The 129,594-nt window shown below is 41.0% G+C and overlaps 3 protein-coding genes and 1 non-coding gene across 6 annotated transcripts; 3 read left to right on the top strand and 1 right to left on the bottom strand.

The window, feature by feature from the left end:
- Positions 1-1,346: 1,346 nt before the first annotated feature.
- Positions 1,347-57,672, bottom strand: CFAP210 (cilia and flagella associated protein 210). The gene is made up of 9 exons (XM_011744057.2): positions 57,514-57,672; positions 44,165-44,391; positions 38,060-38,233; positions 37,769-37,962; positions 24,875-25,031; positions 10,426-10,565; positions 7,030-7,222; positions 5,857-6,021; positions 1,347-2,102 (listed from the first exon to the last, which is right to left on the bottom strand). The coding sequence occupies exons 1-9, from the start codon at positions 57,560-57,562 to the stop codon at positions 1,761-1,763; spliced, it is 1,641 nt and encodes a 546-aa protein (XP_011742359.2). The 5' UTR covers positions 57,563-57,672; the 3' UTR covers positions 1,347-1,760.
- Positions 57,673-57,721: 49 nt separating this feature from the next.
- Positions 57,722-74,853, top strand: LOC105483275 (phosphatase, orphan 2). 3 transcript variants are annotated; one of them, XM_011744055.2, is made up of 5 exons: positions 57,742-58,002; positions 58,475-58,507; positions 60,558-60,728; positions 61,058-61,176; positions 64,426-74,853. In XM_011744055.2, exon 5 carries the CDS (start codon positions 64,452-64,454, stop codon positions 65,175-65,177), a length of 726 nt encoding a protein of 241 aa, XP_011742357.1. In that variant the 5' UTR covers positions 57,742-58,002; positions 58,475-58,507; positions 60,558-60,728; positions 61,058-61,176; positions 64,426-64,451; the 3' UTR covers positions 65,178-74,853. The 3 variants fall into 3 exon arrangements, with proteins under 3 accessions (XP_011742356.1, XP_011742358.1, XP_011742357.1); XM_011744054.2 differs by lacking the exon at positions 61,058-61,176 and having other exon boundaries at positions 57,722-58,002; positions 64,426-74,851; XM_011744056.2 differs by lacking the exons at positions 58,475-58,507; positions 61,058-61,176 and having other exon boundaries at positions 57,741-58,002; positions 64,426-74,851.
- Positions 74,854-91,402: 16,549 nt separating this feature from the next.
- LOC112426980 (small nucleolar RNA SNORA51) lies at positions 91,403-91,532 on the top strand. Its single transcript, XR_003018387.1, has one exon. It is a non-coding gene; the product is annotated as a small nucleolar RNA SNORA51 (small nucleolar RNA).
- A 6,475-nt stretch (positions 91,533-98,007) lies between these two features.
- Positions 98,008-114,017, top strand: LOC105483274 (kelch like family member 23). The gene is made up of 4 exons (XM_011744052.2): positions 98,008-98,237; positions 99,154-100,368; positions 105,415-105,567; positions 113,153-114,017. The coding sequence occupies exons 2-4, from the start codon at positions 99,156-99,158 to the stop codon at positions 113,461-113,463; spliced, it is 1,677 nt and encodes a 558-aa protein (XP_011742354.1). The 5' UTR covers positions 98,008-98,237; positions 99,154-99,155; the 3' UTR covers positions 113,464-114,017.
- Positions 114,018-129,594: the final 15,577 nt, after the last annotated feature.

Consider the following 129,594-nt stretch of genomic DNA (forward strand, 5'->3'; position numbering starts at 1 on the left):
TAACATGAAAAAAATGGGGAAAGGACTTGAATAGACATTTCTCCAAAGATGATAGACAAATGGCCAGCAAGCATATGAAAAAACATTCGATGTTACTAATCCTTAGGGAATGCAAATCAAAATCACCATCACAATGAAATAATACCTCAAAGTCACTCAGGATGTCTACCGTCAAAAAAACATGGTAGTAAGGATGTGCACTTCATGCACTGTTGGAAATGCAAAATGGTTCAGCTGCTATGGAGGAAAGTATGAGTTTCTAAAAATTTAGAATTATATGATTCAACAATTCTACTTCTGGGTATATGTCCAAAAGAATGGAAAGGATCTTAGAGTTATTTGTACATCCACGATTAAAGGAGCATTATTCACAATAGCCAAGAGGTGGAAGCAACCCAAGTGTCCATTCATGAAGGAATGAATAAACAAAATGTGATATACATACAATGGAGTATTCAGCTTTAAAAACGAAGAAAACTGACAAACTATAACATGGATGAACCTTGAGGACCGTTCACTAAATGAAATAGTCACAAAAGGACTTATACTGTAGTGGTCGAAATTCACAGAAACAAAGTAGAATGATGTTTCCCAGTAGCTGAGGGGAGGGGGAAATGGAGACTAGTTGTTTATACATAGTTTCAATTGTGCAAGATGGAAAAATTCGGCAGATTGTTCAGCAATATGAATATACTTAACACTACTGAATTATATACTTAGAAATGATTAAGACATTAAACTATGTGTTCTGTGTTTTTTACCTCAATAAGAAATGGAAAAAAAAAATGAGAGAATGCAGTTCACAAAAATCACACAAAATTCAGTAGTACTGAGTACATTCACAGTATTGTATAGCCATGACCATTATCTAGTTCCAGAAGTTTCTGGCGCTCCACCTGGAAACTCCCTACTCATGAAGCAGTCACTCCCCATTCCCCTCCCCCACAGCCCCTGGTAACTGCTAATCTGCTCTGTCTCTTTGGAAGCAAGACAAGTTTTGTCGTCTTGTCTCAAGTTGGCACAACTACATGTAGAATTATTTTAAGTGACCTCAAAATATTATAATGTGTACATGTCTAATAAGATATACTCCATAAAATAAACCACAAAGAAGTCTTAAACTTCATTCAATAATCCTATTGTTAGTGTAGTAATGCTGCTAATGTTATCTGATACTAACCACAGAAGGACAAAACAAATAAGCATATGAATTTCTGCTGAGGAGAAAAGAAATATATCAAGGAGAAATATTATTCAGCCATAAACTGAAATGAGGTACTGATAAATGGCACAACATGGATGAACCTTGAAAATATGCTAAGTGAAACAAGCCAGACACAAAAGGCCACGGTATGATTCTGTTTATTCAAAATACCCAGTATAGGCAAAGCATATAAACAGTTACCAGGGGCTGTGGGGAAGTGGAATGGGGAGTCACTGCTTAATGAATGGGTCTGGGGTTTCCAGTCAGAGCACTGAAAAATTCTGGAACTACACAATGGTCATGGCTATACAATATTTTGAATGTACTTAATACCACTGGATGTACATTTAAAAAGTAAATTTTACTTGTGTAATTTACCACAGTTAGGAATCTCAAAATTGGGGTTTTATATATACCCAAAAGAAATACTGAGAACGATCAATTAAATCAGACATAATTGTACTTAGATGAAGAACAGCTTTATTAACAGAAATCCATTTACATTTGAAGCTCATATATGCTACAACTTAGTCTTCTCAATGTTAAAAATTTTTTTCTACCATGTAAAACCTAACCTTCTCTTTGACTTCTGAAAATTATATTTTGGTCCCTGAGAGTTATAAAAAGGGAGCTGGACTCCAGTAATATCATTTGCTTGATAGCTGGGTCTTAATCCACCTCTATCCACAAGCACTGGTCCACGGCCACCTCCAGGTCCTTCCTGTACAGCTTTTACAAGAGGGTAAATATATTTATTTGTTGTTTCCGATTCAAGTTCAATTACCTCTCTGGCATAGTCCTGAAATTCTTTCTCCTTTTCAGCCACAAGAGCTTCAGTAAGTCTGCAATAATCTAATTCTGCTTGTTTTGCTTGCTTTGCATTAAACTTATTTTTGGCCTATTTGGAAAAGAAAGGAAATATAACTTAATATTGGTTAAGAACATGAACTTTCTAAATATAGGTAGCATTTGAAAATGTAGGTATAATTTTCTAAACTCATTGATATTTTAGAAGTTCTGATTTAACAACTATGTACTATCATTTATTTCAGAAACTTTCCTATCATGCATAGGTAGCATTTGAAAATGTAGGTATAATTTTCTAAACTCATTGATATTTTACAAGTTCTGATTTAACAACTATATACTATCATGTATTTCAGAAACTTTCCTATCATGCTCAAAGTAGTGGCTCAATGAAACCTTTATTAATAGCCTAATGTGATACATTTGCAAATAACACAGTGACATAGCGAAACATGAAATTTAGATAAAACTCAGGTAACAGAGTTTAGAATCCTGTTTCAACCACTTACAAGATGCGAACTTTAGTGGTTTAGAATGCACAGCCACCATTGTCTCTAACCATCCGCTATTTTGGAGGAATTCACTCAACTCTACTGTGCTGGGTCAGCCCAATATACCATGTTCCCAGCCACATAAGATTAAATCAGCAGTGAATATCTGGACTAAAACCATTTACATTATTTCCCAAAAATTTTAAACTGGAACAATGAGTGACATTTATCAAGGGAGGTTGAGAAGGCACTGAGTGGAATAAGTAGGCAATTTGCCAAAAGCCAGTTTACCAATATTTTATACAAATTTTGTCTTTTAATTGTTTATATTAATTTACATTGGATGGGATTCTTTTTATGGCTTTTCTGTGATGCTCTGGTTGGCAACTTTTCATTTGTATTCTCTGTGGCACTTTAAGAAATGTTGGGTTTGGCCGGGCGCGGTGGCTCAAGCCTGTAATCCCAGCACTTTGGGAGGCCGAGACGGGCGGATCACGAGGTCAGGAGATCGAGACCATCCTGGCTAACCCGGTGAAACCTCGTCTCTAGTAAAAAATACAAAAAAAAAATAGCCGGGCGAGGTGGCGGGTGCCTGTAGTCCCAGCTACTCGGGAGGCTGAGGCAGGAGAATGGCGTAAACCCGGGAGGCAGAGCTTGCAGTGAGCCGAGATCCGGCCACTGCACTCCAGTCTCGGCGACAGAGCAAGACTCCGTCTCAAAAAAAAAAAAAAAAAAAAAAAAAAAAGAAATGTTGGGTTTATTTTTTAAAATAACAGTTACTTTGTCTACTTAGGAATATATTTAATATTCATAAAAATATTTCTCAAAATCCAAAATGTTGGCATAAAACAGTAGCCCAAACCTGATATCTACCATAAATTTAAATTTTTGATGGAACAGAGCAACCATATTTAATGTGAAATATCAAATTTTTCATTATTGGGTGCTGCAATTCAAAATTCAGTTTACATACTATTTGTGAAATTGGGGATAAAATACCAGAGTTTTAAAAAGTAGAAAATGACAATAAGATTGGAGAAAAGGTCAAAAAAAGGCCAAAATCTATCTCTCATCAAAGGTAAAATGCTAATATTTGGGAACTTAATAAGCAGCAATTTGGATAAGTTAATTTAGTAAATGTAGAAAAATATTGAGGGAACAGAAAGAACCATTTGAAGCACAGAAAGGAAGTGACAATGGAAGGAAAGAATTACTATGATGGAACGTATGATTGGTACCTCACATTTGATATGCATTAAGCATAAATATAAGTTTATAAAGAAAAAGTTCCAAAAAATTAAGTTTAAAATCCTAAAAATGCTAATAGATGAAGGTAAAAGTACTTTCCAAGTACATTTGGAAGATAATAGCTAATTAACTATCCTGAAAACTGGAAAATAAGGCAAAAAAAAAAAAAATCAAGTATTTATAAAAATTGTACCTAACAGGAACCAAGTATTTGATCAAGAAAACTTCTTAAAGACTTCAACAAGTAAATCAGAAGGATTCCAAATACTGATCTTATTTGATCATGATTGAAACAAACTATTTTGGCACCCGGCCAAAAATTAAAAACTTTTATATCTCAAAGATATTATCAACAGAGTGAAAAGGTAACTCATGGGATGGGAGAAGACATTTGCAGATCATGTTATCTGATAAGAGATTAATATACAGAATATTTTCAAAACCTCTAAAACCCAACAGCAAAAAATCCAATTCAATAATGGAGGCCAGATGCAGTGGATCACACTTGGAGTCCTAGCACTTTGGGAGGCCAAGGCGGGCACTTGAGGTCAGGAGTTTGAGACCAGCCTGGCCAACATGGTGGAACCCCGTCTCTACTAAAAATACAAAAATTAGCCTGGCGTAGTGGTGGGCACCTGTAATCCCAGATACTTGAGAGACTGAGACAGGAGAATTGCTTGAACGCTGGAGGCAGAGGTTGCAGTGAGCCGAGATCACGCCACTGCAGTCCAGCCTGGGCAGTGGAGCAAAACTCTGTCTCAAAAAAAAAAAAAAAAAAAAAAAAAAGTGAAAAAAGCCAAACAGAAAAGGACAAATATTGTCTGATTCCATTTATGAGATACCTAGAATAATCAAATTCATTGAGATAGAAAGTAGAACAGAGGTTACCCAGACTGGAGAAAAGAGGGGATGGGGAGTTACTGTTTAACGTGTATAGTTTTAGTACAGGATGATGGAAAACTCTGGAGATGTAGAGTGGTCAATGTGAATGTACTCAATGCCTCTGAACCGTACCCTTAATCATGCTTAAAATGGTACTTTTTTATGTTATGTTTTACCACAATAAAAATCAATTTTAAAAAACTCAGCACTAAGAAAACCCAATTAAAAATTGGCAACACTCAGCCGGGTGCGGTGGCTCACACCTGTAATCCCAGCACTTTGGGAGGCCGAGACGGGCGGATCACGAGGTCAGGAGATCGAGACCATCCTGGCTAACACAGTGAAACCCCGTCTCTACTAAAAAATACAAAAAACTAGCCGGGCGAGGTGGCGGGCGCCTGTAGTCCTAGCTACTCAGGAGGCTGAGGCAGGAGAATGGCGTAAATCCGGGAGGCGGAGCTTGCAGTGAGCTGAGATCCGGCCACTGCACTCCAGCCTGGGCGACAGAGCGAGACTCCGCCTCAAAAAAAAAAAAAAAAAAAAAAAAAAAATTGGCAACACTCTTAAATAGACACTTCACAAAAGAAGGTATACAGATGGCTAGCAAGGATGTGAAAAGATGTCCATTATCTTTGGTCATTAGAGAAATGTAAAATAAGGCCATAAGATATCACTATACTAGAATAGTTAAAATTAGGGGATGACAATATCAAGTGTTGATGAGTATGTGGAGTAAGTTGTGCTCGCATACATTGCTGGTAGGAATGGAAAATGGTACAGCCATTTCAAAAACAGGTTTTAGTTGCAAATGATTGGATGCTAGGTCCTCTACATATCTTCTAAAATCTGATATCTCCATTCACCTCAAATCTGAAACCTGTGAGATCCCAATCAACATAGTCTTTGAGATATGGGGAAAAAGTAAAACAAAGAAGATGAGCATTATGGCCTGCCACATGCATTTGTATTTTCTTTAATATTTACTAAAGTATAATAGACACTAAAGAAGGATAAACATTCATCTAAAAGATAAAACTCGCATGGGAACTTCACTGGAGATAAAAACAGAAACTAACCCTACATTTTTAATATATTTTATTGAGCCATAACCATAATGATCATTTTTTTCTTATCTGACAAACTGCTTGGGAGATAGAAAACTAGCATGAATTCTGTATTATATACTTATTGCTAATATAAGTATAAACATTCAGGAATAATTACCATTTGCTGAATATGGGCGTCTTGAACCTCTCGGTGTTCTTTATCAGCTTTGTATTTTTTCTCCTTTTCATGTTCCCAGAAAATTTGATCTGCTTTCATGACAGCCAGCAATTGTTCTTTAGCCTCTATTTTTCTTTGTCTTTCTTCTTCCTCTTTATTTTTCATCTAGACGTTTAAGGCAAAGGAAACAAATTAAAACCAGTTATAGCAACCAGTCCTGTCTGAAAAGGCATAGAGTCAGAGAGTTGAAGCAGAGGAGAGTCAGCCAGGAGCAATACAGGAGCAGAAAAGTGCATGCACCTGGGTGGTTCCCATGAGGCCAGTTTACTTTGGTTTTGCTCTATTTCCTGAATATCAGAAAACACCCAAGTGGTACAGGACAATCTTTATTGGCTTGAAAAAGAAAATACAGGAAAAGAAAAAAGATCTTCTCAAGGAAGGGAAATACGTAAGTAAAAAATTAATTGCTCCAGCCATGCGTGGTGGCTCACGCCTGTAATCCCAGCACTTTGGGAGGCCAAGGTGGGCAGATCACCTCGGGAGGTCGGGAGTTTGAGACCAGCCTGACCAACATGGAGAAACCCTGTCTCTACTAAAAATACAAAATTAGCCAGGCATGGTGGTGCATGCCTGTAATCCCTACTACTCTGGAGACTGAGGCAGGAAAATTGCTTGAACCCAGAAGGCGGAGGTTACGGTGAGCCAAGATTGCGCCATTGCACTCCAGCCTGGGCAACAAGAGTGAAACTCCGTCTCAAAAAAAAAAAATTGCTCCTATGTGTATAAACTATCAGCTATCCAAATTAAATGTTATGACAGTCATGTAAGATATAAGTTTTGAAATATTAAACAAATGTATAATTTTTACATGGTTTGTCTTTAAAACATACAAATGAAAAGTATACCACATAAATAACCTTTGTGTTTCAGATGGTTCTGAAACAGGAGAGATTATTACTTTGCATCTATAAATATCTCATTTGTAACTGACTGTCATGTCATCTTTGTTAAGAAGTAAACATTGTCCAATTTCAAAAATACAGGAAGATAAGTAATATATTGTTTTTAATATCTTGGCTAGTTTTTGGTTAGAGAGGCAGATGGGATGGGAAACATAGTAGAAAGGTCCTAACTTTGTCTTTCTATTTTTATTTTCATAATTGAATTGTTTACCACAATGGCTCTATATTCTGCAATTGTTTTTAATTCTGCTTTGTTTTTTTCATCTTTTTCTCTTTCTCTTTTTTCCCATTCAGCCTCAGCTTCTGCAATATCTCTAGCAATAATCATATCTTCATTGTCAAGTTTCTCTTTCAATAGTTCACTCAGGAAGTTATGTATTCTTTCTCTTCGTTCCTCCATAAGCCTGTAACAAAATAACCATACTTGTCAAATCTTCATGAACAGATGTCCAGTGGAGCCAACATAACTTAATTAGGGAGTCTGAGATAACTTGTCATCTCTTACAAAACTAACAGGAGCCCCATTGCTCCTTACATACATTGATTATTTTAAGTGGGAATTATTTTTTAACTATAAAGTACATATATTCTAAAATCCAAAGAGAGTAATATGTATAATACATCTCTCTCTCTCTCTTTCTCTCTCTCTCTGTGTGTGTGTGTGTGTATGTGTGTAAGAAATAAGATCTTAAAATTATCTACATTGAAAAATATTTTAGGCCAGGTGTGGTAGCTCATGCCTATAATCCCAACACTTTGCGAGGCTGAGGTGGGAGGATCGCTAGAGCCCAGGAGTTAAGAGACCAGCCTGGGCAAGATGGCAAGACCCCATTTCTACAGACAAATTTTTTAAGTTGGACACGGTGGCTCATGCCTGTAATCCCAGCACTTTGGGAGGCCGAGGCGAGTGGATCATGAGGTCAGGAGTTCGAGACCAGCCTGACCAACATGGTGAAACCCTGTCTCTACTAAAAATATAAAAATTAGCTGGGCGTGGTGGCACACGCCTGTAATCCCAGCTACTCGGGGGCTGAGGCAGGAGAATTGCTTGAACCCAGGAGGTGTAGGTTGCAGTGAGCTGAGATCACACCACTGCACTCCAGCCTGGGCGACAGAGCGAGACTCTGTCTCAAAAAAAAAAAAAGTCTTAGCCAAGGCAGTGGCACGGACCTGTAGTCCCAGCTACTCAGGAGGCTGAGGCAGGAGGATTGCTTGAGCCCAGGGGTTCAAGGTGGCAGTGAACTGTGTACCACTGTATTCCAGCCTGAGTGACAGAGTGAGACTCTATTAAAAAAAAATTAAAGAAAAAAAATTTTTTTTGAGATAGAGTCTCATTGTCACCCAGGCTGGAGTGCAGTAGCACAATCTCAGCTCACTGCAACCTCCGCCTCCTGGGGTCAAGCGATTCTCCTGCCTCAACCCAGCTAGTTTTTGTATTTTTAGTAGAGAGGGGGTCTCACCATGTGCCCAGGCTAGTCTTGAACTCTTGACCTCAAGTGATCCACCTGCCTCAGCCTACCAAAGTGCTGGGATTACAGGCGTGAGCCACTGCACCTGGCCACAGAAAATATTTCAATATTTTATCAGACTACCCTGCTTACTCTATCATTGGAGGCTGAGGCTATAAAAGGCCTTTATTTAAATAAAATCAAAGAAATAATCTAATAATTAAAGTTATCAAAATCCTAAATATCCATCCCCTCACAATATTCTGTCTGGAATTTATTCACAGCACTTTTTTGACTTGATCTGTTTAAATTTCTCCCTTTACACTTTAAGGTTCCTTTTTTTCTTTTTTTTTTTAAGAGACAGGATTTTGCTATGCTGGCCAGGCTGGTCTCAAACTCCTGGCCTCAAGCAATCCTCCTACTTTGGCCTCTCAAATTCACTATGAGATTCCTCAGGTCAGAAATTGAATGGGTCCTCTCTCTAGTGAAGAGCAAAGCATGTGCCTGGTAGATTATAAGAATAAATAAATTTTGTTAAATAAATTGGGGCATTTTAATTTATGAAATTGTATAAAAAATAATTTTGTTGTGACAAATTCACTTACTGAGTGAATTGGCAAAGCAGCATGTGAGAAATGATGAGAAAGGATACAATGCATACTCCAAGGAAATTACAATTTAAAGTGGAGAAAAAACATTTATGCAAATGTCTTTATAACTATCCAAGACAAAGGGTAATAAATGCCATGAGAAAGCTAGAAAATGATATGGACAAAGGAGAAAAAAAGAAAGCTTTCAGAGAAAAGGTGACATTTCAGGTAGAATTCCAAAAAACAGTATTTTAAACAGTTTTATTAATTGCTTACTATGCTCCTGACACCATTCCAGGTGCTGGGGACAGATCTAACAGTGAACAAAAAAGTTGGGCATGGTGGCGCGCACCTTTAATCCCAGCTACTCAAGAGGCTAAGATAGAAGGATCCCTTGAGGCTATGAGGTTGAGGCTACAGGGCACTGTGATCACACCTGTGAATAGTCATTGTCCTCCACCCTGGGCAACACAGCAAGACCTCATCTCTAAAAAAAAAAGGTTTAATAAAAATAAAAATCTGTGTCCTCATGGGGCTTTCATGATTGCTGGAGGAGAGGGACAGTAAACAAAATAAATAATTTTAAAAATGTATATAGTGCTATATATCAAGCAACGAGGGTGGGAAAAGCAAGTAAACTGACAAGCAATTGGGGAGGTGGTATAATTTTAAATAAGGTAGTCAGAGAAAGCCTCAGTGACAAGGTAATATTTAAGTACAGATCTGACAGAGTTAAGAAAGCAAGTTACGTGCTCTCTGGAGGTGAGCATTCCCTAGAGCAGGCAGAGGCAAGTCCAGTACAGGTGAGAAGAAGGAGAGGAGAGAATAGTAAGAGAAGAGGTCTGAGGGATAAGGCTGGGAGGGATGAGCTGGGAAGATGGAAATTTGGGTAGGTGGAGAGCCTTATGGGCCATTGTAAAGACTAAGTGAGTTGTGAAGCCATCAGAGGATTCTGCACAAGGGGAAAGCATGATTTAGACAGAAACCCCCTATACTGCAATCTGGCCTCCTACTCTTATCTCTACATCCCATACCAAACTGATCACTAACATAAGCAATGTCCTCTAAATTGGATGAATACTTCATTTTAAAAATTATACTTAATCCCATTACTGACCTAACACTGATGACCGCTCCCTTCTTACTGAGACTCTTCTCCCTGATGTTTCCCTGGTTTTTCTCCAATCTCTGGAAACTATTCGTTGGTCTTCACATTATCTTCTTTTTCCATTTGACTTTTAAATGGAGAACCCTAGGGACTCTGCCACCTTCATTTCTTACCTACCCACCCTAGGTGAGCTCATCTGTATCCACAACTCCAACTGCCACTTATATACCAATGGCTAACAAAGCCATCTTCAGCTCATACTCCTCTGGAACAGCAGATCAGCATTTCTGACCATCTACAAGATGATGTCCTCATACCCACATCCCAAACTGAAATCAAATCACTGAATGCTCTAGTCATATATAAAATAAGACCTCTGTTCCTAAAGACTACTGTCATAATAGTCATAAAATCATAATAATTTCAGATAGTACTTTATTATACACATTATTAAAGCCTACCTGTGTGTTTCAGCTTCTTTTTCTTTCCCCATTTGTATAAGACACTTTTTTGCTTTGATAAATTTTCTAATCTTTTCATCTTCTTCCTCTTGCTGCTGCTGTTCTACAGCTTTGATAATATGTTTATCCTGCATATGTTCCTTGGGGGAAAAACTGTATGTATTAACTTATCACAAAGAAAAATATCTTTCAACATATCAACAGCTAACAAGAACCTGTCAAATGGTCACAGCTTCTGACCCAGTTTTTTCTCTCCTGGAAATTTTATCCCAAAGAGATGACCAGAGAAGTGCATAAAGGTTTAAGTGCCATGCACTTTATCTCAAAGTTACTTATGATAGCCAAAAAATGGAAACAACCTCTAAATATTCAATCATAGAGAATAATCATGGAGAATATAGTTAAATCATATTCTCAGTTGCATGAGATGTGATTCAAATAATATAATCAATATGTAGGTGGGGGAAAGCAGAATATGTAACATTACATAGTATATTCCAATTTCACAATACATGTAAGTACAACTTTATAATGTATAAATGACTGGAAGAAATGTGTCAAATGTTAACAGTAGTTACCTCTGGGGTATGAGATAATAGGTAACTTTTATATCTTATTAATGATTTTCTGTATGTCTCTTCAAATATTTCATGTCTTTAAAGTATGCAATTAAAAATAATTGTATAATAAGAAAAAATACACCAAATATATATAAAGTTCATTTAATGTTTGAATAGTCATATGGTTCAAAAACCAAAAATGCTTTTTACATACACAGTGTAGCGAGCGTCCTTCCGCTCCATCCACTATGTCTCTTCCTAATCCTCCCTCCAGACTCAAATCACTATTGCTAGTTTCTTGTCCAGACTTTGCTTTTGCATACATATATGAAAATACAGATATGTATTCTAACAAATTTTTAAAGTAGGTCACTAGTATTTACAACAAAAAGTAAAAATCTGTTCATATTAGCATACGTTCTATGAGCTCCGCCTGAGTTAGCCATCATAAAAACAGATGCCGTTGAGCACAATAGCCTGAATATATAGATATATTAGTATATTCTGTTATTTAGACAGGGTGTCTGTTGCCCAAGGTGCAGTGGCACGATCATAGCTCATGAAAGCCTTGAACTCCGGGGCTCAAGGGAAACTCCCACCTCAGCCTCGAGAGTAGCTGGGGCTACAGGCACGAGCCGCCGTGCCTGGCATATTCTGTTATTATATAAGTAGAAACCAATTCAAAGTAAAAGTTCTTAATCCTCCAATATATTTATACCTCAGGGTCTACTATGTGCCCAGCACTCTTAACTAATCTCCTATTTTATGGGTTAATTTTACAAGCCTATAATCTGGTTAGGAGATATATTGGTCAATATGATCAACATGAAAAACTAAAGCAAACAGCAAACTGTTAAAAGTGATTGTTTTGGATAATTCCTTACAAGTTTTATTTTGCTGTTTTCTCCAAGTTTATTCTAATATTCACAAAGACTTTTTATAATATGAAAAAATATAGAGTTGATTAACACAAAGTTAATTCTCATTTTTCAATATTGAAAGCTTAAGCTCAAGGTTATATAGCCAGTAAATGGCAGAGTTAGCATTAAAAACTAGGTCTCTGCTACTCCAAGCCTACTTGGAGACATAAAAAGTATTCCACCCATTATCCAAGAATTAGATTTTAATGAAAACAACAACATTTCAAGTAAAAGTCTTAGGAATTAAAATTTTCATAGCTAAAATTTAAAAAATCAACAGAAGACTTAGAATACAAAGTTGAAACTCAGTAGAACAAAAAGAAAATGGCAGAAACAATTAGTTGCCTACCAAAGATTATTTCTTCTGTGCTTCATTAGCAGCAGGACCCAGATTTTATTCAGGGTAGAAATATGCTCAGCTAAAAGACTATACATCCAGCTTTCTTATCAGCCATATGTAACAAAATTATGATCAATGAGATTCAGGGAAAACTGTTAAGTGGGACTTCTTGGAAAATTCCTTAAAAGGAGAACAGCCTGGGCAATGTACCAGAACCCATCTGTACAAAAAAGACCAAAAAAATTAGACAGGTATGGCAGCACATGCCTGTAGTCCCAGCTACCAGGCAGGATGAAGTGGGAGGATCACTTAAGCCCAGGAGGTCAAGGCTGCAGTGAGCCAACATCGTGCCACTGCACTCCAGCCTGGGAGACAGAGTGAGACCCTGTCTCAAAAAGAGGAAAAGGAAGAGGAAGAAGAAGAAGGAGGAGGAGGAGGAGAAGGAGGAAGAGAAGGAGAAGAGAGGAAGAAGAAAAGAAAAGGAGGAAGAAGGAAGAAGAAAGAGGAGGAGGTAGAGAAGGAGGAGGAGGTAGAGAAGGAGGAGGATGAGGAGAAGGAGGAGAAGGAGATAGGAAATAGAGTACTCCCTTTTTACCTTCATCCTTTCTTCCTTCTTGCTATCCAGAATGTGGACATGAGGGCTGAAACTCCAGCAGCTATTCAGGGCCATTAGGCAAACTTGAGGACAGATGCCATCTATGTACAAAGAATAACAGAGTAGACTGGGTGTGGTGGCTAACACCTATAATCCCAGCACTTTGGGAGGCCAAGGCAGGCGGATCACTTGAGGTCAGGAGTTCAAGACCAGCCTGGCCAACATGGTGAAAACCCATCTCTACTAAAAATACAGAAATTAGTGGGGTATGGTGGTGGGTGCCTGTAATCCCAGCTACTTGGGAGGCTGAAGCAGGAAGAATTGCTTGAACCTGGGAGGCAGAGGTTGCAGTGAGCTGAGATCATGCCACTGTACTTCAGCCTGGGTGACAGAATAAGACTCCATCTCAAAAAAAAAAAAAAAAAAGAGTAACAGAGTAAAAAAAGAGAAGGTGGTGTCTTAGTCCCTGTTAACTCTATAGCTGCCGTTACCACACACCCCTGCACTTTAAACCTGTATATTATTTGCGGTTTTCTATCATATGCATTTAAGCCTTATCTTAACTAATGAGAAAAGATTCTTAGAAATTACAGCATTATTTCAAAAAATCCAATGTCTATCAGAGGGATTCTAGAACAGAAAGATAAAATGGAAGGGGACAAAATTATCTAAGAAATAAAACAATAAAAGTTCTCAGGATGAAAGAAATATGAGTTTACAGAATAAAAGCATCAACTGAGTGCCCAGAAAAATGAATGAAGGCACATAATTCAAGGCACATCACTGTAAAATTTTGGAGCACAAGAGATAAAGACAGGACCCTAAAACCATTCAGAAAGACAGAAAGAAGAAAAAAAAAGCAAAATGGCCAGGCATAGTGGCTCACCCTTGTAATCACAGCACTTCAGGAAGCCAAGGCAGACAGATCACTTGAGGCCAAGAGTTCGAGACCAGCCTAGCCAACATGGCAAAACCCTGTCTCTACTAAAAGTACAAAAATTAGCCAGGTATGTGGCACATGCCTGTAATCCCAGCTACTCGGGAGGCTGAGGCACAAGAAGTGCTTAAGCCCAGGAGGCGGAGGTTGCAGCAGTGAGCCAAGATCATGCCACTGCAGCCAGGGAGGCAGGGTGAAACTGTCTCCAAAAAAAAAAAAAAAAAAGAAAAGAAAAAAGAAAGAAAGAAAAGTAAAAATAATTGCATATGTCAGATGAAGATCATCAATGGCATCATACTTTTCAATAGCAATACTGGATGCCAAAGGAATATAGAACAGTGAATACAAAATTCTGAATTCTGAACCGAGAATTCTATAACCAATCAAACTATAAATCATGCATGACTTTAAAAGATAAGCTTTTCATACTATCATACTGGTCCTTAAAAAATAATAAATAAAAATGATTAAAAAATAAAATAAACTTTTCAGATAATTAAAACATTTTACCTCTCATACACCCTTTCTTAAGGAAGCTACTCCAAGGTGTATTTTAGCAAGATGAGGGAGTAAATCAAGAAAGAAAAAGACGTAAGATTCAGGAAATCAGAGATTTAGCCCTAGAAAGTAATATTCTACGCACACATCACAGTTTTTAATGTTAACAAAGGTTAAACACATAACATACACCCTTACAAAAAAGGTCAAAATGTAAAATTAAAACTTTAAACTCTTACAAATTAAAAAAAAAAAACAGTTTTTGTTGGCTACCATTTGTACAACACACTTAATTTAAACATTTTCATTTTGGCAGCACATGAAAAAAGTGATGGTAGAAAATAAAGTCATTGGGGGTTTTCAAATAGCAGAACTGGCAGTTTTGCCATGTAGGAGAAGCAAATAAATATTAGTTTCCCCAAAATTCACATTTGAAAATATTTAGTTAAAAGTCACAGAATTTTTCTCAGTAGAGACCCCAATAATTAGCTGCTGTAGGTGACCTGTTTGAAAGGACAGTATCTCTTTAGAGTATAATTTTACTAATTTGGGCATAGAGACGAAGTCTTAAGAACATGAACATGATCTTAAAGGAGGGAAGAGGAACAGAGGAATACATAAAAGCAAGAAAAATGACATGGTAATTGCAATCACTAAAAAACTGTATTCTCAGTCAGTGCAGAATACTGTCTTCTGTCTACAACAGGTGCTTATTCCTGAACTGTTACTGCAGCATGGATTTAATTTGCTTGGAGTTAGTCTGATCATTCAAATGTTTTATTGTGTACCAGAGAGCATTTAGAAGATATCCTACACTATTAGGAGGTTGGTCCTTAAGAACTTCGATACAGGCCAGTTGTGGTAGCTCACATCAATAATCCCAGAACCATGGGAGGCCAAGGCAGGAGGACCGCTTGAGCTCAGGAGTTGGAGACCAGCCTAGGAAACACCCCATCTCTATAAAAAAATTTTAAAAAGTAACCAGGCATAGTGGTGTATGACTAGTCCCATCTACTCAGAATGCTAAGGTGGGAGAATCACTTAAGCCTGGGAAGTCAAGGCTTCAGTGAGCTGTGATCGTGCCACTGCACTCCAGCCTGGGCAACAGAGCAAGACCCTATCTCAAAAAATAAAATAAATAAAAAATCAGGAAGATATGTTACCTTTGTCTACCAGATTAGGCTTTAAAAAAAAAGAACTTTGATACAAACTTTCACATCAAGTTTGAAAGTTTTGGCAAATGCTCCCACTGAATATACTTAATCATAGAGTCTTATGATACCTACTATATTAGTCCATTCTCAAATTATTATAAAGAACTACCTGAAACTGGGTATTTATGAAGAAAAGAGGTTTAATAGGCTCACAGTTCCACAGATTGTACAGGAATCATGGCCGGGAGGCCTCAGGAAACAACAATCATGGCATAAGGCAAAGAGGAAGTGAGCATGTCTTCATATGATGGCAAGACAGAGAGAGTGTGAAGGGGGAAGTGCTACCCACTTTTAAACAATCAAATCTCATAAGAATTCACTCACAAGACAGCACTAGGAGGATGGTGTTAAACCATTAGAAACCACTCCCCGTGATCTAATCACTTCCCATCAGGACCCACCTCCAACATTCGGGATCATAATTCAACAAGGGATTTAGGTGGCGACACAGAACCAAACCATATCATTCTGCTCTTAACCTCTCCCAAATCTCATGTCCTTCTCATATTTCAAAACCAATTATGCCTTCCCAACAGTCCCCAAAAGTCTCCACTCATTCCAGCATTAGCTCAAAAGTTCAAGTCCAAAGTCTCATCTGAGACAAGCAAGTCTCTCCCACCTATGAGGCCATAAAATAAAAAACAAGCTAATTAATTTCAAGATACAACGGGGATACAGGCATTGGGTAAATGCTCCTGTTCCAAAATGGAGAAATTGGCCAAAACAAAGGAGCTACAGGCTGCATGCAAGTCCAAAACCCAGCAGGGCAGTTATTAAATCTTTTTTTTTTTTAATTATACTTTAAGTTCTAGGGTACATGTGCACAACGTGCAGATTTATTACATATGTATACATGTGCCATGTTGGTGTGCTGCACCCATTAACTCGTCATTTACATTAGGTATATCTCCTAATGCTATCTCTCTCCCCTCCCCTCACCCCACGACAGGTCCCTGTCGGTGTGTGATGTTCCCCACCCTGTATCCAAGTGTTCTCATTGATCAATTCCCACCTATAAGTGAGAATATGTGGTGCTTGGTTTTCTGTCCTTGTGATAGTTTGCTGAGAATGATGGTTTCCAGCTTCATCCATGTCCCTACAAAGGACACGAACTTATCCTTTTTTATGGCTGATAGTATTCCATGGTGTATATGTGCCACATTTTCTTAATCCAGTCTATCATTGATGGACATTTGGGTTGGTGCCAAGTCTTTGCTATTGTGAGTAGTGCCACAATAAACATATGTGTGCATGTGTCTTTATAGCCGTATGATTTATAATCCTTTGGGTATATGCCCAGTAATGGGATGGCTGGGTCAAATGGTATTTCTAGTCCTAGATCCTTGAGGAATCGCCACACTGTCTTCCACAATGGTTGAACTAGTTTACAGTCCCACCAACGGTGTAAAAGCATTCCTATTTCTTCACATCATCTCCAGCACCTGTTGTTTCCTGATTTTTCAATGATCGCCATTCTAACTGGTGTGAGATGGTATCTCATTGTGGTTTTGATTTGCACTTCTCTGATGGCCAGTGATGAACATTTTTTCATGTGTCTGTTGGCTACATAAATGTCTTCTTTTGAGAAATGTCTGTTCATATCCTTTTCCCACTTTTTGATGGGGTTGTTTGATTTTTTTTCTTGTAAATTTGTTTAAGTTCTTTGTAGATTCTGGATATTAGCCCTTTGTCAGATGGGTAGATTGTAAAAATTTTCTCCCATTCTGTAGGTTGCCTGTTCACTCTGATGGTAGTTTCTTTTGCTGTGCAGAAGCTGTTTAGTTTAATTAGATCCCATCTGTCAATTTTGGCTTTTGTTGCCATTGCTTTTGGTGTTTTAGTCATGAAGTCCTTGCCCATGCCTATGTCCTGAATGGTAGTGCCTAGGTTTTATTCTAGGGTTTGTATGGTTTTAGGTCTAACATTTAAGTCTTTAATCCATCTTGAATTAATTTTTGTATAAGGTGTAAGGAAGGGATCCAGTTTCAGCTTTCTACATATGGCTAGCCAGTTTTCCCAGCACCATTTATTAAATAGGGAATCCTTTCCCCATTTCTTGTTTTTGTCAGGTTTGTCAAAGATCAGATGGTTGTAGATGTGTGGTATTATTTCTGAGGGCTCTGTTCTGTTCCATTGGTCTATATCTCTGTTTTGGTACCAGTACTATGCTGTTTTGGTTACTGTAGCCTTGTAGTATAGTTTGAAGTCAGGTAGCATGATGCCTCCAGCTTTGTTCTTTTGGCTTAGGATTGTCTTGGCAATGCAAGCTCTTTTTTGCTTCCATATGAACTTTAGTTTTTTCCAATTCTGTGAAGAAAGTCATTGGTAACTTGATGGGGATGGCATTGAATCTATTAATTACCTTGGGCAGTATGGTCATTGGTAGTTATTAAATCTTAAAGTTCCTAAATAATCTTCTTTGACTCTATGTCTCATATCCAGGGCATGTTGATGCAAGGGGTGGGCTCCCATGGCCTTGGGCAGTTCCACCCCTGTGTCTCTGCAGGGTACAGCTGCTTTCATGGACTGGTGTTGAATGCCTGAGGCTTTTCCAGGCGCACGGTGCAAGATGTCAATGGATCTACCATTCTGGGGTCTGTAGGACAGTGGCTGACATGGTTTAACTCTGTGTCCCCACCCAAATCTTCTCTTGAATTGTACTTCCATAATTCCCACATGTTGTGGGAGAGATCCAATGAGAGATAATTGAATCACAGGGGCAGTTTCCTCCATACTGTTCTCATGATAATGAATAAGTATCATGAGATCTGAAGGTTTTATAAAGAGGAGTTCTCCCACACAAGCTCTCTCTCTTTGCGTGCTGCCATCCATGTAAGACATGACTTGCTCCTCCTTGCCTTCCACCATGATTGTAAGGCTTCCCCAGCCATGTGGAACTGTAAATCCAATTAAACCTCTTTCTTTTGTAAATTGTCCAGTCTCAGATATGTCTTTATTAGCTGTGTGAAAATTCACTAATACAGTAAATTGGTACCAGAAGAGTGGGGCATTGCTGAAAAGATACCCGAAAATATGGAAGTGACTTTGGAACTGAGTAACAGGCAGAGGTTGAAACAGTTTGCAGGGCTCAGAAGAAGACAAGAAAATATGGGAAAGTTTGGAACTTCCTAGAGACGTGTTGAATGGCTTTGACCAAAAACCTGATAGCGATATGGACAATAAGATCCAGGCTGAGGTGGTCTCAGATGGAGATGAAGAACTTGTTGGGAAATGGAGCAAACATGACTCTTGTTATGTTTTAGCAAAGAGACCGGTGGCATTTTGCCCCTGCCCTGGAGATCTGTGGAACTTTGAATTTGAGAGAGATGATTTAGGGTATCTGGCAGAAAAAAATTCTAAGAAGCAAAGCATTCAAGGGGTGACTTGGGTGCTGTAAAAAGCATTCCTGCTCTAGATCTCTAAAGCAGGGACTCAAGGCTGCTAGTCTCTTTACTAAAGCGTAGTAAGAGTGACCTTTACTCCATTTCCCATTAAGTTCCTCATCTGCATCCAATACCACCTTAGCCTGGACTTCATTGTCCACATGACTATCAGCATTTTGGTTACAACCATTCAACAAGTCTGTAGGAAGTTCTAAACTGTCTCTCATCTTCCTGTCTTCTTCTGAGCTCCTGCTTCAACCTCTGTCTCTTACCCAGTTCCAACGTCACTTCCATATTTTCAGGTATCTTTATAGCAATGCCCCACCCTCAGTACCAATTTTCTGTATTAGTCCGTTCTTACAATGCTATAAAGAACTACCTGAGACTGGGTAATTTATAAAGAAAAGAGGTTTAACTGATTCACAGTTCCACAGGCTGTACAGAAAGCATGGCTGGGAAGGGCTCAGGAAACTTACAATCATGGCAGAAGGCAAAGGGGAGGCAAGGCACATCTTTACATGGCAGCAGGAGAGAGAGTAAAGGGGAAAGTGCTACACACTTTTAAACAACCTGATCTCATGAGAACTTACTATCATGAGAACAGCAAGGGGAAAATCCACCCCCATGATCCAATCACATCCCAGCAGGTCCCTCCCTGAACATTGGGAATTACAATTCAACATGAGGTTTGGGTGGGGACACAGAGCCAAACTATATCAACCTCTTAGCCATTTGTATGTCTTCTTTTGAGAAATGTCTATTCAGATCTTTGCCCATTTAAAAATCAGATTATTAGATTTGTTTTTCCTATTGAGTTGTTTGAGCTCCTTATATATTCTAGTTATCAATCTCTTGTCAGATGGATAATTTGCAAATACTGTCTCCCATTCTGTGGGTTGTCTCTTCACTATTTTGTTTCCTTTGCTGTGCAGAAGCTTTTTAACTTGATATGATCCAGTTTGTCCCTTTTTGCTTTAGTTGCCTGTGCTTATAGGGTATTACTCAAGAAATCTTTGTCCAGTCCAATGTCCTAAAGAGTTTCTTCAAGGTTTTCTTCTAGTAGTTTCATAGTGTGAGGTCTTAGATTTAAGTCTTTAATCCACTTTGATTTGATTTTTAATCAAATATATATATATATATATATATATATAGAGAGAGAGAGAGAGAGAGAGAGAGAGAGAGAGAAAGAGAGAGAGAGAGAGAGAGAGAGGTAGGGTCTTGCTATGTTGCCCAGGCTGGTCTCAAGTTCCTGGCCTCCAGTGATCCTCCTGCCTTGGCCTCCCAAAGTGCTGGAATTATAGGTGTGAGCCACTGTGCCTATCCTAATTTGATTTTTGTGTATGGTGAGAGATAGGGGTCTAGTTTCATTCTTTTGCATATGGATATCCAGTTTACCCAGCGCCATTTACTGAAGAGACTGTCTTTTCTCCTACATATGTTCTTGGCACCTTTGTCGAAAATGAGTTCATTGTAGGGATCAGGCATGGTTGCTCACATTTGTATTCCCAGCACTTTGGGAGACAAAGGCAGGCGGATCTCTTGAGGTGGGAGTTTGAGACGAGCCATGGCCAACATGGTGAAATCCCATCTCTACTGAAAAATACAAAAATTAGCCAGGCATGGTGGTGGGTGCCTTAATCCCAGCTATTTGGGAGGCTGAGGCAAGAGAATCACCTGAACTTGGGAGGCAGAGTTAAACCAAGATCACACCCCTGCACTCCAGCCTGGGCAACAGAGCAAGCTCCATCTCAAAAATAATTTTAAAATAAACAAAAATTTAAAAATAAGAAAATGAGTTCACTGTAGGTGTATAAATTTATTTCTGGGTTCTGTATTCTGTTCCATTGGTCTGTGTATCTTTTCTCATGCTGGTACCATGGTGTTTTGGCTACTATATCTCTGTAGTATAATTTGAAGTCAGGCAATGTGGTTCCTCCAGTTTCACTCTTTTGCTCAGGATAGCTTTAGCTATTCTGGGTCTTTTGTGGTTCCATATAAACTTTAGGATTGTTTTTTTTTCTATTTCTGTGAAGAATGTCATTGGTATTTTGACAGGGATTGCACTGACTCTGTAGTCTGCTTTCAGTAGTATGGACATTTGAATAGCATTGATTCTTCCAATCCATGAACATGGAATATCTTTCCATTTTTTGTGTCTTCTTCAATTTCTTGCATCAGTGTTTTATAGTTTTCATGGTAGAGATCTTTCACTTCTTTGATTAATTCCTAGGCATTTTATTTTATTTGTAGCTGTGTAAATGGGATTACTTTCTTGATTTCTTTTTCAGATTGTTTGCTGTTGGCATACAGAAATGTTACTGATTTTTATGTGTCGATTTTGTGTCCTGCAACTTTACTGAATTTGCTCATCAGCTCTAATACATTTTTGGAACAGTCTTTAGGGCCTTCCAAATATAAGATCATATCATCTGCAAACAGGGTTAATTTGACTTCTTACTTTCTATTTTGGATGCCTTTTGTTTCATTCTCTTATCTGATTGCTTTAGCTAGGACTTTCAGTACATTGTTGAATAACAGTGGTGACACTGGACATCCTTGTTGTGTTCCAGATCATAGAGAAAAGGCTTTCAAATTTTCCCCATTCAGTATGGTTCTAGCTGTGGGTCTGTCATATATGCCTTTAATTATGTTGAAGTATGTTCCTTCTATCCCCAGTTTTGTGGGGATTTTTATCATGAAAGAGTGGTGAATTTTTTCAAATGCTTTTTCAGCATCAATTGAAATGATCATTTGGTTTTGTCCTTCATTCTGTTTATATATCACATTGATTGATTTCCATATGTTGAACCATCCTTGCATCCCAGGGACAAATCCCACTTCGTCATGATGAATTATCTTACTAATGTATTGTTGAATTCAGTTTGCTAGTATTTTGTTGAGGATTTTTGTATCAACATTCATCAGAGACACTGGCCTGTAGTATTCTTTTTTTGATGTATCTTTGTCTGGTTTTGGTATCAGGGTAATACTGGCATCACAGAATGAGTGTGAAAGTATTCCTTTTAAAGGTATGTTTTAAGTGTGAAAGTATTCCTCCTCTATTTCTCAGAATAGTCTAAGTAGGATTGGCATTAGTCCTTCTTTGGAGGTTTGGTAGAATACAGCAGTGAAGCCATTGGGTCCCAGGCTTTTCTTTACTGGAAGACTTTTTATTATGGCTTCAATCTCATCCCTTGTTATTGGTCTGTTCAGGTTTTGGATTTCTTCATGGTTCAATCTCAGTAGGTTGTATGTGTCTAGGAACTTAACCCATGTATTCTTGATTGTCCAATTTATTGACATATAGTTGTTCGTAGTAGCCTCTAATGATCCTTTGAATTTCTGTAGCATCAGCTGTAATGTCTTAGTTTTCATCTCTGAGTTTTTTCATTCAGGTCTTCTCTTTTTCTCTTAGTTAATCTGGCTAGAGGTTTGTAAATTTTGTTTATCTTTTTTTTTTTTTTTTTTTTTTTTTGAGACAGAGTCTCGCTGTGTCTCCCAGGCTGGAGTGCAGTGGTGTGATCTCGGCTCACTGCAAGCTCCGCCTCCCGGGTTCACGCCATTCTCCTGCCTCAGCCTCCCAAGCAGCTGAGACTACAGGCGCCCGCCACCACGCCCGGCTAGTGTTTTGTATTTTTAGTAGAGACGGGGTTTCACCATGTTAGCCAGGATAGTCTTGATCTCCTGACCTCGTGATCCACCCGCCTCGGCCTCCCAAAGTGCTGGGATTACAGGCTTGAGCCACCGCACCCGGCCAATTTTGTTTATCTTTAAAAAAAAAAAAAAAAGTTTCAGGCCGAGTACGGTGGCTCATGCCTGTAATCCCAGCACTTTGGGAGGCCTAGGCAAGCAGATCATGAGGTCAGGAGTCCAAGACCAGCCTGGCCAACATGGTGAAATCTTGTCTCTACTAAAAAAATAGAAAAATTAGCTGAGCATGATGGTGCGTGCCTGTAATCCCAGCTACTCAGGAGGCTGAGGCAGAAGAATCGCTTGAACCCAGGAGGCGGAGGTTGCAGTGAGCTGAGATCACACCACTGCACTCCAACCTGGTAGACAGAGCAAGACTCCGTCTCAAAAACAAAACAAAACAAAACAAAACCACCAAATTTTCATTTCATTGCTCTTTCGTATTTTTTTTTTTTTTGCTTCAATTTCATTTATTTCTGCTCTGATCTTTATTATTTATTTTCTTCTACTAATTTTGCACTTGGGTTGTGTCTTGGGATTTTGGGTTTGGTTTGCTCTTGCTTTTCTAGTTCTTTAAGATGCCTCATTAGGTTATTTGATATACACACACACACACACACATATATATACACATATGTGTGTGTGTGTGTATATATATATATATTTTTTTGAGACAGAGTCTTGCTCTATTGCCCAGGCTGGAGTGCAGTGACATGATCTTGACTCACTGCGGCCTCTACTTCTGGGCTCAAGCAATCCTCCAGCCTCAGCTTCCTGAGTAGCTGGGACCACAGGCGTGCACTACCATGCCTGGCTAATTTTTGTATTTTTTGTAGAGACAGGGTTTCACCATGTTGGCCAGGCTGGTCTCGAACTCCTGAGCTCAAAGAGATCTGCCTGCCTTAGCCTTCCAAAGTGCTAGGATTATAGGCATGAGCCACTCACTGTGCTCGGCCTGATGATACATTATTAATCCTTATACAACTCAGTGTTCTTCTATAATAGCTGAAATCATTCTGTATAGCAGGATTTGTCATCCTGAGTTCATCAAACCAGAGTGTGAAATGAAGAATTTCTGCAAACTCTTTAGCAAAAGGCTATTTTTGCACTAGATGCTGGGTGGGAGAACATGGGGTACTTGTCAAGGCTCTCTGAAGACATTTTAATGCTGCTTCTTACTGCTGAGACAATTCATAAGATTTCTTTAATTTGCCTCCCAGTGGAACAAATGCACCCCATGCCTTCTCTTCCAACTTCTCATCTGCTGGCTGCTGGATTGCCTCTTGTATTTTATGGTCATCTCCTCTGTATGACTGCAAGTCCTCCAAGATGCCATTTGCATCTTTCAATACCACATTCACCTAATTATAAATTTCCTTCTCAAAGACTCTGTAGGCTGGGCATTTTCAGGCACTGCTCATAACTCTATCCTTATTCTTTTATCCTCCTCTTGAACCTCCAATTACTCGGCCCCTCTCCTCTGCCCTCGAGGGGCTGACCTGCACAGACGGCTCCTCAGCAGTGCTAGGGAAAGCCCCAGGCCTGGAGCTAGAGGGCAGTGACACTACGACTAGGAGACCCTCCAAACATGCCCCTGTGGTGAACTGTGACAAAAATATTACCGTTTGTGGAGCACATATTAATGGCACAACAGACCCCAAACATAAATCACCCCATTCATTCCCCACAACTCTTAAGAAAATAAATTCATTGTTTTAAAATATCATTTTCTCTTCTCTCTTTCTTGTTCGTGCATGAGAGCACATGCATATAAAACCACAGCAAATATAGCTATCCCAAAAGTATACATTCCCTTAGAAACCCAACTTAATAGCAACTCCTTTTCTACCCCACTTTTTTTTTTAATATTAAAAGTTAGGCATTTGCAGGCACAGAAAGACAAATATACTATGTTCTCACTCATTATGTGTGAGCTAAAAAGCAGAGACTAGAATGACAGTTATTCTATCAGAAGCTGGTAAGGACGTGGAGACACAGTGGGGATGTACAAAGTTTTAGATATAAGGAATAAGTTTTAGTGTTTGATAGCATAGTGGGGGGACTATAGTTAACAACAATATATTGTACATTTCAAAATAACTAGAAGATTTGAAATGTTCCCAACACAAAGAAATGATAAATGTTCAAGGTGACAGATAACCTAAATTCCCTTATTTGATCATTACATAACGTATGTATGGATCAAAATACCACATGTACTCTATAAACATGTGCAAATATATTATGTATTAATTTTAAAAGTTGGGCATTTGACTTTGAACCTTTTTGGAACTTTTGCACTTTCAACTTACGAGAAACCGTCTCCTGCTTTCATGCATCTCTTCTCTTTTCTTTTCTAGTTTTTTTCTCATTTCAATTTCATATAATGCATTCTGTCGCTTTATTTCTTCGGCATCTTTTTCTTCACGCTTTTTCCTTCTTTCTTCTTCTTCCTCATGTTCCTTTATTCTAAAGCAAAAACATAATTATAATTGAGAACAAAGCAGAAAAATAGGCTATATTTTTAAGAAATGAATTCAGTTCCAACCTGGAATGAGCTGAAGCTGCAAGGAAGTTGTGAATTTCTTTGGGGGAAAAGAACAGACATTAAACAGCAGTGATTAAAACTAATCCAATCTTGGTTAACCTAGAATTGGCAATACTTTCCTTGCCTCAAAATTTATTTCATTTTTCACCCAAGTAAGTTCTTTTCCTTTAGAAAGAACCAGTTGATGGGATGACAGTAAGAAGAAATAGTGACATTATTTTACAGAAAGGTTCCTAATCCCTAGTGCTTCCCAACTCCAGCCCTAGATGATGCTACATAAGCTGTGGGTCTAGCCTCTCAAGGAATGCAGTTTGATGGAATGAGAGGAAGAACGGTCTCCTTACTCAACTGACCACTTGCGTTGTAATTCTTTCTGTAGCCAATACTGACTAGCTGATAATTTCTTCTGAGTGGTCAGCCTCCCTGGCTGTCTTTCCAAACTTATGTGTGAGTTCCTCAGAGATCCCTGAGGGTCCTCCTCACTGCAGAGCCCTGATCTGAGTGATTTAGCTCCAGCTCCATCTCTTCAACTCACCCCTAAACCCCACCACCATCACTACCAGGAGCTCCCACTCTAAGTAGTTTAGTAAAGACTCCAGGTCTCAAAGGCCTCTCATCCGGCAGCCAAACCTCTGCATACTGGCAAGACAGCACAAGTCCAAGTTGTCTCCTTGCCCATGGAAAATCCATGCATCCTTGTTAGCCAATCAACAATATACAGGCTTTCTCACTACTCTATCTGCCCTCTCTCTCGCTCTCTCTTTTTTCCTGAAAAGGTAGGCACAGGGTAGGTCAACAACCCACCTAAATAGATGAATGACTAAGGAATAAACCTTTCTTTCTTTAAAAATTTTTCTTCTATAGAAATGGGGTCTTGCTATGTTGTCCAGGCTGGTCTCAAACTCCTGGCCTGAAGCAATCCTCCCACCTCAGCCTCCCAAAGTGTTGGGATTACAGGCATGAGCCAATGTACCCAGCCAACCTTTCTTTCATATGCACCCAATCGAGAAAACATTTTTTACTGGAGTCCCCTCACTCAGCTTTAGGGAAGGGAAAATTCCCTTCCCCTATGCCATGGAGGACTATACAGTTAAGTGAGCCAACAAGTTTACTTTGTTACTGTTAAGCCAATTCAGGACAGGAGATTCCTACTTGATTCATCTGTGCAGAATAATAAGCTTTAGAGTCAGAGTCACTCTCTTTAGGAGGAGGTAATAAAAAGATCACTGTTGGTCAATGCTAAACCAGGTTTATGATTGCCCTAAAAAAAAAAAACAAAACTCAAGGCTGGGCGCAGTGGCTCACGCTGTAATCCCAGCACTTTGGGAGGCCAAGGTGGGCAGATCACCTGAGGTCAGGAGTTTGAGACCAGCCTGGCCAACATAATGAAACCCCATCTCTACCAAAAAAAAAAAAAAAATTTAGCCAGATGTGGTGGTGCCCACCTGTACACCCAGTTACTTGGGAGGCTGAGAAAGGAAATCGCTTGAACCTGGGTGGCAGAGGTTGCAGAGAGCTGAGATCACACCACTGCACCCTGGCCTGGGTGAGAGCAAGACTCTGTCTCAAAAAAAAGAAAGATTTGAAGAACATTATAAAAAGAGATTTATCCAATTCTAAAAACAGAAGCTTTTGAAATTTTTAAATTGCTACTTTTAAGGGAAAACAAGATACTTTAAAATTTTTCAACTTTAGCATTTCTTAGCAAATCTGGAAATTACTAACATTATAACTATGCATCCATTGGATAATTTGTCATTTCAGCAAAAAAATTACCTATTCTAAGAATAACAAAAACGTCTCTAATGTCAGTTAAAATATAATATATTGCCAGTGACTTACACAATAATTTACAATAATTAAAAATTTAATTCGCTGTCAAAAGAGACTTTCTCCTTAGTTTGGGTAGTTTGAATAGACTTGTCATCCATATGCCATTAATTTGGCTTAATGCAAAGTTAACTTGCTGAAGTAAATTTGAGATCCTCTAGTTCAAGGAAGAAATACATAACATTCATATCATTACTTCCAACTCCCATTCCCAAAGCAGATGTCAGCCACCAACACAAAACTCTTTCCTGCTGATCCTTGGTCCTTCTCAAACAATGCATTGGGCAGCCTCTACCAGGAAATTAGAGCTGAATATGTCAACGCCTTGCTCTCCTTGAGTAGGCTCCTTGCTATCCTTGATTCACATTCTGAAGGTTCCAAATCTGTACTTATCTAGCACAGATCTGATTCTTGGGCTTACATAGATGTTGCACAGTTCTCCTGTAAAAGCAGGAAAGACTACTACCCAAAATATGGTTCAGATGTCCAGACTGATGACATTACATCCCAAGAAAACTTGGTAGAAAGTATTTCTCACACGAGGGACTCCTGGGAAGAGCTGAGCAGGCACAAGTAGGTCTTGATTGCTTTGGACAAAGCAGAGGGAGTGGGTTTGGGGCCTTTATTAATGGCTAAGAGGTGGGACTGAGGAAAAGTTTCTGAGCAGGAGGGATTTAAATTAAATACTGGTGCCAAAAGAGGAGGAGGAGAGTTCCAGGACCCTTCTTATCAGCCTGTACAGATGTAGGGCCAAAAGGGAAGTGAGAGTGAGGCCTAAAAACGAAGTCAGTAGTCAAACATCCAAACCAAGTTCTCTCTCTCTCTCTCTCTATTACAATAGACAAGTTTGATTCTTTCATTTTTAAAAATTGTTTTTTGAGACAGGGTCTCACTCTCTCATCCAGGCTGGAGTGTAGTGTTGCAATCATAGCTCACTGCAACCTCATAGCTCACTGCAACCTCAAACTCCTGGGTTCAAGTGATCCTTCTGCGTCAGCCTCCCAAGCTGGAACTACAGGTGTGTACCACCACACCCAACTAATTCTAGCTTTTTTTTTTTTTTTTTTTTTTTTGAGAGAGAGAGAGAGAGAGTTGTTGCAGGGGAAAGATGGCTATCTGGGTATTAGCATGGGGGTAAAAGAATTTGCCAAGACAATTGTAGATAAAGAAAGGCAGCCTTACTAGAAAAAGTATAAAAATACATTGCCAGTGAGGCAATAAGCAGCCTGCAAGAGAGAGGCTGGCGGTGAGGAAACAAGGCTTGCTGGAGATTTTATAGGATAGTGTTTTTGCTGTATGCTGAGGAGGGCTTTATGCAGTACTGATAACACCAAGGTTGCAGTGAGCTTACTTGCAGGTGGCTGGTGGTAGTTGAGCACAGGAAGATTGTGAATTATTTGTGCAGAAGGGCTATGTGTCCTGAACCAGGAAAAAAGGCAGGCTTGTAGCTTATCTGCATCTTCTGTTTTGCTTTTTCTCACTCCCACCAGCCCGACTACTTTTCTCCAATTAGGACTCCACAGGGGTCTCACTATGTTAACCAGGATGGTCTTTGAACTCCTGGGCTCAAGTGATCCTCCCCGCTTGACCTCCCAAACTGCTAGGATGATAGGCATGAGCCACCATGCCCAGCCTACCTTGATTCTTATAGAGACAACCCATTAGGCATCATCACCTGGCTATTACATAGGTACTTTACCTTCTCTACATCTAAAACCAAATTCATCATCCTTCTCTTCTAAACTGACCCTTTTGGTCTCTTTTCTTTATTTTGGTGAACAGTACCACCATCTTTTCAGTTACCTATGCTAGGGACTTAAGAATTATACCTAACTCTTCTCTAATCCTTAGACCTCTCATTCATTTACCTACTATTTATTGAATTTCTACTACAATGATAAAACAGATATGGCTCACTCACTCTAGTGACGGAGACAAGCAAAAACAAACAAAGTACAGGCATACCTCAGAGATATTGTGGGTTTGGTTCCAAACTGCTGCAATAAAATGAATATCTCAATAAAGTAAGCCATTCAAATGTTTTAGTTTCCCATTGCATATAAAAGTTATGTTTACACTATACTGTAGTCTATTAAGTATACAATAGCATCATGTCTAGAAAATGTATACATCTTAATTAAAAAATACTTTATTGCTAAAACATGCTAACAACCATCTCAGCCTTCAAGAAGTCAGAATCTTTCTGCTAACAGAGGGTCTTGCCTTGACGTTGATGGGTGCTGACTGATCAGGGTGGTGGTTTTTGAAGGCTGAAGTGGCTGTGGCAATTTATTTAAAATAAGACAACAATGGGCTGGGTGCAGTGACTCACACCTGTAATCCCAGCACTTTGGGAGGCCGAGGCAGGCAGATTATGAGGTCAGGAGATCGAGACCACCCTGGCCAACACGGTGAAATCCCATCTCTACTAAAAATACAAAAAATTAGCCAGGCATGGTGGCGGGCGCCTGTAGTCCCAGCTACTCGGGAGGCTGAGGCAGGAGAATGGCGTGAACCCAGGAGGCGGAGCTTGCAGTGAGCCGAGATTGCACCACTGCACTCCAACCTGGGCGACAGAGTGAGACTCTGTCAAAAAAAAAAGAAAAGAAAAGAAAAGGAAAGGAAGGCAAAAAGAAAAGAAAACAGAAAAAAAAATAAGACAACAATGAAGTCTGCCATATTGATTGACTCTTCACAGAAGGTTTCCCTGTAGTATGTAATGCTGTTGGAGGGCATTTAACCCACAGTAGGACTTCTTTCAAAATTAGAGTCAATCCTCTCAACCTGCTGCTGCTTTATCAACTAAGTTTATATAATATCCTAAATCCTTTGCTGTCATTTGAATGGTTTTCACAGCATCTTCACCCACAGCAGATTCCATCTCAAGAAACCACTTTCTTTGCTCATCCATAAGAATCAGCTTCTCATCCATTCAAGTTTTATCATGAGATTGAAGCAATTCACTCACATCTTCAGGCTCCACTTCTAATTCTAGTTCTCTTGCTATTGACACCACATCTGCAGTTACTTTCTCCACTGAAGTCTTGAACCCCTCAAAGTCATCCATGAAGGCTGAAATCAACTTCTTCCAAACTCTTATTAATGTTGATATTTTTAACTTTCTTCCATGAATCACAAATGTTCTTTTTTTTTTTTTTTTTTTTTTTGAGATGGAGTTTCACTCTTATTGCCCAGGCTGGAGTGCAACGGCGTAATCTCAGCTCACTGCAACCTCTGCCCCCCAGGTTCAAGAGATTCTCCTGCCTCAGCCTCCCGAGTAGCTGGGATTACAGATGCCCACCACCATGCCTGGCTAATTTTTATATTTTTAGTAGAGATAGGGTTTGACCATGTTGGCCAGGCTGGTCTCGAACTCCTGACCACAGGTGATCCACCCACCTCAGCCTCCCAAAGTGCTGGGATTACAGGCATGAGCCACTGCACCTGGCCCAAATGTTCTTAATAGCAACTGGAATGGTGAATCCTTTCCAGAAGGTTTTCAATTTACTTTCCCCAGATCCATTAGAGGAAACGTTATCTATGGCAGCTATAGTCTTCTGAAATGCATTTCTTTAATAGTAAGACTTGAAAGCCTAAATTACTCCTTGATCCATGGGCTGCAGAATGGATGTTATGTTAACAGCCATGAAAACAACATTAATCTCCTGTATATCTCCATCAGAGCTCTTATTACTGATCACTGACAATGACCAGGTGCATTGTCAATGGTCAGTAATATTTTGAAAGGAATATTATTTTCTGAGCCGTAGATGTCAATAGTGGGCTTAAAATATTCAGTAAGCCTTGCTGTAAACACAAGTGATGCCATCTTAGCTTTGTAGTTCCATTTCCAGAGCCCAGGCAGAGAAGATTTAACATAATTCTTAAGGGTCCTAGGATTTTTAGAATGGTAAATGAGCATTGGCTTCAGCTTAAAGTCACCAGCTACATTAGCTGCTAACAAGTGAGTCAGTCTGCCCTTTGAAGCTTTGAAGCCAGGCATTGATTTCTCTTCTAGCTATGAAAGTCCTAGATGGGATTTTCTTCCAATGTAAGACTGCTTCATCTACACTGGAAATGTATTATCACCTTCATCAATGATTTTAGCCAAATCTTCTGGATAACTTGCTGCAGCTTTTACATCAGCACTTGATGCTTCACCTTGTACATTTATGTCATGGAGGCAGCTTCTTTCCTCAAACCTCATGAACCAACTTCTGCTAGCTTCAAGTTTTTCTTCTGCAGTGTCTGTACCTCTCCAGCCATCACAGACTTGAAGAGAGTTAGGACCTTGTTCTGGATTAGGCTTTGGCTTAAGGGAATGTCAGGGCTGGTTTGAGCTTCTATCCAAACCACTAGAATTTTCTCCATATCAGCAATAAGGCTGTTTGGCTTTCTTATCATTTGTGTGCTCACTAGAGTAGCACTTTTAAGTTCTTTCAAGAACTTTTCCTTTGCATTCACAGCTTGGCTGTTTGGTGGAAGAGATTCAGCTTTCAGCCTGTTTTGGCTTTTGACATGTCTTCCTCACTAAGCTTAATCATTTCTAGCTTTTGACTTCAAATGAGAGGTGTGTACCTCTTCCTTTCATTTGAACACTTAGAGGCCATTATAAGGTTATTAATTGGCCTGATTTCAATATTGTTGTGTCTCAGGGAATAAGGAAGCCCAAGGAAAGAGAGAGAGATAGGGGAACAGTGCTTGGTAGAGCAGTCAGAACACACACAATATTCCTCAATTAAGTTTGCCATCTTATATGGGTGCAGTTCGTGGCACCTCAAAACATTACAATAGTAACATCAAAGATCACTGATCACAGATCACCATAATAGATATAGTAATATTGAGGAATTTGAAATACTGCGAGAATTACCAAAATGAGACACAGAGACATAAAGTGACATGCTGCTGAACAAATGGTGCTGATAAATTCGCTCAATGCAGGGTTGCCACAAACCTTCGATTTGTAAAAAAACACAATAGCTGCAAAGTACAATAAAGCAAAGCACAAACAAGGTATGCCTATAAATAGACAATGTAATTACAAATTGTAGTGTTTTTTAAAAAATAAGAGACTAAGTAAAAGAGTCATAATTGAGGTACTTAGATAACTTTCAACGAAGTTGAACTCTAAGACAGGAAGGCCTCTCTGAGCTGGTAAGAGGTCCACAGATGAAGAATGGACAGGTAAAATTGCAGACAGTAGAGAAAACATGAGGCAAGCAAGGGTTTGGTAGGCCCTGGAAGATCAGTGTAACGGAGGCATCATAACTAAGAGGACGGAATGGTAGAAGAGGAGGTTGAGAAGTAGGCAGGCCAGATCATACAGAGCCTTGCAGGGAATGTCAAATTTCCATTTTATTTTAAGTTGAATGGAAAGCCATTGAAGTGCTTAAGGTAGAATAATAATATGATCAATTTTCATCTTGATAAAATATCTCTGGATGATAAGTAAAGAAGAATTTGGCAAATAAATAATGTGAGGCCAATTAAGAGTCTAATACAATAACCCATGGAATATATGAGGGTGGCCTGGACTAGATGATAAACTAGTCAGAACACAAACAATATTCCTCAATTAAGTTTGCCATCTTATATGATAAACTAAATTCATGATTTGTTTTGGAGAAAAAATCAAAATGAATTGCTGAGAGATCTGACGTGGAAGATAAAGAAAAATGAGGAATCAAGGTGAATTCTTAGATTTCTGGTTTGAAAAACTGGTTGGATAAAGATGCCACTGGAAATCAATGATTCTGTGTAGACATTTTAAGTTTGAGATACTATGAGACGTTGAAATGGAGATACCATGGAAGCAGCTGGATATGTGAAGCTGGGGTTCAAAGGGATGGTCTAGACTAGAGCTATCAGATTTAGGATGGTACTTACATCTGCAAAATGGATGAGATCACTTAAGCCCTCTTCTCTCTTTCTACTCTTTCCCTAAATAATCTTTATCCAGGGAAAAGTGATGCAAACTATCCTATGACCATTTTTTCTTTCTTTGTGTGTGAAGCTGATGGGATTAACAGAGAGTAATTAGTGAGTTTTTTTCTTAAGCAAAGTCTATGTGTCTGTTTCTAGAGAAAGGCTTACCTATATATAGAAGAAAGAAGACCTATACAGTGTCTATAGCTATGACATTAAGTTTCTTTTTAATAATTATGTATAAGATTCCTGGTCAAAATCCCTCTATTTTGGGATTTTGGTGTCACTGTGGTATCTTATGTGTCATATCCCCATCATACCCACTGGGCTATGAGTCACACAAAGACTCTTATACTAGTCAAAGCCCCCACAGTAGCATAGGCTTCCCAGGTCTGGAGTTTATAGATTGTTTAGAAAGTATGTGAGAATTTTTACTTTCAGGCACAGGGCCAGCAGCTGTGCAATGTGTTTCAATTTTCTATTCCTGAATAACTAATTACTCTAAAACTTAACAGCTTAAAACAATAAACACTTATTATCTCATACCATTCCTGAGAGTCAGGAACCTGAGAGTGAGTTAGTTGGATGGTTCTCAACTAATGTTGTAGTCAAGATGCCAGTTGAAGTAGTAGTCATCCAAGGGCTTAAAGGAAGCTGGAGAATCCACTTTCACATATTTGGTGTCAGGACACGTCAGGTCCTTGCCACATGGACCTCTCCATTGATCTGCTTGAGTATCCTTACACCACGGCAGTTAGATTCCCCAATGAGCAACCCATGGGAGACGGCAAGGAGAAAGCCACAATGCCTTTAGTATCCTAAGCTTAGATGTCACACACCATTATTTCTGACACATTCTATTTCTTGGAAATGAGTTACTATGTATAGCCACACTTAAGAGGGAAATAAATTGGGCTCCATCCTCTGAAGGAAGGAGTATCAAAGAATGTGTGGAAATATTTTAAATCACCACAAGGTAGCACTTGGTAATACAATTAATAGGGCACACAAAAAGAGACTTGCCCTTTGGTATTCTGCAATTTCCATTTCTTTGTGATAAAAATAATTAAAATATGGTCTTTGCCCAAAGAAGACAGTCATTCCAAATTCTGGCAGGCCTTAAGGCACAGGACCTACAAAAGACACCATGAGCTGATCCCAGCCTATCTCTCCAACCTTATCTTTCATCTTTTATACTACAGCCATCTTGACTACTTGGAGTTCTCCAAATCCACCATATTCTATCCCACTCTGGGCCTTCACCTGTGCTTCAAATACCTCTACAGCCCACTCTTAGCGTGGCTTATTACTATTTATTCTTTGCAATTAGGTGCAGGAGCCAGTTTCTTCTGAAAAGCCTTCTCTAGACTGGGTCAGATACTCATTTTACACACTTCCACACACTCTCTACACATATTTGCCAAAATAATATTTATCATTATATTCTAATTATTTGTTCCATTTCTGTGCTCTCTGCTCCCAGATTCTGAACTTTTTTTTTTTTTTTTGAGATGGAGTTTCACTCTTGTTGCCCAGGCTGGAGCGCAATGGCACAATCTCGGCTCACTGCAACCTTCACCTCCCAGGTTCAAGCAATTCGCCTGCCTCAGCCTCCTGACTAGCTGGGATTACAGGCGTGCACCACCATGCCTGGCTAATTTTGTATTTTTTTAGTAGAGACAGGGTTTCACCATGTTGGTCAGGCTGGTCTCGAACTCCTGACCTCAAGTGATCAACCCACCTTGGCCTCCCAAAGTGCCGGGATTGGGAGGCATGAGCCACCACGCCCAGCCATGAACTTCTTAAGAAGATTGTATCATATTCATCTTTGTATTCTCAATGACTAGAATAGTGACTGGCAAATGGAGGTTGTTCAATAAATGTTGTATGAATTAATGAAGGAAGGAACATCCTAACGAATGAATAAATAGCCTATTTTGAAATTTTGCTCCTGAATAAACTCTTATTCAAGAAAGGGGAAAGGAATTCTCGTTTGCATCTCTTTTCTGCTACATGCTCCTCTTCCCAACTCAGGTAAACGCCAGTGCTATTATTCCATTTCTATTGGTTTAAAGAGGTTTTTGTTTTGTTTTGTTTTGTTGAGACAGAGTCTCCCTGTGTCGCCCAGACTGGAGTGCAGTGGCCGGATCTCAGCTCACTGCAAGCTCCGCCTCCCGGGTTCACGCCATTCTCCTGCCTCAGCCTCCCGAGTAGCTGGGACTACAGGCGTCCACCACCTCACCCGGCTAGTTTTTGTATTTTTTAGTAGAGACGGGGTTTCACCGTGTTAGCCAGGATGGTCTCGATCTCCTGACCTTGTGATCCGCCCATCTCGGCCTCCCAAAGTGCTGGGATTACAGGCTTGAGCCACCGCGCCCGGCCTAAAGAGGTTTTTTATAGGTTCATCACTATTCCTAACAGTATTTTAAAGTAACACGCATTCTGAATTCTATAAAACCCATACACGAATAAACATTCAACAGAATACAGCTTGGTGATAAGTTTGTAAACTCATATACTTAAATATATAATAATACATTTATAATTTCCTATGTTATTTTCAATTACAGACTTGACTGTTTCTTATTAAATTTAAGCTGTAGGACTTTGGAAACAAATTGGCAACCCAGGTTCACATGTTGAACATCTCTATTAGTCATGGGTTCTCCAGAGAAACAGAACCAAGAGGGTGTGTGTGTATGTGTGAGTTTATTTGGGAGAATTAGCTCACACTATTACAAGGCGAAGTCCCACAATAGGCTGTCTGCAAACTGAGGAAGAGAGAAACCAGTAGTGTTCAGTCGGAGTCCAAAAGCCTCAAAACCAGGGAAGCTCACAGTGCAGCCTTCAGTCTGTGGCCAAAGGCCTGAGAGCCCCCAGCAAGCCACTGGTGCAAGTCCCAGAGTCTAATGATGGAAGAACCTGGGATCTGACGTCCAAGGGCAGGAAAAGCAGAAGGAAGCATCTGGCACCGATAACGGAGGAAGCCAGAAGGCTCAGCAAGCAAGATTAGCCCACCTTCTTCTGCCTGCTTTGTTCTAGCTGTGCTGGCAGCTGACTGGATGGTTCCCACCCACATTGAGGGTGGGACTTCTTCTCCCAGACCACTGACTCAAACATCTATCTCCTCTGGTGACACCCTCGCAGACACACCCAGAAATGATACTTTACCAGCCATCTAGGCATCCTTCAATCCAATCAAGTTGACATCTAATATTAACCATCACAACATCCTTCCTCTCCTAATTCCCCACGATGCAACCAATATAAATTCTATACCATTAGTCTTATCCACATAACTAAATTTTCAAGACATCTCAAAGGAAAATAGAACAGTTGAGAGTACAGTGAGGACAGGTAACACTTGGTCACCATCCACAAGGACAAAGCCCACCATGAGAAGTAAGTAAAGGAATTTATGCTGATATCAGAGCTTGATGAACATTTCTGAGACTGCACTGAAGATATGCCAAAGAAATAACTAAAATAAATCCTACACCAGCTTGAACCTCTAACCTACTGACAAATACTACAAGGAAAAAACATGCTGTGGCCCAAACACAGCCTAGATACAAAGGCTATAGGAGGATAGACAGCCTGTAAAGGTGTTAGCACTTGCCAAGTAGCTTGCTGGAAATCTGACTGCCACCTCTGAGCTGCAATATAACAAGAGATTTCTCAAACACAAGTGATTCACTGGTCAAATACTTGCCTCCCTCTGCCAATGGCTTTGTCCCTAACTTGTACAAACGTTTAGATCTCTACACTGCCAAAGAAAAAAATTACAATAAATCCAAAGGTTTTTCTTCCCTTGTTACTAAGGACTGAATTGAAAAATACACAATTTGGCAATATATATATTCTGAGAACTGATGTCTGTGTCATTTAGATATAATGTGATTTTGATAAATAATTATACATATGACATGCAGGTACATGAAAAAAGCATGTAATAAGGCAATATTGCTAATTCAAATGTCATTTTATAAAACGTGAGTATATACGTTCAGAAAAAAAAGTCTATCACTAGATCAATGACTTCCAGAGGCTAGGAGCAGGGGATAGAACTTATACAGCAAAGGGGCATGAGGGAAATTTTGGGGGTGATGGAAATGTTCTATATATTATTTGAGTGGTAGTTATGCAGCTATACTTTTTAAAGGGTGAATTTTACTGAATGCAAATTATATTTCAATAAGCCTGATGAATCCTTCATAAAAAAACTCCACATGGCTATATACCAAAACAATAATAGTAACTTCCTATGGTAGTTTAGATTTATCATTCAGAAAAGATTCACTCCCTTCCCCTTCCTGCCTCACTTTAATGGAAGTCTACTTCTCTGTTCCATTATTGTTTTGGGGGTTGGCCATGTGACTTGCTTTAGACTGATGGAAGGTCAAGTATACTTCCTTGTCCATTGACTTTGGGTTTAGTTGTGTTCTTGCAAGCTTGGGCTCGCTCTCTTGCATCTCTGTCAATACCATGTGAAAAGTTGCCCCATGTGGCTGCTTCATCCTGAACCTCAGAATGTATACACATGAAGCGGATCAGAATCCTCTCCACAACAATAAACAAACCCAGCCAGTCCTACAGCTTGAAGAAAAGCTGCTTACCTGATTCCAGCCTAGATCAGCCAACCCCCAGATGCATGAGAAGTAAACATGTTTTTTTTTTGTATGCCACTAGATTGCATGGTTGTGTATTATGTTGCATTATGACAATAATAACCAATATACAATCTCTGGGTAAGAAAGTGATAGTGATTTTTAACCTCCTTTTTGTACTTTTTCTACTGACTAATTATTTTAGCATGTATTACTTTTATAATCAGAAAAAAGCTACATCCATTATTTTAAAAAAAGAGAAAGGTACAAAAAGGTATTTTATGTATACATACTGTTTTAGATGATCTTTGGCAAGAGCCACCCTTTCTCTGTGTCGTTTTTCTGCTTTTTCTTGTTCTTCTTTAAAAGCTTTTTCAATGTTGAGTTTCAATTGTTCCTCCCATTTTTTATCTGATTTTATCTTACTCTTTCGGAATTCAATCTGGGCATCACGTTCTTTCATAACTCTACTAAGAAGAAGTCCTGACTACAAAAGAAAAATTAAAGTACTTTAAGAAAATGATGCCTAATTATGTATAGATATGTTAAATATATATAAAAATACAAGAAAACCCAAGTAGTACATGAAAGTTTTTCACTCTTTCTGTCTGGTAAAATTGACATTGCTTTGCATTTTCGATGGCCTTTTTTCTTTTTCCTTGTTTATGTATTTCTTCTTCCAGATCAAGAATTTGTCTTTCTGCCTCTATTTCTTCATCACGCTTTTTTTTGGCTTCAAGTTTCTGTTCTTTCATCCCCTGTAAAAAGACAAACACAATCTTTTGTTTTCATTTTTCAATTTAATTTTACTACAATTTAACATAATATTATAATTTGAGCTTTTATTGTTTTTATTGTATTTATAATATTTTATTAATAAATAAAATATGAGGCTACATTTATGAGCTTATTTTTTAGACTGACTCTTTTAGGTAGATAACACATTACATGGTTCAAAATCCCAAAATATTATAGAGGCATATGAACTTCTCCTTTTGTATTAATCTGTTCTCACATTTCTATAAAGAAATACCAGAGACTGGGTAACTTATAAAGAAAAGAGATTTAATTAGCTCACAGTTCTGTAGGCTGTACAGGAAGGATGATGTTGGCATCTGCTCAGCTTCTGGAGAGGCCTCAGGAAACTTACAATCGTGGTGGAAGGCAAATGGGGAACAGGCATGTCATGGCCGGAGGAGAAACGAGAGTGGAGGAAGGAGGTGCTACACACTTTTAAACAACCAGATCTCACGAGAACACAGTCACTATTTCGAGGATAGTACCAATGGGGATGGTGCTAAACCATTCATGAGAAATCTGCCCCCATGATCCAATCACCTCCCACCAGGCCCCACCTCCAACATTGGGAATTACATTTCAATATGATATCTGAATGGGGACACACATCCAAACTATATCACCTTCCAACCCATCTGCAATCTCCTCTCATTCTAAGATAACTGCTATTAGTTTCTTTTGTTTACTTCCAACGTTCCTCTCTACAGTTACACAATAAATATATATCTTACTACTTTTGCTCCTTTAAAAAACCAATAGTTGTATATTTTATATGTTCTTCTATAACTCTGAGGCCTCCATTCCTCATGTCATATGAGGTCTTCCTTTTCCTTATTGGTTCTATTTCCTATGTCTTAAGAAAACTTTATTTACTTTGATATCCTGAAGATATTCTATTATTTATGTTAAAAGTTTTAGTGTTTTGCCTTTTAAATTTAGGTATTTAGTCTGGCTGAAATCCATTTTTCTGTATTCTGTACTATTAAGATGTAATTTAATCTCTTTCATATGCCAATTATCCCAGTATCAGTTGTTGAATTCCCATCTTTCCTTTCCTTTCCTATTTGCAATGATATTTTTGTCATATGTCAAGTTCCTATATATAACGTGGGTTTGTTTCTAAGTTCTCTCTTCTGACCTATTATTTTGTCAACCTCTGTGTCTATATCATAGTTTTTACTACTACGGGTTTAGTAGCAAGACAGTCTTGCTACTGGTAAGATGAATCATCATTTATTATTCATCTTTAATACCCATGGAGAGTTAAAGCAGTATATGTGCTACTTCTGTATTGAAAAAAAAAAAAAGGATATATCCCCATCCCCTATCCCTTTATGTACCAGGGACCTTTTTCAAATCAGGTTTTCTATATTATAATTTACATGTGCCCTTTTAGTGTAGAGTTTACAAATGCATACAGTCACTTACAAATAGTTCCATCCTCCCAAAGAATCCCATCATGTCTCATTATAGTCAACCACTCCCTCTACCTGTAGGCCCTTGCAACCACTGATCTGTTTTCTTTCCCTATAGTTTTGCCTTTTTCAGAATGTCGTATGTTACATATATTAGTCATCATATAATTCTTCCCTTTTTGAGAAAAAAAAAAGAGAATTAATAAATTATGACCATCATTTCTAAAGCAAGGTACTATAAGTTTTCTATGTCCTTTCCCAAAGATAAATAATGTATACTGCAACAAAGTAAGGAAACATGCAATGTTAAAAAGAAAAAATCAGTGAGAACTCTCTAGACTGAGTTTATGCCTATCTGTAGTTTTAATAATTCTATCATAAAACAAACATAACCCTGCCTCTCAGTGCCTCAAACAATGGAGGAAAGTAGGGTGGAGGAAGGGATTACCTTTTCCCAGCATTTCTCCCCAGGCAAGATAATAAAAGGAGTCAGGGGACACCTCCCCATTTCAAAGAAGTTTCCCATTCATGCATATGGAACTAAACTGGGCTACTGTAACCCTCAGGTAGAGGAAGGCTAGCAGATGCACGGGGCAGGGCACAGCAAAAGCACTATGCAGTTCCAGAGAGAGGAAGAGGCAGGCAGATAGACAAATCAGAGGCAAATGATGAGAAGCTGCCTTGGTTCTTCACAGTTTCCAGTACTCTGGCTTTCTGTGCAATCCTGCGTCATAACAGTAAACAGTACGACTCTGATAATCAAACTAGATAAAGATATTTCGAGAAAATTATGGACCAATATCCCTCATGAACACAGATACAAAAATTAATAACATTTTAGCAAATTAAATCCATCAAAAGGATAATACATTATGACCAATGGGGTTTTATCCTAGTAATGAAAGCTTGGTTGAATATTTAAAAATCAATCAATGTAATTCACAATTTTAACAGACTAGAAAATAAGAACCTCATGATAATCTCAATAGACATCAAAAAAGTACTTTAAAAAGTCTAACATCCATTTCTGATTTTAAAAGAACCAAAACACTCAACAATTTCGATATGGAAGGCAACTTCAACTTGATTAGGGACATCTACAAAAACCATACACTTAGCATCACAGTTAAAGGTGAAAGAACGAGTACTTTTCCCCCAAAGTCAGGAATAAGAATATCTACCTTCACTACATTTATTCAATATTATATTGGAGCTTCTAGCCAGTGCGGTAAGTCAAGAAAAAGAAATAGGCATTCAGATTGGGAAAAAAAAAGAATTAAAACTGTCTTTATTCTCTGACGCCATGATTGTCTATGTAGGAAATCTGATGGAATCTACCAAGAAGGGACTAGAACTAATAAGTGAGATTAGCCATGTTGCAGGATACCAGATCAATACAGGAAACATTTACTGTATTTCTAAAGCTAACAATAGCAGATTGAAACTTTTAAAAACACCATTTACCATAATATTAAAAATACAAAATATTTAGGGATAAATCCAACAAAAGATGTATAAAACCTATATACTGAACACTATAAAACACTGCTGACAGAAACTAAGACTTAGGCTGGGCGCGGTGGCTCACGCCTGTAATCCCAGTACTTTGGGAGACCGAGGTTGGTGGATCACCTGAGGTTGGGAGTTCGAGACCAGCCTGACCAACATGAAGAAACCCCGTCTTTACTAAAAATACAAAATTAGATAGGCATTGTGGCACATGCCTGTAATCTCAGCTACTCAGGAGGCTGAGCCAGGAGAATTGCTTGAACCCCGGAGGCGGAGGTTGCAGTGAGCAGAGACCTCGCCATTACACTGCAGCGTGGGCAACAAGAGCAAAACTCCATCTCAAAAAAAAAAAAAAAAAGAAAAAAGAAATTAAGCCTTAAACAAATAGAGTATGTTCATGGTTCAGAAGATTCAATATTGTCAAAATATAATTATCTCCAAATTGATCTAGAGATTCAACACTATCCCAATCAAAATTCCAGCTGGCTTTTTTACATGAATTGACAAGCAGATTCTAAAATTCATAACAGCCAGGCACTTGGGGAGGCTGAGGCTGGCAGATCACTTGAGGTCAGGAGTTCGAGACCATCCCGGCCAACATGGTGAAACCCCGTCTCTATTAAAAATACAAAAATTAGTCGGGCATGATGGTGCGGGCCTGTAGTCCCAGCTACTCAGGACGCTGAGGCAGGAGAATTGCTTGAATCCAGGAGGTGGAGGTTGCAGTGAGCCAAGATCGTGCCACTGCACTCCAGACTAGGTGACAGAGTGAGACTCCGTTTCAAAAAAATTTTTTAAAAATAAAAAATTAAAATTAAAAAAATCATAACGATGTACAAAGGACCTAGAATAGCCAAAACAGCTTTGAAAAGGAACTGATTTCAAGACCTGTTATTAAATCTGCAGTTATCAAGACAGTGTATTATTGGAGTAAACACAGATAAATAGAGCAATAAAACAGAATAGATAGTGCAGAAATGTCGCCTGAATATATATACGCAAGTGGATTTTCAAGAAAAGTGCAAAGGCAATGTAGTGGATAAAGAATAGTATTTTCAATAAATTATGCAAGAACAATTGGATCTTCATACACAAAAACAAAAAAAAAATCAATATCTCACTGCATATAAACATATATTTAAAATGGTTCATATACGTATACAGGAAACCAAAAAATATATATTTCTTTCCGACTTTTATTTTAGGTTCAAGGGTTACATGTGCAGTTTTGTTACACAGGTAAATTGCATGTCATGAGGATTTGGTGTGCAGATAATTTTGTCACCTAGGTAATCAGCATAATATCCAATCGTCATCTTCCTCCCACCCTCCTCCATCCTTAAGCAGGTGCCAGTGTCGACTGGGTGCAGTGGCTCACGCATGTAATCCCAGCACTTTGGAAGGTCAATCCTGATCATGAGGTCAGGAGATCAAGACCATCCTGGCTAACATGGTGAAAACCTATCTCTACTAAAAAAAAACACAAAAAATTAACAGGGTGTTGTGGCGGGTACCTGAAGTCCCACATACTCGGGAGGCTGAGGCAGGAGAATGGCGTGAACCTGGGAGGCGGAGCTTGTAGTGAGCCAAGATCACGCCACTGCACTCCAGCCTGGGCAACAGAGCAAGACTCCATCTCAAAACAAAACAAAACAAAAAAGGTGCCAGTGTCTACTGTTCTCTTCTTTGTGTCCATGTGTACTCAATATTTACCTCCCACTTATAAGTGAGAACATGAAGTATTTGGTGAAATCTAAAATTTTTAAACTTCTAAAAGAAAACATAGGAGAAAATCTTTGTGATATTAGATTAGGTAAATATTTCTTGGATAAGCCACTAAAATAATGATATATACAAGAAAAATTGATAAACCATACTTCACTAAAAGTAAAAACTTTTGCTTTTCAAAAGACACAGTAAGGAAATGAAAAGTCAAGATATAGAGTGGGAGAAAGTATTTTCAAGTCAAATACCTAATCATGAATTTGTATTTGGAATATAGTTTTAAAATTATCTAAGCTCAATAATAAAACTAATTTTTAAATGGGAAAAATATTTGAATGGATACATCACTAAAGAAGATATACTGGTAGAAAATAGTTCAGGAAGAGACATTCAACATCATTTTTACTTAGAGAAATTCAAATTAAAACTATAATGAGATATTTCACACCTATTAAAATGTTTATAATTAAAAAGACCAACTATACCAAGTGTTGTTGAGAATGGAGAGGAAATAGAACTCTCAAAGATTACTATTGGGAATGCAAAATTACAACTACTTTGGATAACAGTTTGGAATTTTCTTACAAAGTTAAATATACACTTATCATAAAAAACAGCTATTCTACCTGAAGATATTTACTAAGAGAAATGGAAGTATATGTCCATACCTAGACTTATACACGAATGTTCATAGTAGCTTTGTTTGTAATAGCCAAAAAGGTAAAGAAACAGCTCAAATGTCAACATTTCATTGATGTCAACCATCAAAAACTAACCAAATAAACAAACTGTGGTATATCCATACAATGGAATACTATTCAGCAATAAAAATTAACAATTGATACCCACAACATGAATGAATCTCAAAGTAATTGTGTTGAATGAAATCTGTAATAGGAAGCAGATCAGTGGTTACCTAAGGATCCAGAAGAGGAGCAGGGAGGAAGGAGAGGGAATAAAACAGGTCATGAGGAAATTTTGAGGTGAAGGACATGTTCATTATCCTAATAGTAATGATGGTTTTGGGGGTTTATACATATGTCAAAATTATAGGATTGTACATTTCAAATATGTCCAATTCATTGTATATCACTTATACCTAAATAACACTGTTGAAAGTGTGTTTCAATGCATTTTTATGAAATTTTACATGTAAAAAAAATTATAAAAAGAAGCATAAGAGTACTAAGAAACAAGAGTAAGTCTTCAGTGCATGTGTACTCCTGGGTGGTTAATACTTACTGCATATGTATTAGTCCAGTGTTTTACCACCTCTTGAGATCGCAAATGCATTTCTTTCTTTGCCTTTCTTTCTGCACGGAGGCATGCTGCTTCTCTTGTCAACCTGTCAAGGCTATCTTGAATCCTTTTCCACTCATTGTGTGGAATTATGGTGACCTGCTGGAGATCTACTTTGCTAGGCAGAAGAGGCGGATAGAGAGCTTGATCTTCTTCAGAGTTTCTTATTTCTAATAAATTGTAAAAAAATGATTATTAAAGACTTACAGGAACAGTTTAAGTGATATTTGTCTCAGAAGTTCTAATAGTGGCATGATAACTGGAAATTATTTCAAATACTTAATTTACTCTTGTTATCCCAAGAACAGCTATGATTAAGCGAAAAAAAAAAAATACAAGGCCTTGAAATCAGAAGGCATATATTTGACTACTTTAATCACTTCCTTACTGTGTAAACTTGGGCAAGTCATTTAACTTTTTGGAATCTCAGTACCCTCATCTTTAAAATAGAGATCTCCTAGTAATACCTATCCCAACAGCTTGTTATAAAAGCATTTTTCAAAGTTAACAAAGTGGCAGTTTATAAATGGATAACTTTGTGGGTGTTCATCTTTTGGGGTTGTAGGCATTATGACTGACTCTATTCAACCTCTTCCCACTGAGCAGCAGCAACATAATTTGGAGAACTCACTATAGTTCCAGGGTGGGCCGAATTGGTTTAAGAACACTTGTATCTCCATTGTCAATCACTATTTCTCTAAAAAGCAAAGAAACAGGACAAAAGGTTTACTTGCAACTTTTAGAAAAGTTCTTCCTTGTTCTTCTGGGAGAGACATCCAAAAGACTCTCAAGCTAAGTATGAATAAGGAAGAAAGACAGACAGATAAATAGCTACAACCACAAGAGAAACCAGCCTTGAATGAAGCTATTACTGCAAAGAAGCTGTTACTGCAAAGAAGAAACAACAGGAGAATCTGAGGCAATGATAATCTCATTATTCTGCTAATCAACTCAACCTGAAGCCTGGCATTCCTGTTATAAAGTGAAGAAAAGGTCCTTATTTTTGAAGATGATTGAGTTGGGTGTTCCATTATATGAATTCAAAGCATCTTAAATGACACAGTGGAACTCATAATAGATCTCCTTGGAAAAATGGTCCTACCCTTTTAATCAATCAAGTTTCTTAATTATTAACAGCCAAACTTACTCTAACTAGTTTAGGCAGAAAAGAAAAGGAATTAATTAAGGGGCATTAAGTAATGGACTCAATCTACTAGAGAGCCATAGTCATCCTTATAAGCTGTATATACAAAACATCATACAAACCACAACATGGGATTCCAGTGAGGGCCCATGGCAACTGGCTTTGTGTAGGCATCTCGACTTGCCCCATTTACAACTTGCCCCACTGGAAACCATATACTGGAATACTTGAATCTTCACCACTGTTGCCTCTGAAATTGGTACACTTTTGTTGCCATTTTCTACACACACACACACACACACACACACACACACACAAACTGTTTCAACATGCTGTTTGATTCCTTATATTACTCTCTTCAGAATATAAATCTGGCATATATAAAATTGATTGGATGAGTCTTTGTCCCATGCTTGCCCTCTAATTGTATCGGTAGCTCAAAAAGTGAATTTTGTCTTCTATCTTAAGGAGGTAGGGCATCAAAGGAAGGAAATTCACCAAAATAGGATAGGCATTTGAACAATGATGGGTGGCCATAGGCATAACAAAGGTAGGATAGCAGAGTGGGTAAGAGTGTGGATTCTGGAGTCAGACTACCTGAACTTTTTCTGAACACACCATATGTTAACTATATGAATCTAGATAAAATTATTTAACCCTTCTGAATCTGTTTCCTTAATTGCAAAATGGGGTCATTAACAGTATCTACTGGATGTAAAGAATTTAAGACTAGCATCTGGTACATAATATGTTCTCAACAAATATTAGCTATTATTATTTTTACTATTAGTATGAGAAGAATGAAACAAGTAGAGAGAAAGGCAGAAGCAAGAAAATCACATAGTTCCAGAAAGAGAAAGATACTGAAAGAAAAGCCGTTAGGACCAATTAAAGTCTTCTTGGGGTTTAAATTAAGGCAGGTAGGGGTGAGAACTTGGTGACTACCTCTGTGGTTGTGAGTTTACAACCACAGGCACTATCTTGCCTACCACATACCAAACCTCTGCATGCAGAATAAAACCAAACAAAGCTGACTTTATCATGACTCTTTAGTTGCAAATAATACTATCTTTAGTTGCAAAGAGTATCATCATGATTCTTTAGTTGCAAATGACTAATCTAATTCACAGTAGTTACAATAAAAAGGAGAATATTGTGTCTCCCATATCTGGGGATTGCGGTGTAACTTGATTCAGAACACTGTTCTACTTAAGAGTCATGACCAATACATTTTTACAGCCTTGTAACAAATGTCCTTTATTTTGCCTAAACCAGCTCAATTTGGCTTGTGTTACTTGCAACCAGAAGCTAACCAAACAATGGCCTCTAAGTTAAACCATCTGCCTTTTGATTAACAAATTGCTAGGCATGTTAATACCTTTGTCTGACCCAAGAGTCATTCTAAATTTAATTCACTAAAATTCTAAAGAGGGTCAATATAGTACATGGTCCATTCTGGCAGGAGCTGCTCCCCACAAAGTATACAGTGGTAAGTGGGCCTTGGCAGTGGTGGCAGGAGAGCAGGATGTCAGAAAGCTATGCAGTGCAAAGTGTGATCCTTCCTCTTTGACATCTCAAATCTTTAGTAGAGTAACTGTGTTCACAGGATATTTTATTCAAGTATATCTTTTGATGGACTCTGATACAGGAACAAACAAAGAGAACCACCACAAATGCAGGAATAGAGAAAAAAGAAAGCCCACAGAAAGCTTGGGAAAGGCTTTTTACTATCTCAGGCCACTGAAGTTGGGGCAAGTTCCCCATATCTTTGAAGATCAGGAGAGCCCTGGTTGAGATCAGAGCTATAGATGGTTTCATATATCCCCACTTTAATCCACTGGTTGATGTAAAATTTAGTTCTTAGAGGGCAATCTTACTTCCAAGATTTCTACCCCACAGTAGCTCTCATACAATGTCAGTAGAGGCTGTTAGAGAAGTCGAAGAAGGGCAGACCACAGTTGAATGAAGGGACATGAAAAACAGAGACAGATGGACAGAGAGAGAATATAAATAGGCAGACTCGCAAGCAAGAGAGAGGGGACAAAAGCAGTGGCAAGTTACCTAAAAGTGTCTAAAATCAGTCCACCTGCCTGCCATATTGACACATTTTCCATGGATTAGATCATCTTTTTATTGAGTTATAATACACATAAAAATCCACCACTGCAAACAGTAGCATTCGATGGTTTTTATTCTATTCTCAAAGCTGGGCAACTATCACTAATATCTAATTCAGAACATTTTCATCACTCCAGAAGGACACTCTATGCATTAGCAGTCCTCTCCTCCTCATAGGTCCTGGCAACCACTAATCTACTTTCTGGCTCTATGAATTTGCCTATTCGAGACATTTCATGTGCATGGAATCATACAATATGTGGCCTTTTATATCTGGCCTCTTTTACTCAAATGTTTTCAAGTTTCATTCACATTGTAGAATGTATCCATACTTGATTCCTTTTTGTTGTTGTTGTTGTTGTTGTAGAGATGAGTCTGTCTCCATTGCCCAGATTGGAGTGCGGTGGCACAATCTCGGCTCACTGCAACCTCCATCTCCCAGGCTCAAGCAATTCTCCTGCCAAGCCTCCCAGGTAGCTGGGACTACGGTCGTGCACCACCACACCCAACTAAATTTTTTTGTATTTTTAGTAGACATGGGGTTTCACCGTGTTGGCCAGGCTGGTCTCAAACTCATGGCATCAAGTGATCCACCTGCCTTGGCCTCCCAAAGTGCTGGGATTACAGGTGTGAGCCACCACGCCTGGCCCTAATTCCTTTTTATGGTGAGTAATATTCCATTCTATAGATGTAGCACATTTTGTTTATCCATTATCAGTTGATGGACATTAGGGGTGTTTCCACCTTTTGACTACTATGAATAATTCTGTTACGAACATTCACATGTTTTTGTGTGGATATATGTTTTTCATTATCTTTGGTTATGCTTAGGAACAGAATTATACCTCCATATTTAACATTTTGAGAAAGTGCCAGATTGTTTTTCAAAGTCACTATGCTATTTTACATTTCCACTAACAACATATGAAGGTTTCAATTTCTCTGCATCCTTCCCAAAATACTGTCCCTTTATTTTTTTCATTCATCCTAGTGGGTGGGAAGTAGTTTCTCACTGTGGTGTTGATTTGTATTTCTATAATGGGTAATGAAGTTGAGCATCATTTAATGTGCTTATTGGCTGTTTGTACATCTTATTTGGAGAAATATAAGTTCAAATCATTTGTCCCTTTTTAAAAATGGGCTTTTTATTGTTGAGTTGTAAGAATTCTTTATAATCTGGATTATAGATTCTTAGCATATATATAATTTGCAAATATCTTCTCCCATTTGGTGGATGTATTTGCACTTTTTGATAGTGTTCTTTGGCCGGGCGCGGTGGCTCAAGCCTGTAATCCCAGCACTTTGGGAGGCCGAGATGGGCAGATCACGAGGTCAGGAGATCGAGACCATCCTGGTTAACACGGTGAAACCCCATCTCTACTAAAAAAAAATACAAAAAAACTAGCCGGCGAGGTGGTGGGTGCCTGTAGTCCCAGCTACTCGGGAGGCTGAGGCAGGAGAATGGCGTAAACCCGGGGGGTGGAGCTTGCAGTGAGCTGAGATCCGGCCACTGCACTCCAGCCTGGACGACAGAGCGAGACTCCGTCTCAAAAAAAAAAAAAAAAAAAAAAAAAGATAGTGTTCTTTGATGTATTCATACTGAAGTTTTTAATTTTGATGAAGGCCAAATCTATTTTTCTTGGGTTGATTGTGCTTTTGGTGTCACATCTAAGAAATTGTTGCCTAATCCAAGGTAATAAAGATGTATATATAAGTTTTCTTCTAATAGTTTTATAGTTCTAGCTTTTATATTTAGTTATATATTTCATTTCAAACTAATATTTGTATGTAGTGTGAGGTGTATATTAATTTGGGAGTCGAAATTCATTATTTTGTATATAGATACCCACTTATCCCGGCACCATTTGTTAAAAATTCTACTCTTTCCCCATTGCATTAACATTCTTGTCAAAACCCATTCAGTATAGATGTATGGGTTTATTTCATTATTTCTTTTTTGTTGTTGTTGTTGCCAAAAAAGACATGATGTTGCCATCTGTCTTAGTCCATTTTCTGTTGCTATATCAGAATATCTGAAACTAGATAATTTGTAAAGCAAATGATTTTATTTCTTACAATTATAGAGGCTGAGAAGCGCAAGGTTGAGGGGCTGCATTTGTTGAGGGCTTTCTTGCTGGTGAAGTCTCTCTACAGAGTCTGGAAGTAGTGCAGGGCATCATATGGCAAGGGGGCTGAGGATGCTAGCTGAGATCTCTCTTCCTCTTCTTATGAAGCCAAGAGTCCCACTTCCAGCATAAGCCATTAATCCATTCACAGCAAGACCCCGTTTCTACTCCATTCATGAGGGCAGATCCCTCATGACCCAATCACTTCTTAAAGGCTCCACCTCTCAATACTACCATTTTGGGAATTAATTTTCAACATGAGTTTTGAAGGGGACAAATATTCAAACCATATTAACAATACTAAATCTCCCAGTCCATTAACATGAGATGTGTATTAGTCTATTTTCATGCTGCTGATAAAGACATACCCAAGACTAGGGAGAAAAAAAGGTTTAGTTGGACTTACAGTTCCACATGGCTGGGGAGGCCTCAGAATCATGGTGAGAGGCAAAAGGCACTTCTTACATGATGGCAGCAAGAGAAAATGAGGAAGAAGCAAAAGTGGAAACCCCTGATAATCCCATCAGATCTCATGAGATATATTCACTATTATAAGAATGGCATGGTAAAGACCAGTCCCCATGATTCAATTACCTCTCCCTGGGTCCCTCCCACAACATGTAGGAATTCTGGGAGATACAATTCAAGTTCAGATTTGGGTGGGGACACAGCCAAACCATATCATTCTGCCCCTGGCCCCTCTAAATCTCATATCCTCACATTTCAAAACCAATCATGCCTTCACAACAGTCCCCCAAAGTCTTAACTCATTTCAGCATTAACCCAAAAGTCCATAGTCCAAAGTCTCATCTGAGACAAGGCAAGTCCCTTCTGCCTATGAGCCTGTAAAATCAAAAGCAAGCTAGTTACTTCCTAGATACAATGGGGGTACAGGTATTAGGCAAATACAGCCATTCCAAATGGGAGACACTGGCCAAAACAAAGGGGCTACAGGACCCATGCAAGTCCAAAATCCAGCAGGGCAATACAATTTTAAAGCTCCAAAATGATCTCCTTTGACTCTAGGTCTCACATTCAGGTCACACTGATGCAAAAGTGGGTTCCCATGGTCTTTGGTAGCTCTGCCCCTGTGGCTTTGCAGGGTACAGCCTCCTTCCTGGCTGCTTTCATGAACTGGCATTGAGTGTCTGTGGCTTTTCCAGGTGGATGGTGCAAACTGTCAGTGGATCTACCATGTTGGGGTCTGGAGGATGGTGGCCCTCTTCTCACAGCTCCACTAGATAATGTCCCAGTAGGGACTCTATGTGGGAGCTCCGACCCCACAATTCCCTTCTTCACTGCCCTAGCAGAGGTTCTCCATGAGGGCCCTGCCTCTGCAGCAAACTTTTGCCTGGGCATCCAGGCATTTCCATATATCTTCTGAAATCTAGGTGGAGGTTCCCAAACCTCAATTCTTGACTTCTGCACACCCACAGGCTCAACACCATGTGGAAGCTGCCAAGGCTTGGGGCTTCCACCCTCTGAAGCCACAGCATGAGCTCTACATTGGCCCCTTTCAGCCATGGCTGGAGCAGCAGGGACACAGGGCACCAAGTCTATAGGCTGCACACAGCACAGGGACCCTGGGCCCAGACCATAAAACCACTTTCTCCTCCTGGACCTCTAGGCCTGTGACAGGAGGGGGCTGCTGTGAAGGTCTCCAACATAGCCTGGAGACATTTTCCCCATGGTCTTGGTGATTAACATTAGGCTGCTTGATGCTTATGCAGATTTCTGCAGCTGGCTTGAATTTCTCCACAGAAAATTGGTTTTTCTTTTCTATTGCATAGTCAGACTACAAATTTTCTGAATTTTTGTGCTCTGTTTCCCTTTTAAAACTGAATGCCCTTAACAGTGCTCAACTCACCTCTTGAATGCTTTGCTGCTTAGAAATTTCTTCTGTCAGATACCCTATATCATCTTTCTCAAAGTTCCACAAATCTTTAGGGCAGGGGCAAAATGACGCCAGTCTTTTTGCTAAAACATAGCAAGAATCACCTTTACTCCAGTTTCCAAAAAGTTCCTTATCTCCATCTGAGACCACTTCAGCCTGGATTTCACTGTCCATATCGCTATCAGCATTTTGGTCAAAGTCATTCAACAAGTCTCTAGGAAGTTCCAAACTTTCCCACATTTTCGTGTCTTCTTCTGAGCTCTTCAAACTGTTCCAATCTCTGCCTGTTACCCAGTTCCAAAGTCGCTTCCACATTTTCAGTTATCTTTCCAGCAATGCCCCACTCTGCTGGTACCAATTTACTATATTAATCCATTTTCACCCTGCTGATAAAGACATACTGAAGACTGAGAAAAAAGAGGTTTAATTAGACCTACAGTTCCACATGGCTGGGGAGGCCTCGGAATCATGGCAGGAGGTGAAAGACACTTCTTACGTGGTGGCGGCAAGAGAAAATGAGGAAGAAGCAAAAGTGGAAATCCCTGATAAACCCATTGATCTCATAAGACTTAATTACTATCACAAGAATAGCACAGGAAAGGCCAGCCCCCATGATTCAATTATCTCCATGTGCCCATAACACCTGGGAATTCAAGTTGAGATTTGGGCAGGGACACATCCAAACCATATCAAGATGTCTTTCCATTTATTTACATCTAACTTTTTTCAATAATGTTTTGTAGTTTTTTGAAAGATAAATTTTTGCTTATTCCTAAGTATTTTTCCTTAGAAAAGCTTTTCCTAAGTATTTTGGTGCTATTGTAAATGGAATTGTTTTCTTAAATTTATTATCAGATTGTTCTTTGCAAGTGTAAAGAAATACAATTTTGTAAATTGATCATCTTTCAATGCCACTAAACTTTATTAGATCTAATAATTGTATAGAATATCCTTTAGGATTTTTAATATAGAATATCATGTCATCTGTGAAAATAGAAAGTTTTATTTTTTCCTTTCCAATCTGGATGGCCTTCTCTTTTGCTTGCCTAAATGCCATGGCTAGAATTTCCAGTATGATGTTAAATAGAAGTGATGAAAGCAGGCATACTTGTCTTTTCCTGATCAGGCTTTCAGTCTATCACCATTAACTTTGATGTTAGCTATAGGCTTTTCATAGGTCCCCTTTATCAGGTTAAGAAAATTCCTTTCTATTCCTAGTTTGTTGTTTTTATCATAAATGGAATGTTGGATTTGTCAAATGTTTTTTCTATTAGGATAATCATGTAGTTTTGTTCTTTATTCTATTTATACAGTGTACTACATTAATTGTTTTTAAGCCAACCTTGCATTCCTGGGATAAATACCACTTGGTCATGGTATATAATAATTTTTATATGTTGCTGGATTTGGTTTGCTAGTATTTTATTTAATTAATTAACTTATTTTTTGAGATGGGGTCTTGCTATATTGCCCAGGCTGGAGTGCAGTGGCTATTTACAAGTGTGACCATAGCACATTACAGCCTCAAATTCCTGGCCTCAAGTGGTCCTCCCACCTCAGCCTCCCAAGTAGCTGGGAGGTGTGTGCCACATCTAGCTGATGTGCTAAAACTATGTTGAAGATTTTTGCATCTCTATTCATAAAAGATAATGATCTATAGTTTTCTTGTGATGTCTTTGTCTGCTGTTGGTATCAGGGTAATATTGCCCTTATAGAATGAGTTGGAAAGTGCTCCTTCCTCATTTTTTAAAAAGATTTTGAAGGATTTATGTTAATATTTCATTAAACATTTAGAATTAACCAACGAAGCCATCTGGTCCTCAGTTTTTCTTTGTGATAATTTTTTCAATTAATAACTGAAGGTGGGATCATCTGAGGTCAGGAATTTGAGACACGCCTGGCCAACATGGTGAAACCCCGTCTCTACTAAAAGTACAAAAATTACCCAGGCATGGTGGTGGGTGCCTGTAATCCCAGCTACTCAGGAGGCTGAGGCAGGAGAATCACTTGAACCTGGGAGGCAGAGGTTGCAGTGAGCTGAGATCATGCCACTACACTCCAGCCTGGGTGACAAGAGCAAGACTCTATCTCAAAAAAAAAAAAAAAAAGAATTATTGAAGACTTTTCCTTTCAGTACTTTGAATATATCAGCCTGCTGCCCCTGGACTCCATAATTTCTTATAAGAAATTTGTTGTTAATCTTATTGAGGATTCCTTTTATGTAATGTCATTTCTCTCTTGTGCTTTCAAGGTTTTTTCTGTCTTTAGCTTTCAACAGTTTGATCATGATGTGTACAGCTGTGGATCTCTTTGAGTTGAGTTGACCATACTTAGAGGATCACTGAGCCTTTTGAATGTGTAATGCTTTTCATCAAATTTGGAAAGCTTTTAGCCATTAATTCTTCAAATGTTTTTATCCCTTTCCCTGCTCTTTTCCTTCCAGAACTCAAGTTACATTTATGTTGGCATATTTGCTGGTGACCTACACTTCCCTGAAGATCGGCTCGTTTTTCTTCACTCTTTTTGTTTTGTTTTGTTTTGTTTTGTTTTGTTTTGTTTTGAGATGGAGTCTCGCTTTGTCGCCCAGGCTGGAGTGTAGTGGCACCATCTCGGCTCACTGCAAGCTCTGCCTCCTGGGTTCACGCCATTCTCCTGCCTCAGCCTCTGAGTAGCTGGGACTACAGGCACGCACCACCATGCCTGGCTAATTTTTTTTTGTATTTTTAGTAGAGACGGGGTTTCACCGTGTTAGCCAGGATGGTCTCGATCTCCTGACCTCGTGATCTGCCCGTCTCAGCCTCTCAAAGTGCTGGGATTACAGGCATGAGCCACCACGCCCGGCTTCTTCATTCTTTTATCTTTTTTTCTTTCTCACTATTCTGAGATTGAATAATCTCAATTGGCTTATCTTCAAGTTCACTGATTATTTCTTCCACAAGTTCAAATCTGCTATTGATCCCTCTAGTGAATTTTTTAATTCAGTTATTGTGCTTTTCAACTCCAACATTTCTGTTCAGTTCCTTTTTATAATTTTTTAAAATCTTCATTGATATCCTCTATTTGGTAAGACAACATTCTTAATACTTTTCTATAGTTCTTTAGACTTTTGCTTGAGTTCTTTAAATATATTTACAATAGCTATAAATTTACAAAAGTTTTTATCTAGTAAATCCAACATCTGGGCTTACAACAACTGCAACTGCACAGTTTTAGGTCAGTTAGGGGGGTCTCTGATTTCCTACCTTTTCTCCACCCCTGTTTCTGTAGACATCCTCCCTGCCACTTCCACAGCCCCTTTCCCTCTTCCACCCACTCACCTGAGGGCAAAATGGCCTAACTTCCACAGAGCCAAAAGATGATTATTGAGGATGCTTTCAACTTGGTGGAGTCCATTTCAAAGACATTTTCTACTGAAACTTTTTCTTATGTTTGGGTCATACTTTATTTATTTTCATCTTTCATAATTTTTATTAAAAACTGTACATATATGTTTCAACTCTGGAAATCAGATCTCCACATACACCCAAAGTTTCTTATTCCTGCTGTTGTTGTTTCATGACTTCTCTGAACCAATTCTGTAGTCTGTATTCTTTGTCACATGTGACCACTGGAGTCACTGGAGTCTCTGGTTTGCTTAGTGGTCAGCTAATAACTAGACAGATATATCTTTGGATGACTGGAACTGACAAGTCTCCCAGTCTTTGCCAAGGGACTGTCTATGAGCATTAAGGCATGCCTTCAATGCTCGGGCAGGCAATTTACAACTCCATCTTAGCTTTTACTTCTTTCTTAAACAGAGTCTCAAGGTAAGTCATAGGTGAGAGGCATTTTCAGGTCTTTCCTGGACATGTATGTAGCTCTATGCATGCATTTGGCCTTCTAGATTCCCAGGAATATGTCAGGAGTTTTCCAAAACCCCCTATGGACATATCACTTTCCAGCTGATCCTTTTAAGTTTTTTGGTCAGCGTGTTGTTTGCCTCCCAACTGTATCACTGCCTGCCTGTTTCATGCTGTTATAACAGAATACCTTATACCTTAGGCTGGGTAATTCATAAAGAATAGATATTTATTGGCTTATGGTTCTGGAGGCTGAGAAAGCCAGTATCAAGGTGCCAGCATCTGGCAGTGGCCTTCGTGCCTCATCATAACATGATGGAAGGCATTACATGGCAAAAGGGCAAAGAGAGGGCAACAGACACACACGCACAGAGAGAGAGAGAGAGAGAGAGAGAGAAGAGGGCCAACTTTCCCACTTTTATAATGAACCCACTCCCCAGATAATGGCATTAATCCCTTTACTCTGCTCTCATGGCCTAATCACCTCTCATTAGTCCCTACCTCCCAACATTTTTACATTGGGGATTAAGTTCCCACATATGCTTTTTAGAGGACACATTAAAACTATAGCACTGCCTCTGATAGCTGTGATATTTAAAATTGCCACTGATCATTTGACAAACATACTTGGTGAGTCTGAAGTCAGACTAAATAACAACAAGCCTCATGAGTGAGATTCTCCAAAGAACTATGAGACATGTCGAATAACAGTTGTCTGGCTTTGGAGTGGGTCAAATTCTGTTTTGTCCCCTCTACAAGTTGTTAAGTCAGTATTTTTCACTGTGATTGCTGTGGTTATCTAGGCTGCCATGGGGCTAGGAGAAAAGTATAGGACTATGGCAAGTTAAAATGCCAAAAACCTCGCTGTTGTTACAAAAATCCAGCTGTTTTTCTTTAGTAAACACTCCACATATTGTTGCAAGCCTTTGGTTAATTTCCAGTGTTTTGAAAAAGTCGATACGGATTATTTTTGCCACTGTTCTTGTTGATTTTATGGAGGACAGGATTTCAGGCATAGATCCTATTTCACTATTCTGGCTGATGTCATCCCACTAAATCTTGATAAAGTATTTGTTTTACAAATAGTTGCACACATCTCTGAAACCCTCTCCTACTTAGCCTTCCCCTAAAAATGGAGATTAAAATTTAGCAGCGAGGCTCGGATGGAGGCTTGTGAGCTAGTTGACACAAAACATTATTTAACAACTATTAGGTAAATCTAAACCAGGTAGTGCAGAAATGCATATGCAGGAAAGTGAATATGTGGGAGTAATTGTGCTTTTCCAATACTTGCCATATTGATACTGTTTCTTTCCTTTTACATGGCAAAAGTCCGCTGCTAACCTCATGAAACCTCCACTGCATAAATATCCACTAGTGAAGAATGACTGGCTCTCACTCTGCATCTGGTGCAGGGGGCACTATTGCTACAGAAGTTCGGGCAATGACATGAAGATACTTCAAACTGCCAAAGTTCTAGTTGTCACCATGACTACATTAATTGCCAATTTACAGACTTAAGAAACTGTCGTAGCTAGAATTGATAGAGTTCTTTAGAAGTCTATTTCTATTCCAAAATCAAATTGTTATAACAGGTCATCTGAATTACAATACTTTATGTCGCACGATTTTTTTTTTTAACTCTATGCAAGCATTTGACTTACAGAGATACCTTATATTTACTTTAGAGAGGAGGAAATGGAGAATTTCCTTCAGAGACTTTTAGTAAAGACCAATCAGCAAGTTTGCAGCAGAGCCAAGACTCTAAAGAGGGGACTTATATTTCCAAGAGATATTCCAATTCAATCAGTGAATAACAAACTTTAAGCGTGCCGGAAATTTAACAAAGCCCAGACTCTCAGAGCTGCAACTGCGCAGTTTTAGGTTAGCTGGGGGTGGGGGGTCTCTGATTTCCTATCTTTTCTCCACCCCTATTTCTGTAAACATTCTCCCACCCACTTCCACTCCTCGTTTCCCTCCTTCATCCATTCACCTGAGGGCAAGATGGCCTAACTTTACACAGAGCCCAAAGATGCTTATTGAGGATGCTTTCGACTTGATGGAGTCCATTTCAAAAAGCAGCTGAAGCCCTCATTCGGCATCCTCGCCTCTCACTCCATGCCGGGGGTCCAGAAACAATCCCTGTCCCTGGATAAGTCAGTGTAGCTCACCTGTACTTTCCTTCGCCTGTCCACAGCGTCGTCCAAACCGTACCAGCATCTCTGACGAGGTGTCCACGGTGCGCCCAGATCTGGAAAAGTGACTGTAGCGCCATGCGCCGCGGACTCCAGCCGGTGGACGTTGTTACTCGAACCACGCGGTTGCTTGGCAACGCCGCCGGAAGTGACGCCAGCCGTCGCCGAGGAACAAGGAAGGCGCTGCAGTTGGCGGTCGGGCTAGACAAGAGAGGCGCCTGCGCCCGCGCCTGCGAGCTGGGCTTGTGAGTGGGGCTGCCCAGCGGGCAGGCGTGGGGCGAGGCCAAAGGACTGAACCCGCAGGAGCGTCACAGGCGCCGGGGCGGCTGCCGACGGCGGGCCTGGGTCAGTGAGAAGGCCGTGGACCCCCGCCCTGCCTGCTACTCCCATCCTCGCCTGCTGCGCGCTCCATGGGGAACGACCTCCGATTGGGTCCGATGCCTACCCTCGGGGTGGAGCCGGCAGGTGTGTGAGCGCGCGAGGCCTAGCCGTGGTTTGTGTGTCCCCGATCTCCTCGCGGGTGGAATGTGAGGAGCAAAGCCCTTCCTTAACTATAGAAACCCGCGGATTCGCTGACATAAACGCCGTTTTTTTAATCCTTTGGTTTCTGGGGCATGGTCAGGACTAGATGGGGCCAAGTTTTTAAAAAATAGGAATGTTAAAACTTAATGATATGCTTAGAACATTTATGTTAGGACCTTTGAGATATTTTAAATTTATTGGTAAATACAGGACCACAGAAATCTGTTAGGAGTAGCTGCGCGTTTGGTTTCAAAAGATCCTTTTCTAATACATTGATGTACAGATAACTTCATTACTAACAAGTTGGCTCTGATGTGTACACATAATGCACCAAACTGGAGTCTCTCAAAGTGAAAGAACAAAAAGATTTTTAATAACGAACGTCCTAACACACAGTCGTGCTATTTTTCTTTAGGTTTTCTATCAGATGTTCTACGTAATAATGCTGGTAAGTATGGAATAATTAAGAAAATATTTGTAGACATAAATTAGTTTGTGCACATAGAGCGCTGGTAGGTTTTTGGAAGCATACCTTAAAAAGTCAAGAACTGGGGGCCAGGCGCGGTGGCTCACGCCTGTAATCCCAGCACTTTGGGAGGCCGAGGCAGGCAGATCACGAGGTCAGGAGACGGAGACCATCCTGGCTAACACGGTGAAACCCTGTCTCTACCAAAAATACAAAAAAAGGTAGCCGGACGTGGTGGGGGGCGCCTGTAGTCCCAGCTACTCAGGAGGCTGAGGCAGGAGAATGGCGTGAATCCGGGAGGCGGAGCTTGCAGTGCCAAAGTGTCAAGAACTGGGAAGGAACAGAGATTTTACCCTGTTTGCAGGCTAACTTAGCCTGGCAGTTTCATGGAAGACAGAAGACTATTCGTTTCAGGAATGAATTACTCCCAGCAGTAGCCAGTATATCAGCAATTTTGCCTGAGTTCCCTAAAGCCCCAGTTCCCACAGGATAATGCAAAGTGGGCAAGAAGTCACCTAGATGTAGAGTATGTTGAATTACAGGAAAGCAGCCCTGAGCTTAGGGAACCCAGATCTTTATCATTTGGACAAATAAGCATGTTTCTCAAGGCTGTCCACTGTAGAAACATCCTTGAAACAATAGCGGAAAGAGCAGTCAGTAAGACATGCACAACCACCAGAGACGCAGGGAGAATTGTCCCCCAACAAAAATTCTCTGGAATTTTAACAAAATTGGTTACAAAAAGTGTCGAATCTCATGATTTGATGTCAGTTACTTGCCAATTTGACATGGTGGTCAGATATAATTTGACTTCAGACTCGAGCTTCCAACTCCAACCACAATCCCAGTCAATCTAGAGTTGTTTGTCCTATACCCACCACTCTTTTTTTTCTTTGTTGTAAATTTAATAAGGTAGCATATGCACTCTGATCTGAAACAGTTTAAATTATTCTGAGAAGAAAAAAATTTTATTACAAAATTAATGTAGAAAAAGTGTGAACTATGGTTGAACCAACCATAACCATTCCACCGCACATGTAAACATTTTCTAAAACAACAGGATTATACTGTACACACTATTTTGTGACTTGCTTATTTAATTTGAACTGAATATCTTAGCTTTTACTGGCTGGATATTGTATTATATGCTGTCACATGCGTATCTTATTTAATTATTTCCCAATTCTTGGATGTCTGTGTAGTTTCTAATTTTTTTTTTTTTTCTTTTTTTTTTTTTTTGAGAGGGAGTCTTGCGCTGTCGCCCAGGCTGGAGTGCAGTGGCCGGATCTCAGCTCACTGCAAGCTCCGCTTCCCGGGTTTGCGCCATTCTCCTGCCTCAGCCTCCCGAGTAGCTGGGACTACAGGCGCCCGCCACCTCGCCCGGCTATTTTTTTGTATTTTTTTAGTAGAGACGGGGTTTCACTGTGTTAGCCAGGATGGTCTCGATCTCCTGACCTCGTGATCCGCCCGTCTCGGCCTCCCAAAGTGCTGGGATTACAGGCTTGAGCCACCGCGCCCGGCCGTAGTTTCTAATTTTCATTGTGTAAAGTACACAGGATATTGTTACACTATGGAAACATTGCAGACATACCAAATGGACATAGATTGTGCTTTTGAAGAGAACCGTTAACTCTTTTTGGAACTTTAACAGATTGGTTTCAAAATAGATTCACATTCTTAAAACTAAATCTTTGTGCATATCCTTAATTTTTGGAGACATTTTAATTTCTAATGCAGCACTAAATCTCTAAATGTCTATTGACAACAGAATGTGGAATTCCTCTATTATTAAACAAGTAAAAAGAAAAAAATGGACTCTGAAAAATCTCAGTCAGCTTAGCACTATGATTTTATCCACTGGACAAAAACTTATTTTCACGTAACATTTCTTATTTTCGACACCAAGTCAATACCAAGTGGAAAGCAAAACTTTGTTCCCCTATTGCCAAGAGATACTTTCCTGACATAAGAAAAACAACATAATTAGAAAATACAAATGTTAAAGCTTTTAAAATACTTTTATTAATTTTAGGAGTTAAGAAGTTTCCATTATTTTGCTCCAAACCAGAAGACTCTGTTCCCTGTATATAGAATAGGAGTAATGTTTGAAAACAACTGGCTGGTGTTTAAGACTGAAGATTGTCGTGATTGTTTATCCTAATCCCAATGCTGAAGTAAGATTGTCTTGGAAATACTAAGTTGGGTAAGTATTTTTATAAAGGTTTGTGTTGAATGGTGAGAAAATACTAATAGAAAAAGGTGAAATTTTTAAAGTGCACTTTCAGATCAGCAGGGGAACTGTTACCTCAGTCTCATGCTATTTTGAGGCTAATAATTCAGGAATTTCAGTAATTTGTGGCTAATTAAGTTTAGGCTTGAGGCAGTTTTCAACCAACAATGAGTTACATTTGAAATTTGTTTTAATTATAAATTCAGAATTCTCAAAAAGCATATTTAATTTAAAACATGCCTAGTTACAGTACTAATGTGATTGTCAATTATGCCTTATTATTTATTACATTGTTTCTGTAGGAAAGTGAATTCTGCATTTAAATCTCAGGGAACCAGTCAGAAGCATCTGGATTAGGCATTTAGTGATACAAGGATCCAGAGTGACAAAATATTATGTATCATCCACATTCACACAACAGGTGATACCCCTGTAGGTTAATTATTCTCTAGATATTCTAAATTAAGAGACACAGAATACTTAGTCTTATGTGAGTCAAGAGCTCTATTCTGTCTTCACTACTGGGTATCAACTGTTATAAAGTGGAGAATATGTGTGGCTAAATGCCATGTCTTTCATTTTTAATTGATCTTTTTCTTATTGCTTGGGTTCTTTGTCTTTTTAGGATTTCTTGTAGAAACCTCAAAATGGTTATAAAGTGTATCACCGATGTGGTGTTACAGTTAGTGTGTACTTTGAAACTAATGAATGTTTTTATGTAATTAAATATCTTTCTGCCGAAATGACCTACTTAGTATTTTATTTTTAAACTAATGAGTAGTCATTAAATGTTCTATTTTTTTGAGACAGATTCTTGCTCTGTCGCCAGGCTGGAGTGCAGTGGCGCGATCTTGGCTCACGGCAACCTCCGCCTCCTGGGTTCAAGCAATTCTCCTGCCTCAGCCTCCTGAGTAGCTGGGACTACAGGCGAGCACCACCATGCCCAGCTAATTTTTTTTTTGTACTTTTAGTAGAGATGGGGTTTCACCATGTTGGCCAGAATGGTCTCGATCTCTTGACCTCGTGATCCACCCGCCTCGGCCGCCCAAAGTGCTGGGATTATAGGTGTGAGCCACAGCGCCTGGCCTTTAATTCTATTTTTTAACACTAGAATTTGGTACTTAAAAGCATTAAGTTTGGAATCAAATCAACCTAAGATTCCAGCTCTGGCACTTTACTAACACCTAACCACTTTAAGATCCAGCTTATACATCTTTAAGATGAGGATAATAATGATTCCTACTTAATAGGGTTATGACAATTAAATGGTATGATACTGCAAAGTTTTTAGGCCAGTACCTGACATATAATGACTCTCAAAATTATTGTTATTATCTGTTTACACACATTAATTATATCCTTTTCTGGATATTCTATATAGTTATTTTTTATAAATAATGTTTATTCTTACCATCAGTTGACCGGCTTATTCTTTCCTTTTCTCTTGAGATTTATAATTAATCACTTTCATTATCTTCTAATGAAAACAGAGACATAAGTGTCACACCACAAACAATATGATTACTCAGGTGTATTCAAATTATTTGGCACCCCAGAGCTAAACTATCTAGAGCAGATATAGATAAACATGTGAAAACTCTTAACCAAGTTACTTCTAGTTCGGAAGAATTGGCCTTCAGTTCTCAGGTAATTTGTTTAGACTATCATATAGAGTGTCAGCAATTATTTAATTATAATATTGGCATTTAGAAATTGATTTTAAACTAAATACCTTCTTTTTTAAATTTTTCTGATTTCTGCCTTTTAAGTTCGGGGTACATGTGCAGGATATGTAGATTTGTTACATAGGTAAGCGTGTGCCATGATACTCTGCTGCACAGGTCATCACGTCACCTAGGTATTAAGCCCAGCATCCACTAGCTGTTTTCCTGATGCTCTGCCTCCTCCTACGCCCAACCCTCCAACAGGCCCCAGTGTATGTTGTTCCATTCCATGTGTTCTCATGATTCAGCTCCCACTTATAAATGAGAGCACGTGGTGTTTGTTTTTGTTGTTGTTGTTGTTCCTGTGTTAGTTCACTGAAGATGATGGCTTCCAGCTCCATCCATGTCCGTGTAAAGGAAATCATCTCATTCCTTTCTATAGCTGCATAATATTCCATGGTGTATAAGTACCACATTTTGTTTATGCAGTCCATCATTGACGGGCATTTAGGTTGATTCCATGTCTTTGCTATTGTGAACAGTGCTGCAGTGAACATATGCATGCATGTATCTTTATAATAGAATGATTTATATTCCTTTGGGTATATACCCAGTAATGGGATTGCTGGGTCAAGTGGTATTTCGGCCTCTACGTCTTTGAGGAATCACCACACTATCTTCCACGATGGTTGAACTAATTTACACTCCTACCAACAGTGTAAAAGCGTTCCTTTTTCTCCACAACCTTGCCAGGTTGTTTTTTGACTTTTTAATGATAGCCATTCTGACTAGTATAAGATGGTATCTCATTGTGGCTTTAGTTTGCATTTCTCTAATGATCAGTGATGTTGAGCTTTTTTTTTCTTTCATATATTTCTTGGGCACATGTATTGTCTTCTTTCAAGAATTGTCTGTTTGTGTCCTTTCCCCACTTCTTAATGGGGCTGTTTGTTTTTTCTTGTAAATTTGTTTAAGTTCCTTAACAAGGAACTACATGATTCTTGCCAAAAAGGATTGTGGGCAGATTTTATGAGCAGAGTCTTTAAATATTTGGGAGCTAAAGGTGTAATATAAAATGAAAAGCGCAGTGACATCAATGCCTTTCACTTCAGGGATGGTATAATTTTTCAACTTTATAATAATTGCTGGATATTAGACCTTTGTCAGATGGATAAATTGCAAAAATTTTCTCCCATTCTCTAAGTTGTCTGTTTACTCTGTTGATAGTTTCTTTTGCTGTGCAGAAGCTCTTTAGTTTAATTAGATACCATTTGTCAATTTTTGCTTTTGTTGCATTTGCTTTTGGCATCTTTGTCATGAAATCTTTGCCTGTGCTGTGTCCTGAATGGTATCACCTAGATTTTCTTCTAGGTTTTTTTATAGTTTGGGTTTTACACTTAAGTCTTTAATCCACCTTGAGTTGATTTTTGTATATGGTGTAAAGAAGGGGTCCAGTTTCAGTTTTCTGCATATGGCTAGCCAGCTATCCTAGCACCATTATTAAATAGGGAATCCTTTCCCCACTTGTTTTTGTTAGCAAATACCTTTTTTAAAAAATTATTTTACATCTTGCAAGATTTCATGCTATGTTAAATTTGTTCAGGATTTTGGGTAGTACACAGAGAATCCTTTATACATGACCTATTATTTAATATGAGGATTGTAAATATTTTAATCTAATAAAATAAGTGTGGTTTGATTGATAATGTGATCATAGTAAGAATGCCTTTTTTTTCTTTCTTATAACTCCTATAAGAAACACACCCCCAGGAACACAATAATACTATGAATGTCCTTTTTATATATTTTGTTTTCCACTTAAAATACTCAAATATGAACTTTGCTTCTTAGAGAAAAGTGGTTAGGTAGTGGTCTCGAAGTGCTTAATCACTTTGTTTATATTCCTTCTTTTAACATATTAACATTTAGTTATGTTTATTAAATAAGTGTTTTAGTTAGATATGTAAACAGAGTTTGTTTAGAGAATAATATTTTTTCTTTTTCAGGATAATCCATATCTACTTCTGGAACCATGAAAATTTTACTAGTTTTTGACTTTGACAATACGATCATAGATGACAATAGTGACACTTGGATTGTACAATGTGCTCCCAACAAAAAACTTCCTATTGAACTACGTGATTCTTATCAAAAAGGATTTTGGACAGAATTTATGGGCAGAGTCTTTAAGTATTTGGGAGATAAAGGTGTAAGAGAACATGAAATGAAAAGAGCAGTGACATCATTGCCTTTCACTCCAGGGATGGTGGAACTCTTCAACTTTATAAGAAAGAATAAGGATAAATTTGACTGCATTATTATTTCAGATTCAAATTCGGTCTTCATAGATTGGGTTTTAAAAGCTGCCAGTTTTCATGATGTATTTGATAAAGTGTTTACAAATCCAGCAGCTTTTAATAGCAGTGGTCATCTCACTGTGGAAAATTATCATACTCATTCTTGCAATAGATGCCCAAAGAATCTTTGCAAAAAGGTAGTTTTGATAGAATTTGTAGATAAACAGTTACAACGGGGAGTGAATTATACACAAATTGTTTATATTGGTGATGGTGGAAATGATGTCTGTCCAGTCACCTTTTTAAAGAATGATGATGTTGCCATGCCACGGAAAGGATATACCTTACAGAAAACTCTTTCCAGAATGTCTCAAAATCTTGAGCCTATGGAATATTCTGTTGTAGTTTGGTCCTCAGGTGTTGATATAATTTCTCATTTACAATTTCTAATAAAGGATTAATATGCCAGCAATTGAAAAGTGTATCACTTAAGATTAGGTTCAGCAGCATAAAACTAAAACCCCAAATACCAGAGGCTTAAAAAAAACAGACAGAGAATTTTTTTTTCCTCTCACATAAAAGAATTCCAGAGGTAAGTATTTCAAGTTGCTGTATTAGTCTACCAACCTCAGCACTTGGCATTCAACCCTTGATCCAAGGTTGCTGGTGAAGCTCTAGCCCTCACAGCAGCACTCTGGCCAGCAAGGAGGGCAGTGAGAAAGTTACATTCCCTGTCTAAAGAAACTTCCCAGAAGTTGTACCCAATACTTCTATTGAAGTATCATTGGCCAAATTTTGTCATAATGCCTTACTTGTAAATAGCAAAGAAAGATGGAAAATACAGCTTTCATTCCAGGTAGTCACGTGCCCAGGAAAAGTTGGGGGAAAAAGTACAGAATTGAGGTAGGTACAGCTAGTGGTCTCCACTAAAGGTGGTTGATAGGTTATATTTTTAAATTTATTTCTCGAGCAAGTAAGCATATTTTATTCTTTTAGATATTCCTCCTCTTTTGAGACAAGGTCTCTGTCACCTAGCCTGGATTGCAGTGACTTGATCTTCGCACACTGCAGCCCCAACCTCCCGGACTCAAGTGATCCTCGCACCTCAGCCTCCTGAGGAGCTAGGACTACAGGCTCGCGCCACCATGCCAGCTGTTTTGTTATTTTTTGTTGGAGATGAGGTCTCACTACTTTGCACAGATCTCAAAATCTTGGATTCAAGTGATCCTCCTGCCTTGGCTTCCCAAAGTGCTGGGATTACAGGCATGAGCCACCATGGCCAGCCAGATACTTATTTTGAAAGTATGTCCAGTAGTTACAGATCTTAAAAAATAAAGCCTGATGCTTTATTCACGTAAGAATAAAAGGCTGCCAAATTTATATAATATCCTCCCAAACCAGTGTATTTTAAAGATAGGGATGCAGTATCTATTGTTGAAGTTTTCATCAATTTCAGACTTTCCATTTGAAATGAAGTACTATTATACTATTAATATCCTTCAAATATTCTAACTTTATATCTTGGCACCATAGACAACTACAGTAGCTAGTTTAATCAGTGTGTTGTTTATGTTTGGCAATGCAGTTTTGAGCAATTCAATACTATATATAATTTGCAGCAATACTTAATATTTAAGACTTTAATATAGGGATATTAGCAAATATCAACCGATCTAAAATGTTTTATAAGTCCATGCTAATTTCTAGATTCATGTTTTAGCCATATAAATGCAGTATTTAATATATTATATTTTCCAAATTATGGAAAGCTCCAGAAATAGAAATATTCAATATAATTACTACTCGCTAATCTTTTTTCTAGGTTGAAAAATCTTTGTTTTGCTTTAGGTTAGATTATGTTGAAACACATCTGTGTTTCAGATGTGTTCAGAGCTGAGGTCTCAGCTGAGGCTCCACTGAAGCAGGATTCACTTCCAAAATAAGAGTTGTTGCCAGTATTCAGTTCCTAGCAAACTACTGGAACAAGAATCTGTTTTCTTGCTGACTTAATTTCTTGCCATGTGGCCCTCTCCAAATGCTGGACATAAAAAAGTAGGCTGAGCACAATGGCTCACACCTGTAATCCCAGCAGTTTGGGAAGCCAAGGTAGGAGGATCGCTTGAGGCCAGGAGTTCAAGTCTAGCCTGGGCAATATAGGGAGACCCCATCTCTACAATAAATAAAAATAAAGGCTTTCATTTACAATGATGGTAGACCAAGAAATTTGTCCTAGATCTTCACTGAGAATATCTATAAAAGCTGGCAGCTGAACAAAATTTTAAAAACATCTGGGCTGGGTGTCGTGGCTTACGCCTTTAATCCCAGCACTTTGGGAGGCCCAGGCGAGGGGATCACGTGAGCTCAGGAGTTTGAGAACAGCCTCAGGAACATAGGGAGACCCCATCTCTTAAAAAAAAAAAAAAGATAATTAAAAACACCTAGTTGAAGACATCAGCAAGCTGGCAACAATGAAGAATTCCTAAGGAAACAGAAACTTTGTTAGGGGAGCCGTTTTCCCTTGTGTTGGCCAGTTCTGTAAGTGGTAAGTGATTGCTCAGATGTTGAATGGCCATTTTGATAACCTCATGGGACAAGGAAGAAGGGACCTGCACTGGTAAACCCTTTCCCTTACTTGGGGTGAGGATCCCAAATGGCTACTCATTAGGAGTAACAATGGTCCAGAAGTAAGCAGGCCTTCAAAGGGATGGCAGCTCAGCTTCAAATACCCTCAGTTTCTGAAATTAGATTGAGGTTATCTAAGGTTTTTAGAGCTCCCAGATGCATGGCAGAAGCAAATGTACATTTGCTTTTCAGGAAGAAATTAACATCCTAGGTGTAGCAGACAGACTCTAAGGTGGCCACTATGATCCCTGTCCCCTGGTATTCCTTGTGTGGAGGGAGACTCCTATGACTTGATTCTAATTCATAGACTACCACAAAGATGATGAGATGGACATGATTACACCAAATTCTAATATTCATCTTATTGAGAGACTCTTGTTGACTTTGAAGAAGCAAGCTGCCATGCTGTAAACCAGCCACTGGAGAGGGCCTCATGTCAAGAAACTAAGGGTGGCCTCTAGCCAGTAGTCAGCAAGAAAACAGATCCTTGTTCCAGTAGTGTCCTAGGAACTGAAGATTGCCAACAACCTTGTTATTTTGGAAGTGAATCCTGGTTCAGTGGAGCCCTAGCTGAGACCTCAGCTCTGGCTAACACCTTGATTGCAGCCTTTTGAGACCAGGAAACAGAAAGAAGCCAGCTAAATCTGTGCTTGGACTCCTGACCCACAGAACCTGTGAGATAATAAATGTGTCTTGTTCTTAAGACACCAGATTTGTGGTGATATTGTTATACAATGTAGAAAACTAACAAATTAGGCCTCAGAATGTACAAATAGTTTTGCAGGTGCACTGTAGAACACACAATAAAAAGTAGCCACACAAAGAGACATGAGTGAACACCAGCAGAAGCTTCTATTTAAACATCTGTAGGGACCTCCAGATATTGGAGTTTTCAGAGACAAGCTTAAAAAAAAAAATTAAACTTACAAGAATTTTGGCAAAGCATTGAAAATTATATTAAAAACAAAATGAAACAGCTAGATGGGAGAAATAAGTTCTAGCATTCTTCTGCACTGTAGGATGACTATCGTTAATAATAATATATATTTCCGAATAGAGGATATTGAATGTTCCCAACACAAATGAGAAATACTTTGAGTTGAAGAATATGCTGATTTCCCTGATCTAATCACTATACAGTAAATGTATCAAAATATCACCATATATGTCATAAATATGTACAATTATTTTGCGTCAATTTAAAAAAATTTTTAAAGGAAACACTAGAACTGAAAATAGTATGGTTGAAATTAGGAGCTTGATGGATAGAATTGACAGAACAGGCATAGCTGAAGAAAGAATTGGTGAATGAACACAAGTTACAAGAAAAAATCCAGAATGATGCAGAGAGACAAAATAATAAAAATACAAAAGTTGAGACATAGATTTAGTAAGAAGATATAACAGAGGAAATTTATGTCCCAAGAGAGGAGAAGGAAAATGAAACATAAGCAATAGTTTAAGAGATAATTATTGGCTGCACACAGTGGCTCATGCCTATAATCCCAGCACTTTGGGAGGCCAAGGCGGGTGGATCACGAAGTCAGGAGATCGAGACCATCCTGGCTAACACAGTGAAACCCTGTCTCTACTAAAAATACAAAAAATTAGCCAGGCGTGGTGGCGGGCGCCTGTAGTCCCAGCTACTCGGGAGGCTGAGGCAGGAGAATGGCGGGAACCCGGGAGGCGGAGCTTGTAGTGAGCCCAGATTGCGCCACTGCACTCCAGCCTGGGCGACAGAGCGAGACTCCGTCTCAAAAAAAAAAAAAAAATAATAATAATAATAATAAAACTTTACAAAATCGAAAGATAGATCCTGAGGCAGGACTTGGGTAAAACAAACAGAATACAAAAAATATATTTTTAAAATTTGTAAAAAACAAAATTGAAAGATGTCAAACCTCAGATTCAAGAACCCTCATAAACCCCAAACAGGATAAATAAAACCACATGAAATTACACCGTTGTAAAACTGCTGATAACCAAAGATGGAAAAAGTATAAAGCGGCCAAAATAAATATTACTTTGAAAGGAGCAACAATTAAGCTAATAGCTGGCATTTTTTTCTTTCGTTCTTAAATGCTTGATAGAATACAACAGTGAAACTATCCAGACCTGGAGTTTTCTCTTTTGAAAGGTTTTAACCACAAATTCCATTTCTTTCATGGATATAGGACTACTCCATTGTGTAGCTTTTCTTGAGTAAGCTTTGGTAGTTTGACTGTGTTAATTACCTATTGCTACATAATAAATTACTTCAAAACTTAACAGCTTGGAAAAATAAACAGTTATCTCACAGTTTCTGTGGGTCAGGAATTCAGGAGCATTTAGCTGGGTAGTTCTGGCTCAGGATCAAAAATGGGTCAAGATGTTAACTGAGGTTGAAGCCATATGAAAACCTGACTAGGGCTGGAGTATCTGCTTCTAAGGTGGCCCACTCGTGGTTTTTGGCAAGAAGCCTCATTCCTTATTGCCTGTTGGCCAATGTATTGCTGATTGGCAGAAGACTTCATTTTCCAACTACATGGGCCTCTCCATAGTGCTGATCAAGAATCCTTTAAAAAAAAAAAAAAAAAAGGTAGCTGTTTTCTAGCCAAGTGAGTGAACCAAGAGGAAGGGCAAAGAAGAAACTACAGGCCAGGCATGGTGGTTCACGCCCTTAATCCCAGCACTTTGGGAGGCCAAGGTGGGTGGATCACCTGAGGTAGGGAGTTCGAGACCAGCCTGGCCAACATGGTGCTACCCCATCTCTACTAAAATTACAAAAATTAGCCAGGCATGGTGACAGGCGCCAGTAATCCCAGCTACTTGGGAGGCTGAGGCAAGAAAATCGTTTGAACCCAGAAGGCGGAGGTTGCAGTCAGTGACTGGAGATTGCACCACTGTACTCCAGCCTGGGTGACAAGGGCAAAACTCCATCTCAAAAAAAAAGTAATAAAAATTAAAAAAGAAGAAACTACGATGCCTTTTGTTACCTATCTCAGAAGTGGCACCCCATTACTTCTGCTGTATTCTGTTTGTTAAAGCAGAACACTAGTCTGACCCACACTGAAAAAGAGGAGAATTAGACACCACCTTTGGGTGAATGACAGTCAAAAAAATGTGTGGACGTTTAAAAACCACTAGTGTCACTTGAGGACTTTGTTCATTTGATCAAAGTAGTGAAATTTATGAGCATGTTTTTCATAATATTCATTTATTAACCCTTTAATTTTATAGCAAATGCCTATATACCCACTATCTAGATTCTACCATTAACATTTGACCCTTCTTGTTTCGTCACGTATCTGTTCTTCTCTCTAGCCATCCTTTTTTTTCTTCTGCCTTTTTAACATAAATATTGTCTTTTCTCTTTTCTTCTTTGCTCCCCAGTTGATTAAACCAGTGCTTCTCTGGGGCTGATTGGGACTCAGGTGTCTTCCAGCTTTGTGTGAGCCCTGGGAATTGTTTAGCTTATAGTTCCGAGGGTCATTCTCTGCCCAGATTTATGGGGTTTCGTCCTCACAAGTATGGCTTAGTATTCAACCACAGACTCAAGGGGACATCCTCCCTTGCAGATTTCTGGAATCTTTCTTGATTTACCTTCTTCCTTTCTGGTACTCTCCCCTGCAAATTCCAGCCACTTTTGCCTCCCCAAACTGATCTCCATTCCTTCAACTCAGCAAGACTACTGTGGTCTGTTTGGGGCACCCCCCTCCCTGCACCTTGGGCTGGAACGTGTCTCCAGGCAAAAGTAGAGGCAATTATAAGGCTCTCCTCATTTGTTTCTTCTCTCTCGAGGACCACAGTTCTGTACTGCTTGTTGACCAATGCTTGAAAACTGTTATTTTGTATCTTTTGTTCAGTTTTTTAAATTATTTACGGTGGGAGGATTAGTCCAGTCCCACTTCCTCCAGAAAGAGTAATTCTGGAATCTCATTTTTATTTTCTAATGCAACATAGTGGTAAGACCTCCACTCTGAATTAGAAAGACCTGAATTTGAAGTCTAGCTCTGAATCGAATAAATTAATAGCTTCTTAATACTGCAGTTTTATTTTAAGTGGGGATAATAAAAGTCCCTATCTCCTGAGATTATTGTGAAGATTTACTGAATATGGTATTGTATTAGTTTACTGTGGCTGCTGTAACAAATCATTACAAACTGGGTGACTTAAAACACAGTTTTGGAGACCAAAAGTCCAAAACAGTTTCACTGAGCTGAAATCAAGATGTCAGCAGGACTATGGTCCTTCGCAGGCCCTAGGGGGGATTCATTCCTTGCCTCTTCCACCTTCTGGTGGCCACAGGCCTTTGGCTTGTGGCTGCATCACTCCAATCTCTGCCTTCATAGTTACATTCTTTTCTCCTCTCTGTATCAAATTCCCCTCTTCCACTTTCTTTTTTTTTTTTTTTTTTTTTTTTTTTGAGACGGAGTCTCGCTCTGTCACCCAGGCTGGAGTACAGTGGCCGGATCTCAGCTCACTGCAAGCTCTGTCTCCCAGGTTTATGCCATTCTCCTGCCTCAGCCTCCCGAGTAGCTGGGAGTACAGGCGCCCGCCACCTCGCCCGGCTAGTTTTTTTTTGTATTTTGTAGTAGAGACGGGGTTTCACCGTGTTAGCCAGGATGGTCTCGATCTCCTGACCTCGTGATCCGCCCGTCTCGGCCTCCCAAAGTGCTGGGATTACAGGCTTGAGCCACCACGCCCGGCCTCTTCCACTTTCTTATAAAGATTGCATTTAGGACCCACCCAGATAATCTAGGATAATCCCCTCATTTTTAAGATCCTTAATTACACCTGCAACCCATTTTTCTTACAAGGCAACATTTACAAGTTTCAGGGATTAGAACATGATGTCTTTCTGTGGCCATTATTTAACCTACTACGAGGTGATAAAGCATTTGACACACATTCACTAATAATCAAAACATTTAACACCACTATAAGGCACCAAGGCACCAACCTCTCAGATAATAAGCACCAACTAATAAGAATGGATGCTGGCCACAAACCCCGCTAACAGTGCCTTTGGCTGAGTAGCAGCCCTGTACTTGCTGTATGCCAGCATCTCACACATCCTATACACTGAATAAATATGAGTTCATTGAGATCCAACTTTTACTAAGTCATTTCTACTTCTTCTTTTTAAATGTCTGGGCATGTTCTTTGGTCATTTATCTGTAGGGTCTTGTGTTCTGCTTATCTCTTTGTCTGAGTACTTTATATAGGGAGGATGCTAACATTCCCATATTTGCGACAAATGTTTGCATTGTGTTAATATTTTCTAAATCTCATGCTTGATTATATGTATCTAGATAATATGTTCTTCATTTTAAAATGTAAACATTTAAATTGAATATATGGCTTATCTCATTAGGTTGTATTAAACTTAATGAAATAAACATACTGATTAACTAGGCTTTTTGAATGCAAGATTTTTCTTTAAATCTTTTTCTTTGCAAACAAAAGGATCTCTGTTTTCCCCCAAAGATAAGCAAATTTGTCATGGCCAGTTTTTATTACGTTTAAACACGCACTTATAAAATAGAGATGTTAGAGTTAAATGTGAATTGCAAAGACTTGTGTTTTTTTTGGAGACAGGGTCTCTGTAGCCCAAGCTGGAGTGCTGTGATTCTATCACAGCTCACTGCAACCTCAAACTCCTGGACTTAAGCAATCTTCCAGTCTCAGCCTCCCAAGTAGCTGGGGGAATACAGGGACACCTGTATTTGCCCAATTTATTTATTTATTTATTTAGTGGAGACAAAGGTCTCACTATGTTACCCAGGCTTGTCTCAAACTGCTAACCTGAAGTGATCCTCCTGCCTCAGCCTCCCAAAGTGCTGGGATTATAGGTGGGCATCAGTGTGCCTGGCTGAAAAGACTATTAAAGTCATGATAGGGTTGGATAGAGAAGTAGAGTATAGAAACCTCTTGTTTGTCACATGAGTCTCTTTAGCACAGTTGTAGTAGGCAGAATTCTAAAATGGTCCCCAAGACTTACCCCCTGCTGTACCACCCTGTTACTGTAAATTTATCTACAACCTTGACTAGGTTATGTTTTATGGCACAGTTGACCTAATTATCCAGGTGGACCTGACCTAATCGGATGAGCCTTTTAAAAGCAAAGAGCTGTCTTGGCTGGTTGCAGAAGAGGAAGTCAGAGAGTTGAAGCATATGCCATTGCTGGCTTAAAGATGGATGCAGGTATGTGGTAAGGAATGTGGGCAACCTCTAGGAGCTGAGAGCAGTTCCTGGATGACAGCCAGCAAGGAAACTGGGACCTCAGTCCTGCAAAGAAATGAATTCTGCCAACAGCCACTTGATCTTGGAAGAGGACCTCAAGCCTCAGATGAGAAACACAGTCCAGGCTGACACCTTGATTATAACTTGGTGAGACCCTGAGCAGAGAGCCCAGTCACATTATGGCCAGACCTACAGAAACTGGGAGATAATAAACTCTTGCTTTAAATTACTACATTTGTGGCAATAGAAAACTAGTATCTAATTCCGTCTCTCAAGGAATAGATAGCCTAATTTCACAACCATACTTTTTTTGTAATTATGTGTTTGGCAATTTATACTATAAAGTACTGAATTGTTTTTTATTCTTCTGATTAAACACCAAGCATCATTGTGATGTGTGAAGAGACACTAGTTAAAATTTCTCTGCCCTTGAGAGTTCTAAGGGTGATCTAATTTTTCTGCAAATCTATTTTTTAATTTTTAGTAATATGAATATGATTTTTTACAAAATGAAAAACAAATTTAAAGAAATAACCACCCCACAATCATCTACCAGTGAATGGGCCAGAGATGAGCTGCCAGACAAGATTGACTACATAATCATGAGGCCCAGAACACAGTGAAAATGCAGCATCCCTTGTTCAAAAAAATTATTCAGAATTTCAAGACACGGGCAGCAGAGCATTAAAGCAAGAGTGGGGTCCTTCTGAACATGGGGTCCTGTGTGATGGCACAGGTCACAAAACCGTGGAGCCAACCAGCTCTGTGCCCAGACCTTCTCCAGCACCTTCCAGATAAAAGCTTAACTAAGAGCTATATACTTTCCAAAGGCCCCATTGCTTCTTCACTGGGTGACATTTGCAAATTAATTGCCCATAATGCCACAATCTAGGACAACCAAATCCTTTCAGAATTTTCTCCAAGGTTGTATGTGTGTTTGTGTATGTGTCTCTTTGACACAGGTGGATTGTTCTTAACAATTGTTACACTATTTTGTCACTTAAAATTATAGCAGGAGTATTTCTCTGTATTAATAGCATTTAAGAATAAAATTTAAATGTTCACATATTTCAATTTTTTATATAAGAAAATCTCAGCGAGGTCACAGAAGTAAGTAATGAAAGGATACTTCAAAAGTAGGTGATCTTGAGTCAAGAGAACTAAATTCTAGTCCTAGCTCTAACAGCCAATTAGCTGTGTGACTTTCGTAAATAATTTCACTTCTCTGGAGCTCATTTTATTTTCTGTAAAATGACTTAATGAATTTTTATCCCCCTAAATACCTTCCAGTTCTAAAATTCTTTTTTTTTTTTTTTTTTGAGACGGAGTCTTGCTCTGTCGCCCAGGCTGGGATGCAGTGGCCGGATCTCAGCTCACTGCAAGCTCCGCCTCCTGGGTTTACGCCATTCTCCTACCTCAGCCTCCCAAGTAGCTGGGACTACAGGCGCCCGCCAACCCTGTAGAGTTTTTTTGCATTTTTTAGTAGAGACGGGGTTTCACTGTGTTAGCCAGGATGGTCTCGATCTCCTGACCTTGTGATCCGCCCATCTCGGCCTCCCAAAGTGCTGGGATTACAGGCTTGAGCCACCGCTCCCGGCCCCAGTTCTAAAATTCTATAATTCCAGTATCATTATGGATTTGAGTGGTCTCTAGGTCTGGCTATGGCTATAAGGGGCTTTTAAAATCTATTCTTTGAATGAAACGAAGTCATTATCCAATTTTTAAGGCCTTTAGAAGGAGGTTTTTGTTTTACTGTAATTTAAAACCATTTGGGGGGTCAGTCTTTGTCATGCTCAGTGTCAGGTTCCAGCCCCAGCTGAGGGCTGAGTGACTGGGTGGATGTGGGGCAGGGAGCTGGAAGAACACTAGAGAGACAGCAGGTAGATGAGACATGGCTTTTTTTTTTTTTTTTTTTTTTTGAGATGGAGTCTTGCTCTTGTTGCCCAGACAGGAGTGCAGTGGCGCGATCTCAGCTCACTGCTGTGTCCGCCTCCCACGTTCAAGCAATTCTTGTTGCTCAGCCTCCCAAGTAGCTGGGATTACAGACACCCGCGACCATGCCTGGCTGATATTTGTAATTTCAGTAGAGATGGGGTTTCCCCATGTTGGCCAGGCTGGTCTCAAACTCCCTACCTCAGGTGATCCACCCACGTCAGCCTCCCAAAGTGTTGGGATTACAGGTGTGAGCCACTGCTCCCAGCCAGAGACATGGCTTTGTTCAGCAGCCCCCATGCCTACAGCTGCATGGCCAGCTCTCCATTGGCTTCTAACTGTTTCTCTGGGCACAAGTGAGCCAAGCTGTGTCCTGGCTTCCCCTGTCTGTCTGCAAAGGACAGCTCTGACTCTCCCAGTGTACCTGCACAATGTCAACAGAGCAATCATACATTTTACAGACAATAGTGGCATAGAGCCAAGTGATGGCCTTTCCATGTATGGCTACATGGCTATGATAACAAGTGGAGTTATACGCCTGCGCTCTAAACCCACTGAGTCACACAGGATGTAAACATCCTACCTTGGCCTATCCTTGACCAAAGCACAGCCATGTTCCTTACACTCCACCCCCTAGGCCAAGGGAGACATAGGCCTTGGATACAGGTTATGTGCATAAGCTTTGGGTACATAGGCTTGATGTACACACGCAGGCTTTATACATAAGTTTTGGCCACACAGATTTGATAAACAGGCCTTACATTCCACCCCCTGGACTGAGGGAGTTCTTTTAGTGGGGATCCGTGCACATAGGGCAGCACCCTGAACTCATAGGTCACAACAACAATACGGAGAACGACAACCTATCATAAATATTCCTGTTATGTTACTTATGATTATTAGAGCCCAACATAGGTAGGGTAGTGCCCAGAGACACTATCTCTGCAGTATCTCTGCAGGGGATCATCAGTAAGGTCCTCAATCGCCTTAATCCCCTGTGACACCCCTTGTAAAGCCACCGTTATGTTCTAGTGGATGTCAGGGATAAATGTACAACATTGTGTCCCTCCAAGGGCAGAGGTGCCACCCTGGGTAGCTGTGACTATGTTTAAGGCCATCCGGTTTTGCAGCACCACCTTCCTGATCTGATCGACCTCATCAGTTAGCAAAAGGAGAGCAACTCGGGTATAATTCAGGGCCTGAGCTGTGTGCTCTGCGAGGGCTGTAACCCGCATTTCTACAGTAATGACACCTGCTCCAGGAATAGTTATTGCTAAGGGGTGGAGCCACCAGGGGTGGCAAAAACTGGGAACGCAGCACCTCCTAGTTATTCGGGCAACTAGGCAATGTGGGAAGCACAGTGGCAGGCACAGAAGGCCACTGCCAGCTAAAACGTCCAGTCCAATTGGTTGGTAGATATGGCAATTTGGTGTCCCCACAGACCCATAAACTCCCAGGGAGCACAAAGTCCATTGGGGCCCAGCCGTGGTAAGGCCACTTGTTCCACAACACCCTTGGTGTGGTGACACGTTATGTTTGCACAAACCTCAGCAGGCAACCATCCCACAGTGACTTTACCCCTGTGCTGCTCTATGCATCGTGGTACCTGCAATGGGGGTACCATATGTTCTCCCATTAGCCAGTCCCACCCATCACGGACACTATGAGTCAGCCAAGGGGCAGGCTAGCCATGGGTTTTGCGACACCCCCTGTCCAAATCCTGCTGTGCTGCATCCCAGCCATTGTCTGTGGAACCCCAAGTTTCTAGCTATGTCCAGTTTTTCACAGAAGCTGGATACATGTGCCAGGGCAAGCCATCCTCAGCTGCTGCTGGAAGGGCAGTGCAGATCCAACAGTTGGAGACATTGGTGACCTCGGCATAAGTGTGGGCCCAATCTACAATGCAATTGGAGCATGCCAACCTACAGCTGAAACGACAGAGTAAGGTACTAACAAGGGTAAGTCACGTCCCTTAGGCCAAATATAAGCCAACTTTAATCTCTAGATAACAATGCAGCCACCAAGGCTTCTGCCTGGGTGACGCTACCACACCTTATCAGCTCCTTGTTCTTTTGGGTCCTGTACCCATGCCAAAGTCACAGGGGAACTCATAATAGGCCACACAGACAGTACATATGTCCCCCCACCGGAAGAGGGTTCCTTCCCTGGCCATTCCCCTGTGAACAGTCAATCATGGAGGCCACACATTAAATACCCAGGGAATAACATATAAGTCATACTGCAGACCCTCCCCTAAGGGGGCTACGATAGCCAAACATCTACAATGAGGGGCTTGGAGAGTCCATGACTAACACCAGGTTTTGTTTGTTTCCCTACCTTTAGGGGTATTGGGGCAGGCAATAACAGATTGCCGTTTGTCCCATACCTGGTTGGAGAGGGTCATCCTTCCTCTCATAGATCTGGCCACATGGCCTAGCCCTACATGGCTGGTGACTAACTAGCTAATTCTGTAACTTTCAGGTAATAAACCACAAGGTTAAGCCTTGATAAACTGCCCAGCATTGGTGTAGATTATCATGGGTGTCACCTCCTTGGTGATCATCATCAATGTTGCCCTGAGTTCAACTTATTAGCTACTTTGCCCACACTTGATATCAAACCATATAGTGTCAGTACTAGGCCGGACTGCAGCAGCACTCCAGGCAGCAGCAGTACTCTGGCTAAATCTGTCTATATATACTATGCCTTATCAGGAATGGGGCCGGGGGTGCCTCAGGCCCCATGGCCTTATCTTGCATCAAGACTACAGACCCTAAGCCCTCTTGTAACTCTGCTGCTAAGGGACTTGTACTCAGTGTACCTCACTGCTCTAAGTAGGCGCCCCACTTTGATAAAGTGCTGTCCCAGTCTGTGCTGTCCCAGTCTGGAGGGGTGGCTACCCATGAACGCAGCCATCCTGCTATTGGGTAAGTCATCTGCACGACGACTGTAGCCTCTCTTGCCATGCTCTTACGAGCCTGAAGGGCAGCATATGCAGTTACTAACTGCTTCCAAGTCCAGGGGGTTGTTATCCATGAACATAACCTATTCTGCTATTACTAACTGCTTCTCTATCAATAAAGATAAGCTCAGCTCCATAGTTGGGGCCAAAAGCCTACCGGCATATTCAGGCACTCCATGTGCTGCTATAGGCCCTAATTTGCTATAGGCCCCAACCAAAACTATCTGTGGTCACATGCACATCTAGCTTAAATGGGCACCTCTGGTCAACTACCTATAGGGCTTGTGCCTGCTAAATAGCCTGCTTGAGATAGCCAGGACAGCTGTCTCAACCGCATCATCCAGTCCTTGGCAAGAGGGGCGTTGTCGCCTCCAAATCTGAAAGAGAATCAGAGGTTAATATAACATCATCAATAAAACCATGACACATGGTGGGGGTATGCATATAGCCCTGCAGCAATCCCATGAAAATCCAGCGTCACCCTGCGGTGAAGGCAAGCTGTTCGTGGCTCTCTGGAGCAATGTCAGTGGAGAAGAATGCATTATTCAAGTTCATCACAGAGTGGTACTGTCCCAGTTCTGCTGTCAAGCGGTTCATCAAATCCGTGATGGAGGGTACAGCTGCATGCCAAGAGGGTGTTACTTTATTCAGTTCCCCATAATCTGCTGTCATTCGCCAAGTTCCAGCAGGCTTTCTGACTGGCCACACCAGGGAATTGTAGGGGCTATGGGTGCCACACACTATTTGCACCTCCTCTAACTTCTGAATAGTCTCAGTTATCGCTGTATGCCCCCCTGGCAAACGGTATTGATGAATGGAGGTAACCCGTCAGGGTTGTGGCAGAGCTTGGGGCTGGTGATGTGTATGTCCCTGCAGTACCAGATTTACTACACTAACTCGGAACCTGAATTCTCCAGCCATGGTGTGCAAGTCCAGACCATGCAAAATGTCCACTCCCAGAATATATTCAGGTATGAGAGAGACATACACAGTGTGTAGGTGGAGAGCCAAGCGACTAATGCCAAGATGCAGAGACACAGGTTTCACTTTCACTGACCAGCTTTCATAGCTGGTAATAAATGCAGCTCTGCCAGAAAAGTTATCCGGGTTCCCATAAACGAGGCTGCAGTCTGCACCAGTATCTACCAGCACTAGGACCCGCTGTGACCCACTGTACATTAGTGGGGTCCAGTGGATTACCAGTGCCACATACGGCCTCTGGTTGTCTGGTTCCCCGCGCAGAGCTGGGTACCTCAGCCAGTTCCTTAATCAAACAAGAAAGGCTCCATATCTCTGCCTGTCTGCAAATGGTCCTTGAGTTGCAGTGTCCAGGCGGGAGTAGGATGAACAACATTGCTTCACCCCCCACTTAGGCAGTCTCCGGAATTGCTGCTCCGGGGACAATTGCCTCCACAGAGCCAAGAGCATTCTATTGGGTTGCCTGTCAGATTTCTCCGGAGCAACCCCAGCTACAAGTAAATCAATCCACGTCTGCATGCAGGTCACCTGCTGGGCCCATTTTTATCACGTGGGATGGTTACCTGTGGAGGAGGCAACTTCCCCTTCTTTATGGCATGGGTTCCCTGGTCCTGCCGATGCCTTCTGCCTCCCCCAGGGCTGCCGTAGCAGTCGTCACTTCATGTATGCAGCGCCCCGCATGTGGAGTGAGAACAGCAGCTAGAAAGTCAAAAGCACTCAGGGGCACTGAGCCCAGCACAAGAGCCCTCATGTGCGAGGTAAAGCGTTCATCATCTGGCCCCCGGGTGTTTAGATCAAACAGCCAGCTGCATAGCCAGCTCTCAGAGTGTCTGCACCAAACCAGTGTATGATTGCCATTTACTCACAGTTTCTGGTATCTTTCCGGCATCATTCCAAACAGTCCATATGGCTGTCATTAGCCATTCGATTAACGTGTGGTCATCTTGCCCTTGTACTAACTGTCCGCACAGCTGCAGCTGCTGATGAAGGGAGGAGGGGTGAGTTGTGATAGAAGCCAGCTTCTCCCTCTCAGAGGCAGAGCAAGAAATGCTGTCAGTTCCCTCGGACACTGCCGGCACTGTTACCTAATTCCTGCAACTCAGTCAGGGTAAACACTGTAAGAGGTGTGTTCCACCGCGGTGTGGCTGGGGGGTCAGGGTGGGGGTCCCTGGGCTCTCCCCTGGGGTCCCGTCACCTGCTCATGGTCTATCTTCTGATGGATCACAGGGCGAGCCCGCAGTAGAGAAGCCTCCTCCTCCTCAGCATCAGACCCAACGGGAGTGTCCGGCCAGGAGGACTGACTGAAGGTCGTGCTGACAGCTGTTGCTAACTCCTGTTCCAGGTTGTTTATCTGGGCCTCTAAGCACCCTGCTTGCACATGGAGGTCCTTCACCCCCTCCCCAAGGTTTTGCTCCAAGCTGTGCATTTGGGCTCCCAGGCACTCAGCTTGTGCCTGAAAGTCCCTTACCTGGGCTGTGTCCTGCAGGCACTGAGCATGAAACGCAGTTTCTGACTGAGTCAGAAACGCCCATCCGACTCTGCTGGCGAAGGTCGTTCCTTCTTGGTGCTGTAAGCTTCCAGATGCTTCTCCACACTTGTGGGAGACCCATTCACTGCCCCCCACGTTTCCACGGGGCCCATCCAAGCAGCATCTCTGCCACGGGGTACTATAGCCCATGCTGCGGCCACATAGCCAACCCGGGAGCCTCTGGGGAGACCTCACCTCATCCCACCAACTACACCAAGTATGCTCAGGGTTAGGTTCCAGCCCCAGCTGAGGGCTGAGGGGAGTGGGCGGATGTGGGGCAGGGAACTGGAAGAACACTAGAGAGACAGCAGGCAGATGAGACATGGCTTTATTTGGCAGCCCCCACACCTGCAGCTGCATGGCTATCTGCAAAGATAGCTCTGACTCTTTCTCTGGGTGCCAGCACGCCTGCGCAGTGTCCACAGGGCAATTAGACCTTTTACTGACAATAGTGGCTTAGGCCAAGTGATGGCCTTCCCATGTTATGACTACATGGCTGTGATAACAAGTGGAGTTATGTGCCTGTGCTCTAAACTCACTGAGTCACATAGGATGTAAACATCCTTCCTCAGCCTATCCTTGAGCAAAGTGCAGCCATATTTCTTACAGCCTTGTTTGCCATCTCATATCATGTTAGATCGTAGACTTGAACTTTACATATTGCTTAGTTTTCTTGTCTTTGAGGTAATTGCCTTATCTGGCAGGATCTTGGCTCACCGCAACCTCTGCCTCCGGGGTTCAAACGATTCTCCTGCCTCAACCACCCAAGTAGCTGGGATTACAGGCATGCACCACCATGCCTGGCTAATTTTTTGTATTTTTAGTGGAGACAGGGTTTCTCCATGTTGGTTGGGCTGGTCTCAAACTCCCGACCTGAGGTGATCCGCCCGCCTCAGCCTCCCAAAGTGCTGGGATTACAGGCATGACCCACCATGCCTGGCCTATTTTTATTTTCATAAGTCTCCTCTGACCTACTCACAGGTCCTCTCTGACCTTCAAGATTGTCCCTGAACCAGACATGGTACTGTATGCAAGGGTGAAGTCACTGATTATCCTTTTCATTTTCTTCTTATAAGCATTATATTTCTCCTCTCTTCCTTCCCCCCCCCCCCCCATCAATGTATTAGGACAGCATTTCTCTGGGAATGGTGTTAAAATGCCAATTCTTTTCCAGTAAGCCTGGGGTGGGACTGGAGATTCTGCCTTTCTAACATATTCACAGGTTATGTTGATGGTGCTACTCCCTGGAACACACATTCAGTAGCATAGTATATTCCAATGAAATGTGCTTTGTTAAAAGGTTTTTTAAATAACCTCTTTCCCACAACCCTAAGTAGTAGCAATCCACAGAATTGTGGTGAGTGTTGTGCTGGACCCGTGTTAACCTAATAGTGATGGCACTGTGTGTGGGAGACAGAAGAGACCCAGAGCCAGCAAACAAGACATGGGGTTTCACAGGAGGCTTACATACAGGGGACAGAGTCCAGTGGCGGGAGGCTAGACAGGATATCTACATGACCCATTGATGGCGGGCTGGGCAGAAGAACTGCAACTGCTTACAAAACACATGCAGTTTATGTACCATTTTCAGCTAGGACCCTCCCCCTAACAACCTCCACCTGGCAACATCCATTTAACCCAAAATGAAGGCCCTCAATGTACTGGCGAGTTCCATGAGAGGAGCTGGGGACTCAGATGTTTCTCATAGACAAGGAATGGCTCTCCAGGTTGGCCACTCCCAGATAGCTTGGAACTTCCACCTGCATTCAGGTGTGTCTGCCGTAGAGGGTATTCTCACGGTATGCTTCAATTATTGCATCAGGTATGTTTACCATAAGCGAGGTAGTATACCCTTTTTCCAGGAATGCTCACAGGACATACCTAAATTGTGCGTTGCTACTACGGATGCTTCATATACTTAGATGCCTCTTTGATTAACTCATTGGGCTGAGTCTAGCACCATTTCCTATAAAGACATTAAGAACCTGAAAGCAGTCTTGACTGGCCCATAGGTCAAGTCTGGGTACCACCGAAATAATCTGAAAGTCAGTTCAACCCTTAAAATTGAGTCCAACCTCACCCTGTCTAAATAGGCAGCCAAATGTGATGACTTTCAAGCTTACCTGCCACAGAATAACCTACCCCAGCTCCTGTGCCTACCCCGAAGAGGAAGTACTAGACACAGAAATAAACTGTTAGAGTAGGACCTGGAATACTATGTGACTGAATGCAGGATTTCTCAACTTTAGTGCTATAGGCATTTGAGGCCAGATAATTTCTTTGGTGGAGGAGGATGGGGAAAGGGCTTCCTGTGCAGTGTAGGATATTTAGTAGCATCTCTGACCTCTACTCAATAGCAGATGCCAGTGGCAGTTGCTCCTCCCACCTCAAGTTATAACAACTAAAAATGTCTCCAGATACTGCCACATATCTCCTGCACAATAAAATTGCCCCTATTTGAGAACCACTTAATGCTTAAAAGTCCACTTGTGGATCAAGTGAAGTTACAGCAATTGTACATACTATATGTATATATTAAATAATGGCTTCTCTTTCCTATAAAAAATTGTTATCAAGTCCATAGCCTTGTCACAGCATAGCAATCATCATTTGAGTGTTTAACAAATATTTTTGATGCCTAACTCACAAAAGTTAGGCATTTTTTTGGTAATGCCTAATTTTACTTCTTGTGCTAGATACTTCTAGCACAAGAAGTCAAGTACACATTAGATTATTTTCCTACCCAGGTGCTATATATGTGTTGTGGCATACATCTATTCGCTTAAATCTGCTTTTTTTTTTTTTTTTTTTTTTTTGAGATGGAGTCTCGTTCGGTCACCCAGGCTGGAGTGCAGTGGCGTAATCTTGGCTGACTGCAACATTTGCCTCCCAGATTCAAGCATTCTCCTGCCTCAGCCTCCTGAGTAGCTGGGATTACAGACATGTGCCACCACGCCTGGCTAGTTTTTGTATTCTTAGTAGAGACGGGGTTTCACCATGTTGGCCAGGCTGGTCTCGAACTCCTGACCTCAGGTGATCCACCCATCTTGGCCTCCCAAAGTGCTGGGATTACTACAGGCATGAGCCACCATGCCCAGCCTTAAATCTGCTTTTAAAGATCTTTTGTAGCCGGGCGTGGTGGCTCAAGCCTGTAATCCCAGCACTTTGGGAGGCCGAGACGGGTGGATCACGAGGCCAGGAGATCGAGACCATCCTGGCTAACACAGTGAAACTCCGTCTCTACTAAAAAATACAAAAAAATAGCCGGGCGAGGTGGCGGGTGCCTGTAGTCCCAGCTACTCAGGAGGCTGAGGCAGGAGAATGGCGCAAACCCGGGAGGCGGAGCTTGCAGTGAGCTGAGATCCGGCCACTGCACTCCAGCCTGGGCGACAGAGCGAGACTCCGTCTCAAAAAAAAAAAAAAAAAAAAAAAGATCTTTTGTAGCACAAGCCATAATCATATCACTATTCTCCTTGTTTTTTAAGGCTATATTTGATATCCATTTACTTTTATAGCATTTGAATGTTTTAGATCCTGGTTGAAACTAGCCCTGAAGAAGAATTAGATATTTCTCTTTACAGTCTTGTAAACTCCTTCAAGGGACAGCTGATAGATTGATGAGATGAGGTACAGATGAGATACAGCATGAGATGGGGTGCAGTGACTCTGTTAATGTGAGTGGTGTTGGAATTTATAGCAACCTCGCTACTTGATACGGGATAATGCTTTTTTTTTTTTTTTTAAGAAGATAGAAGAGTCCATTATTGACCTAATAACCCCAAAGTACATCTTCAGATGAGAACAGTTGTAGAGGACATGTGGTTAATAATGAATTGACCAAACCCTTTTACCTAATACCCTTTCATTTTGTGTAACCTGTTGGATTTCTTTTTTAGGTGGACAGTGTAGTAGTTACGTTGTAAATAGATTTTTTGTAAGACAGGATCTCTGTCTGTCACTTAGGCTAGAGTGCAGTGATGCAAACACGGCTTACTGCAGCCTCAACCTCGTGGGCTCAAGTGATCTTCCCACCTCAGCCTGCTGTGTAGCTAGGACCACAGATGTGTGCCACAGTGCCTGACTAATCTTTTCATTTTTTTGTAGAGATTTGGTCTCATCACATAGAGTTTTAGATGTACTCTGTAGGCCATGTGGAACAATATGTTCTGAGCCAAAAGCTAAATATATTCTACTTGTTTGTATTGTACAAAATAATGTCTGTGTGATGATGGTTCATATGGAAACAAAATATTAACATGGATGTTTCCCAAAACAGAATTCTCCGAAACTCCCATTGTTTATGGAAGATGTTACTTAGCAAAAAAATCAGTTTCTCTTTTATATCTAAATAATAAATTTTCAGTCATGTAGCTAAACAAATAGCAAAAAAATATTTACAATTAAACTAAATACTGGTTGCTGCATGGACATTTATAATCAGTGTAAAATGGAAACCTTGCTCATTCACATTTTGTCTACTCTACAGTAGTACTCTGGATTTTATTACATACAGCTATGGTTTGAATGTATTCCCTCCAAAATTCAGGTGTTGAAACTTAATGGTTGATGTGATACTATTAAGAGGTAGGGCTTTCATTTTAGGTCATGAGGGCTTCTCCCCTCGTGAATGGGATGAAGGCCCTTTCAAAAGAGGTTTCACACAGCACTAAGCTAGCCTCCACCATGTAAAGGATGGCCTTCCACCTTGAGAGGATACAGTGTTCCTTTCCTCTGAAGGGTGCAGCAATAAGGGCCATCTTAGAAGCAGAAAGCAGGCCTCACCAGACAATCAAACCTGTCAGCACCGTGGTCTTGGACTTCCCAGTCTCCAGAACGGTGACAAAATCAATTTCTGTTCTTTATAAATTAGCCTCCCCTCCTCTCCTCTCCCCTCTTTTTTTTTTGAGATGGAATCTTGCTCTGTTGCTCAGGCTGTATTGCAGTGGCATGATCTTGGCTCACTGCAACCTCTGCCTCCCAGGTTCGAGCGATTCTCCTGCCTCAGCCTCCCAAGTAGCTGGGACTACAGGCACACATCACCACCCCTGGCTAATTTTTTTGTATTTTTAGTAGACATGGGGTTTCACCATGTTGGCCAGGCTGGGCTCGAACTCCTGACCTCAGGTGATTCATCCACTTCGGCCTCCCAAAGTTCTGGGATTACAGGCGTGAGCCACCACACCTGGCCAGGTATTTTCTTATAGCAGTCCAAAAAGGACTAAGACATGTAACAACATCACAACTCATTTTACCACCAAGTTTAAGCAATATTTTATTATCCTCAGTTCAATATGAAAGTATATTCTTTGGAGGATTTATTGACAACATAGCCCTTTTCACATTTAAATCCGGAACACTATCTTATTCTACAATTTTTGGTATTAAAAAAATACTTCATTCGACAAATATTTTGGGTACCTACTATGCGCAAAAAACAAAATAACTTGTGGAAGTATAAGTGTAGGATTATGTCTTACAAAGAATGATGTCCTTCAAAGAATTTACAATTTGATTGAAGAGTTGGGATGTGAACATACATAATACATAATACCAAGGTATGCTTCATAAACATCTTTTTTTTTTTTTTTTTTTGAGACGGAGTCTCACACTGTTGCCCAGGCTGGAGTGCAGTGGCGCGATCTCGGCTCACTGCAAGCTCCGCCTCCCAGGTTCCCGCCATTCTCCTGCCTCAGCCTCCTGAGTAGCTGGGACTACAGGCGCCCGCCACCGCGCCCGGCTAATTTTTTGTATTTTTAGTAGAGACGGGGTTTCACTGTGGTCTCGATCTCCTGACCTTGTGATCCGCCCGCCTCGGCCTCCCAAAGTGCTGGGATTACAGGCTTGAGCCACCGCGCCCGGCCTTCATAAACATCTTAGTAATCAGCACACTAACAAAAGTACTTCAGAGGGGAAAAGATGATTACAAAGCATTGAGTTTTGTAATCAATCAGTTAATTGTGAAATAAGAGAAACCTTATGAAAGAGGTAGACAGTGGTCCATGCCATAAAGCAAGCTTATCCAACCCATGCCCATGGGCTGCATGTGGCCCAGGACGGCTTTGAATGTGGCCCAACACAAGTTTGTAAACTTTGTTAAAACATGAGATTTTGTTGCTTTTTTTTTTTTTTTTTTTTTAGCTCATCAGCTATCATTAGTGTTAGTGTAGCGTTATTGTATTTTCTATGTGGACCAAGATAGTTCTTCTTCCAGTGTGGCCCAGGGAACCCAAAAGATTGGACACCCCTGCCTTAAAGGGTAAGAAGCATTTGGACAGATGAAAAGGACTCCACAGAACTTTCCAGATGATGGGAACAATATGAACTGAAATGGGAGTGAGCACAGATTGTTCATTAGGTAGTGATGAGGGGGATGGCCTGATGAAGTTAAGGTTTTAAACTGGGAAGTAGTGGAATAAAGCTTTGTAAGTGGAATTTGGCCAATTCCACTTTTTACTTTACCAAGGTAAAAAGTTGAAACCCGATTGGAGGAGTTTCAACTTTTTCTTGGTAGCTCTTATGAGCAAGTAAAGGGAAGTGATGTGGCCAGGCGCGGTGGCTCACACCTGTAATCCCAGCACTTTGGGAGGTGGAGGCAGGCGGATCACCTGAGGTCAGGAGTTTGAGACCAGCCTGGCCAACATGGTGAAACCCATCTCTACTAAAATTCAAAAATTAGCCAGTCGTGGTGGCACACACCTGTAATCCCAGCACTTTGGGAGGCTGAGGCAGGAAAATCACTTGAACCTGGGAGGTGGAGGTTGCAGTGAGCTGAGATCATGCCATTGCACTCCAGCCTGGGCTACAAGAGCAAAACTCCATCTCAAAAAAAAAAAAAAAAAAAAACAAAAAACAACGGGGTGGGGGATGGATGTGATGTGAGGAAAATGGTGTTTGGGGAGGATTAAAGATGGTGTACAACTTTGGGGAGAAGGAGAGAGACTGAGACTGAGATAGAAACATCTTGCAGTAAACCAGATGAGAAGTGATAAAGACCTGGATAAGAGTGATGTCAGAAGGAATGAAAATGAAGGGATGGATAAACCTGATGCTTTGAATTTGAAAAATGAAAAACAGCACAAAACTTTTAGACCATATGCTGCAGGAGGGCAGTGTCTGTGGATTAAGTCACTTTTGTAATTTCTTAAACAACTATGTGCCCTTGAGCAAGTTTTTAAAGAAACTTTGAGTCTTACTCTTAATCCAGTTGAGTTTTCATTTACACAACAAATATTTGTTTTTTTTTTTTTTTTTGGATGGAGTCTCGCTCTGTTGACCAGGCTGGAGTGCAGTGGCACGATCTCAACTCACTGCAACCTCGGCCTCCTGGGTTCAAGTGATTCTCCTGTCTCAGCCTCCCGAGTAGCTTGGATTACAGGTGCATGCCTTTAAGCCCGGCTAATTTTTTGTATTTTTAGTAGAGATGGGGTTTGACCATGTTAGCCAGGATGGTCTCAATCTCCTGACCTCATGACCTGCCCACCTCGGCCTCTCAAAATGTTGGGATTACAGGCGTGAGCCACCGTGCCCAGCCACAATAGATATTTCTTGAGCATCTGTTACATGTTATGAACTATATATAGCAATGAGGAAAACACAAAAATCACTGCTTTCATGGAGCTAACATTCTAGTGGGAGAAACACAATAAGCAAAATACATAATATAAATGGTAATAAGTACTGTGAAAGCAGGGAAGGGGAATAGAGAACAGCAAATTGTAGTAGAAATTTTTTTTTTTTTTTTTTTTTTTTTAGACAGAGTCTTGCTCTGTCACCCAGGCTGGAGTGCAGTGGTGCAATCTTGGCTCACTGCAACCTCCACCTCCCAGGTTCAAGTGATTCTCCTGCCTCAGCTTCCCTAGTAGCTGGGATTACAGGCGTGCACCACAATGCCCGGCTCATTTTTATTTTGTTAGTAGAGAAGGGGTTTCGCCATATTGGCCAGGCTGGTCTTGAACTTCTGACCTCAGGTGATCCGGCTACCTCCACTTCCCAAAGCACTGGGATTACAGGCGTGAGCCACCATGACCGGCTGCAAAATCATTTTTAACACATTGGTAAAAGAAGGAATTGCTGGGAAGGTGGCATTTGAGCAAAAACCTGATGGAACCCCCCAAGCACAGACTACTAAAGCAAAAATAGACAAATGGGATCACATCAAGTTAAAAAGCTTCTGCACACCAAAGGAAACAATCAACAAAGTGAAGAGACATCCCACCGAATGGGAGAGAATATTTGCAAACTGTCCATCTGACAAGAGATCAATAACCAGAATGTATAAGGCACGCAAACAACTCTATAGGAAAAAGTTTAATTGTTCGATTTAAAAATGAGTGAAAGATCTGAATAGACATCTCTCAAAAGAAGACATACAAATGGCAAACAGGCATATGAAAAGGTACTCAACATCGGTGATCATCAGAGAAATACAAATCAAAACTACAATTAGGCAGGGCGGGGTGGCTCACACCTATAATCCCAACACTTTGGGAGGCCGAGGTGGGTGGATGACTTGAGGCCAGGAGTTCAAGACCAGCCTGGCCAACATGGCAAAACCTCGTCTCTACTAAAAATACAAAAATTAGCCAGGTATGGTGGTGCATGCCTGTAGTTTCAGCTACTTGAGAGGCTGAGGTGGGAGAATCAGGGAGAATCGCCTGAGGCTATAGTCGAGGCTGCAGTTAGCTGTAATCCTGCCACTGCTCTCTAGCTTGGGTAATAGAGTAAGACCCTTTCTTTAAAAACTCTTAAAAATAGAGCTACCATATGATCCAGCAATCCTGCTGCTGGGTATATATCCAAAAGAAATAAATCAGTATATCAAAGAGATATCTGCACTCTCGTGTTTGTTGCACTGTTCACCATAGCCAAAATTTGAAAGTAACCTAAGTGTCCATCCACAGATGAATGGAAAAAGAAAATGTGGTACATTTACACAATGAAGGACTATTCAGCCATAAAAAAGAACGAGATCCTGTCATTTGCAACAACATGGATAGAACTGGAAGGTCATATTAAGTGAAATAAGCCAGGCACAGAAAGACAAACATCACATGTTCTCACTTCTTTGTGGGAGCTAAAAATTTAAACAATTGACTCATGGAGATAGAAAGTAGAAGGAAGTTTACCAGAGGCTGGGAAGGGTAGTGGGGGATTGTGGGGATGTTTAATTGGTACAAAAAGTAGTTTCAAAGAATAAATAAGACCTAGTATTTGCTAGCACAACAGGGTGACTATAGCCAATAATAATTATACATTTTCAAATAACTAAAAGAGTATAATTGGATTGTTTGTGACACAAAGGATAAATGCTTGTGGTGACAGATACTCCGTTTACCATGATGTGATTATTACACATTGCATGTCTGCATTAAAGTATCTCATGTATTCCATAAATATACACACCTACTATGAACCCACAAAAATTTTAAAAAGGCCGGGCACAGTGGCTCACACCTGCAATCCTAGCACTTTGGGAGGCCATAGTGGGCGGATCACTTGAGGTCAGAAGTTCAAGACCAGCCTGACCAACATGGCAAAACCCCATCTCTACTAAAATACAAAAATTAGCTGAGAGTGGTGGCATGTACCTGTAATCCCAGCTACTCGGGAGGCTGAGGCAGGAGAATCACTTGAACCTGGGGGGCAGATGTTGCGGTGAGCTGATATCACGCCATTGCACTCCAGCCTGGGTGACACAGCAAGACTCCCTCTCACAAAAAAAAAAAAAAAAAAAAAAAAAAAAAAATTCTAATGAAGGTGAGTGAGCCAGTCCTGTAGCTGTAGCTGGGAAAAGAGCAGTCCAGGCGAAAGGAATATGTAGCAGCAAAGCACGGAGAAAGCCCTGAGGCATTGCCTCCTGATGAGAGCCAAAGCAAAGCTGGGTGTGGGGATGCAGGAGCCTATTATAAGTAGGCTTTTACTGAATGAGACAGGAAGTCTTTGGCGAGCTTTAATCGCTGACTTATATAATAGTATCAGTCTTTCTGGGGTTAGTTGAGCCAATGCTCTTACTTCTATTCTTTTTCCATTGCTTATAATGGAAAAAGCCCTAGTTTATTATCCTTCTGTCTTGTATTAATTTTATCTGGAATTGAGCTCTAACTGTGGCACAGAAACATTCCCAAATAAGCTGCTATCTTTTAAATAGTAAAAATACTCCCCCAAGTAGTAATAGGCTAATTCCTGTTTTGGGAACAGATCAGTGATCTTTCAAATCTAATACGTTTGAAAAATTATGTACTCATTTTTAGATTGATATTGGAAATTTTCATCACCAGTTTAAATATTTGCCAAGATTGTAATTTCTAACATGTTATAAATAATGACTGTTAAATAATACTTTTAAATCTATTCAGTAAAAACTAAATATAGCCGTTCAAAACCACTGTCATTCATTTAAAAATACATAAACAAGTTGTTCTTTAAAAGTGGGAAATTTTGGCTTCCTTACTTACCACAGTCTGTATTCTTACACTGACTGTATAGAAAGAGGAGGCAGAGTAAACCAACCCCATATATACCTCAGCCCAGGCCCTGTGCCTGGTCTGTATTGTGAATCAGGAGACAAGGAGTTCAGGGAAAAAAAAAAAAAAACTGTTGGAAGTTTTTTATTTTCTCATTTTTTAAATTTAGTTCTCAGTCTTCTTTCTTCTTGAGTTCATATTTCCATTCTACTTCTCTTAGAGAAGGTTGTCCCTCGGAAAATACAGGCAGTCCTCACTTTGCACAATAATGCAGGACCTTCAAAATAACTGTACAAGTTGAAAATGTATAATGTGATCTAAATAATCAATGGGAAAAATTATGATTGTCCTATGACCTTTAAAATTTTTTGTCAGAACATTATAAACTCTCTTCGTTATAAATGTATAGGGAAATAAAGAACATAGTAAGACTGATATTCACTTAGTATACTGCAATTTAAAACATCAGAAACATTGATAATTAAGTGTTGTGTTTCTTTGTAAAAAAAACTTAACAATAGTAGTTTGCTTAGTTTCTTCCCTTCTTGTCATAGAACTTATGATTTGGCGTATTCATCTTTCTACGCCTTGATAAACTGTCATAGTTTTACGTTTGGATCAGCTTCCAGTGTGTTATCCTTTGCATTTTCGATGTGGTGAAATATTTCCAAGAGTTCCTTTAATGTGAAGATTTTTGCCAGGATCACTTCCTCTGAGACATAAGGTGACTCACTTATGTCATGAGTTCACCTGCTCTAAGTTCCCTGGCTACATATCTGCAGTCTCTCCAATGGTGGTAGTGTAAACATTCCCATGGTCAGCTATTTCCTCTATAACCTCATTACATTCATTTCACTTCTTTTTGGTTGATGTTTTTTAGATGGAGTTTTGCTCTTGTAGCCCAGGCCAGAGTGCAATGGCGTGATCTCGGCTCACTGCATCCTCCGCCTCCCAGGTTCAAGCGATTCTCCTGCCTCAGTCTCCCGAGTAGCTAGGATTACAGGCGCCCGCCACCACGCCTGGCTAGTTTTTTGTATTTTTAGTAAAAATGGGGTTTCACCACTTTGGCCAGGCTGGTCTTGAACTCCTGACCTCAGGTGATCTGCCTGCCTCGGCCTCCCAAAGTGCTGGAATTACAGGCATAAGCCACCATGCCCAGCTATTTCACATTTTATTTTCAGTATTGTCACTTTTTATTTCCATGCCATACTTTCATCCTTGTTGGCCAATACCCTTTCTTAATCACCCATTTTTGTAAAATGTCACATGGGTTTTTTACTGGCAGACAAGGAGACAATGCGACTGCAAGCCTTGCTGTCTGTGTGTGAACTGACAGATGCACAGAGACCAATCACTGACAGACTTTGAAAGAAGATACATGATTAGTCACCGATCAGGATGCACACCTGTTAATGTAGTAATTCATGGACCTGAAGAGCTAGTAGCAAATTTGTATTTTATGCAGTTACTCAGAGTTAGTTAATTTACCTCAGTAACTGAAATTTGAAACCTTGTTCTCAGAGGACAGGTGTTATTTAAACCGTGGTAACTAAAATTCGTACATATTGGAAACATTCAAAGAAAGAATTTTTGGCCAGTCCAATAAAAAAAGAAAGACTTTTGTTTGGTTGGTTTTTTGTTTTTTTAATCTCAGCTCACTGCAAGCTCCACCTCCCGGGTTCATGCCATTCTCCTGCCTCAGCCTCCTGAGTAGCTGGGACTACAAGTGCCCGCCACCACGCCTGGCTAATTTTTTTGTATCTTTAGTAGACACGGAGTTTCACCGCGTTAGCCAGGATGGTCTCGATATCCTGATTTCGTGATCCACCCTCCTTGGCCTCCCAAAGTGCTGGGATTACAGGCGTGAGCCACCGCACCTGGCCAAGAAAGAGTTTTCTGTATGATTTTATACTGAATATCTTTTATTAATCTCTTAACCTTCTCTATGATGAAAATGTCTATAAATTAAAATTTGTATGTCCTTGATTGTTTTATGTCCTTGGTTATTTTACAAATCCTGACCTAATTAATATTATAATTATTATTATAATTGATTAAACATAAATATGTTTAAATCAAAAGTAAAAAATTATCAAAAATTATTTCAATCTGATGATCATTTAGAGCGTGAAGTCAAGTAGTGCTTACTGCTGGAATGAGACAGTATTTAGGATCAATGACGTTCCTGTTTAACACCTCTGTAGACATAATCGCTGAGAAAACATGTTCACAGAGACAAATAGGTAAGAATGAGATAAATTTATCGTAGTGGCCGGGTGTGGTGGCTCACGCCTGTAATCCCAGCACTTTGGGAGGCTGAGGCCGGTAGATCACCCGAGGTCAGGAGTTCAAGACCAACCTGGCCAACATGGCAAAACCCCATCTCTACTAAAAATACAAAAATTAACCGGGCGTGGTAGTGCGCACCTGTAGTCCAGTACTTGGGAGGCTGAGGAAGGAGAATCGCTTGAACCTGGGAGGCAGCAGTTGCAGTGAGCCAAGATCACATCATTGCACTCCAGCCTGGGTGACAGAGCAAGACTCCGTCTCAAAAAAAAAAAAGGCAACTTTATTATAGTAAAGCCATTCATTTTGTCATTCCTTCCAAATTATTTGCCAAAAATCCTCTTTCACTTGTGCTGAAAACCAGGAACTGGAAACCTCTGACTTGCAAAAGCATTGTTGCCTAGTTATTAGAATGTTCACTTTCTTATTTTACACGAAACGTACCAAAAAAGGTTTTACCAAGACACATCAGCTGCAGGGCAGCCACAGATACCTGTGTTGCTTGTGTAGTATACAACTCCTGAAAGCAGTGTTTACACTGTACTCAAGTTGCACGAGCTGGAATTGTGCAGTGCGCAATTTACAAAGCTGTATGTGGTAGCCTTATACATTTTACCTACTATTGTTTTTTGTTTTGAGATGGAGTGTCACTCTGTCGCCCAGGCTGGAGTGCAATGGCGCAATCTCGCCTCACTGCAACCTCCGCCTCCTGGGTTCAAGAGATTCTCCTGCCTCAGCCTCCTGAGTAGCTGGGATTACAGGCGTACACCACCACACCCGGCTAATTTTTGTATTTTTAGTAGAGATGGGGTTTCACCATGTTGGTCAGGATCGCCTTTAACTCCTGACCTCGTGATCTGCCTGCCTCGGTCTCCCAAAGTGCTGGGATTACAGGCGTGAGCCAACAGGCCTGGCCTTTTTTTTTTTTTTTTTTTTTAACTTGGCAGCAACTTGTTTAATCCAGTATGTAAATGAAGTATACAAAATGTTCTATTTATGCCCATCATCTACACACATTAATGATGATATCACAGCATATCAAACATTTAATGGCATGGCTGTACTTAGTGGAAAGATATACTAATAAGGTAAAAATTATAAATAAAATCATTATTTTTAGAACTAGGAGTCCTTTGAAAGCTGAAGTGTGATGTCAATAAGTCATCTAACTCCATGCCAAGCTTAGTGTCTGCCAAATCATTTATGTCTCATTTCCATGGCAGCACTTTATTTCTTTAAGACTTGGAACCACAGATGGCACATCTGTTTTCTTGAACAGTATCATTAATTTATTTGATTTATGAATGCTAATTATATGTTTCTGAATGCATCAAATCTATCAGCATTTGCAATGGTCTCTTTGATAAGAATATGGTAAAGAGGAACAATTCCAGGCAATACCCTTCAGGACCTGCTCTTCTCTAGGCAAAGCGAAGCAGTATACTAGTCTAATATGTAATACACACTGATATACACTTTTAAGCAGTAATTCACAACCAGGGAACATCAGGCAATGAAAGCAAGAGTTTTAATTGGTTCATGCAGCAATCTGAAATAACTGCACAAATGAGAATGTAGTAAATTCTATTATTCACGAAACATTTATTATTACATGTAGTTACGATTCCAGAAGCCCTTACTCTAAGTTAGATGGAGGCTATATTTTTTTATACATCAAACTTGGCAAACAGTAACTATAGCTACAAAAACAGCCATCTCTACACTTGAGTGACAAAAATGGAGAGAAGACTCCTTCAATCAGTCACAATTGTGTCCTTGAATGGCAACAGTGACAACAGTATCACTATCAGTTATGAAGGGCAAGCTATAATTACTATTAACTACGAAGTTCATAATTTCTGAAGAAATGTTAAGAAGAGGCTAATTTCCAGATTAAGGTTGAGATGCAGAATTAAGTGTAAAGATTCTTTCATTATAGTAGCTAACATTTATATATCAAGTCCTAAGTGCTTCATTATTAATTTGTCTTTCCAGTAACCTTAGGTTAGGTTGAGAAAGTATCCATGTTATCTGTGTTTTACAGATCCGAAGACTAAGGATCAGAGAAGGTTAGTAATTTGTGAGAGGCTATGTGTTAGATAGGTGGCAGAGATGAGCCTTAAGCCTGAAACTAAATCTCATATGCTTTCCTTTTCTAACTATACTGTTTACCAGATGTTCGTATGTTAAACTTTCATCCTTCTTCCTTTTGAGTCCAACACATTCTCTTATTTGTCCATAAGAATCACCTGCTGCCCCTGATTAGAATGCAGATCCCTAGGTTTCCACCCCACAGAAATCTGTGCGTGGGGTGTGGTAGTTGTGGGGGCTGCATAATCATCTTAATTCAATTAAGATGATCTGATTTGTGGAATTAAACTAAAACCCACCCACAGGAGAACAAATAGATGCTATTTATTCAGAGCTTGCTGTAGAAGGGAGTCCCAGTCACCATCACTTGACTTTGTCAGAGGCTCAAAGGTGGGGCAGAGGAGTGGGAAGGTTTATAGAAGTGAAGAAAAGCCCCAGGTATGCTCTAATTGGAAGTTGTTGGCATGGGAAAGCGGCAAGTGGGCTACTAGAAGCGTGGGTATTTTATGTGGTTGGTTTGCAGAACATATTTGGCTTTCTCTGGTTGGTGCTGAGGTGGAACTAGGGGTAAAAATAGGGAAGTTGCACTTTGGAAGGCCCAGGCAGGAGGATCGCTTGAGTCCAGGAGTTTGAGACCAGCCTGGGCAACATAGTGAGACCCTGTCATGAAAAAAATTTTAAAAATTATGCCGGGCGCGGTGGCTCAAGCCTGTAATCCCAGCACTTTGGGAGGCGGAGACGGGCGGATCACGAGGTCAGGAGTTCGAGACCATTCTGGCTAACACGGTGAAACCCCGTCTCTACTAAAAAAATAAAAAAAGCTAGCCGGGCGAGGTGGCTGGCGCCTGTAGTCCCAGCTACTTGGGAGGCTGAGGCAGGAGAATGGCGTAAACCCGGGAGGCGGAGCTTGCAGTGAGCTGAGATCCTGCCACTGCACTCCAGCCCGGGCGACAGGCGAGACTCCGTCTCAAAAAAAAAAAAAAAAAAAAAAAAAAAAAAAAAAAAAAAAAAAATTAAAAATTAAAAAAAAATTGCACACCTGTAATCCTAGGTACTTGGGAAGCTGAGGCAGAGGATCTCTTGAGCCCAGGAGATCCAGGCTGCAGTGAGCTAAGATCGTGCCACTACATTCCAGCCTGGGTATTACATAGCAAGACCCTGTCTCAAAAAAAAAAAAAAAAAAAAAAAAAAAAAATATATATATATATATATATATATATATATATTGGGCAATTGCCAGTCGTTGACTACTTCCTGACTGTTCTGGTTCAGCTGCTACCAAGGTTGTGGTCTGGCTTCCTGGGCTTCTTATGTGGTTCAGAGTTCTGTTGTCATATACTATCTGGCCATTCATGTATATTCTGTTTCTGAGACCATACTCTGGGAAACACGTGGTCCTCTGGTGGTGGTGAAGGTCCCTGTGAGCTAGGGACCATCTGTCAACACTCTTATCACTACTAGTGCCTATCCCTATCAGGCACTCGAAGCACTTAATAAAATCTTGCGAACGAATGAATTAATGATATGCAAAAATATTTGATACTGGCTTTAGTTGGAACAAGAAAATGAACTTTGTGTACCACATAGACATCCATGACTAGACTGGCCGCCACCAGAAAGGCTGCTCCTTCCAGCTACTATGCTCTAAATACAGTAACCTGAATCCTAGCACGACTGGACTTCGCCTTGGCCCCGGCTGCCCAAAGTTTTTCTCAAAGCTTCAGCTTAACCCCTGATGTGCTCACCAGCCCCAAGGCGCCCTCCTGAGTGCTTTGCGCGGGGTGGGATGGCGTTTGTGGGAAAGGCCGGCTGCTTCTGGCATTTCAAAGGCGCCTCCAATCCCTGACCTTTAGTTGTGCCGCATTCTCTCCACTCTTTCCCCCTTCTCTGTCCTCACAATTGGGTCTGGGCTGGTGAAGCCTACTGAGGGAGGGGAGTGTACACACACGCACACAAGCGCGCGCGCACACACACACTCATATATGGTGTTATTAATAATTCAGGACTCAGGTTATCTAAGAGAAGACGCTCGACCGGGTGTGAAAAAGCGCGCGGAAGAGCGAGCGAGCCAAAGAAGGGGAAGGCGGCGGCACGAGCTGTCTCCCGGGGAAGCCGTCCCACCTGCTGTGGGGGGCGCCGCCGGGGAGGGGCCGAGCCGCGCGCACGCCCGCACGCCCCGCCCCGCTCGCCGCGCTGCCCGGCGACCGGGGAGTTCCCGCGAGTGGCTTCGCGCCCAGACCGCGCGGGGGGCTGTTCGGGTGGAGGCGGGGGAGCCACCGGGACACCAAAATAGGAGCTGCTTGTGGGGTGGAGCGGCACTAGCTGGCGGCCTCCGAGCGCCTCTTCCAAAGATGGTCAGAGGGGCCGGAGGCGTCCCCGCTCCCGCTCGCTGCTAGCCCGCGGGCCAGCGCCGCGTCCCGAGCCCCGGCGGGAGGTAGGTGCGGTGTGCGGACCCGCAGCCCGAGGCCGGTCTGCAGGGAGCGAGCGGGGCCGGGCGCGGGGAGCGGGGCCGGGCGCTGGCAGGGAGGCCGCGCGAGAGAGGAGCATAGACAATGGCCGCGCGGGCGCCTGGCCGGGCCGAACGCGTTGCGCGGGTGCTGCCTGCGGCGTCCTTCCCACACCTGCACGGAGCGCCAGGCAGAGGGACGCGGGCACCGGGCCCACGGGCGGCATGCGGCGCCCTCGAGTCCAGCCCCGCTCCTGGCCCCGGGGCGGGGCGGTCTCCGGGCGGGAACGTGGGCCAGGGCCCAGGCGCGGGACGCGCAGCGCGCGGAAACCCCTGCGGCGGGCGCGGGGGAGGGGGCGCGGGCTGCAGGGGCTTCGCCGGGCCGCCTTCCTTTCTCTCCTTCCTTAAACGAAAGGGCTCAGGATTTCCCTTTTCCGAGACCTCTTCTTGTCCTTTTATATTTCCATCATCCCTTTCTTGGCATTTCGATGTGATTTGAAAGGGAGACGAGCTCGGGGAAAAGGTTGAATTGGGGCCGAGCCGAGACAGCTGAGGTCCGGCCTCGAGTGGGGTGACCCTCGGACACTTTCCTTGCCTAGTGTGGGATCTGGTCTCCTGAACGCCAGGCCAGGGTAGATTGCGGTGAATGGAATAGCAAATCAGTACTCTCAAAAGGACTACTGAAAAATCCGGGGGCATCATTTCAAGCCCCGAGCTACCCTGAATTTAAATTGACCACCATATAAATGATCAAACTGTCCATCCACATTTTGCATTTATTATTTAGAATGCTGAACTTAGTCCAATTTTGGAGTATATCCGATGCTAGTCAGTTATTTAGCATTGATTATTTGAGATAATGTGCAAAATTGAAAACACATTTGTTATTTCATATTTATTGCAGCCATGGCTCTAAAAGGACAAGACGATTATATTTATCTTTTCAAGGATTCAACACATCCAGTGGATTTTCTGGATGCATTCAGAACATTTTACTTGGATGGATTATTTACTGATATTACCCTTCAGTGTCCTTCAGGCATAATCTTCCATTGTCACCGAGCCGTTTTAGCTGCTTGCAGCAATTATTTTAAGGCAATGTTCACAGCTGACATGAAAGAAAAATTTAAAAATAAAATAAAACTCTCTGGCATCCACCATGATATTCTGGAAGGCCTTGTAAATTATGCATACACTTCCCAAATTGAAATAACTAAAAGAAATGTTCAAAGCCTGCTTGAGGCAGCAGATCTGCTACAGTTCCTTTCAGTAAAGAAGGCTTGTGAGCGGTTTTTGGTAAGGCACTTGGATATTGATAATTGTATTGGAATGCACTCCTTTGCAGAATTTCATGTGTGTCCAGAACTCGAGAAGGAATCTCAAAGAATTCTGTGTTCAAAGTTTAAGGAAGTGTGGCAACAAGAAGAATTTCTGGAAATCAGCCTTGAAAAGTTTCTCTTTATCTTGTCCAGAAAGAATCTCAGTGTTTGGAAAGAAGAAGCTATCATAGAACCAGTTATTAAGTGGACTGCTCATGATGTAGAAAATCGAATTGAATGCCTATATAATCTACTGAGCTATATCAACATTGATATAGATCCAGTGTACTTAAAAACAGCCTTAGGCCTTCAAAGAAGCTGCCTGCTAACCGAAAATAAGATCCGCTCTCTAATATACAATGCCTTGAATCCCATGCATAAAGAGATTTCCCAGAGATCCACAGCCACAATGTATATAATTGGAGGCTATTACTGGCATCCTTTATCAGAGGTTCACATATGGGACCCTTTGACAAATGTTTGGATTCAGGGAGCAGAAATACCAGATTATACCAGGGAGAGCTATGGTGTTACGTGTTTAGGACCCAACATTTACGTAACTGGGGGCTACAGGACGGATAACATAGAAGCTCTTGACACAGTGTGGATCTATAACAGTGAAAGTGATGAATGGACAGAAGGTTTGCCAATGCTCAATGCCAGGTATTACCACTGTGCAGTCACCTTGGGTGGCTGTGTCTATGCTTTAGGTGGTTACAGAAAAGGGGCTCCAGCAGAGGAGGCTGAGTTCTATGATCCATTAAAAGAGAAATGGATTCCTATTGCAAACATGATTAAAGGTAAGTGGAGATTATGTTTATTTTGTATTTTTTAGATGTTTGGGGCTAGGCCAGCAGTCTCACTTCTCTTGAATTTATCACTTTTGGATGCTATCTAGGAACTATAGTGAATTATGTAAATAATGCTGCACAGAATGTTCCAGATAAAAACAGGATAGCATAGTTCCCAACTTGTCTGAGAGTTATGAGAATTTATATTCAAGTCAAGGGCTAGATGAAGAGACAAATCTGGACAGTTTTTCATTTTTTCGTGTTCTTAAAATTGCACCCTTTTAAATTCTGCTTTAAAATTCTGCTGTTCAACTTTTTTCCCTCAAAATACGCTGATCAGCTTTCAAGAGGTCCTTCATTAAAACCTTGGAAGGTTTGGTCCCTACAGGATGTAACAAAGTACATTCTTCCAGGAACTAGAGACAACCTCTGCTTTTGCAATTCATTCCTTTCTGAGAGGGGCAGACACCATACTCTCCCTCATGTGGCCCACAGAACCTGGCACACCCCTGGGTCTCGGTATCTGTCTGATAAACACTATTTTCTTCTGTGTTTGGCGATTTGTTAGCCTTGCTCTCCTTCTCTCCCACTGGAAAAAAAGTTGAACCGGAATCTTATTTCATTGTATTTATTCATTGGTGCTGAGGAGCTGTACAAAAACAACTGGTAGGTTGTTACCAAATTTGTATCATTTTGTCCCAAATGTTTCTTCCCAGGCTTTTCTGTTTCTTTTTTAATGCTAGTGAGAGTGTGGGAATTTGACCTGGTCTGGAAATCTGACCTGGTGTGATCCTTGGATGACAGGCAGGAAGCTGAGAGGCAGAACAGTCTTGGGATCAGGCGTGCTGCCTCTGAAGCTAAACTGCCTGCATCCAGATCCCTGCTTTCCTCTTACTTGCTGATGAGCTCTGGCAAATTGTTTAATCACCCTGTGCCCCCGTTTTGTCATCTGTGTAATGGGGATGACAATATTACCTAGTCTCGGATCACTGAGAGGATTAAATGAATCTATGCTTGTGAAGTGCCTAGAATAGTGTAAGCATGCTATACACAGAGTAAGCATGCTATAAATGTTAGGCATGATTGTCCTGAATGTCGGTATTGAAGGACATGTCAGCTCTGATAGAGCAGAAATTCATTTCATGTTAAGTCGTGACCACTCTCACACCAGGGTGGGAGAAGGTAGCGGAAAACCCGGTGCTGTTGCTCCCCTGGTTTTTGGCTTTGCCTGAGCCTCACCACTACTTGGCCATTCCAGGAGGGCTCTGAATGTCCTGACTCCTCTTCTGCAGAAGAAACAAGGGAAGTCCATATATTTAAGCAGCTATTGTAAACTAGCATACATTTCTGATTCTGTTTTTTAAGGATGATGTAACAGTTTCAGTGGTTTTGTGGTTCAGAGTATATTTCTTTCTTTTTTTTTTTTTTGAGATGGAGTCTCACTCTGTCTCCCAGGCTGGAGTGCAGTGACGTGATCTTGGCTCACTGCAACCTCTGCCTCCCAAGTTCAAGCAATTCTCCTGCCTCAGCCTCCTGAGTAGCTGGGATTACAGGCATGTGCCACCACACCTAGCTAATTTTTGCATTTTTAGTGGAGACGGGGTTTCACCATGTTGGCCAGGCTGGTCTTGAACTCCTGACCTCAAGTGATCCCCCAACCTCGGCCTCCCAAAGTGCTGGGATTACAAGGGTGGGTTCAGAGTATATTTCTTTGAGAATGAAAGCTTATTGCTTTACTGAAATTTTTAAAATTTATATTTAGAACAGTGCTTGCTGAAAAAAAATATGCTGTGATGGTGTGTCTATTGTGAAAGAAAAGCCATATGTGTGCTTGCCTTAACCTTGAGTGGAGAGGGAGACCCTCATACCTCAAAGTCCTCCCTCACCTGCTAACTGGGTCTGAAATTCCAGTTTTATACTGTGAACTCAAAGCTTTGATTCTTGTTTATATCTAGTCATCCCAGGGAGAGGTAACACTTTGCCAGTTATGTGCAGTTTTGACTAATACTTGTTTTGGTGGGTGGACACATACAGAATTTTTTTAAAACAATTTTTAAAGTTTTATTTTTAATTTTTAAAAATAGAAATGGGGGTCTCACTATGTTGCCCAGGCTGGTCTTGAACCCCTGGCCTCAAGTGATTCTCCTACCTTGGCCTCCCAAAGTGCTGGGATTATAGGTGTGAGCCTCCACACCCAGCCATACTGAACTTTTAGATTCCCATTTTTCGGTAGAAAGGATGACATTTTTTTCAGTTCGTTTTATTTTGTAGACTTGGAGTGAATTAGCAGCTTTTTCTGGTAATGAACTTAATTTGGGTACAGTCAAATTTAAAATTTATTTCCTTTTTTGGTCCTAGACCCAAATTAAGTTCACTAATGTACAGAGAGGAAATACATACTTGGCTGTTTAGGAACTCCTAAGTCTTTATTTTTTTCCATTATAACTGCTCTACTTATAAACCCACTTTTATTTTGGAATAGAAAGGAACAAGAAGATTGAACTGTATCCTGCAAAATAGTGCTAAGTAAAAGTTGGTGGAAAGACAAAACCAACATTTTCAACTAAAATGATCCTCATCATCTTTCTTCCTTTTTTCGTCGTCCCTCTGAACCCATTTCCTCCCCCTCCTCCTCCTCCTTCTTTCCCCCCTCTCCCTCCCTCCTCCTCCTCCCCCTCCTCCTCCTCCTTCCTCCTTCTTCCTTCTCCTCCTCCTCCTCCTCCTCCTCCCCCTCCTTCCCCTCCTTGCCTTCCCTCCCCCTCCTCCTCCTTGTTTTGGCATCAGTGATTCCAGTTTTCCCAGCTCAGGACCTCAAAATCAGTCTGGTTTGCCTCTGCCTCAGTCAGTCATCAAGACTGTGTGTTTTACCTGTCTCTTTCCTCTATGCTCTTCCCTCCATACCCAAAGCCCCTTCAAAATCAGGCCCTTGAGACTGCCCACCCTGGCCAGTAACTAGATCTTTCTGGTACCTGTTCTTCCTTTGTTAGTCACTCTATTACTCTGTTTAAAAATCTTTAAAATCTGGCTGAATTAAATCCAGATTCTTTGTTGGGCATCAGTATCCTTTGCTATATGGCTTCAACTTACCGTGCCAGCCTTAAAGTCCCATGTAACAACCCCCAGTGTGCCATCTGGCCTGGTCAAACTGGGCTACTTGACATTGTCCAGTAAGCCTTTGCACTGGCTTTTCCCTCTGTCTAGAATGGCCTCCTCTCACCCATACCTGCCAACTTCCTACCATCACCCAGGTCAAATACCACCACCACCTGCTGTGATTTCCCTTGTCAAATGCAGGGTTTCCTTGCCCTGACCGTGCCCAGCAGTTCATCTGTCCCTTTTTAATTGTGTTTCTTCCATTTTATACCTACTGTTCTAATTGCAGCCACTTAACAACAATGGGGATATGTTCTGAGAAATGTGTGATTAGGCAATTTTGTCATGTGAACATTATACTTACACAACAGGCTATACCGTACTAATAGTACAGCCTAACACACACCTAGGCTGTGTGGTATAGCCTGTTACTCCTAGGCTTCAGTCCTATACAGCATGTTACTATACTGAATACTCTAAGCAATATAACACAATGGTGAGTCTTTGTGTATCTAAACATAGAAAAGGTACAGTACAAATACAGTATAAAAGATAAAAATGGTAGACCTATTGAGGGCAATTACCACGAATGGAGCTTGCAGGACTGGAGGTTGTTCTGGTTGAGTCAGTGAGTGAGTGGGGAGGGAGTGTGAAGGCCCAGGACATTACTGTACACTACCGTAGTCTTTGCTTTTTACTTTTTTTGAGACAGGATCTTGCTCTGACACCTAGGCTGGACTTCAGTGATGCAAACATAACTCCCTGTAGCCTTGACCTCCTGAGATCAAGCGATTCTCCCGTCTCAGCCTCCTGAGTAGCTGGAACTACAGGCATATGCCATCACATGTGGCTAATTTTTTATTTTTTGTAGAGATGTGGTCTCACTTTGTTGTCCAGGCTGGTCTCAAACTCCTCCTGGGCTCAAGTGATCCTCCCTCCTCAGCCTCCTAAACTGCTGGAATTACAGGCATTACTGTAGACTTTGTATGGCTTACAAAAATATTTTCTTTATCCTTATTCTATAAGCTTTTATATATATTATATATATATAACTTATTTATTGATTTTTTTTACTTGTTAAACTTTTTTGTTAAAAAGTAAGACACAGACACACACATTAGCCGAGGCCTATACAGGGTCAGGATCATCAGTGTCAGAATCATCAATATCACGATATCTTCCACCTCTACATCTTGTCCCACTTGCAGGCTTCCAGGGGCAAAAACAGGCATAGAGCCGTCCTCTCCTATGATAACAATGCCTTCTTCTGGAATACCTCTTGAAGGACCTGCCAGAGGCGTAGATTTATTTACACCAGCATCACCAGAAACACATGAGAATGCTTTATGTCATGTCTTTTTTTTTTTTCTTTTTTTTGAGACGGAGTCTGGCTCTGTCGCCCAGGCTGGAGTGCAGTGGCCGGATCTCAGCTCACTGCAAGCTCCGCCTCCCGGGTTTACACCATTCTCCTGGCTCAGCCTCCCAAGTAGCTGGGACTACAGGCGCCCGCCACGTTGCCCAGCTAGTTTTTTGTATTTTTTAGTAGAGACGGGGTTTCACCAGGTTAGCCAGGATGGGCTCGATCTCCTGACCTCGTGATCCACCCATCTCGTCCTCCCAAAGTGCTGGGATTACAGGCTTGAGCCACCGTGCCCGGCCTACTAGGTCATGTCTTTAAAACAGCTACAACAATATCACTAGGTGATAGGAAATTTTCCACTCCATTATAATTTTATGGAGGTCATTATGCATGGTGCATGGCTGTATTTGTGTGCACGTCTCACCCTCTCTTAAGAGCACAAGGAGCCTTCTCTCTTTATTCTTTTGTCCCTTATAGCACTTAGCACAGTACCTTGCATTTTACCATCAGTAACAACAAAAACAACAATATATTTAGCCCAGTGTTCCCTGCACAAAAGAACAAAAGATCAATCTAAAGATGTGATTTTAATTAATACATAGGTGTGGGAAATGCTACTGCCTGTGTCTTACATGATGTTATCTACGTCATTGGTGGCCACTGTGGCTACAGAGGAAGCTGCACCTATGACAAGGTTCAGAGCTACAATTCCGACATCAACGAATGGAGCCTCATCACCTCCAGTCCACATCCAGGTAACAGAAATACTATCTCAAATAGTATATGTTGTGATGCAGTTTATCAGCATAAACGATGGCTTAAAATGGGCTGGAAAGAGAAAATGCTGATTTTATTATAGACTATACATGGGCAGAATTAAAAGTCTCAGAATATTCATATATATCCACCCAACAATAATCACAATGAGATTCTGATTGGGTCACATCTACAAATATTTTCCCTGATGTCTTTATACAGTGCACATTATAAGTTTATGTGGTCAAAAATGTTAGCATCTTTAAAATTTTTTTCCACTTAATTCTTTTTCATGTTTTCCTTTCTGTGCCATCTTTCATTTACAACATGAATTATATAAAACACAATGTTCATAAGTAGCTGAAAAGCACCATTCTATCAAATAGTCAGAAAGGGTACCCAGTGATCGAAGTTCAGCTAGAGATTGTTTCCTGTTTTAGAAGCGTGTTCTTTCTAGGTTTCACTTACTATTAAGCACTCACTCCTACAATGTGCAGAGCCATATGTTGGCCTTACCTTAACACTCATACAGGGAACATGCTGTCTGCCCATAAGGAACGGACTGCCTTCTTGAATGTCTTTTGTTGTTTGACTTGTCTCTTTGTGAAGAGCTCAGAGGGAAGCACAGGTTTTAGTCTGTTTCAGTTATGCCATAGGTTTAAGTTACTTTCATTAGGAAAGATTCACATCATCATACCACCATGTTACCTTGAATCATTTTCCATAGAGCATCAGGCTTCCATGTGGGTCAGTGGAGAGGGTAGTTGAAATTCCAAGCTGGAACCATCTGTGAGAACTAGTAATGCTTACCATAGATCAGGCATTGGCTAAGTGCTTCATATGTGTATTACCTCAGATTCTCGCTACAAGTCTGTGAGCAGGTATTGTTTGTCACTGTTTTACATATCTGGAAATGGAGGCTTAGAAACAATAAGTAACTTTTCCAAGGTCACAGTTTCACAGTTTGAAAGTGGTGGACCAGGATTCAAAATCTGGCGGTCTGATTCCATAACTTGTGCTGTAGCCACTAAACAGTCTGCCTCTCCTTAAGGGAGCAGACTCTCCTGCTTTCAACCAAGGCAGCTACTTCCAGCCCATACATCATCTATCCCATATGATGGTTCAGCTGAAGCACACCTAAATCTGGTGCTGCATCTCCATATGCCCAGGCTTTGCATGAGAAGAAACTTCAGCCACAGGCTTCCCTGGCTCCAAAGACGTCATGGAATGGGTAAACTTCTGCCTCCTAGTAGCCCAAATGGACCATCCCAGACTCCCCACCACTTTCTGCTGTCATCAATGAGTTATAATGGAAAGGAATAATAACAACTCATATTGAGTAATAGCTAGCATTTATTTAGTCGGTGTGTGGCAGGCACAAACTATTCCAGTAATTTTACATGTATAATCTGTTTAAACCTCAAAATAATTCCATGAGCTAGGTACTGCTCTTAACACATTTTATAGGACACTGAGGTACAAAGAGATTAAACAAATTACCCAAGGTTAGCCAGCTAGTGCTTATTAGAACTGAGGTTCAAACCTACACAGTCTGGCTTGAACTTCACTATTAGCTCACCTGAACCTCATGTTAACCTTAGGAGTTAGATGTTACTCTGCCTATTTTGTGGATAGACTTATCTTTACAAAGAAAATCCAGTGTATGAAAAGTCAGAATTCATAAATTAGAGGGCAGTTATTTATATTATAAACTTAATGTATATGTCATTAAGAGGTTCCCTCAAAAATAAGTTTCCCATAACAGATTTCATATAGCTTATTAACTACATGAAAAGGAGTCTGAGAAACAGTGTCACTTTGGACTTAATCCAAAGTATTAATAAGCCATGGCAAATTAAAAATCCAAAATAAATGTTAAATTGTAGTATAAATCAATGGTAACATATAATACACATCCATGTGTAAAGTTTTGATTTACGTTGAACTTTTTCCTGATGAAACATAAAAAACAGATTTTAAATCAGTACCTTGCATGATGTGTTCTATTTAGCTTTCACAGTCCTTAAAATATTTTTGAACTGGCTTGTTACCAGTATTTAAAATTTAGGAGATTTCAAATAAAAATCATGATTTCTGTCTTTTAGAAGAAATGGGAAGACCCGCCAGCCTTGGATGTATTCCTTCTAGGCAGCAGTCACGGGAGCCGGGGACAGCTGTTCCCTTAAATGAGGCTTGTGTGCTCCGTTTCACCACGGTCCTTCCAATTCTCCTCACATCACTGACCTAGGGGTCCTGTGCCATTGTTTTTCTTGCTCCCGGCTGGCTTTGCTCAGCTAGTCTGTTAAATCCTTAAGCTCTTGAAGGCTGTGTATCTGCATCCACTGAATTATAGCAAGGTTTGTTTCTTATGGATTTTAGCAGCACCTCCTGAGGAGTTAAAATGTTATCCTTGAGTTGACCCCATAGAGATACATTACTTACACTGAGAAGAAATGACTACTATTATTTTTTAAAGATAATATAAGTATTATATTTTATCTTAACCCCTTTAATGGGGTAGTTTGTATAATTGGAAAACACGAGACTGTAGTTACATTGAATTCAAGGTGACATTTATTGAGACCCTATAATGGAAAAGGTAGGATTCTGATATTATATAAGATGATTAAGTGCTAGTCTCTACTACCATAGGAGCTCAGAATCCAGGAGCAAATAAACATACATAATGGAAATACAGGGCAGTCTCTGCTAAGTTCTGTAAAAACAAGTGCTATTGAAATTGAGAATAAAGAGAGTGTAAGTCTAATTAAGGGAAATCTGACCATCTTAGAATGCTTCCAACGGTGGGTGGTTTTGATCTGGGCCTTAAAGAATGGCCCCAGATAAGGAAGGTAGTTCTTGAGGAAGGGTTTTTCTGGCAAGAAGTCAGTCCAGTGGAGGAAGGTGGAAAGGAAAGTTTCAGGTGTATTCCATTACCTGGGAGTAGACGTGAATGAATGGAATGTAAGAGGGTAGAATGGGAGATCGGATGGGAGAGCTCAGTTGGAGAGCATGTCATGGAGAGCTTTGAATGGCAGTCTGGGTAATATTTTTTGTTTGTTTTTTGAGATGGAGTCTCGCTCTGTTGCCCAGGCTTTAGTGGAGTGGAGTGATCTCGGCTCACTGTAACCTCCACATCCCAGGTTCAAACTATTCTCCTGCCTCAGCCTGCCGAGTAGCTGAGATTACAGGTGCCACCACTATGCCTGGCTTATTTTTTGTATTTTTAGTAGAGACGGGGTTTCACCATGTTGGCCAGGCTGGTCTCGAACTCCTGACCTTGTGATTCGCCTTCCTCAGCCTCCCAAAGTGCTGGAATTACAGGCGTGAGGCACCACACCCAGCTCAGTCTGGGTAATTTTTAAAATGCAGAATCATCAAAGGTTTTCAAGCAAGAGAATGATGTATGATCAGGTCTAGGTTTGTTTTTGTTGTTGTTGTTGTTTTGTTTGTTTTGTTTTTAAGACAGTCTTGCTCTGTTGCCCAGGCTGGAGTGCAGTGGTGCAATCTTGGGTTCAGCGATTCTTGTGTCTCAGCCTTCCAGGTAGCTGGGATTACAGGCATGCGCCACCATGCCTGGCTAATTTTTGTATTTTTTTTTTTTAAGTAAAGATGGGGTTTCACCATGTTGGCCAGGCTGCTCTTGAACTCCTGGCCTAAAGTCATCCACCTGCCTCAGCGTCCCAAAGCACTGGGATTACAGGCCTGAGCCACTGAGCCTGGCCCAGCTCTGGTTTTAAGAAGAGAACTCCTTTTAGGTAGATTGGGAGAAAGACAGCAAGGGGATCTACTAAGACTATTGTGTTTAACCAAGGGAGAAATGCTGAAAGCCTGAAGAAGTGGTAGAAGTAAAAAGAGGAGCTGATGTGATGAATGTCATGGATTCAACAGCTGATTGCTTCCTTGACTGACAGCATACAGGCGATGAGGGAGAGAAAGGAGTTGACGGTTATCTCAGGGGCTCTGGCTGGTTGTCTGGGAGAATGGGGAGTACTGAAGGAGAAGCTGACAGGAAGGGAGAAGAGGGGAAGTGATGAGCTCAATTTTGTAGTTTAGAGTGAAGGAATCGTTGGATAACACAAAAGAGCCGTCCAGCAGGCAAAGGGAAATGTGGGTCTGCAGCTGAGGAGGAGGGAGGTAGCTGAATGTAGAGATCTGGGGATTGTTTGCTTGGATGGTGGCTGTGGGTATGGGGATGAATACAATGCCTTGAGAGGGTGGGACCAGCAATACGCTATGGGCAGAATCCTAGGAAAGGGGCAGAGTTGAGGGATAAGCTGAGGAAGAAGAGTGTGTGAAGAGCCGAGAGGAAGCAGTATGTGATAAAGAAGGACCTGTGGAGAGCTGTGTCAAGTGGGGAGAGAACTTTCCTGGCGCTGCCATTTATTTACCTGCCTTGCCATCGGCAAGTAGATTAAGCTCTTGGGCCTTACTTTCCAGTAAAATCAGGAAGTTGGACTACATAAGCTTTACAGGCTCTTCAGTGAGAAAATATATTAGGAAAAAAAATTGAAATCATTTCAAATGGATGTTGTGGTTTTCTCTGAATCCCTCTAGCTGTTTGTTCATATCACTCATCTAACACTGAATACAGACTGCCGTGTGTTGATGTTTTATACTTGTGTGCAAACTTTTGAGCTGTGACAGATGGCATCACTCCCATTCTTGATTATTCATTTGTTCACTCATTCACGTCTAACATATCTGCTGTGTGCATCCTACATGCTGCTATATACACAGTGCCAGGAGCACAGTGAGCAAGGCACAGTGCCGGAGCCTCAGTGGCTTAGAGGGATTCACCAACAAGAAAAAAAGCAGTTACAACTCGGGAAGAAAAAGTTCCTATCAACAATAATAGAACATGTGTTGTATTTGAGTAAAAGAGAAAAAATCATTAGGAATCACTTTACTTTAAATATTTTTACTGCTATAGGAAGACTGAGATGGCTTTCTTAATATATGAATCAAAAATTGGGGTGTTTTGATAAACAGTAATTTAAGAAAAGCCTAGTAAGTGATGTTGAAGCACTTTCACCAAATGATAACATTTTTGAACTATTACTAATTTTCACAATAACCATTAATTGAATGATTCATATAATTGATAGAAGCAGTGTTTCACAAGTACTTGAAACAAGTAAATCCTATAAAAATTCAACATATAAATAACTGGAAAGTAACAAATGAGTTTTTAAGAAGTAGGATAATTATTTTCTTAGATGTCAGTAACTTGAGAAAAATATGTGGAAGCAAAGCAAAAATGCAATCTTCTAAGACTTTCCTTAACTGTCAGAATCTAGGGAGGGCCGGGCACAGTGACTTACACCTGTAATCTCAGTGCATTGCTTGAGTCCAGGAGTTCAAAACTAGCACCTGGGCAACATAGCAAAACCCCATCTCTACTAAAAATACAAAAATTAGCCAGGCATGGTGGCGTGCACCTGTAATCCCAGCTACTTTGGGTGGCTGAAGCGTGAGAATCACTTGAACCCGGGAAGCAGAGATTGCAGTGAGCCGAGATTGCACCACTGCACTCCAGCCTGGGAGACAGAGTGAGACTCTGTCTCAAAAAAAAAAAACTGAGGGAGAACTTTACTGATAAGAAGTTGTCTTCCACTCCTAAAGAGGAAATCACTTTTTTGTTTGTTTGTTTTTTAGAGACAGGGTCTCACTGTGTTGTCCAGACTGGCCTTGAACTCCTGGGCTCAAGCAATCCTCCAGCCTCAGCCTCCCCAGTAGCTAGGATTACAGGTGTACACCACCACACTCATCTGGAAATCACATTTCTAATTGTATTATTCTTTCTAAAGAGGGGCTTGCTTATTATAAGCTTTCCTTCTACATTATAATGTGAGGGCACATTGGGACACAAGTGTACAAAGTACAATTCATTCATTATTCAACAAATGTTTATTGAATTCTCACAAGGTGCCAGACAGTTCCCATTCTCCAATTAAGAATAGATTAGTGGGCAGGACACAGTTCCTGTGCTGCCAGGAGGGAGAGAGAGACGATAAGAAACACACCTGGCCAGGTGTGGCTCACACCTGTAAGCCCAGCACTTTGAGAGGCTGAGGCAGAGGAGGATCTCTTGAGGCCAGGAGTTGTAGACCAGCCTGGGCAACAAAGGGAGACCCCATCTCTACAAAAATACAAAAATTAGCCAGTTGTGGTGATGTGTACCTCTAGTCCCAGCTTCTTGAGAGGCTGAGATGGGAGGATTACTTGAGCCCAGGAGTTTGAGGCTATATTGAGCTATGATTATGCCATTGCTGTCCAACCTGGGTGACAGAGCAAGACCCTATCTCTAAAAAAGAAAAGAAAAGAAACATTCCAGATAATGAGAAGTGCTATGGAGAGAGTTAAAACAGGATGATGTAGAGACGCCTGACTGGCCACTTCAGGCTGGGTGGTCAGGGAAGGCCCTTTGAAGAGGTGAGAGTAAGATAAGACCGGAATGACAGGAAGGATGCAGCTGTGCAGAGACCTAGGGAGAGGAGAGACTTCAAGGCAGAAGGAACAGCTCAGCCATAGTGCGCTAAATCTTTCCTTGCTTTAATTTGAATGCACTGACAAATCCTCCTCTTCCTTTGGGGCGAGGGGTATTTAAGTGTAATTTTATGACTGTTATTCCCAGAGAGTGAACTGACAGGCTAGGAGTGGTGATAAAAGCGGGGGTGTGGAAGAAACAGGGCAGAGACCAGGATGAGGCAAATGAGGTGTTTCAGGCACAAAATGTAAGGCCATGTGGTGCATATGACTCACAGAGTTCTGCCTGCCTGCATTTTGCACCCTAAGCACCTCGCTAGCCTTACTCTTGTCACAGCCCTGGGAAGAAGGAAGAAGTAGAGTTGTGAGATATCCTGGTGCTTTGAAGATCCAGCAGGTTTGGGTGTAGAGGGGGAGATAAAATGGAAAACACTAAAACAGCCTAGGAGGACCCCCCCATATACAGACTTCCAGCCCCAGGACGCAGATCCCACACAGCAGCCCTCCACCTGGGGGCGCCCTTCACAGCTTCTAAGGATGATAGACTGTCATGCCTCACAAGTCTGGGTGTGTTTCTTTAGCTTCTTGAGTTCGTAACTGGACTGGCAGTGTGAGAAGCATACAAGGCCACCCTGTGTGGCACCTGTGGCAGCAGGCGTGCCAGATTGCCTGCCACTGGTTAAAGAGACAGCTGCCAAGACCTGAAGGGACACCACCGCTTATCGAGTGTGTCTTTCTATAAGGATTCTACTGCTACCATCTTTTACAGATAAGTGTCAAGTAAAAGGTGTCTGTGTTGGGAAATTCCCAGAAAGGTGATCTGTCAAGTGAGTTTCTCCCTGGCCGCCTACGGAGCCAGCTTAAGGACAAGCTGAAGTATAATTGCAGCATGGCAGGAACAGACGATCTGAATTAGGTGACGGGGAATGATTTTCAGCCTCAGTGTTGCATTATTGCGTGCCAGAATCAAAATGCCACCACTCCCCTATTTTTTGTGTGCTGAATTGTAAAGGATTGTTACATTACCACACTGTGGAATCTCTTTTGCTTGTTATCCTTTTAAAAATTGCTCTTTTCTTTTTCTCTTTTTAAAAGAATATGGATTGTGCTCAGTTCCGTTTGAAAATAAGCTCTATCTAGTCGGTGGACAAACTACAATCACAGAATGCTATGACCCTGAACAAAATGAATGGAGAGAGATAGCTCCCATGATGGAAAGGAGGATGGAGTGCGGTGCCGTCATCATGAATGGATGTATTTATGTCACTGGAGGATACTCCTACTCAAAGGGAACATATCTTCAGAGCATTGAGAAATATGATCCAGATCTTAATAAGTGGGAAATAGTGGGTAATCTTCCCAGTGCCATGCGGTCTCATGGGTGTGTTTGTGTGTATAATGTCTGATTGAATCTGCAGAAATCACCAAGCAATCACTGTTTTGGAGTATAGTTTAAAAAAATGCAGGGTTTGAAGTTCCTTACCTGATAATTGTGTCTGGCACATGATAGGGGATCAGTAAATTGTAATTCCTAACCCCACTCTACTTCCAAATGTGGTGATTCATGGTCAAGAAAAATCTTATGTATATACACAGTTAAATCAGTGGGATTAATACCTATAATCTCTGCTTTTCAAAGGTAATATGGAATATTTGACATCTGTTAAAAGGTGAACTACCTTTGTAGTGAATCTTTTCCTCTTGGTAGCATCAACACTGGGGATAGATCAGAACCATTCTGTGGAGTGAAATGTTTCTCAAGAGCCTATAATGTAGTAGATAGCATATATTAAGATGTCTGGCTGGGCATGGTGGCTCATGCCTGTAATCCCAGCACTTTGGGAGGCTGAGGCAGGAGGATCACTTGAGCCTAGGAGTTGGAGACCAGCCTGGCAAGACCCTGTCTCCAAAAAAAAAAAAAAAAAAATTCCATTTAGCTAGCAGGAATTTGAAATTTAAAGAGGGAATCTTCTCTACCTCTACAAAGTCAACACTTTTTTCACCTTTAGAATTATTTAGAATGTGGATTTACTTTGTCTAGTTTTTTCCTTTATAGTGTAGATAATTTATTGTTATTATTCTCTATTTACTGACTACCAGAGATATACAAAATACTGTGCAAAAGATTGTTACTGTTCAAAGAGTTTACAAACTAAATTTAAAAGAATGGCAAGTCTGAAAAATCGATGAGAAGATAGTCAAATATTTGTTTATGCTAAGGACTGTTTTTAATTTTCAGCTTTGATGTGAATTGCTAGTTTAGGTGTCTTTAGTTCAAGCATGTTAGGAATTCCTCTTTATTCTTAAATGTAGATACATGTCTGCATATATGATTGAATTTTAGAGCCAGAAAGCATGTAGAGCAGTTGTGATTAGTAGAAAATACATTGACAAGAAGATATTTGCATTTATTTCCCAATGCTGCCACTAACTAGATTTTGTGACTTAAGTCATTTAACCTCTCCTTGAGTTTCCTGAACCATGCACACTGGCACTGCAAATCACAGATATGCCTAGATACGGATCCCCTCACCCCTTGCTACATCCAGAGGTGGCCTGAGTGACTAGAGCCTCTGGGCCAGAACCACCTTCGTCCATTTTCCTCAGTGTGCCTACAGCATTGCTTTCCATGTGTGCCATAACCGGAATAGTTGGGATGTGTTGCTTAATTCTTTTAAACCATTAGTTATCTGTGAGACCATCTATTCCACATTCTTCATTTTTTAAAAAGAGACAATGATTATTTTTAACTTTACTGAAGTTTAAAACTACCTAGCACTTCTGATTTTTTTAAAAAAATTTAGAAGGAAATTTTTAATGCATTTATTTCAGATGGCATTTTAAATAGATACAAGCCTTTGGAAACACAATATGGTACTATATAGCAAGGGCTGTAAAAATGACCATATCCTTTGCCCCATAAATTCTACTTCTATACTTTTAACCTTAAAATTAATTCAGAAAAAAGATAAATGCATGAAGATGTTTATGTCTGCATTCTTTATAATAACAAAAATTGGGGGGAAAAAATCTCCATGTCAAAGAAGAAAGTGCGATAATAAAAATAGTGAAGTATTATCCTGCCATTAAAATAATTATGTGGAAGACTGTAGAAACGTGGACATGCTTGATATGGTAAGTAAAATGAGCACAATACAAAATAGGATGCATACTATGATTGTGACTTTGTAAAATCTTTATGCATGTGGAAGGTAATATGCAAAACAAATTGATTGTGTTAGTGTAGCCGGATATGGAATGACTTTATTTATTTAAATCTTTTCTTTAATATTACTTTGTATTTTCAATAAAAATAAATCACTGTACATAGTAAGACTGCTTGAATTTGGGCTGATTGGGTTGAAGGATAGTCTGAATTAATGAAAACAAGTGAATTAGACTAGTTCAATCTGTAATTGAATTGTAGACTATTTTATTGCTCTGAAGAACATTTAGCAATTAATGCTAGAACTATTATGCTGCCCAGTAGTGCTTTAGAGATCCACTTTATGGCATAGATGAGAACAATTGCAGTCACCTTTCCCTCCTTTGCCAGTTTATCTAGGTCCTATCAGCTCCTGAGTCAAGTCCGGCCTTCTCTGGAAAGTCTTTCCTGTTTCAGCCACAGTAAGACTCCCATTGTCCCATTTAAGAATTGGTCATTTATATGTGGATTGTGCATCTCTTGGCTAAGTTAGAGACTATGGACCGCATCTTATTCTTGGCCTTCTTAAGATCTAGTATTTCATGTGTATGTCCAGCATACAAGGATGATGGTATGGATTATTTTTACAGAAAAGCATGCTGGAGGTACTTGAAGAATCTTGAAAATAGTTTGTGATCTGAGGTATTTAATTTTCAGCTCCTATTTTCTGTTTGTTTTTTGAATTTTTTTTTTTTTTTTTTTAGTAGAGACAGGGTTTCACCATGTTGGCGAGGCGGGTCTTGAACTCTTGACCTCAGGTGATCCACTCGTCTTGGCGTCCCAAAGTGCTAGGATTACAGGCATGAGCCACTGCACCTGGCCTTTTTTTGAATTTTTAAAATGCTGTACTTTGTGTCAAAGGCTCCTGTTTTCTGTTAAAAAAAACAAAACAAAACATTTTTGCTATGAATTTGTGCACAGCAGAAAGAATTAAAAAGGTGTACAACTTTCAATTTTTTCAAATTTGAGGTCACTGCAGTATGATGAAAAATATTTTACTAAGGCCAAGCACTTTAGTAATCCTAGCCTGTAATCCCAGTACTTTGGGAGGCCAGGGTGGGAGAATTGCTTGAGGCCAGGAGTTCGACACCAGTCTGGGAAACATAGGGAGACGCTATCTCTACAAACAATAAAAAAATTAGCCCAGCATGGTGCATGCCTGTAGTTCCAGCTACTTAGGAGGCTGAGTGGGGAGGATCCCTTGAGCTCAGGAGTTTCAGGTTACAGTGAGCCATGATCGCACTGTACTCCATCCTGAGCAACAGAGTGAGACCTTGTCTCTACAAAAAAATACATATGTGTGTGTGTGTGTGTGTGTGTGTATATGCACACATATATATGTACGTATTTTTGTCTTTCACTAAAATCAAGTGCAAGCCATTGCTTTGGGAGGTCAACCATTATTTTACAAAATAGTGAAAATCATGGAGATTATTTTAAGCATGGATTAAGATGAGTTTATCCAAATTTTAGAAGTTGTTATTACTCATAGGTTTTATTTTCAGTGTTTCAGTTGGAACTGAAAGAGGATTAGCATCTAGGGTACTTGCTCAGAGGCACATTGCCCTATGTTTTCACATTTATATAAATAAATATCTGTAAGCCCTAACCCTCAATGTGATTGTATTTGGAGATACAGCCTTTGTGGAAGTAATTAAGGTTAAATGAGGTACTGAGGAGAGGGCTTTGATTTAACAGGATGAGTGTCATTATAAGAAAAGACACCTTGCTGTCTAAAAGCCAGAAGCAAGCCCTCCCCAGAACCCAACCATATTGGCACCCTGATCTCAAACTTCCAGCCTCCAGAACTGTGAGAAGAAAAAAAAATTGCTTGTTTGCCACCCATTATAGTAGCCCAAACTGACTAATACAGACTGCAGAGGAGATTGCCGTTTATATGATCAGTTTAGGTGCTGGATCAGCCAGTAGTAAACAGTCAGCCCTCCATCCTCCCTCCCTTCACATATGCAAAGCAACAAAAAACACTTTTTTGATTAGTCTGAAAATGTCTGAAACTATAAATATGGCTTACAGTTCTTAGGTCACAGTAGACACAGCTTGGGGCTTCTGTCTGCCTTAGAGCAGTTCTTCCAAAGGCTGTGACTGTGCTGATGCCCTAACTCTTTTTTGATGGGACACTTACACTTGGACTATGCTATGGTTTGGATGTTTGACCTCTCCAAGTCTCATGCTGAAATTTGCTCCCCAGTGTTGGAGGTGAGACCTAATGAGAGGTGATTGGGTCATGGGGGCAGATCCCTCATGGATAGATTAACCCCCTCCCTTGTGGTGAGTTCTCTGTTCCAATGAGAGCTGGTTGTTAAAAAGAGCCTGGCCCCTCCCTTCCTTTCTCTTCCTTTTCTTGCCATGTGATCTCTGCACACACAGGCTCCCCTTTGCTTTCCCACTGTGAGTGGAAGCAGGTGTGAGGCCCTCATCAGATGCAGATGCCCAATCTTGGACTTTGCAGCCATCAGAATCATGAGCTATATAAACCCTTTTTTTCTTTTTCTTTTCCTTTTTTTTTTTTTTTTTGAGATGGAATCTTACTCTGTCACCAGGCTGGAGTGCAGTGGTACAATCTTGGCTCACTGCAACCTCCACCTCCCTGATTCAAGCGATTCTTCTGCCTCGGCCTCCGGAGTAGCTGGGACTACAGGTGCGCACCACCACACCCAGCTAATTTTTGTATTTTTAGTAGAAATGGGGTTTCACCATGTTGGCCAGGTTGGTCTCGATCTCTTGACCTCATGATCCACCAGCTTCAGCCTCCCAACGTGCTGGCATGAACCACCGCACCCGTCCTAAATAAACCTTTTTTTTCTTAATAAATTACTGATCTCTGGTATTCTTTTATAACAATACAAAATGGAATAAGACAGAAAATTGGTGCTGAGGAGTGGAGTATTGCTTTAACAATACCTAAACATGTGGAAGCAGCTTTGGAACTGGGTAATGGACTGAGGTTGGAAGAGTTTGGAGGGCTCAGAATGTAACCAGATTTAGGTTCAGCTGCTGCCGCTCAAACACCAGACATTAGAGTCTAGGATTGGTGGGAGGAAAAGCAGATTTAATTGGAGAGCCAGCAAACTTAAGAACATAGTGAACTAGCATTCGAAAGTGCCATCTTTATTTTTTTCTTCAACTTTTAAGTTCCCGGGTGCACGTGCAGGATGTGCAGATTTGTTACATAAGTAAACGTGTGCCATGGTAGTTTGCTGCACAGATCATTCCATCACCTAGGTATTAAGCCCAGTGCCCATTAGCTGTTCTTCCTGATGCTCTCCCTCCCCCCAACCCCCATTTCCACAGGCCCTAGTGTGTTGTCCCCCGCCATGTGTCCATGTGTTCTTATCATTCAGCTCCCACTTACAATTGAGAACATGTGGTATTTGCTTTTTTTTTGTTCCTGCATTAGTTTGCTGAGGATAGTGGCTTCCAGGTTCATCCATGTCCCTGCAAAGGACATGATATCATTTTTTATGGCTGCATAGTATTGCAGGGCGTATATGTACCACATTTTCTTTATCCAGTCTATCATTGATGGGCATTTAGGTTCATTCCATGTCTTTGCTATTGTGGATAGTGCTGCAATGAAAGTACCATCTTACGTTTTAAAATTTACCATAGGGTTTTAAAGGGAAACTTGGAGACGTGGAGGTGCAGGGTGCAGGGTCTGTGTGTCTTGTTCCAGTGGTTATCTTGGGTAATGCCTGGCCAGAGGTCTGGTTGGCAAAATCTTGACTTCGGCCTGATGGTGGTGGACTAATCGTTGGTTACTCCCTCCAAGTGGGAGAATTCCTTAATGAGACCTCCGTCCTTGATTTGTTTCAAGGTTAGCCTCTGGGAGTTCTTGAGCAAGAGCCTAATTAGGTAAGCAGGCATTGCTGAAAGGGAGTGTCTAGAGAAGGAAGGAAGAAGAAGAAAGTGGGTGATTTTTAACACCAAGGCCCCTGGTTACAAGAAGACAAAAAGATGAGGAATTTAGAGATTGGAAATTCTAAGAGGTTGGAACTTCTTACAGATTGATTAATTGGTTATAACCAAAATGCTGATAGAAATGTAGACAGTATGTCAAATGGGGACTTCTAAAAAATTTTTAAAAACTAAAAAAGAAATATAGACAGTAAAGGCCATGTTGACAAGGTCTCAGGTGGAAATGAGGAATTTACTGGGAAGTGAAGCAGAGATCACCCACGTTACAGCACAGCAAAGAACTTGGCTGCATTGTGTCCATGCCCTAGGGCTTTGTGGAAGACCAAACATAAGAGTAATGACCTAGCATAATTGACAGGAGAAATTTCTAAGCAGCAAAGCAATCGAGAAGTGTCATGATTACTTTTAACAGCATATGTTGAATTGCAGCAGCAAAGGAATGACTTAAAGGCAGAATTTATCATTAAAAGCAGAGTGTAAAATATTGGAAAATTCTCAGCCTGGTCATGTAATAGAGAAGGAAAGAGTATTTTCAGAAGAGAAATCCAAGAATATGATCAAGCTGGAGCCACAGGTTGCTAAAGAGTTTAGGGTGACAAAAAGGGATCTAGGTATTAATAGTCAAGACAATGGGGAAAAGGCCACAAAGGCGTTTAACAAATTGAAATTTCTGCTGTGCAGCCACCCCTCCCATCACAGGCCTAGCGGTATTAGGAGGACAGATTGGTTTTGGGGGACAGGACCAGGGCACCACTGCTCCTCACTGCCTCAGGATGCTGTTCCCAGGCTGTAGCAACTGTGGCTCAAATGACCCCAGGAGCCGCAGATAAGATTGGTGCTGCTGCTCTAGAGGGCACAAAGTGGAAGCCTTGGTGGTATCCACGTGGTATTAATTCTGCAGGCCCACAGAATGCAAAAGCTGCAGAGATGTGGCTTCCACCTAGATTTCAGAGGGTTTATTGAAAAGCCTGGGTGCCCAAGCAAGAGCCTGCTGCAGAGTCAGACCCCTCACAGCCAGCCTCTGCTAGAGTAATGCCTAGTGGATTTGCAGAAGGGGCACTGCCCTCCAGCCCCTAGAATGATAGAGCCACCAGCAGTGTGTACCTTCAGCCTGGAAATCCTCTGGCATTTGACTCCACCTTATGAGAGCAGCCACATGGGCTGCACCCAGAATAGCCACAGGGAAGGGTCTGCTTGAGGCCTCAGGACCCACCAGTGTGCCCAGGTTGCATGACATGGAGTCATAGGAGATTATTTTGGAGCTTTAAGATGTAATGCCTGCCCTGCTGGGTTTTGGACATGCATGGGACCTAGTACCCCTTTCTTTTCACTGATTACTCCCATTTGGCATGGGAATGTCTGACATGGGAATGCCTGTATAACCATTGTATCTTGGAATTAAATAACTTGTTTTTTATTTTACATGCTGATAGCTGAAAGGAACTGGTCTTGAATCTCAGATGAGATTTTAGACTTTGGACTTTTGAGTTGGTGCTGGAACAACTTAAGACATTTGGTACCATTGAGATGGATGATTGTACTTTACATGTGAGAAGGACATCAGTTTTGGGGGCCAGGGGTGGAATGCTATGGTTTGGAAATTCTTCCCCTCCAAACCTCATGTTGATATTTGATACCCCGGATTGGAGGTGGGGCCTAATGGGAGGTGTTTGAGTCATGGGGGCAGATCCAGAGCTGTGGTTGGCCAAGTTCCCTGCTATTGGGACTAAGGTGGTGTGAATGAAGAGAACAGATACAGATGCCCAGTGACTAGGGATGGGGGATGATGTTAACATCTTGGTTCCAGGCCTTCCTGACACAGTTCCATTCCTGTCTTTTCCACAATTTGGTGATGTGACCCAATACATCCATTTTTGTTTTGAATCAACAACCAAAAATGTGCTAAGTCAAGGAAGGGCTTTGTCCATTGTTAAAATGTACATTTTTTTGGAAAGTGTATTGTGTTTTCTATCACTTCTGTAAGAAATTACCACAAACTTAGTAACTTAAAGTAATACAAATTTATTTTATAATTCTGCAGGATAGAAGTGTGGTACAGGTTTCACCGTATCAGTGTTATGAGCCTTAATTCTCCTTTCCATGTAACCTGATACATAGATGCCAAAGATCAAGATGTAGACATCTTTAGGGGGCCATTATTCTGCATACCACATATAGTAATATATTGTCTTATCCCGACTTTTGCAATTCCATTTGATTTGAGAGGAGATTCTGACAGAAAGAAAAAGAAAAAAAAAAACAAGGATGGGTGTCAGGAACTCCTGAGGAGTAGAAGATGGAAAGTAGGTTTAGAAAAAAAGGAAGTTGGTGACAGGGTCATTGACTATTAGACCATTCTGCCAAGGGCTGGAAGCAAAATACAATGCAAGACAAGTGACTAATTGTGTCAAATATGTAGATTATCAAGAGCCCCAGGTCTTTTTGCATATTAGGAGGCCATGTAACTTGAATCTTAATTACTCTAAGCCAGTCATGGATATTCCATCCTCCTTGCCAGTGTTTGGTGGAGGAATGTATGTGAAGCAGTTCTAACCTCTAAGATATTAGAAGATGGATTCTAGGGGGGTGTCCTCTAGCAGAAAAAAAAAAAAAAAAGAGGTTTTTGCTTCTAGGAGAGAGAGAGAAAGACTCAAGGTGATAAAGAGTTCATCTTTCTTGAGGCTAATATAAAAAGTTGTTTTCATATAATTTCTTTGCCAATTATTATTATTTTGAGACGAAGTCTTACTGTGTTGCCCAGTCTGGAATGCAGTGGTGCAATCTTAGCTCACTGCAACCTCCGCCTCCTGGGTTCAAGCAATTCTCGTGCCTCAGCCTCCCAAGTAGCTGGGATTACAGGCACCCCACCACCCCCAGCTAATTTTTGTATTTTTGTATTTTTAGTAGAGATGGGATTTCACCATGTTGGCCAGGCTGGTCTCAAACTCCTGACCTCAAGTGATCTGCCCGCCTTGGCCTCCCAAAGTGCTGAAATTATAGGCATGAGCCACTGTGACTGGCCCAATTATTATTAAATTATTATTAATAATAAAAATTTTATTAATAATAATAAAAATTATTATATAAGACAACCAGAGTATTTCATAATATCAAGTATTTCATAAGGTGTTTTAGCTATAGCAATTATTGTTTAACAGCTAAGAAATAGAGCAGTGTAAGAAAATAATATTTATAAAGTTATAAAATATGAATACTGATATTAAAACTTCATTAGGCCAGGTGTGATGGTCACACCTATAATCCCAGCACTTTGGGAGGCCCAGGCTAGAGGATTACTTGAGGCCAGGAATTTAAGACCAGCCTGTGCAACTCTGTCTCTACAAAAAAATACAAAAAATTACCTGGGCGTGGTGGCACATGCCTGTAGTCCTAGCTACTCGAGAGGTTGAGGTGGGAGGATCACTTGAGCCCAGGAGTTTGGGGCTACAGTGAGCTATGATCATGCCACCACACTCCAGCCTGGGTGACAGAGACCCTCTCTCTCTCTCAAAAAAAAAAGCTTCATTAACTATCACAGTAGTAAAGAACACAACCAATGCTTCACATTTGAAAGACTTAATATGAAATTAATTCTATTGTCGAGAAATTAAATGAGAGGAATTTTCATTTTTATTGAAGGTAATAAAGCATCACCTAACATTATATACTAGTCCTTTTTCTTCTTATTTTTTTTTATTTTTATTTTTTTGAGACGGCGTTTCGCTCTTGTTGTCAGACTGGAGTGCAATGGCGCGATCTCGGCTCACCGCAAGCTCTGCCTCCTGGGTTCAAGCGATTCTTCCGCCTCAGCCCCCCAAGTAGCTGGGACTACAGGCATGCGCCACCACGCCCGGCTAATTTTGTATTTTTAGTAGAGATGAGGTTTCTCCATGTTGGTCAGGCTGGTGTCGAACTCCTGACCTCAGGTGATCCCCCCGACTTGGCCTCCCAAAGTGCTGAGAATACAGGTGTGAGCCACAGCGCCCAGCCAAGGTATATACCAGTTCTTTTACAAAAGAAGACATATATGTGGCCAAAAAGCATATGAGAAAAAGGTCAGTATCACTGATCATTAGAGAAATGCAAATCAAAACCACAATGAGATACCATCTCACACCAGTTAGAATAGCTATTACTAAAAAATGAAAAAACAACAGATGCTGGTGAGGTTGTGGGGAAAGGTCAGTGATACTGACCACCCCCCAACCTTTGTTCACTGGCATTTAAAAGTCAGGCTGGGCATGTATGATCTGAACACTTTCAGGAGAGACTTGTGAAATACATCTTTCATTTGAAAGTTCACAGACAAACTCTGTTTCTAGTCTTTCCTGGACAGATAAATACATAAAAGTGGTACTTATGGTTTCCCGAAGGTGTGTTTCCGCAGCCCTCCGCTAACCCTTTATAGCTTTTCCCTCCTCACACCTTGACCATCAAGGAAATGAGTCATACCTTCTTCCCTGTCTAGAGAATACAGGCCCTCCTTGTGCACGGGCAGATATTTGAGATAAGAGCTTTACTAGTTGTATGATTTTTTGAAAACGTTGCTGTTAAATATGATACGAATACAGAAATCCACATGAGACAAACGTACAGCTTAAGGAGTTATTGAAGGGTAATGCCTTGCAACTGGCATCCATGTCAGGAGAGAATACCTGCCAACTACCCCAGACACCCTCCACATGTACCTCCCAAACCCTTATTGATAACCTCTGTCTTCACTATGGGGATTATTTTCTTTCTTTTGGATATTATCCACCTGTATTATGAACATCCTGTGGCTGCTGTAAAAAATTAAACTAGATGGCAACGGAAATGTGTTCTCTCAAAGTTCTGGAGCCCAGAGGTCTGAAATCAAGGTGCCAGCAGGGCTGCACCCCTGGGAGACCTAGGGAAGAATCCATTCTTTTCCAGCATCCTGTGGCTGCTGGCATTCCTTGACTTGTGGCCACATCACGCCAGTCTCTGCTCCCTGGTCACATTGTCTCCTCCTCTTCCATCTGTGTCAAATCTCCCTCTGCCTAACTCTTATAAGGACACTTGTCATTGGATTTAGGGCCACCAGGATAATCTAGGATGATTTTCTTTTCTTTTCTTTTCTTTTTTGAGGCGGAGTCTTGCTCTGTTGCCAGGCTGGAGTGCAGTGGCAAGATCTCAGCTCACTGCAACTTCGCCTCCTGGGTTCAAGTGATTCTCGTGCCTCAGCCTCCAGAGTAGCTGGGATTACAGGCATGTGCCATCACATCCAGGCAATTTTTATATTGTTTTAGTACAGATGGGGTTTCACCATGTTGACCAGGATGGTCTCAATCTCCTGACCTCATGATCCGCCCACCTCGGCCTCCCAAAGTGCTGGGATTACAGGCATGAGCCACTGTGCCTGGCCGGGTAGGTTTTTAAAAAATCATTATGTAATCATTTTTAAATAATTAAACTTTTTTTTTCCCCAGTCCACTGCAGTTACTCTTATTCATGCATGATTTATTCCATCTTGAGCCAGTGGAATCATCTGCAGATTGTTTCCAACTACTTCAGTTAAAACCGTAATAGTTTTTGATAGCTTCTTTGCTACCTTGTGTAACAAGATGCTCCTGGCCCATTTTGTACAATTCCTCCCTGAAACCTGGAATGAACCATTTGTTTAAGCAGCACTAGTTTCTTTTAGTCTCACTAAAGTCTATAGTCTGGATGCTAGGGATGCTTATTGCTGCTGGATTGTTCATTGTCGCTAGGCCTAAAATTAAAATACATAATAACACAGGTTGGGTGTGGTGGCTCACACCTGTAATCCCAGCATTTTGAAAGGCCAAGGCAGGAGGATTGCATGAGCTCAGGAATTTGAGACCAGCCTGGGTGATATAGCTCACTATAAATAATTCTAAAAATTAGAAAAAAAAATACATAACATAAAAGCAGGAGAGGAGTATTAGAATTTAACATGTTTAAGGTTCTAGCATTGTCAGGGAAATGGTAAAAGCATCTTAACAACTATAGGTAGCCCTTTTTCCCACAGAAAGTATTCTGGTTCTCAAGGTCACCTGGGGTATCACATTATAACTCACTGCTCTTTTCCACATCTCTCTCTCTCTCCCTCCCTCCCTCCCTCACACAGACATATCATTCTTAGAATAACAATGCCAACGTGCAGTTTGGGTATGAATTTTTGATAATTCCAGATTTATTTAGTTAGTTAGTTAGTTTTGAGAGAGTCTCTCTGTCACCCAGGCTGGAGTGCAGTGGTATGATCTCGGCTCACTGCAACCTCTGCCTCCCAAACTCAAGCAATTCTTGTGCCTCAGCTTCCCGAGTAGCTGGGATTATAGGCATGCGCCACCACGCCTGGCTAATTTTTTGTAGAGACATGGTTTCACCATGTTGACCAGGCTGGTTTTGAACTCCTGACCTCAAGCGACCCACCTGCCTCGGCCTCCCAAAGTGCTAGGATTACAGGCGTGAGCCACCATGCCTGGCCGGATTTCTTAAACATTTCAGTCAGAAAGCAGATGAGAAGGTGAGGTTGAAACTGGCAAGCTGCCACCTGAGACTTGATATTTTGGTAAGAAGAAAAGAATGGTATGGAATTCCAGCCAGAAATACTAAACATACATTAAAAGTAGGCAAGTTTAGAGCATTTTGTTCTTCATAAAAATTTTTAAAGGTTGAATTAATATTTTATTGTCATTTATAATCAGATGGCAGTATAGTCTCCATACTTCTTGTAAATAAAAAAAATTACGAGTTCTAAATAGCCAATGGCTCGTTATATTTTCAGAAAACATGATTGATTGATTAATGGTTGCTTCAAGTTTTTTCTTATTAACTCCAGAAAATTCAACCACCTTTTGTCTCTTTTTAAAAAATTGTAAGATTGGAAGGGCATGGTGGCACATGCCTGTAATCCCAGCACTTTGGGATGCCAAGGTGGGTGGGTCACTTGAGCTCAGAAATTTGAGACCAGCCTGGGCAATATGGCAAAACCCCATCTCTATTAAAAATATAAAAATTAGCCAGGCATGGTGGTGCACACCTGTAGTTCAAGCTACTTGGGAAGTTGAGGTGGAGGATCGCTTAAGCCTTGGAGGCAGAGATTGTAGTGAGCTGAGATTGTGCCACTGCACTCCAGCCTGGGTGACAGAAACCCTGTGTCAAACAAAACAAAACTGGAAGATTAGCATGCATTTGACTTCACACACTGAAGCGACATCCTGACAGTCACATCCATTTCAAGGAACATCATACTGGAGTACTTTTCAGAGAGGTGTCCTTCATAATTTCTGAAGATCTTTGAAACAAGGTCTTTGTTAGAACTTCTTCTGCTTTTCTCTTCCCCAATTCCTAGTATAAGGCATTTATTCTCAGAGGTTCAGCTTTTAGAAAGACTCTTCCATATAACATTTTTGCTTGTCCAACATGTTAGGAGGTCCAATCAACACACACGCAAAATAGAAAAGTATTTTCCAGTATTTTTAACACAAAGTTATTGGTTTAAAAACATGTCTATTCCCTTTTATATCTGCTTTTAAAAGAAGTTAGGAAGACAAACTAATGGAGCCCATAAGCTTTGTCTTCTTGAACAAGAAGAAACTTCTCTAAGAAAGTTTGGGGCAGGAATTACACACAGTTAAGAAACCCCATGAATCCAAATATTTACTCAGCCTCACTAAAATGAGAGCATACAACTGGTTTATGAAGTTATTAGAGCTGCCGAAGGGTTCGGAAGTGTACTCCAGGGTGGCCAGCTGGGCTCAGAGTGGAGCAGGGTCAGGATGGACGAGGACATGCTGACCACCCTGAAGATCCTCATCTTCGTGAGAGTGGGGTGGGCAAGTCCTCCTGCTCTTGAGGTTCACAGATGATACTTTTGACCTGGAACTTGCAGCAACAATAGCATGATGTGACTGCAAACAGTATGATTAGAATGTATGCCAGGTGAAACAAAGGGATCACTGTCATAGATGTTGCCTCAAATTCCAGTTGTCTGGAAAGAAATGTAAAGTGGGACCACCTGCCAAAAAAAAAATACTCAGCGAGCTCCAAGCAAGTTTTGGGGGCTCCCCAAAACCAGTGAAGACTTCAACTAAAAGTAGAATTTCAAAGCACTCTAAGAAACCAAACCCCAAAATTAAACAGGAAGATCAGTGTCTGTACTGAACAGCCCCATCTGGTGGACACAGGATTTGTGTTATCGACTTGAATGTTACCAAGAATTCACGATTCCTGGCATCCGTCGGTGTTAAGGACCAAAAGCTGGATTAAGTACCAATTAGATACAGTAAAGCAAACCTGGCTTTGAGGCAAGGACCCCTCGAAGTAGTCATGCAGTGCTTTTGTTACGGTTCTCGGAGCAAGTCTTCCTCATCCCTCCCACCTTCTTTTGGCCTCCTTGTAAACCTGAACCGCCAGGTACCTCAATTTTCTTCATGGCCAAGACTGTTGTTAATTGTTAAATGGGTGGAGGAAATGGGTGAGCCACTGCTTGCTCTGCACGTTGTCCTCCGGGTGCTGGGTCTTCAGGTAGTACAGCAGCCGCATGGCTTTGACCCGCAGAAGTAACTGGGCCATTCCCAGGCTGCCCCCCAAGATGTGTCCTCCGAAGAAGCTGGTCAGGAAGACGAGATGCCCGCTGTGCTTGTAGATGGGGAAGGTGATGCTGCTCAGGTCAAGTGTTTTGTACACCTGCCAGGCATGCAGGAGCGGGTTGGGGGGCACACAGAGCGGCTGGTAACTCAGGGACACCTGCTGGTACTGGATCTGGCTTCGTCTCCCCTTGGGACCTGAAGGGCCTGCATCACACTGCCCAATTTACCGACTTCGGCAAAGATGTCTGGTTCCGGCTATAAGTCGCTTTTGGAGACCACCAAAATGAAGGCGAAATTGACCTTGGAGCTCCTGGAGAAGCGGTAGGAGTCGGTGGTGGTGAAATGGCCCTGCATGAAGCCCACTCCGCCTTGGCCAGGCTCCCCCCGGGGCGCACGGCTCCTCCAGATCTTCATCCTCAGGCAGGTAAAGGGAGCCGGAGCCCAGCGCGGCCGGCAGCATCATGGGCGCCAGAGGAAGATGAGGGGTGCCCACCACCACCCCAGCCATTGGAAGGCGCGGGACAGGGGCCCCTTCAGGCGGTCGGCGTGGCAGTCGCGTGCAGACGGCTACGGATTCGGGGTTTCGCCCCAGCAAGGGTGCGTCCTTCCAACCCATGCCGGGTGGCTGCGGCCCCTTCTCTAGCTACGGTCGCCGCTCCGAGGGCTGCCCTGACTCCCAGCCCGGCCTCGCTTCGCTCCCTGGTCCCACACTGGGACCTCCACCGACCCGGACCCAGACTTTGAGCTCCGCTGCCGCGGCCCGGCTCCGGCTTCCCCTCCGACTCTGACCGACTCCGCTCAGGCTCCCGCGACTCCGGCTAATCGCCCAGTCCCTCTTCCTGGGCGCCTACTCCAGCTCCCGCTTCGCCCCGGGCTCGGGTCCGGCTGCCCCACGACCTTAGAGGAACAGAAACTCATTTCCAGGAAGCACAGGCGGGACAGCAGGTGAAAAGGCCCCTGCGGGGAGCAGATCTCCGCCCCACCCGACGGTTTCCTGGAGACATTCCAGGGAGTCTGAGCTCTGGCCGCACGCCCGGACGCAGAGGCGGCTTTGGGAGCACATGGCTGGCCCGGATGCCCAGCGAATCTGAAATGTGTTTGAGGCGTGCCTGGACTCTCAGGGGTTCAGCAAACACAAGGAATGCTTCTTCAAGGCCATCAGATGCGTGCCTATCCTACGGGACTTGTAATTTATTGGGAGAATTTGGGTGTTTCTCTCACACACAAATGCCATAGATATTCCACATGTCCTGAGTGACAGATATTACCTTACTTGGGGTTCACCCAGTAGCAGTTTCAGGTAAGACTTTTGTGAACCTGATACACTTAACTTAGTTATTGTTTTTATTTTCTATCCATAAATGTAACGTGCATATATCTACTTGTGAAAGAAGTATAGAATGAAAAGTGGAAAAAAAATCTAAACCTCTTACCCATTCCTCTTAAAGGAAATGTTAAAAAGTGGGTCTACATCCTTACAAACCCTTTCTATGCAAGACATGCATATCAAAGATGTAGCAAATATACTTTTTTCATAAATATTATTGTACTATTCATGTTATGCAGATTATATTTTTCATCTACAGTGGCAGAGGATTTGAACATGTCAGTGCAAATAAATTTATCTTATTTTTTAACTGCTCTATACTTTTCCAATGTATAGATGAAACATAATTTCATCAGAATCTTATTGATGGACTCATAGATTGTTTAGTCATTTGCTTTTATAAATAGTGCTTGGTGAATTAATGTCTTTTATTTAACCTATACACAGGAACCGTATCTGTGAGATAATTTTTCAGAGTGGATTCACTAGG

Source organism: Macaca nemestrina, chromosome 11, assembly GCF_043159975.1.
Source record: "Macaca nemestrina isolate mMacNem1 chromosome 11, mMacNem.hap1, whole genome shotgun sequence".
Classification (NCBI taxonomy): domain Eukaryota; kingdom Metazoa; phylum Chordata; class Mammalia; order Primates; family Cercopithecidae; genus Macaca; species Macaca nemestrina.

What these genes read in the sequence shown, in the direction of transcription:
- CFAP210 (XM_011744057.2), bottom strand. Translation starts at nt 57,562, where the DNA reads ATGCTGGTACGGTTTGGACGACGCTGTGGACAGGCGAAGGAAAGTACA. An exon ending in GCCAAAGATCATCTAAAACA is followed by an intron (nt 25,032 to 37,768) that starts GTATGTATACAT and finishes TTTTTGCTTTAG; the next exon opens with AATAAAGGAACATGAGGAAG. An exon ending in CAGAATATAGAGCCATTGTG is followed by an intron (nt 6,022 to 7,029) that starts GTAAACAATTCA and finishes TTAAACGTCTAG; the next exon opens with ATGAAAAATAAAGAGGAAGA.
- LOC105483275 (XM_011744054.2), top strand. Translation starts at nt 64,452, where the DNA reads ATGAAAATTTTACTAGTTTTTGACTTTGACAATACGATCATAGATGAC.
- LOC105483274 (XM_011744052.2), top strand. Translation starts at nt 99,156, where the DNA reads ATGGCTCTAAAAGGACAAGACGATTATATTTATCTTTTCAAGGATTCA. An exon ending in TATTGCAAACATGATTAAAG is followed by an intron (nt 100,369 to 105,414) that starts GTAAGTGGAGAT and finishes ATTAATACATAG; the next exon opens with GTGTGGGAAATGCTACTGCC. An exon ending in CACCTCCAGTCCACATCCAG is followed by an intron (nt 105,568 to 113,152) that starts GTAACAGAAATA and finishes TCTTTTTAAAAG; the next exon opens with AATATGGATTGTGCTCAGTT.